General features: G+C 39.5%; 3 protein-coding genes across 13 annotated transcripts; 2 read left to right on the top strand and 1 right to left on the bottom strand.

Moving 5' to 3' along the window:
• The first annotated feature begins 5,380 nt into the window (after positions 1-5,380).
• MTIF2 (mitochondrial translational initiation factor 2) lies at positions 5,381-27,186 on the top strand. Of its 7 annotated transcripts, none has more exons than XM_046662200.1 (16): positions 5,386-5,920; positions 6,192-6,457; positions 7,464-7,563; positions 7,689-7,914; positions 8,290-8,401; positions 11,043-11,214; positions 11,909-12,069; positions 12,965-13,141; positions 15,239-15,378; positions 17,627-17,751; positions 19,437-19,641; positions 20,011-20,263; positions 21,178-21,318; positions 22,759-22,923; positions 25,174-25,314; positions 25,928-27,186. In XM_046662200.1, the coding sequence occupies exons 4-16, from the start codon at positions 7,696-7,698 to the stop codon at positions 26,098-26,100; spliced, it is 2,184 nt and encodes a 727-aa protein (XP_046518156.1). In that variant the 5' UTR covers positions 5,386-5,920; positions 6,192-6,457; positions 7,464-7,563; positions 7,689-7,695; the 3' UTR covers positions 26,101-27,186. The 7 variants fall into 7 exon arrangements, with proteins under 7 accessions (XP_046518160.1, XP_046518156.1, XP_046518157.1 ...); XM_046662201.1 differs by having other exon boundaries at positions 6,263-6,457; XM_046662202.1 differs by having other exon boundaries at positions 5,386-5,909; positions 6,263-6,457.
• Positions 27,080-29,726, bottom strand: RPS27A (ribosomal protein S27a). Its single transcript, XM_046662206.1, has 6 exons — positions 29,663-29,726; positions 29,497-29,561; positions 28,964-29,018; positions 28,469-28,554; positions 27,679-27,810; positions 27,080-27,263 (listed from the first exon to the last, which is right to left on the bottom strand). The coding sequence occupies exons 2-6, from the start codon at positions 29,542-29,544 to the stop codon at positions 27,114-27,116; spliced, it is 471 nt and encodes a 156-aa protein (XP_046518162.1). The 5' UTR covers positions 29,545-29,561; positions 29,663-29,726; the 3' UTR covers positions 27,080-27,113.
• A 339-nt stretch (positions 29,727-30,065) lies between these two features.
• Positions 30,066-92,506, top strand: CLHC1 (clathrin heavy chain linker domain containing 1). Of its 5 annotated transcripts, none has more exons than XM_046660217.1 (12): positions 30,066-30,147; positions 35,498-35,756; positions 45,955-46,142; positions 49,189-49,322; positions 50,944-51,145; positions 51,260-51,372; positions 51,736-51,820; positions 53,237-53,343; positions 72,903-73,077; positions 86,491-86,693; positions 90,626-90,805; positions 92,209-92,506. In XM_046660217.1, exons 2-12 carry the CDS (start codon positions 35,580-35,582, stop codon positions 92,403-92,405), a joined length of 1,761 nt encoding a protein of 586 aa, XP_046516173.1. In that variant the 5' UTR covers positions 30,066-30,147; positions 35,498-35,579; the 3' UTR covers positions 92,406-92,506. The 5 variants fall into 5 exon arrangements, with proteins under 5 accessions (XP_046516173.1, XP_046516174.1, XP_046516175.1 ...); XM_046660218.1 differs by having other exon boundaries at positions 92,340-92,485; XM_046660219.1 differs by lacking the exon at positions 30,066-30,147 and having other exon boundaries at positions 35,630-35,756; positions 46,007-46,142.
• Positions 92,507-144,179: the final 51,673 nt, after the last annotated feature.

The following is a 144,179-nucleotide window of genomic DNA, read 5'->3' on the forward strand; positions in this document are numbered from 1 at the left end:
AAAAACATACATGTTTATTGTAAAAAAAAAATCAGACCACACATAAAGACAGAAAAAAACTTGTCACAGGTGTATACATATATTCACATTACATGTATGTTGTGTATGTCTGCTCTATATAATGCTGCATATTTCTTTTTTTTTCTTGCTGAGGAAGTTTAGCTTAGAGCTAACATCTGTTACCAATCTTCCTCGTTTTTTTGCTTGAGGAAAATGAGCCCTGAGTTAACATCTGTTCCAATCCTTCTCCACTTTATATGTGGTTTGCTGCCATAGCATGGCTGATGAGTGGTATAGGTCTGCATCTGGGATCCAAACCCAGGCCACCAAAGTGGAGCATGCTGAACCCAACCACCACACCACAGGGCCAGCCCTTAAGGCTGCTTATTTCTAATTTTATCTGATCAAGACAGAATTATATAACATATAATATTTTATAATGTACTTCTCTTTTTTCACCCAATATGCATCTTTCCATGTCATTAGAGATCTACATTATTACTTATAATGGCTGTATAGTATTCCAGTTATTTATCCAACTCCAAATTTGGAAATGTCCAATGTCCAATGACTTACGTGTAATAATGTCCAAATTTTATGTGTTATTATAAATAAGGCTAGGATAAATATCTACATTTCTGTATCTATATATTTTTGCATAATTATTTTATGTATTCTTTAGAATAAATCCTGAGAGTCTTCGAAGTTACATGGTTTATACATTTAAATTGATAGCTATTGCCAACTGCCCTCCAGAAAGGTTTCATCAACTTACATTTTGAGAGTGTTCTATTCTCCACATCTTATTAGCAATTATTTGATTACCAGAGTTGAAGCTGTTAACTAAGCAAACATGCTATTGCATTATGTTTTTAAGATTTAGGAAAAACACTAGTATCACTTTTATGTTCACTGATGTAGGATAATATATCTGTTAAATATCAACTTAATACCATCAAGATAAAATATAAACATCTCCTCTAGACTGTGAGGAGAAGTGCAGGAGGGGGCAGGGATTTTTGTCTGCTGTGTTCACAGACATTGGGCTGGCTCCCCAGGGAAAGAAAGTGGAGCTGAGTGTATGCTCAATCAGTCTCAGATTTGGTAATTGGATCCATCTCCTCAGAATCTGACAGAGAGAAGGGGCGGAAAAAGCCCCAAAATTGCATGAAATGAGCTCATTTCACAGAAAACAACTTGAAGAATGGGGCTGAAGCATTCCCAATTTATCCCCTTAATTCATCACGTACTGCTAATGTTTTCCAAGCTGAAACTTTTCTTTTAATTTTGCTCTTAGTATCTTGACAGTACAGACATTTAAAATATTTATGTAGTCTAACCCAGGTGCTCAAATTGTATTCCCCAGACTAGCATCATTGTCATCACCTGGGAATTTGTTGGAAACACGGATTCTGGCAGCCCACCTCACACCTACGGGATGAGAAGCTCAGGGGGTGGGCCCAGGAATCTGTGCCTCAACCAGCCCTCCCGGTGAGTCTGATGCCTGCTCAAGTCTGGGAACCACTGTTGTAATCCAACAGCTTTTTCCCTTATGCTTTCTGGTTTTGGAATTATGACTAGAAACATCTTCTCCTCCCAAGTTTATGGATGATATCATTTCCATTATCATCTAATTTTTATTTAACATGTAAATATTTAACCCATATGGAATTTCCCACCACCAAAATATAATCTCCATCAGGACAGGAGTCTTCGTTTATTTTATTTCTCTGTTTTATTCTAAAACTGTGACTGGTATATGATGGGCTCTTAATATATATTTATTAATTATTGAATTAACTACTTAATTTTAGTATAAGATGAGACACATCACTTATAAAGCTTTCCTTGAAGCAATAAATAACAGGAAACTACAGTTAGCCTTTCAATTAGCCTGGGTGGTTTAAACTGACAATTGGCAATCCTAATTATAATAAACTTAGTCAACGTGCACTCCCTGGTATTGTACTAGAGTTGTAATCTTAGTGGCATTGCATTTTTGGTGCTAGCTCCTAAAAGAGAATTTTAAGACTCAAAGAACTCTTAGTTCTGTTAAGAAAAACTATCCAAAACTTGGAAATAAACTAAGAGATTACTGTTTGCCCTTTCAGTGTCCTGCTGGGTTGTGTCTAGCAGGCACTCCTGGGGATTATCTGATGTCCAGCAATGTGCACCTTTCCTTGAATTTGTATTTATTATTTTTTAGTATACAGGTATTGTACAACTCTGAAAGGATAGAGCTTAACATGTAGAAAACTGATAGTAATATAAATGAATTCTGTCCAGTAGAAGAGCAAATGATTTTTGTCCCGTAGAAAAGATAACCCCAAAAGTTATAGCTTTATTGTGCTGCAGGATATTGACCAATTTTGTATCTATATTAGCAATCTTATTGAAGCATTCATTCTTTGAGCCACTGTACATACTTGGCACTTCCCAATTCTCTTTGAACAAGGCTTACCATCTTGCTCATTCTCTCATTTATGAGTTAAATACATCTTTGGACACATGCTCACTTTATATTTATCTAAGAGTCATATTTTTAAAACTTTTCAAAAATAATTGAGTTTAACTTCCTTAATTTTCTAATGAAGAAATTGAACACTAGAAATTTTAAGTGTCTTATTCAAAGTCTTAATACAAGTTAGTGGAAGAGATGGGACAAGAATGTAGGAATAAGGAATGTAAGTTGGTAAAAGGGTACAAACTTTCAGGTATAAGATGAATACTATCTAAGTGTCTAATGTATAACATGGTGACTATAGTTGATAATGCTGTATTGTATGATTGAAATTTGCTAAGGGAGTAGAACTTAAATGTTCTCAGTGGAAAAACAAAAAAGGTAAATATGTGAGGTGATGGATGTGTTAATTCAATGGGGGGAATCCTTTTACAACATATATGTATATCAAATCATCACATTGTACACTTTAAATATCTTACACTTTTGTCAATTATACCTCACTAAAGCTGGAAGAAATGAAGCCAAAGACTTTATAGTGAACATTTTTTTAAGAGATGTAATTGTGTTTGAAGAAATCAGTGAAGTATAATTTCTTGAGACTTGAGAGGAAATCCACAGAAAAGCTTTGTGTAATTTGGATGCCAGTCGTAAAGAAATAACTATCTCATTGCTGATGAAAATCCAATGAGGTATCTTTAATGAGTATTGGTATGGCTTTTATGAGAGGTTACTGGAGATTAATGTCATGTTTTTCTCTAAGAATATACAAAGTTGTTACTCTTGTTTTCCATAAAGAGAACCATTGCCTTACTAGCAACTGCAATACTAATGGAAACACAAAGATTTACCATATGTCATGGAGTATAGATTGATATCAAATTTAAGCTAAAAAAATGCTTATTATCATATAATCAAAAGGTAAAATCTCAAAGCTGGATAAACAATATAAAAAGCCGCATTTATAATTTGAATCTCATTTATATAAAATTGTATGTGTACATCTATTTATATATAGGGAGAAATGGAATGATGTTCACCAAAATAATAAAAGTGGCTACCTCTGGAGAGGTGGGAGTTAGGATTCGATTCACTTTCTTTTTTAAAAAATAAACTTTTAATTTTAGAATAAATTTAGATTACAGAAAAGTTGCAAAGATAGTGGAGAGTTCCCAAATGTCCTTCACCCAGTTTCCTCTAATGTTAACATGTTATATTTACTATGATACATTTGTAAAAATCAAGAAATCAACATTAGGGTATTACAATTAACTAAACTGTACACTTTGTTCAGATTCCATCTCTTTTTTCACTAACGTGCTTTTCTGTTCCAGGATTGTATCCAGGACACCGCACCACATTTTGTCGTTGTGTCTCCTTAGTCTCTTCTGGTCTGCGATAGTTTCTGTCTTTTCTTGCTTTTTGTGACCTTGACAGTTTTGAAGAGTTCTGGTCAGGTGTTTTGTAGAATGCTCTTCAGTTTGGGGTCTGGTGCTTCCCCCATGATTAAAGTAGGGTTGTGGGTTGTAGGGAAGGATACTACAGAGATGAAATGCCCTCATTACATCATTTCAGGGAGTACATGATATCAACATGACATCACTGGTGATGCTCACCTTGATCAGTTGGTGAAGGTAGCGTCTGCCAGATTCCTCCACTGTGAAGTTACTATTTCCCTTTCTACTCTTTGGAAGTGAGTCACTAAGTTCAGCCCATGCTCAAGGGGAGGGGAATTAAGCTTTATCTCCTAATGGAAGTTATACACATATATATTATACGGAATTCTTCTGTAAGGAGGAGTTGTCCCTTCTCATCCATTTATTTATTTATTCAATCATTTATTTCTATCAATATGGACACATGTATATTTATTTGATACTTTGGGTTGTAATCCAATGCTATGCTATTTTATTGTTCAAATGTTTCCAGTTTTGGCCATTGGGAGCTCTTTCAGTTTGGCTCCTTTGTTCCTTTAATTGCCTTCATCTTTTTAAATTTTTTGCCACTTCCTTTCTATTTTTAGTGTATTGCTTGAATTTTCTATATTAGCATGTATTATCTTCATGATAGAGAAATATCAGTTATTTTCACTTTAATATTGGAGGAAAAAGATATGATTACTACTTTGATGTTCTACCAACCAATTTCTGCTTGTTTCTCAACTGCTTGGCAAGGCAAATAGAACAAAAAACAGTCTCTGGCAGAAACTGCACTTCAGTGGATGTTTGTGAACAGTAAGTAAAGTGATAGTATTTGGAACGAACTTCAATAGTTTTCAAGCGTGTGGGTGTTGGGTTTCTTAAAAAGATTTCCCAGTGGAGGGCAGGATGCCATAATGGTTAGTTCATGCAGGCCGCTTTGGTGGCCTGGGTTTGGGGGGTTCCGATCCTGGGTGTGGACCTACCCCACCGCTCATCAAGCCATGCTGTGGCAGTGTCCCATGTATAAAATAGAGGAAGATTGGCACGGATGTTAGCTCGGGGACAATCTCCCTCACCAAAAAAAAAAAGATTTCTGGGACAGAGGTTTCTGTTCAATCATTCAGTAACACTGACTGCACACCTTTGTGGTAGCCACTCCGGAGACAAACATAAAAGAGGGTAGGAGGCCTGAGTTAGGAGGCCAGACTATGGGAGGGAGATAACTGAAAGTATGCTCTTCTATACCATATCATTAGCCTAGGGTAGAGTTACACCTTGAGGACAGAGATAAAACAATGCTTACACTCTTGACAAGTCGGGTGGTGGTTGTGGTCAAGGGGATGGGCCAAAAGACACAGTGTCCAATCAAGGCCTAGAAATGCTCTGGGAGGAGGCTGTAATACCCTTATTATGAACCAGTGCGATTGTAGACCTTACTGCTGTTCTATGAAGTTGCCGTATTGCAGAACTGAGGCTGAGAGTTTACATAACGTCCTCAGGTCTACACAGCCGGGAATGAGCTGGGATTGGAACCCACTCTGGCTTTACTACTTCCAACGCTACCCACACGAGGCGCCTTTTGAAAGAGAAAGCGATCCTCGCCCAGCACTAACTGCTCTATCGCCTTTTCCCCTTCTTGTTGGGTGTGTGTCTTTTAAGGCCGTACCATTTCTCCCACATTTCTCCGTTTAATTTTCCCTTGAGGGCAGGCGCCGAGGCCGCTCACAGCCCCAGAGCAGCGAAACTGACTTCCTAGGAACGGAAGGAGCTGCACAAGCGATCACCGACGCGCGCGCTCCCCGGGAGGAGGCCACCGCGGACCCAGCGGCGGACCGGCGGGACGCCCAAGGGCAGCACTCCACACCGCCCCAGCCCCGGCGGCAACGGGGACTCCGCCGAGAACCACTTCCGGCGGCACCGGAAGCCCGGCGGGGACCTTTTCGGGGACGGAATGACCGGCCGGCACTTCTCACGGGTCCTGAAGGCGGTCCCCGCCCGGCCTGAGAACCAGCCGCCCCGTGCTTTATGTGAGAGCTAAGTGAGTGGGGTTCATGAGCCGGGTCGTCCCGGGTGGCGTATATTGTTTGGCCTCAAGTGTCAGTGGCACCAATCATGATCCCTGCGCATTCGGCAGGCTTTCCGGGATGCATTTGCTCCCTGCGTGCCGCCACCTTAGGCATAAGGAAAGGGTTATTCGGCCAGAAGCTGCCGGCTTGCTTCCTCTCCCCGGTGCCCAGGGCTTTCTGGGCTCGGGTTCGAGCCACCGCAGATCCGTAATTGTTCTACAGTGTCTTCTTTTTACCTTTCAGCTAAATTCCTTCCAACTCTTGCATTCAGACGTTTCCACCAACGCAACTACGTTTCCAACATCCTTTTTCAGATTCCGTGAGAAGAATATCCTAGCGGCGAAAGAACACCGAATTGGGAGTCAAAATCCTGGGTTCTAGTTCTCACTGTCTTTAACTGGCGTTGTGACATTGGAGAGGTCCTTTTGACCTCTCTGGACTCCAGTTTCCTTTTCCGTAAAATGAAGAGGTTGGAAAAGTAGCAAGTTCCTTCCAGTTTTGACATTTGGGTAATTGCCCCAAGTGTGTGTTTCTAATTCCTGCCTCGATTACATATCTGTGTTTTGGTTAATCTTCATGTGGGGCCCTTCCTTCCTCTCCATTAATCTGTGTCCTTGTCAAATCTGGTTTTAGACTCATAAAAAAAACTTTCCTAAGGAATCCTGTGCTTCCTGAGCAGTCTGTTTTTTAGTCCAGGGACACGTACCTAAATAAGATTTTTTTTAAATATGCTTTTCTTGACGTGTTTAATGGTCTTGAGAATCATTATATTTGAACACTTTAAAGACAGTGAACTCTGAAGGAAGGGACTCTGGCTTATTAAACTTAGAATCCACAACCTCAGACGCAACGCCTCGAGGATGGTGCTCGGAAAATGTTTGCTGAGGAGAAAACATGTACTTCTCACATTATTTTCGTTGCTCTGTCCCTTAAACACTGAAAAGGAAAGCTGTAAAACTGCAGTCTTGAGAGCAGAGGGAATAGAAGACCTGGAGGAAAAGAACTATACTACTGGGTTCTGAACTGTACTATGGAGTCTGTTGCAGTTTTCTCTCAATAAATTCTTCCAAGAATAATATTCAAGAGACATTATTCAATAGATATTTATTGAGTGTCTTCTTCCCACTCTAAAGCATCTTTTGTCGGGGGGAGGGCAGAGGGAAAAATGTTGAGAGTTGAAAGACAGTTCCAAGTGGAGGAAGCGTATGCAAAGGTGTAAAAATCAGGTGTCGAAGTATTGGAGATTACAAGTGGGTCAGAATAACAAAAGCTTGGGAGGTGGGAGTGAGGGCACTATGAGAGTAAGATTAACAGAGGGCAGATAATGAGTCCTTGTTTAGCATGTTTTGAAGTTGAACATTAAACTGGGATAATGGGGAGCCACTGGAAGGTGTTTAGCAAAGAGGTGATAAGTTCAAATTTGCATTTTAGAAAAATCACTCTAGTTGTGATTTGGTTAGTTGATGTTTCAAGAGTGAAAAAAGAGCCCTTTGTAAGTCTGTTATTGTATTTCAGTTCGATCACAGGAGGAGCATTAACAATAATGGTAGTTAATATCTAGAGAGTATTTAGTATGGAATCCCATCTCTCTGACTAGACCGTGGACTCGTTCAGGGTAAGAACCCCATTTTACTCATTGTAACTCTAGACAATGCTTTGGATATAGTAGATATCCAATTAATATTTGTTAATTAGATTTCAATATTAACCAAACTATTATTTGAAAACTCTTTTTTCTAGGAGAAACATGAACCAGAAGATACTGAAGTTGGAGAACTTGCTACGATTTCGCACTCTTTGTAGGCAGCTGCACGGCCTGGGTCAAAGAAGACCGTTAGCACAGTGGAGACACCTGTTTTCATCTGTCTACCCAGTGTGGACGGCTCAGCTCTGTGTCCGACCCTGGCAGACAGATGTGCTCATTGGGGCTGCTTTGTCTCAATATAGGCTTCTAGTAACAAAGAAGGTACTTACAGATTTTTGTCCATTACTGTATTACTTGGTCTGTGGTGAAAGTGCCGACAGCCATGAGTAGGAATCCATTTTGAGTATTTTGTCATTTATGGAATCTTTATTCCTTAATGCTACTCTTTAGGCAATAGATCTTTGTGAGGAAGGGAAATTCTAGTTAGTTGTTCAGGATGCTGATGCATTTGGTTACTTGGAAATCAGTGTATAACAGTGAGTTAAGGATGCAGATTTTTTTATTTTAGTCTAAGGTTTAAGTACTTAATAGGAGTGATAGTAGAAATAGGAGGAGTGATTATGGTAGATGTTGCAGAATAAATCTAAATTGTCACTTAAAGTTTTCTCTTCTTTATGCATTCTGAATTTTTAATAGGAAGAAAGATTACGGAAATCTCAGTTATCTTCAACAAAATCTAAAAAGGAGGTAGAGGTATGGATTGGAATAACTATTGAGGAGCTGGCCAGAGCAATGGATAAAGACATAGGTGAGCCAGATAATTTAAATTTTAATTAAATTAAATTAAATTTAAATTTAAAGTATAAATTTAATCCCACAGATTAGTGCTCTAAACCTAAAACTGATTTTGTATGATTAAATAAAAGTTATCTATTTGAAGCTTTTTAAATATCATATTTACATCTCTTCTGAATTAAAGATAGTTTTAATAGGTAAATTTTTTTAACTACTACATTAGCAATGTGAGTACTTTTTTTTTCCTTCCCAGGGTCAATTAAAATAACTTGATTTAGTATTTCTGGTTGAAATGCTGTGGGCACTTTCCTACAAGTAAATATTTATTTAAGTCTTGGGTAAAGATAAAATAATATGTCAATATTATATGTATTTAATACAAAGGGAAAAAGATTATTCCTATGTATAAGCTACCTCTCAAAAGTTTAGGATAACATTGGAAAATTGTAGTTGCTGGATTATTAGGGATTTTTAGCATTATTAGAAACAGAATTGTACTCATAATTTTTGTGTTTTAGAAAGTTTTATTGTTCTCTTAGAGCATATTCACTTAGAAAATTTGCATTGTATCCTTCTTAAAATGTGTTTTCTTGGGAAAGGATGTGGGGGAGAGATACATAGGAAAAGGTTTCTTGGCATTATTGTTGAGTAGGTTCAGTGCTGTGCTGAGGCTGGCTTGTACCAGCTTGTGAGCTGATTGCTAAATTATAAGGAATTGTGAGCTGGTTGTTAAACACAACTGTTTTAAAAAATTAAATCATAAACAAAGGTAATAAATACTCATCAAAACTCTTCACTTCCTAATTATTTTACTACATGTTACTGTTGTCTAGTTTTCGAGGTTATTTATGCATATTGTACCTATATGGTGGAAATACCATGTAATAGTGTGCTGCTGTGCATCTCTTTCCATCTCTGCATTCAGTGACTTCATGTTAGTAGCTTGAAATCAACCATTGTGGGAGTACTTGCACCATGGAAATTGGAAAATGCTATAAATCAGGAATTTTTTTTGTTTGTTTTAATGGAGAGCTGTGTAAGTAAACATTTACTGGCAGAATAATGATTAGGATGTTCTTTTTTTTTTGAGGAAGATTAGCCCTGGGCTAACATCTGCCACCAATCCTCCTCTTTTTTCTGAGGAGGATTGGCCCTGAGCTAACATCCGTGCCCATCTTCCTCTACTTTGTATGTGGGACGCCTGCCACAGCATGGCTTGACAAGCGGTGTGTAGATCTGCACCCAGGATCCAAGCCAGTGAATCCCCGGCCGCCGAAGCAGAATGTGCAAACTTAACCACGGCGCCAGTGGGCCGGCCCCTGAAAAGGATATTTTTAGTGTTATGTTCTGCTTACCTGAGAATGCCTTTCTTTATCTGTCTCTCAAAATATAATTTATAGTGTGACTGAAATTCTGGAATCAAAACTACTTACTTCATTATCATCACAGATAAATTTTTTTATCATCCACAGGAAAATATGACTGAAATTAAAACAAAGCATATTAAATAAAATGAAAAAAAGAACAAGTATATGTTTTTCCTATGTTTCAAGACTTTTTGGATACCCTAAATAGATATATAAATAAACTAATTGTGTGCATGTATTCTGAGATACTGTATATAATGTATGTGTGTATATGTATATGTGCATATAGTCAATCCTCATTATTTGGGGATTCTGTATTGGCAAATTCACTTACTCTCTCAAATGTATTTGTGGCCCAAAAATCAATACTCACAGTGCTTTTACAGTCATTCCTAGACATGTGCAGGGTGGTTGAAAGTTTGAGTTGCCCGATGCACACATTCCCAGCTGAGGCTGACCAGGGCAACACTCTGCCTTCTTGTTTCAGCTCTCAAGCTGTAAACAAGTGTCATTTTTGTGGTTTATTTAGTGTCGCATTTTTCACATCTTTGTGCTTTCTGTTGTTTAAAATGGCCCCTAAGCATAGTGCTGAAGTGCTATTTAGAGTTAGTAACTGCAAGAAGGCTCTAATGTGCCTTATAGAGAAAATACGTATGTTAGATAAGCTTTGTTCAGGCATTAGTTGTAGTGTTGTTGGCTGTGAGTTTGATGTTATTGAATCCATAATATATATTAAATAAGATGTCTTTAAACAGAAACACATAAAACAAGGTATGTATTAATTGACTGATGAATATTTTGTGACCAGAGGTTGAAAGAACCTAACCTTGTATTTCCCTTTGGAGCAATGGTTCAGTATTTGCCAATTCAGTATTTCCGGTGAGTTTATAGAACATAACTACCATGAATGATAAGAATTGACTGCACATACACACACATTTGTGTATGTATGACATGTAACTACAAGTTTTCAAAGAACTAGACCATGACAAACTACTCAATCGTAAATGTATGCTACATGCAATTTCATGTTTTGTTGATGGTTCACATGGTACATAAATATTCAAATATTTGTGAAAATGCAGAAATGTCAGTTATAAATGAATCCTATTTTAAAGATTATTTTCCTTTCAGCCAGTTTGTGATTTGTTAACATTAGAGAAGCAGATAGCTTATATAGTTATTCCTCTCATTGAATGTACTGTTTATGTAAACGTTTATTAATAGAGGAAACTTTCTTGAACATTTCATTTATGATCCTAAAAGGTTTTCTCTTATTCCAACCAGATTATATATATGAAGCTTTAATGAACACTGCTATTGACATAGATTCACTAGAAGCAAACTCACATTTAGATGAAGTCTGGATCAAAGAAGTGATAAAGAAGGCAGGAATGAAGATAAAATGGAGCAAATTAAAACAGGACAAAGTCAGAGAAAATAAAGATGCTGTAAGAAGGTAAAACTTAACTATACATGGTGGGGGAGGGAGACCACGTATTTTTATTCACACTTTTTTTTAAGATTTTTATTTTTCCTTTTTCTCCCAAACCCCCCCAGTACATAGTTGTGTTTTTTTAGTTGTGGGTCCTTCTAGTTGTGGCATGTGGGACGCCACCTCGGCGTGGCCTGATGAGCGGTGCCATGTCTGCGCCCAGGATTCGAACTGGCAAAACCCTGGGCCGCCAAAGCGGAGCATGCAAACTTAACCACTTGGTCACAGGGCCGGTCCCATATTCACACTTTTTAATGGAGAGATTTGCCTTAAAATTCCTTGTGGAGTTAAAATGATGTGTGAATGTAGGTTAAACTTTTCTTAAAGTGCTTAAAGCATCAGAAAATATATTTGGGTTATTATAAAACTCTAAGGACTATTTTTCTTAGTTTGACAAGTGTGTGTATTGATCCTGAATTTTAAAATTTTATTCAGTTCTGCTTGATGTTATGAAGATGTCAACTGTAGGTGGGTAGTCATTATATATTTTGTCATAAGTCATTGTATGTATAGGAGAGGAAAATAGTTATGTCTAATCAAAGCTGAATGTTGAGTTTTATTGTTAATGGTAGTTTACAGAGATAGCTGCAAACCAATTCACTGGCTATAAAGTGTTTCTGATATTTTAGGAATGAAACCTCTTTGCTGTTAATTGTAGGCCCCAGGCAGATGCAGCTTTATTAACCCCAAGGTCCCCAGTTGTTACTATAATGGGCCATGTTGATCATGGAAAAACGACGTTACTTGACAAACTGCGAAAAACTCAAGTGGCAGCAATGGAAGCTGGAGGCATCACTCAGCACATTGGTGCCTTTCTTGGTATGAATACAAATCACCTTACAGTGTGTTTGGGAACCTCACATATTATTTTCTTGAACTAAGTATCGAAGTATGAAATATACAAATTCAAAGTAAGACGAAAGGCTAAAGCTTAAAGCCATTGGTTTGATGAAATGTAGAGTAGGTGGTTATTAAAGGTTATTTTGTACATTCTGTAAGAAGAAAATTATATTGCCTTTTTTATTCTAGCCCAGTCTTAGTTTGGCTTAATGCACCTAAAATTTTTCAAAGCTAGGTTGTGATAATGTTGCTAGTAATAATTAAATAATGGCTACCATTTACTGAGCACCATATATGCTTTATCTTTTTTATCTTCATAACAACATCTTGAGGTAGGTATTAATGTTCTTACTTACAGATAAGGAGGCTGAGGTTTGTTTAGGTTAAGTAACTTGCTCAAGCTACACAGCTAGTAATTGGTAAAGCCAGGGTTTAAATCCAGGGCTGTTGGACTCACAGTCTGAGCTGCTAACCATATACTAAATTGCCTTTGTTGCTCAAGGCAGCTGTGCAGCTGATATTTGCTAATGTAGGGGTGGCTGCCTATGCAATTATTGGTCTGTTCTTGCTCCAGAATAGATATCAATTGGTACATGTATGAAAGTAGTTATATTCTAGAAATATGAAGAGTTTTTAATTTGAAGAGTTTTAATTTGAAATTATTACATGAAAAGAAAACCCTAAAGGTCTCACTGGTATGTTACCACATTTCATTGTGAAATGATGATCTGTATTATTCTGATTAACATTGATGGAAAGGATAAAATTATTTTAAAGAATTAAAGATTGTTTTTTGATAATGTTGCATATGTTTCTTCATATTAAGGAAGTACGCATATGAGTCCTTAGTGTTTTAGGATTTCTGTTTCCACAGTTTCTCTGCCTTCTGGGGAGAAGATAACCTTTCTTGATACTCCAGGACATGCTGCTTTCTCAGCAATGAGAGCCAGAGGTGCTCAGGTCACTGACATCATCATATTGGTTGTAGCTGCAGATGATGGAGTGATGAAACAAACTGTGGAATCTATTCAGCATGCCAAAGATGCTCAAGGTACTGTGTGGCTGCCTTACATGTATCAGGAAGCAAGTTGCTTTTTTTAGAAAGGATCTACTACGTAGGGTCATTGTTCTGGAGTATTTATATACAGCTCGTTTAATCTTCCTGGCAGTCCCAGGGTTATTATACCTGTTTTGCAGATAAGGCTCAAAGACAGTTGAATTGTTTTCTCACAGACATAACCTCTAAGAAGAGTGTAGCAGGATTCAACTTGGGACTCGTGACCACAAGTACAGTTCTTCCTCGACTGGTTACTTTTTTGGCATGGTGTGAGAATTTAACAGTCTGTAATGACTTTTTTAAAAACTTCTTATCATGGAAATCTTAAACAGATATAAAAGTAAGAATAGAATGATAAACTCTATCTACCTGTCACCTGAATACATTAGGAATTGCGAAGTGGTGATATTCTAATTCTGTTATTCCTTGTTCATTTATTAACTGGAATTTTTCTCTAAGGAGAAATTTTCCCCTCATCTACTTTAAATAACTTCTTATTTGGTCAAATGTATAAAATTGAAGCTTTTGGAAAATCAGTTGGCTAATTCTCCATTATTTCTCCATTTAAAATTGTAATGATAAACACCGCATGCACACATACTCTGTATGTTCATTCTTATTCTGATATGACCCTAGATCTGCTGAGAAAATACTCTTGTCTTAAGAAAATGTAGCTGATGGAGTGCATCATATTCTACTAGGTTTGTTGGCAAGAAAAAATAAAAGATTGAGAGTTACTGATCTAGTCCAATTCTTTCATCTCACAACATGAAACTAAGATCCAGAGAGTAGCAGAAACTACCCCCAATTACAGAGTTAATTTGCAACATGTCTGCATTTGGAATCTTGTCTTCTAGCTTCCAGTGTCGTTCTCTTCCCTTTTTACTTCCTCAAAACTGTTTTTGTGCAATGGACTATGTCCTTAATGATTCTAGGATATGTGAAACAAAGAAGGGAGTGACAGATTTGCCAGGCTTTCTCAACCAGCCAAAGAAGTTGGTTGAGATAGGATAAATTCCTTACATCATGCTTTCTACACCTGTTCTCTTGGTCCCTATTAAGTTCCAGCTCATTGATATGGAATATACTTTTTCATAAGAGTAGGTTGTAGATTGCATAGCTTTTTTGTATCTATTTTCAATTTCTGTTCATTTGATACCTGAGGAAATTGCACAGTTGGTGAAATCCAACCAGGGAATTATCTCCTAGAATTTTGTGTGCTTTCTCTGTTGAGAGGCTATGTTTCATAATGACAAGTAGATTATGAGATTATTTGGTTCATTCATTAAGTAGATATTGAGGATCTATTATGTGTCAGTCACTGAACTAAGTGTATGAATAAAGAGTTGCTATAGGGATTGGTCTGGTGGCGTAGTGGTTAAGTTTGCGCTTTGGTGGCCCAGGGTTCACTGGTTCAGCTCCTGGGCGTGGACATACATGCTGCTTATCAAGCCATGCTGTGGCAGGCGTCCCACATATAAAATAGAGAAATATGGGCACAGATGTTAGCTGAGGGCCAATCTTCCTCAGCAAAAAGAGGAGGATTGGTGGCGGATGTTAGCTCAGGGCTAATCTTCCTCCAAAAAAAAAAAAGAGTTGCTATAAATCCTAAAAGAAAGTTTACAGTAATGATACTTAGTTTCAAGATGAGATGTTAGGTTTTAACAATGAGTTAATAGCTCCTAGAAAGAAGAGGCGAATGATCTAGTGATATTAGAATTGAATTAGAATCTGCTCTTGATTGTTTTCCTGGACATTATCTCCAGTGTAGCTGCTGATCTTGCTTTCAGGTTTGAGGATAGGCCTTTCTCTACCCAAAATACTATGGTTTTTTGTTTTGTTTATCATTTTAGGTGTCTATTCTTAATTCAGAATCTGCTTATAATTACAGTTTTGACATCTCACATCTGGAATCCTTTACGTGGAGAGAGCAGAGTAGGGTGGGTCTGAAGTGGGTCTTTTTAGGTCTTTTGTTAGATAAGCACTTCCACTGAGTAAAGAAAAAGCCAGAAAAGATTAATGTCTTTCATTGTGAATACCTAGAATTGAAGGTGTCATCATTTGCATTCTTCTTAACTCTGTCTCTGCCAGTTCCTATTGTCCTTGCCATAAATAAGTGTGACAAAGCTGAGGCGGATCCTGAAAAAGTGAAAAAAGAACTGCTAGCTTATGACGTGGTGTGTGAGGATTACGGAGGTGACGTGCAAGCAGTGCACGTCTCTGCTCTTACGGTAAGTACAGCACCTCAGAGATGACCGTGTTCAGGTGGGAACGTGACACTGTCCATAATGCACATAGTGCCTTATAACTGAAGGACATTTTGACATGCCTAATTTCTGTTGTTGTTTAAAAATTCTCTGGGTACTAGGCAATGCTGGTGTCATTATCCTGGTTTGGCAGGTTAGAAATTAGGCTCAGAAGGGTCGGTCACCAATCCAAGGTAACATAGGTGATGAGTGGGGAACCGGGTCTAAACCCAATGCTTTTGTTCTTATGAGATACTTAGAGTGAGGAGAATAAATGGTGAATGAAGTAGGGGATAGGGTAATAGGAGGCTAAAGATTGTGTTAAGCAGAAATGAAGTCTATTTGGTAGTAAAAAGTGCTTGTATTTCATGCCTTTTATGCTGAAAAACTATGGAATAGGTCTTAGGGCATTTAAGAGAGATTTAAGCAGAAATTTAGGTTAATACAAAGATGACTGTTGATTGACTCAATGTTTCTATGAATTGCTATAAGTTTTATGTTGTGATGAATTCCATTTTCTTTTCAATATCAATTATTCTTTTCTGGTTGAAAAACACCAAAGAAGCTCAGTACTGGCTTTGTGACAGCATTTTCCAATTCTCTTGTCCTACACAGGTTACTGCTAAGTAGCAATTTCCTTTTTTGTCTGTTTTTTTTAAAATCACATCCCATGGTTTACTCATGATACAGCCTTTTTTTCTGATCGTTCACTGAAGGGATGGTGCTGTATTTGGCTGCCTTCTTCCAGTTAAGTCTCATTTTATCTTTACTTTTCTTAAATTTGTTACCACCAAGATTCTTAGAAATAATGCCTCCTTTAATGGTAAAACCATGCCTCTTTTTCTCTGAAACTCATAAAATGCCATCTTACTTTCTTACCTTTCCACGTACCTTGATTGCTATTGCATTCTGAAAGCCAGATGGCAAAATTAAAATGTTTGAAGAGATGGCTACCTTTTCTGCCCAGATACCATCAGATGCATAGACAGATGTAAAGCTCCTGAGGCAGACTTGGAGGCATGGCAGAGGTGATTCCTGGGGAATGGAGGGACTTGGGAGAAAGTGGCAGGGAAGAAAGATGAGGCCTTCTTTTCCAAGAGGACTACTTCATGCAAAGAAACAACCCCAGCTCTGCTTTTCAGAGCAGCATTTTGTAAATTGGAATAAATACTAGGAATAAGTGGCTGGGTAAGGAAAGTATTTAGTCAATTTTGTTTACAGTTGTCTCTTTTTTTTTTTGAGGAAGATTAGCCCTGAGCTAACTACTCCCAATCCTCCTCTTTTTGCTGAGGAAGACTGGCCCTGAACTAACATCCATGCCCATCCTCCTCTCCTCTATACGTGGGTTGCCTACCACAGCATGGCTTTTGCCAAGCGGTGCTGTGTCCGCACCCGGGATCCGAACCGGCGAACCCCGGGCTGCCAAGAAGTGGAACGTGTGAACTTAACTTCTGCGCCACCGGGCCAGCCCCTCTGTTTTATACTCTGTAACAACTGTGAGCACTCTCTTAGCTGACATGGGAAAAATCCCTTGCCCATCAGTTCCAGTTCCATTACCGGTTAATCAGCTGCGTGATCTTGGAGCCCTAGAAGGCATAGTAAACAAAGATCATTAAAGGTGAAAGGATCATCTAATCTAGCTCCTTCATTTTACAGTTGAGGAAAGGAGATCCAAGGAGGTGAAGTGATTTTTCAAGGTTGCACAGCTGGGTAGTTACAGAGTGTGGCTTAGTGCCTGGGTCTAGTCAGTGCTTTCTCTCCTTATTTATTTAATAAGAGTAAATAATGCTTGACTTACTTATTTTACAGGATTATTGAGTGGATCAAATGAAGTAATAGATGTGAAAGCTTGTTCAATTGGATAGAATTTCAAATGTAAATTAGCATTGTAAAGAAAGTGAGAGGAAGAAAAGACAATTATAGAGACAGATGGAGGAGAGAGAGAATGAGTGAAGCATGTGTTTATGAAAGGGTATTAAGAAGAACCACTAGTGATCATCCTTTAAAGAAAAATAGCCGCTGTTCCTTGCGGGATCTGTCCCTGGGCCAGGTTTTCTTGCTTATCTCTTCTTTCCTCTGTCCTTCTAATTGGATAATCCATGCTTTTAATGCTTACAGAGAAAAGTATAATGTAACTGTCAAGGATTATTTGGCTTTCTGACCCTGATATTTACACTTACAGATAATATTTATTAATGAGAATTAACAACTTTTTTTGTTGTCGTTATTGAAGGGTGATAATCTGATGGCTTTGGCAGAGGCAACAATTGCTCTCGCAGAAATGTTAGAATTGAAAGCAGACCCTACTGGTCCAGTGGAAGGAACAGTAATAGAATCTTTCACAGACAAAGGAAGAGGGTAGGACTGTTAAAATGCTTACTTTTTAATAATTTTGTTCCATGGTTTTTGTGACTTGATAACAATGTGTTCTTTTTATTGCATGTTATTGTTAGTCCATGAAAAACATGTAGAGCCAGCATACACAACACAAAAATGCAGTTATTATCAGTAGGCCATAGCGACTATCTATATATATCTAGTAATCATATTTAGATGACTTAAGTAGTTCAGTTTGTTTGATTTTTTTGCCCACTAACTTAGCTGAATTGGTAAAGCCACATAGACTAACACAAATTGGAATAAAATAGAAATTATTGCATTTTAGGGTCTCTAAATTCTTTTTTTTTCTGCTTTTTCTACCCAAGTCCCCCCAGTACATAGTTGTATATTTTAGTTGTGGGCCCTTCTGGTTGTGGCATGTGGGATGCCGCCTCAACATGGCCCAGTGAGCGGTGCCATGTCCGCACCCAGAATCTGAACTGGGGAAACCCTGGGCCGCCGAAGCAGAGCCTGTGAACTTAACTACTGGGCCACGGGGCCAGCCCCTCTAAATTCTTTATGTCCTTATTCGTTAGTATAATATATACAAAGGCCTTTGAAATGGTGTTCTATTCTTTAATTTCCCTCCCTATCAGCAAAAAAAGTCTTCTCACTGCTTGATGAATTAGTTCTAGAAAGGGGATCAGAATTCTGTCAGAACACTCAGCTATCTGCACCCTCCACTACCATAATCTTACCAGAAAATTTTTTTTATTGTGGTAAAAGACATGTAACATTAAACTTACCATCTTAACAATTTTTAAGTGTAGAGTTCGGTAGTAGTAGGTATATTCACATTGTTGTGCAAAAGATCTCTAGAACGTTTTTATTTTGCAAAACTGAAACTACACCCATGAGACGCTAATTTCCCCTCCCTTCTCCCCTCAACCCTTGGTAACTATCTTTCTATTTCCTGTGAGTGGAATCATACAGTATTTGTTCTTTTTGACTGGTTTTTTCACTTAGCATAATGTCCTTGGGGTTCATCCATGTTGTAGCATGTGACAGGATTTCTTTCTTTTTTAAGATTGCATAATATTCCATTGTATGTATATACTGCATTTTCTTTATCTCTTCTTCTGTTGATGTACGTTTGGATTGCTTCCACCTTTTGGCAATTGTGAAGAAATTTTTTTTTCTTATTTCTTTTTTCTTTTTTTTGTTTTTAAGATTGGCCCTGAGCTAACATCTGTTGCCAATCTTTTTTTTTTCTTCTTCTCCCCAAAGCCCCCCAGTACATAGTTGTATATTCTAGTTGTAGGTCCTTCTAGTTCTGCTGTGTGGGACATTGCCTCAGCATGGCTTGATGAGCGGTGCCAGGTCTGTGCCCAGGATCCAAACTGGCATACCCTGGGCTGCCGAAGTAGAGCGTGTGAACTTAACCATTCGGCCACAGGGCTGGCCCAAGAAATGTTTTTATAGTATGTAAAACTGCTTGAGAAGTTGTGAAATTAACCCTGTGTGTACAAATATATATATTTAAATCTCATATATATCTAAATCTCATATGTGTTTACATATATATATTTAAATCTCATGATATATATTTAAATCTCTTAAATCTCTCATATTTAAATCTCATAATCTCATGTCTTTGCACTTAAGGAAGTGCTGTTACATCCTGATTATGGCATTAAGAATATATACTTTTATTTTCATTTTAGTCCTGTTACTACAGCTATAATTCAAAGAGGAACTTTGAGAAAAGGCTCGATTCTGGTTGCTGGAAAGAGTTGGGCAAAAGTACGCTTAATGTTTGATGAAAATGGTAAAACAGTCAACGAAGCCTCTCCTAGCATGCCAGTGGGAATTACAGGCTGGAGAGACCTTCCTTCTGCAGGAGATGAAATTCTTGAAGTAGAATCTGAGGTATATCAAGCTTAATTCTTATATATTATATATGAAGTAATGATTTTAAATATCAATCTATAATGTTATACCAAATAAGTATGTTAATGTTAACAAATATTCTAGACTATAAGGGGCTATGAGGGGGCCATTTTAGAATTTGGCTATATAATTTTTAAAAATTTGAGATATGATTTTTTAAATTAAAAAATGTTAATTATACACAAAACCCCCAAATTAAAGTTTTCTAAGCTTCTTGAAACTTATAAAATTAGTAGTTTCATATATGAGTTAAGCTAATTTCATAGTGGAGGAAAAACACGAAGCTTTTAGCCCACCAGTTACTGGTTTCTATTTAGTTAAATAATGCCCCCTTTTTTCCCTTTAAAGCCAAGGGCACGTGAAGTTGTTGACTGGAGGAAGTATGAGCAAGAACAGGAGAAAAATATAGAGGATCTGAAAATGATAGAGGAAAAGCGAAAGGAACACCAAGAAGCACATCGGAAAGCTCGTGAGAAGTATGGCACTTTGAACTGGAAGGAGAGATCATTTATGAAGTACCAAGAAAAAAAAGAACAAAAACCCTTAAAGTCAAAAGAGAAAACAGAAAGAGATTCAAATGTACTTCCTATAATTATTAAAGGTGACTTCTTAAAGATTTTATTTTACAGGGCTGGCCCAGTGGCGCAGTGGTTAAGTTCACATGTTCCACTTCAGTGGCCTGGGGTTCGCTGGTTCAGATCCTGGGTGCAGACATGGCACGCTTGGCAAGCCATGCTGTGGCAGGCGTGCCACATATAAAGTAGAGGAAGATGGGCATGGATGTTAGCTCAGGGCCAGCCTTCCTCAGCAGAAAGAGGAGGATTGGCAGCAGATGTTAGCTCAGGGCTAATCTTCCTCAAAAAAAAAAAAGATTTTATTTTGCAACTCATTTTAGTAATATATGTATGTCTTAATTTTCACAATTAACTTGGGCTGTTAAATTAAAGCCAAAATTATTTCAGTATTTTTGAGTATTTTTTTTAATTGCGGTAATTGACATATAGCATTAGATTAGTTTCAGGTGTACAACATAATGATTCAATTTTTGTATATATTTTAAGTGATCAACACAATAAGTCTAATTAACGTCCGTCACCATTCATAGTTAAAATTTTTTTTCTTGTGATGAGAACTTTTAAGATCTACTCTTTTAGCAACTTTCAAATATGCACTACAGTATTATTAACTATAGTCATCATGCTGTACATTACATCCTCAGGACTTACATGTTTTATAACTGGAAGTTTGTACCTTTTGACCACCTTGACCCATTTCACTCACACCCCACTGGGGGAGGTTTTCTTAGTAAACCGTTTTTCTTGCTGATTTTGTTGTAAGTACACATTTGGTTCATTATTCTTTATTAAGTAGATATTTATAATGCTAAACCTAAATAAAAGTGGATTTAGTGGTAAATGCCATTCTTGTTAAAGCTTTAAATGGGTTCTTGTCATTTTTGTGTCTATTAATGCCTAACTCTTAACACCAATAATTTTAAACTTTTGCTGCATTTAGGTGATGTTGATGGTTCCGTTGAGGCCATTTTGAACATTATGGATACCTATGATGCTTCACATGAGTGTGAACTAGAATTAGTACATTTTGGTGTGGGTGATATTAGTGAAAATGATGTTAACCTTGCTGAAACATTTCGTGGTAAGGATTCCATTTCCTATTTGTGTAGCTGTGTTCCCTAGGACACACTGAATCATTTGCTTCTGTCTTTTGTCGCTTGGCTAGTCATGCCTAACGTTTCCCTCCATCGGCATCAGCCTTCCTATTGCAGTAGAGCCCCAGCTAGCAGCTGGGGGGAGTGCGATGTGCAGCGTTGGAGCCACGGCTCCGCTTGTCGTCATCATACTGCAATCTTGGGGAACTATTTCCAGCCCAGTAGTGTTTCTTGATTCCTTTTTGAAGGCACCGGTACTGTCCCTTCTCCCTCCTCCCAGTTCCTCATCTAGCCTAAAGTTGGTTCTCAATATCTTTCATTTAGACTTTTGTATGCTAACACTATAATCAGCCTATTCAGTACTTTTCTTCACCTTTTATTTTTGGCTACCTGTTTTTGTTCATTGGTAATTTTACAAATCTTATCTTTCTTAGATCAAAAACTCCTTTTAGCTTTAAATGCCTAGAAGGCAGGGGGACTGTTTATTAGTCAAACTTATGATACACAAAAAGGAGACTCATGACTGTCATTTTAACTAGGTCTAACACCTAGGAAAGCACGAACATTATTGAGTGGTTGATGGATCATTTAGGAAGGAGGTACTTCATGACCTGACTTGATTAGAATTAGATATTACCTTTACTACTGAAAAGATATTGTCAGTAATGCTGGTTAATTCAAAGTATCTTATAGGTACTGCCTGGCCTAGCACTATACTATGTAATGTAGAGAGTGTATTGAATGTTTTCTTAATGATAAGGCTTTTAAAGTGGTTGTTTTTCTCTTGGTTAAGCTGTTTGCATTAATTTTTTTCACTTGTTTAAGGCAAGAGTGTTTTGCTTTTGCTTTTTCCCCCCTCAAGCTATTTGCAATTAAATGTATTATTTATTCTTTAGTAAAGTGGTCAGCTCTCTAGAACTTCTTTCATATTGTAAATAACTCTTGAACTTTACCAGTTAAGTAGCAATTTTTGAGCATCTTTTGGCCAGCTAAATACCTAAGAGTAAACCACAAAAGTTGTAGGCAATAAGATTATAATTTAATAATAGAATTGTTACTAAAATAATGTAATAATATTTCAGCCATAATCATTTTTTTTCTTACTTCTCTGGTATAAAAACCAAAGCTTTGTTTAGCATAGTGCCTTGCACATTATGGGCACTTAAAATAATGTTTCTTAAATGAATCAATTTAAAAATCATAAAGAAATTTTCCTTGTTAAACAAGCCATAATAGAATTTATAAAATCCTTTAATTTGAAAATTTACTAGTTTTCGTGAGAAAAAATTATAGAATTTCTTGTCTCCCCCAATGCTTTTACTTTACAAGAAGTAAGTAAAACAATTTAGATTTGAGTTTCTGCTTGAAAGACAAACTGTTTAATGCAATAGTTGAGCTACTTTATTGATTGTATTTCTGCTTGCCAGGTGTTATATTTGGCTTCAATGTGAATGCAGGAAATGTTATCCAGCAGTCAGCTGCAAAAAAAAGAGTGAAAATTAAACTTCACAAAATCATTTACCGTCTTGTTGAAGATTTGCAGGAGGAACTGAGCAGTAGATTGCCCTGCACTGTGGAAGAGCACCCAATCGGTGAGTGTGCACTGCCTGTTACTTTTTTTTGAGGAAGATTAGCCTTGAGCTAACATCTGCCACCAATCCTCCTCTTTTTGCTGAGGAAGACTGGCCCTGAGCTAACATCCATGCCCATCTTGCTCTACTTCATACGTGGGACGTCTACCACAGCACGGTTTGCCACCAAGCAGTGCCATGTCTGCATCTGGGATCAGAACCGGCGAACCCCAGGCCACTGAAGCCGAACGTGCGCACTTAACCACTGCACCACCGGGCTAGCCCAGCCTGTTACTTTTAAACATTCATATCTTAGGCGCTGTAAATAACACTTGAAAACAAAGTTTAGGGGAAATGTATTTCATTACTGAAATACATTCACTGTTCCAGTACATAGCATGTTCTAGGAAAAATGACTACAATTGATAAGAATTCGGTGTAACTTCATATGTGTTATGAACACCTGCCCTCTGCAACATATTGTGCTTCGGTCCTGAGGATACAAAGGCAAACAAGGCAGCAGGAACTTGCCCTCGAGTTTAGACATGAACTAATTGTAATACAAACGAGACAGGGATAGGAGGTGTAAAGATTATTAACAACTGTTGTGGAAGGAACAGAGAAATCCACCATGAGAAGAAAATTTACATGTAAATATTAAAAACTTAAAAATATTCTTTCTATCATATCCCTTGGCCAGATTAAAGGGTAAATTTATTTAAGGCCAACTGAATCATTTTATCTTTTCTTTTTCTTCCCCACATACAGGTTTTCTTGTTAACTTTTTATTTTGATAATAGTTTTAAATTTCTAGAAAAACTACGAGAAAGGAATAAGGTGTTCCCTCCCATATTCCTTTTACCCAGTTCATGAATTGTTTACATTTTGCCCCATTTGCTTTATTCCTCCCCACTCCATAGACACACACACACATGACTTTTTTCTGGACCATTTGAGAATAAATTTGAGATATATCCATTTTGCCAGTAAATACTTGCATTTCTGAAGCACAAGGATGTTCTCTTATACAACCACAGAAGAAATATCAAACTCAGAAAATTTAACATTAGTTCTATTATCTAAGCCACAGTTTATATTCAAATTTTGTCCATTGTTCCAATAATGTGGTTTGTAGGTGAATACTTTTCCCCCATTCCGGGATCATGGGTTACATTTAGTTCTTTAGCCTTTTTTGACCTTGATGTTTTTGAAGTGTTTAGGATAATGAGTTTGTAGAATGTACTTTAATTTGGGTTTGTCTGATGTTTCCTCATGATAAGATACAGTATTTGCATTTTTGGTCCATGGTACGGATTTATTTTAGTCTTTTCTGAACCGCTAAACATGATTATACAGAGATTTGTCTGTTTTGTGCTAAGAGCAATTTGGAAAACTAGAGTCATATGAGGATTTCTAAGAGGAAGCAAGCACCAGTCAAATGATACTAACCCTAGAAAATTGGTACATTATAGTGTGTAATACCATGTCATTATCGGAGTTTGTTGTAATTTTCAGTTGGTGAACAAATGAAGCTCAGTTACAGAATTAGTACTCTTTTTTTTCCCCCCGCCTTCTTCTTCTTCCCAAAGCCCCCCACTGCATAGTTGTATATTCTAGCTGTGAGTGCTTGTGGTTGTGCCATGTGGGACGCCACCTCAGGACGGCCTGATGAGCGGTGCCATGTCCACACCCAGGATCCGAACCAGTGACACCGTGGGTCACCGAAGCAGAGTGCGCAAACTTAACCACTTGGCCACGGGACCGGCCCCATCCTTTTATTTTTTTTTTAATTATTTTTTTTCTGCTATGAATTAGTACTCTTAAGTGGATATAAATTACCAGTGGTGAGATTAACAATAAATCACGTAACAACAGATGATCTATTCTAGAAAATATATTGAGGGACAGCTGAAAACTAGGTTTTCATGGAGCAGACAGGAATTGTACTAATCTTATCATCAACTATTACCATCTTCTAGTGCATTTTATTCAGCCAAAAAAGTGAGTTCCATTTTTCTTTTGTTCATTCTTTTGGTAAGAATGTGTATTTTTACAATTTTTTTCCAAGAATACCCAAGGATTTTCATAGGTTTTTATTTCTAATATTGGTCAGGCAAATAAAGTTGGTGGAGTCACAGAAAACCAGGACTTCTTTATATGCATGAGTTTGTATTTTTCTCACACCTTTAATTCTTACCCTGCAGAACGTCAGAAATCATGTATTTCTCAGAATCTGTTTTCGGTACACTTAATGTTCTCTTCTTCCTAAAGGTGAGGCTTCTATACTAGCCACGTTCTCTGTAGCCGAAGGGAAGAAAAAAGTTCCTGTGGCTGGCTGCAGAGTCCAAAAGGGACAGTTAGAAAAACAAAAAAAATTTAAATTAATCCGTAATGGACATGTTATTTGGAAGGGTAAGCAACATCAAAATCTTTTTCTGTATCATATCCAGTCACCAAAATCTGATCATTCTCTGTTTCCATCTGAAATCTGTTTGTCTTTCACTCCGATAATCCTAGTTCAGGCCATTCCTTCTTGCTAATTTATAACTGGCCTTTAGTTGATGGGCTCCCTCTCTTACTAGCCTTGATGATTCCTCCAGCATTGTTCATCTCCCAAACTGATTTCCTAAACTTCCAACAATTGGCCCCAAAGTACCTTTGCTGCCATGTCTCCTACACTTCATCTATATCACGCTTGCTTACTTCCTTTCTTATCTTGACCTTTTGGCCTGCAATGTCTTTTATCCTGGTTTATCTTTCTTCAAATCCTGAGTACAATCCCGTCCTCTGCAGTGTTATTCTACCTTTGAAAAATGAGATTTTGTCTTTTGCTGCAAATCAAATCTTGTTTACAGCAAACTTCATTTTGCTTTGGTTTCCTGGGTATTTAGTCTCACCATTTAACATGACAGGACTGTAAAATTTGTAAGAATTTCAGTGTAGTTCCTTTTAACACCAGATACATGGCATTTAGTGGGTCCTTATAAATATATGAATCTTAAGTTTCTCTTATTTTTTTTTTAAGGCTCGTTAACCTCACTGAAACATCATAAAGATGACGTTTCAGTCATCAAAACTGGAATGGATTGTGGTCTCAGTTTGGATGAAGAAAAGATAGAATTTAAAGTGGGAGACGAAATTGTTTGTTACGAAGAAAAGGAAGTTCTAGCCAAGACTTCTTGGGATCCAGGATTTTAAAATTGTATTAAAAATGTAAATGATAAATGTCTTGATTTATTATAGAACTAGTTTTGCTTTACTGAAGGTAAGAATTCACCACTACTGGTCAAAAAGTACCCAAAGAGTTCAAGTGTTAACAATGCATTAACTGTCAAAATGCTACAGAAAAAGGAAACCTTACTTAAGGATGCCGTACTAGAAATCCTGGAATTGAAAAGAACCATATATTAAAAGGGAATTGTTAATTATTGGTATATCATTGAATGTAATAATCAGAGTTTAACAAACTTCAAGTGTACGTTTTAGTTGAGTGGTAGCAAGAGAAGCAATTCTCCCTGAATTGAGCTCCAGGGGCAAAATATGGTGCCAGTCAAATACTGCTTGAAACCGTATTTTTTAGTGTCACTAGTACTGATGAGAAAACATTAAATTCCTGAGTTGATGCTCAACAACGAACAGTAGTCTGTTCCCTTGTACTACAGACAGCAAACATTCCAGCCAAACTACCTAAGGACTGACGATGAATTTTTCAATTGGCAACTTAAAGCTTAGCCTTTAAATTTCCTATCTTAACAACTTATGTTGTAGCCTCTTTAGGCAAGGTCCTAACACCACTTTACACAAACCAGTTTCTCAGACTAGGGGAGGTAGTTGCCCCTGCCCCCGCCCCGGGGTCATTTGGCAATGTCTGGACAAACTTTTGGTTGTGGTAATGGGGGTTGGATGGTATGCTACTGGCATCAAGTGGGTAGAGGCCATGGATCCTACGATGCACAGGACAGCCTCCACAACAAAGAGTTATCTGGTCCAAAATGCCAATAGTGCTGAGGTAAAAAAAGCTGACAGAAAGACAAACTGGCTTCTGTCCAGACAGCTGATATTAAATACAACACAATTCTTCTAACAAAGTATAGATGGTTTATCAAAGAAAATGGTGTGACCATCAATTTGACACTTAAAAACCACTCAATCAATGGAATAAAATTCAACAATTAAATGTTAGTTCATGTCTTTTATTAATCCATATACCATTACTTGTCTTCTGGTTTGTTGAAACAATAGGTCAGACAACATTTGCCACAATAATGTCTGTCAAAATGGCTAGCCATAAAAACTCCAGCACCACATTCATCTGAAGGGCACTCCCGACGAAGGCGACTGATTTTGCCATTCTCATCCACCTACAAGAAAGTACAAAGCTGCTGTTAAGATAATTTTACAACATATTGTAAAGTCTAATTTAAGTAACTCAAAATATTTAAACTTTTAATCACATAATTGTATTACCTTTAGTACTTCTAAACCAAAGCACCCCAAAGCCTTACCAGTAATTACTAAAACAAAAAAGTTCAGAGTTAATTCAAATCTAGGTTTGCAAGTGGTGGACAGAGTTAAGACCCAAGCCCAGATCTCACTTAAAAATCAGAACCTTAGCTTGGAATAAGCAGCTAAAGGTAAACCCTATGATATAAAGCTGGTTCAAATACCAAACAGGAAAAAAACCAAACTTCTATGTTAAAATGAGTTTGAAACTAGAGAGGCTAACAAAATGTATTACTCTATAGGTAAAAACTTATTTTTAATAAGTTATCTTACCTTATAGTACTTCAGGACAGCCAGCTTAACCTTTTTTCTCTTATGCTTATTCTTCTTGGGAGTGGTGTAAGACTTCTTCTTTCTTTTCTTAGCACCACCACGAAGTCTCAACACAAGATGAAGAGTGGATTCCTGTTAATGGAACAGAAGATGAAACAGGCTTTAAAAACGATTACATTAATGCTCATGCTCCATTAAAAATGGACAACTAGGGGCTGGCCTGGTGGCATATTGGTTAAGTTTGTGCGCTCCGCTTCAGCTGCCTGGGGTTTCCAGGTTCAGATCCCGGCTGTGGACCTACATATTGCTCATCAAGCCATGCTGTGGTGGTGACCAACATAAAAAATAAGAGGAACACTGCCACAGACGTTAGCTTGGTGACAATCTTCCTCAAGCAAAAGCAGAAAGTGGCAACAGATGTTAGCTCAGGGCCAATCTCCCTCACAAAAAAAGAGAGAGAGAATGAACAACTAGCATCACACATCTTTTAAGTGAATCCGATAGGAAGTACACAATACCACAGATGAGGGAATCTTGGGGGGGAAAAGAGATATCTGATTATTAACTACTAGTTTATAGGGAGATTAAAAAACACTAAATTACACCACGGGATGCAATCTGCAAAATCCAGAATGTGACAAAGTACAGTAGTGTTTCTCAAATGTTAGTGTAGGAGTCACCTGGGAATCTACTGCTAATCTAAAGCTATTCTCCCTACTCTTGTGTACTGGTTAAAATTTCAAAAATAAAACATTTATATATAAAAGGCTGTTCTTTCCCCCAAACAGACCTTTTGAATGTTGTAGTCAGACAAAGTACGTCCATCTTCCAGTTGCTTGCCAGCAAAGATCAGTCTTTGCTGATCAGGAGGAATTCCTAACGAAAACAGACAACAAATAAGTCACAGCAGAACTAGCACAAATGCTCAAGATTTACAAACGAATAACCCAGAGTCAAACAAATGGTACTAAGAGCTGTCACTGAGTTCTTCCTACAGGCTAGGCAAGGTTTTAACTTGACGATTCTTACTAGTATTAATATAATCTTCATCTCACAGATAAGGAAACAAATGTAGAGAGTTAAATAGCTCGTGCAAATTCACAGATAGAAAATGCACTGCAGCTTGGCTCCATGCTCATAAACGTCTGCCTAGCGTGTCACTCCGAAAGCACTTCACTTTGTCAATCCGATCTCTTCCCGCCCCACCAGAACAGACAAGTCCAGCACCCACTGGCAGGGTGGAGCCTCCACAAGTTAATATTTCTGAATTGGAAACAGTACTTACCTTCCTTATCCTGGATCTTGGCCTTTACATTTTCTATTGTATCTGAGGGTTCAACCTGAGTTTTAGAATGCAAACGTATTGGTAACACAGTAAGAAACGAAAACGCATCATCAGTTTAAGGGTCACCACAGAACCGAGGCGATGGGGGCTGAAACCCACCCAACAGGGCTGATCACTCCCCCGCTGGGCAGGCCGCCTCCCAGGGCTGCCGCGGCGAGCACACGTCCCACCACAGACTGGGGCGGGCGGCGCTGCCGGCCACACGTGCCCGCGCCCAGAACGCGGGGAGCGCCGCCCTCCACCGCGGGACCCCTGCGTGGCTACCTGGCCGGAACCGCTGGAGAGGGGACAGGCTCAGACTACAGACTTCGAAAACCAGCACTCAGCCCCCGCTCAGCTAACAACTCCCAATTCAGGGCCAGGCTTCAGAACCCCGACTCGGAGACATTCTAAGGCAGAAAGCAGCGCCGGGCCCGAAATCCACCCCAGGCTCTTCGTCAGACTCTGGCTTCCTCCCGCCACCTGGCCCGTACCTCGAGAGTGATGGTCTTCCCCGTAAGGGTTTTCACGAAAATCTGCATCTTGGCGGCGGTTGCACCTGAGGTGGGGGAAAAGGAAGAGACAGGTTAGACCTGGGGACACACGAGAGTGCGACCGGGAGGCCGACGGCCGGAGAGCGGCCAAACAGCACACACTCACCGCAGATGGCGGATTGGAAAGGAAGGGCCCGGCGCCGGCCCACGGGGTCTCCTGGAGCCCTCGCCGGAGGCCCCACCTCTTAGGCCACCATACCAAATGCCTGACCGCTGTCACAGCGGCTGTCTAACCACATGCCAGACTAGGTCGTGAAACTCATTTCTCCTCCTCCTAGCTTTGGCTTATTTCTCACTTTAACCGTCAGAACGCTCTCGAAATAGTATATTTAAATAACTTAAAAGTGTCTTTAAAAGGCTTTTCCCATTCAGTCGACGTAGCTAAGAGGGTCTTTAAAAGGTGGGATGGGGGGCGGAGAGGGGCCCTCATTGAGGAAAAGGGAGGAAATGGAAGTGACTTCTGGGAATTGTAGTTTTCCGCTGCTTTCTTTTAGCTAGGACTACTTATCCCAAGATGCAGTTCCACACCCCTAGGTTCCCCTAGTTACTATCTTAAAACACCGGAGTCGGTGTTTGGAGGAAGGGATTAAGGTGAGGAGGGAGGAAGGTGAGGCGAGCAATGGTTTCGGGAAAAATGGAAACGGGTCGGAAATGACTAGGAGGGAAAGTTAAGAGCCTGGAGAAGGGTAGGGGAACGAAAGTATCGTTCGCCCACTGACAGGCGGGGAGGGGCGGAGGATCAACGATCTACCACCGGACGCTCCCTCGGCCTGCGATGGAAGGGAATTCCTGCGGTCAGCTCCGGGCCAACTCAAAACCTCGGGCTCATCCTTTCCTCGCCCTCTAGCCCCTCCCGCCTTCAACCCCCAAGACTCTACTAGTCTAAGGAAGGTCTGGGCCTTGTGTGTCAGTCTTGAGTGTGAAACCGTTTAATATGTTGAAAATCTCAGGAATTTTCAAATTTTAAAATGAAGCCATAGGGGAAAGAAACCTGCGAAATGGTTATTTAGTTGTAGAATTTCCAAGTTTGGACGTTGGGAGTGGTGGTGAAGGTCCTAAGATGAAGTTTTTGGGGTACTGTGTAGGATGCTCTGGCAAGGTGGGCCAAGGAGAAGCGAGTTACGCCCTTCCCCTGGCCTTTCTCCACTGCGCAAACCGCGGCATCCTGTCTAACGTACCCTCCTAATGTCTCCTCTATTTCTCTCTCTGTGCCCTCCCCTCTGCATCCGCGTCCCCACATTCAGGCCCTCCTTACTTTTCTTCTGGAAGGGTTCAGTATCTAACTTCTAACCTGTCTGCAGTCTTTCTCCTTTTCTAACCCACCTTCATTTTTGCCTCCAAGATATTCAAAAAAGTAAAAATGATTGTTATTATTCTACTTCACCTTGAGGATAAAATCCGAATTTCTTAGTATAGTATTCAGCCTCTGCCTCCTTTACAGCCTAATCTGCCAAACCCATTATTCACTTTACACTTTAATAACATTGAGCTAACTGAAATTCCTGACTTATGCTCTCTCATGCTTTGGCACTTCTGAAGAATCCATTTCTTCTTCCTGGAACACTCTTCATCCCATATTCTGCTAACTAGTCTCCACCTTTACAACAAAACTTGAAAGATTTGTCTATAACCCTTGGCTCCAATTCTTCCCCTTCCATTGACTGAACCTACTCCTGTCAGGCATTTGTCACTACCATTCCAGTGGAATAGCTCTTGTGGTCACTAATCACCTCTAAGTTGCTAAATTCAATGATCATTTAATTGTATTTGGTCTGTCAGCAGCATTTAACACAGTTGGTCACTCCTTCACTCTCTGAAACACTTTCTTCACCTGACTTCCAGGATACCCCTCTTGCTTCTCCTACCTTCCTGGACACTATTCCAGGCTCTTTTGCTGCTTCCTCTTGATTTACTAGACATAGAAATTTGGAGTGCCCCAAAGGCCCAGTCCTTGGACCTCTGCTTTGTTTACATTTCCTGGATTATTTTCCTTCTTTCTCATAACGTTTAAACACCATTTATATGCAGATGACTTACAAACTTCTCTCTCACTCAGACCACTCACCTGAACTCCATCTTCGAGTATCTGGCTGTCTAATCAGCATCTCTAATAGGCGAGCCCCAAACTCCTGATCTCCTGAAATTGCTCTTCCCATCTCCATAAATGGCAATCCCATCTTTCCAATTGCTATGGCCAAAAACTTTATGGTCATCCTTGACTGCTTTCTCATACCCACATCTAATCCCTCAGCAAATCTTTTTGGCTTTATTTCCGGTATATATGCAGAACACTTCTCACTGCCTCTATTGTTAACACCCTGATTCCAGCCACTGTTATCTTTTGCCCGGATTATTACAGTAGCCTCCTAACAGTTCTTCCGGCTTTGACCCTTATCTTCACACAGCAGCAAGAGTAATTCTTTGAAAACATAAGTCAGCTGTCACTCTTCTCCCCACAGCCCTCACCTAATGGCTTCCCATCTCACTCAGAGTTGAGCCTAAGTCCCTATAAGCAAGGCTGTTGCTCCAGCACAGGAGTGACTGGAGGCCACCATCCAGCTTATTGCTGTTAATTTCCAAGTCTGCCCAGAGAAAGGGGCACGTTTTTCTAACCTGCTCAAAGCTTCTTCATAGGCTCGTAATGATCATGACTTCAAGGCATGATCCGGCAACCACGTCTCTGACCTTATACCTTTTTTCTCTCTCATTCTCTTCTGGCCCCACTGGCCTTCTTGCTATTCCTCAGACATGCTGTCCTGCCTTGAAGCCTTTGGACTTGCTTTCTCTGCTTCAGTCACTCTTCTCCCCGGGAATCTACACGACCTACATTTTTTAGATTCCTGAAATGTCACCTTATCAGTGAGGGCTTTCCTGTTTGCTGACTTAATGCCTTATATAAAATAGCACCCTCTCACCTTCCTTACTTTCTATCCCCTATTCCTTGTTTTATTTTTCCCCATGCAACTTACTTCCATCTGTCATACTATATTTTTACTTGTGTGTTGTCTGTCGCTCTACTTGAATGTAACCTCTGGGAGGTTAGGGATTTTGTTTTATTCAATGCTATGTCTCTAGTGTCTAAAATAGTGGCAGATGCATGGTAGATGCCCCCAAAATATTGAATAAATAAATGCACAGCTTAAGCATTACCCTGGATGGTTTTCCATTAGATGTTTTCCCTGCCCTCTCCCACAGCCTAGTGAGATGCCCCCCTGGGCTTTTGTAGCCCGTTGTGCCCACCTCTGTCAAACTGCCTTCTCTGCTTTGTAGCAATGGCTCATTTAACTAGACTCAACAGACTTGGAACCCTTGTAACCCTAAGTGTCTAATATGAATGAATGAGTGAAAGGTAATCTGAGTTGGTTTATGTGACTAAGTGGCATTTTGTAGATGCTCAGGAACAATCACTTTAGCTGTCTTCTGGTTTTTTTCTTTTAAGATTTTAATTATTTTTAACTTTTTTTTAAGACTTTATTTTTTTCCTTTTTCTCCCCAAAGCCCCCGGTACATAGTTGTATATTCTTCGTTGTGGGTCCTTCTAGTTGTGGCATGTGGGACACTGCCTCAGCGTGGTCTGATGAGCAGTGCCATGTCCGCACCCAGGATTCGAACCAACGAAACACTGGGCCGCCTGCAGCGGAGCGCGCGAACTTAACCACTCGGCCATGGGCCAGCCACTGTGTTCTGGTTTGAGGGCACCACAAGTCATGTCTTCTGAGCAGACCAGATTATTACTAAGTGGTTATCGATTATTAAGCAAATATTTTTTTGAATATGTACTCTACTAGAAACTGTAGTATGCACTGGAACACATTTGGGTGGGGAAGTATAATGGGGAATGAGAACATTTTGGTTCCTGATCTTGTCAAATTTACAGCCTACTGGGAGAGACAGAGGATATAAATAGAAAGTCTATAATACAGTGTGGCTGAGTGAGAATACCATGATAAAGGAAGAGCACAGTACCATGGGAGAACGTGGTAGTCCCTTAAACTTGATCAAGTTTAAGGAAATCCAGGGCAGCTTTCCTGGAGCAGTATGGGCTGACATCGGAAAAGTAAATAAGAGCCAAGTGAATAAGAGGAGTAGTACCTGTATGTCTTCTGGGGGAGGGAGGCAGTGAAGATAGTGGGAGGGTATACAGGGATGGGGAGAATTATTCAAGACCCTCAGGTAAGTGAGCACGTTCATGGGAGTGGGGATGAGGGTTATGAGGATGATGGGGCCATGAAAAGATGAGATATGGTCAGAGAAAAAGAATCCCTGGCTCATATAGGGCATTATAGGCCAAATAAAGGAACTCGGATTTTATCCTAAGGGTAATAGGAAGCCACAGGTGCTCAGATGTGACCACACACTCCTGGTTGATCACACTCATTCCTTCCTCCTTTGACTTTGTCTTTTACTATCTGAAATTACATTATTTATTTATAATCTGTCTTCACTACTAGATTTAAACTTTGAAATTATTTTAGTGTCTCCCTCCTCCTATATATGGCTTATGGGCAGTATTTGTAGGCCATATATGTTATTTCAGATAACCAGCTATCAATTATGTAGCCAAAACATGGTAAAATTGGTTTAGACATTTATTCATCACAACATTATTTATAATAGTGAAAATATCCAACATTGGGGGAATGATTAAGTAAATTACCATGTATCTTACCACGCAATACCATGCAATCATTAGAAGTCATGTTTTTGAAAACTATTTAACAACATGGAAAAGTGCTTTTAATATCAAGTGAAAAAAATTAGGATACAAAACTGAATATAGAGTGTGATCTTAATTTTTGTAATTATAAAAATTAGAAGGAAATACACCAAAATACTAAATAGTCATTATCTTTAGGTGATGGGATTCTGGATGATTTTTGTTTTTTCATGAATTTTCTTTGGTTTATATGTTCCAATTTTTTTTTTTTTTGGAGGAAGATTAGCCCTGAGCTAACTACTGCCAGTCCTCCTCTTTTTTGCTGAGGAAGCCTGGCCCTGAGCTAACATCCGCGCCCATCTTCCTCTACTTTATATGTGGGATGCCTACTACAGCATGGCGTGCCAAGCGGTGCCATGTCTGCACCCAGGATCCGAACCAGCGAACCCCGGGCTGCCGAGAAGCGGAACATGTGAACTTTACCACTGTGCCGCTGGGCCAGCCCCATATGTTCCAAATTTTATACCATTGTTATATACCTCTGTGATGGGAGCCGGTGGGGAGTTAAAATGTTTTGCCTTGCCAGACATTTTTAAGCATGTCATGGGTTCTGTTTGATGTTAATGTGAATAGGTCTCAGGAACCAACTTCCGTATCCAACTCTAGTTGGATAATGATTCTTTACTAAAAGAGCAGTGGAATGTAGCTGCTTGAAAACTGTACTTAGAAAGGTACTGTTTGTTGTCTTTGACATCATTGATGGATGGAGTTTAGCAGAAGATCTGGCTTCCTACTTTTCGGTTAGTGCATTTATATTAAAAATAAGAATTATAATAAATTTTATCATAAAAATAAATTCATAAATTATTTTTAGCTATTGTGTGCTGGACGACTGTGACTGGGCCAGGTAGGCACTTGGGTAGAGATGTATTTGACCTTGTTTTTGTCATCAGGAGGCTTCCAAACTAGTTTTCCCACAGGAAACAAAATGCCAAATGTTCTGTTAGAAAGTGTTGAGTTAAACACAGGAAACTATCCAAGCATATGATACATATGCTTTGTTAGTAAGAAAAGAGTTCTTTGTTGACTGATGTTTGGTATTTCTATCCCAGAGATATGGCACATGACAGTAGACTAGATTAGACCTTTTAATTCATAGGTTGAAATATTTATCTCAGATGTCCATGGGACATTTTTTTCTGAAACAAACAGATTTTTTTAGATCAATATTTGACTTCATTTATTTTAAGCTTTAGATTAATTGACGGTCTTTTTTTCTTTCAGGTTTATCAAAGTTTCGGCTTTGTTGCAAAAGCAAGCCAAGACTTAAGTTTTCTCTGGTGAACAAGCGTGTGGTGTGTGACATATGTCAGTCCAAGAAATAAACAAACATGCAGTTCTCCCTCCTATCATTAGTAGAAGTGACAAGGAATTTTTGGAAAGTATGCAAAGATATATAATTACAGAAACTGAAAGAGTGGGCTGTAATGAGGAGGGACCTGCTGATGAATATTACATCATATACCGAAACGTTTTTGATAAGGTATCGTAATGCTCATAAGACCATGGGGTTTTCATGTGGTAGAAATCGTCTATCTTGACAACTAATATTCCTGCCTTAGTGACACCACTGCTTGTTTGACTACATTCTGTTTGTCAATTTTGAGAAGTTTGTCCATTTCTTGGAAAGCGATGAATGGGGAAAATGCAGTGCCAGATTTATATTACTAGACAGTTAATGAGTGTTTCAATTGTTTTAGCCTAAGTGCAGACTGTCAGTTGAGCAACAATCTAGCTGTGCCCTCTAACATCATTCTGACCTTCCATCTGAAAGCATTACTTGATTTGTTAGGAATTGGGCAGCAAGGAAGAACCTGGTAGCTCTTTGTTGTTTTGGGTTTGTTTGTGGTATTATTAAAGTCTTGGTTTAGATTTGATCTAGCATATTAAATGGAAACCCCTTGTAGATTAGAGGTCTAGATAGGCTCGCTAAACAAGGGGTTTGACTGAACTAAACATTGGAAACATGGAGATCAGATTAGAAAATGCTATGGCTTTATGTAATATTTGATTTTAGTTTTCAAGGCTTTAGAAATACCTGTTTTTCCTTATAAACAATTGCAGTTTGCCCACCGATGCTAATTTTTCTTTATTGCAGTAGCATTGGTTTATAACATTATATAAATTTCTTATGTACATCATTATATTTTGATTTCTGTGTAGATTACATCATGTTCACTAACCAAAGAGTAATTATGATCCATCCCCACACACATGTGCCTAATCACCCTTTTCACCGTTCCCCCTCCCTACTTCCCCTTTGGTAACCACCAATCCAATCTCTTTGTCTATGTGTTGCTTGTCATCGTTTTTATCTTCTTCTTATGAGTGAGATCATACGGTATTTGACTTTCTCCCGCTGACTTATTTCACTTAGCATAATACCCCCAAGGTCCATCCATGTTGTCACAAATGGCCGTGTTTCATTGTTTCTTATGGCTGAGTAGTATTCCATTATGTATATATACCACATCTTCTTTATCCGTTCGTCCCTTGATGGGCACCTAGATTGCTTCTAAGTCTTTGCTATTGTGAATAATGCTGCAATGAACATAGGGGTGCATGTATCTTTATACATTCGTGTTTTCATGTTCTTTGGATAAATACCCAGCAGTCAAATAGCTAGATCATATGGTAGTTCTAGTCTTAATTTTTTGAGGAATCTCCATACCATTTTCCATAGTGGCTCCACCAGTTTGCTCTCCCACCAGCAGTGTATGAGAGTTCCCTTCTCTCCACAGCCTCTCCAACACTTGGTGTTTCCTGTCTTGTTAATTATAACTATTCTGATGGGAGTGAGTGGTATCTCATTGTAGTTTTGATTTGCATTTCTCTGGTAGTTAATGATCTTGAACATCTTTTCAAGTGCCTGTTGTCTGTCTGTATATCTTTGGAGAAATGTCTACTCTTATCATTTGCCCATTTTTAAATTGGGTTGTTAGTTTTTTTGTTGTTGAGATGTATGAGTTCTTTGTATATTTTGGATATTAATCCCTTATCAGATATATAGTTTGCAAATATCTTCTCCCAATTGTTAGGTTGTCTTTTTGTTTAGTTGATGGTTTCCTTTGCTGTGCAGAAACATTTTAGTTTGATGTAGTCCCATTTGTTTTATTTTTTCTATTGTTTCCCTTGCCTGGTCAGACATGGTACTTGAAAATATGCTGCTAAGACTGATGTTGAAGAGCGTACTGCCTATGTTTTCTTCTAGAAGTTTCATGGTTTCAGGTCTTACATTCAAGTCTTTAATCCATTTTGAGTTAATTTTTGTGCATGGTGTGAGATAATGGTCTACTTTGATTCTTTTGCATGTGGCTGTCCAGTTTTCCCAACACCATTTATTGAAGAAACTTTCTTCATTGTACGGTCTTGGCTCCCTTGTCAAAAATTAGCTGTCATACATGTGTGGGTTTATTCCTGGGCTCTCAGTTCTGTTCCATTGATCTGTGTGTCTGTTTTTCTGCCAGTACCATGCTGTTTTGGTTACTATAGCCTTGTAGTATATTTTGAAATCAGGGAGTGTGAGACCTCCAGCTTTTTCTTTTTTTCTCAGGATTCCTTTGGCCATTCGGTGTCTTTTGTTGTTCCATATAAATTTTAGGATTTTTTGTTCTATTTCTGTGAAAAATGTTGTTGGAACTGTGATAGGATGTGTTGAATCTGTAGATCGCTTTAGGAAGTATGGATATTTTAACTATGTTAATTCTTCAGTCTAAGAACATGAAATATCTTTCCATTTCTTTATGTCTTCTTCAATTTCTTTCAACAGTGTTGTATAGTTTTCAGTGTGCAGATCTTTCTCTCTTTGGTTAAGTTTATTCCTAGGTATTTTATCCTTTTTGTTGCAATTGTAAATGGGCTTGTATTCTTTTTTTTTCTTTTTTTTGAGGAAGATTAGCTCTGAGCTAATTGCTGCCAATCCTCCTCTTTTTGCTGTGGAAGACTGGCCCTGAGCTAACATCCATGCCCATCTTCCTCTACTTTATATGTGGGACGCCTGCCACAGCATGGTGTGCCAAGCGGTGTCATGTCCACACCTGGGATCCGAACCAGCGAACCCCAGGCTGCCAAAGTGGAACATGCGCACTTAACCACTGTGCCACCAGGCCGGCCCCGGGATTGTATTCTTAATTTCTCTTTCTGCTACTTTGTTGTTAGTGTATAGAAACAAACTGATTTTTGTATGTTGATTTTGTATCCTTCAAATTTACTGTATTCATTTATTATTTCTAAAAGTTTTTTGGTGTATTCTTTAGAGTTTTCTATATATAAAATCATGTCATCTGCAAAGTGACAGTTTCACGTCTTCCTTTCCAATTTGGATCCCTTTTATTTCTTTTTCTTGCCCAATTTCTCTGGCTAAAACTTCCGATACTGTGTTAAACAAGAGTGGTGAAAGTGGGCCTCCTTGTCTTGTTCTGATTCTTAGAGGGATAAGCTTTCAGTTTTTCTCCACTGAGAATAATATTAGCTGTAGGTTTGTCATACATGGTATTTATTATGTTGACGTACTTTCCTTCTGTAGCCATTTTATCCAGAGTTTTTATCGTAAATGGATGCTGTATCTTGTCAAATGCTTTCTCTGCATCTATTGAAATGATCATGTTATTTTTCTTCTTCATTTTGTTAATGTTGTGTATCACGTTGATTGACTTGCAGATGTTGAACCATCCCTGCATCCCTGATCGTGGTGTATGATCTTTTTAATGAACCATCCCTGCATCCCACTTGGTCATGATGTATGATCTTTTTAATGTATTGTTATATTCGATTTGCTAGTATTTTGTTGAGGATTTTTGCATCAATGTTCGTCAGTGATATTGGCCTGTAATTTTAGGTATTAAGTCTTCTTTGAATGTTTGGTAGAATTCACCAGAGGAGACCTCTGGTTCTGGACTTTCATTTTTTGGGAGGTTTTTGATTACTGTTTCAATCTCCTTACTGGTGATTGGTCTATTCAAATTCTCCATTTCTTCTTGATTCAGTTTTGGAAGGTTGTATGATTCTAAGAATTTAACCATTTCTTCTAGATTATCCACTTTGTTGGTGTATGGTTTTTTGTAGTACTCTCTTATAATCTTTCCTATTTCTGAGTGTCCATTGTCATTTCTCCTTCATTCCTGATTTTATTTATTTGAGCTTTCTCTCTTTTTTTCTCGGTGAGTCTAGCTAAAAGTTTGTCAATTTTGTTTATCTTTTCAAAGAACCAGCTCTTGGTTTCATTGATTTTTTTTCTATTTTTTTTTAGTCTCTTTCATTTATTTCTGCTCTGGTTTTTATTATTTCCTTCATTCTACTGATTTTGGGCTTTGTTTGTCTTCTTTTTCCTGTTCCTTTAGGTGCACTGTTAAGATTGTTTGGGATTTTTCTTGTTTGTTGAGGTAGGCCTGTATTGCCATAAACTTCCCTCTTAGAACCACTTTTGCCGTATCCTGTAGATTTGGGCATGTTGTATTTTCATTTTCATTTGTCTCCAGGTATTTTTTGATTTCTCCCTTGATTTCTTCATTGACCCAATCATTGTTCAGTAGTATTTTGTTTAATCTCCGCATATTTATGGCATTTCTCATTTTCTTCCTGTAGTTGATTTCTAGTTTCATACTTTTGTGGTCAGAAAAGATGGTAGGTATTATTTCAGTCTTCTTAAATTTATTGAGACTTGTTTTGTAGCCTAATATGTGGTCAATCCAGGAGAATGTTCCATGTGCATTTGAAAAGAAAGTGTATTCTGTGGTTTTTGGATGCGATGTTCTGTATATGTCTAGTAAGCCTGTCTGGTCTGATGTGTCTTTTAAGGACAGTGTTTCCTTATTGATCTTCTGTTTGGATGATCTATCCAGTGGTGTAAATGGAATGTTCAAGTCCCCTACTATTATTGTGTTACTCTCCATTTCTCCTTTTATGTCTGTTAATAATTGCTTTTTATATTTGGCTGCCCCTATGCTGGGTCCATAGATGTTTACAAATGTTTTATCCTCTTGTTGGATTGTTTCCTTTATTATTATGTAATGCCTTTCTTTGTCCCTTGTTACAGTTTTTGTTTTAAAGTCTATTTTGTCTGATATACATATTGCTACCCCAGCTTTCTTTTCATTGCCATTTGCATGGAGTATTTTTTTTCCATCCCTTCACTTTCAGTTTGTGAGTGTCTTTAGGTCTGAAGTGTGTCTCTTGTATGCAGCATATATATGGGTCTTGTTTTTTTATCCAATTGGCCACCCTATGCCTTTTGATTGGAGCATTTAGTCCATTGACATTTAAAGTAGCTATTGATAAATATGTTTTTATTGCCATTTTGTTACTTTTTTTCTGGGTGTTTTAGTAGTTCTTCTCTGTTCCTTTCTTCTTCTCTTGCTGTCTTCCCTTGTGGTTTGATAGCTTTCTTTAGTATTATGTTTGGGTTCCTTTCTCTTAATTATTTGTGATTTTGTGATAGGTTTCTGGTTTGTGATTACCATGAGGTTTGTATATAATAACCTACATATGTAGCAATCTATATTGAGTTGATGGTCTCTTAAGTTTGACCTCTTTCTAAAAGCTCTACTCTTTTACTCCCCTCTTCTCAGATTTTATGTTTTTGATTTCATATCTAACCTCATTTTTTTTGTGTGTGTATCCATTACCCTCTTATTGAAACAGATAATTTTAGTATGTTTGTCTTTTGACCTTCATATTATCTTCATAGGTGGTTGATCTGCTACCTTTACTGTATTTTTTCCTTTACTGGTGATTTTATTGCCTTTTTTTTTTTTTTGATAATTTTCTTATTCCTGTTTGTGGTCTTCTCTTTCCCACTTAAATAAGTCCCTTTAGCAATTCTTGTAAAACTAGTTTCTTGGTGTTAAACTCCTTTAAATTTTGCTTGTCTGGGAAACTCTTTATCTCTCCTTCCTTTCTGAATGATAACCTTGCCGGGTAGAATATTCTTGGCTGTAGATGTTTTCCTTTCAGCACCTTAAATATATCATGCCACTCCCTTCTAGCCTGTAAGATTTCTGCTGAGAAGTCAGCTGATAGCTTTATGGGGCTTCCTTTGATGTCACTTGTTTCCTTTCTTTTGCAGCTTTTAGGATTCTCTCTTTATCTTTAATTTTGGATATTTTAATTATAATGTGTCTTGGTGTGGGCCTCTTTGGGTTTATCTTGTTTGGTGCTCTCTGTGCTTCCTGTACCTGGATGTCTCTTTCTTTCCTTAGGTTAGGAAGGTTTTCAGCTATTATTTCTTCAAATAGCTCCTCTACCCCGTTGTCTCTCTCTTCTCCTTCTGGGACACCTGTAATATGGATGTTAATGTGCTTGATGTTGTCTCAGAGTTCCCTTAGACTGTTCTTGTTTTTTTAAATTCTTTTCTCTTTTGTCTGTTCAGCTTGGGTGATGTCATCTAATCTTTCATCCAACTCGCTGATCCATTCTTCTGTATCCTCTACTGTGCTATTGAGTCCCTCTTGTGAATTTTTCATTTCCAGTATTGTATTCTTCATTTCTGATTCATTCTTTTTTATATTTTCCAATTCTTTGTTGACTCATTTCTGATTCATTCTTTTTTATATTTTCCAATTCTTTGTTGACATTCTCACTGAGTTCATCCATTCTTCTCCCAAAATCAGTGAGCATCCTTATGACTTTTTGTTTGAACTCTTTGTCAGATTGTTTATTTCTGTTTCATTTAGTTCTTTTTCTGGGGTTTTGTCCTGATCTACTACTTGGAACATATTCCTTTGCCTCCTCATTTTGCCTCTTTCTTTGTGCTTATATGTATGTATTAGGTGGGTCAGCCATGTCTCCTGATCTTGGAGAGGTGGACTTATATAAGAGATACCTATGAGGCCCAGCAGTGTGTTTCCCTCTTGTCACCAGTTCCAGATGTTCTAGGAGTGACCCCTGTGTGGGCTATTTGTGTCCTTCTGTTGTGGCAGGGTTGCTCTTGCTGCAGGTGCACAGGAAGGTTAGGCTGTCCCCTTGGCAGGCTGGTTGCAATTCTCAGCTGCGTGTGGCTGCTGTGGACCCTTCAGTCACTTTATTGGGTTTGTGGAGCCCCAGTGCAGTTGGCTGCAAGGTCTAATAGCCCATTCCTGTTGCAGTTTTTCTGTTAAGTGAGTAGGTGCCAGCATGGCTGGTTGCTAGGTTTAGGGGCTTGTAATTGCTCTAGGCCTCTGACCTGCAAGGCTGTTGTCAGTTCTCTCAGTATTGCAGCTGAGTGGGGCTGCCCCCAGGCATGGGAGCACCCAATTATTTCAGGCTTTGGATGCTGATGTTTTTACCTAGCTTTTTTTTACCCCTCTTGGAAGATGCCTTGACAGTAAAATAAGTGAAATCAGCATCTTTTCCTCCTTACCTATAAGAAATAATTACTTACCTTAAGACTTCTGTAAACTATTGGTCTCAGTAAAACAGCCTCAGGCAAAACAGGAACACAGTCTTTTGTTTAACTTTTAAACGTTACATACTATGAGTCTTATTTCTCCTCTAAATAAAAACATAGTGCCTCACTCTAAGGAAAAGTGAGCGCAAAGTAGTGATATATACCTACCAGTGGAGTTAAGAAAATTGATACATATCGCTAAGAGTATAAAATAGAGAAACAGAGGCTTTTCTTCCTTTTAAGTCATCTGGAAAATCTATCTTTTAGAATTGGTATATTGGCAGGTTAGCTTCATTTTATATGTTGCTATGATCAGTGATATCGCTTTTGGTGTATTTTACTCATTAAGGAATGTATTAGATGAATGTTTAAAGGTAGTGTTTTGAATAGGTTTCATAAGTGTCAAAAATCATGCTGAGACTGTGTGAAATCAGCAAAGGAAAGTTATCGTAACTGTGACATGCTTATTTTTGCATGTTCAAATGTTAACACTTGTCAGGAGTTTTCTTACACGAAGAGCTTTCTTCTTTAAATTAGTATCATTATAGTGAAGTCATTTTAGAAATGGTGTTGGTAAATTTAAATCTTAGAGAAAAGACATATGGTTAAATAAAAATAATGTCTGCATCTATGGTCCTTTTCTCCTTACCCCTCAAGATTTCCATTTGGACTATTTGTATATTGTACTATTATAAATTGTACATTTGTACATTGTAAAGAATCCTATTCTTCAAGACTGAGAGGGGATCTGAAATAGAAATCATTTGGTACTTAGAGAAACTTTTCTTCCAGCTTCTCAATAAGATAATCTGCCTTTCCATTTTCTTGTCACTCCAGTACACTTGACTGTTAGTAAATGATTAATGACTGCCTTCTCTAATCTTCCTTCCCTCTTGGAAGGATCTAGTTGGGCGGAAGATGAAAGTAGCAACTTGTGTCTCTGAGTACTTGGAACCAGAGAACAGTTACCAAATTCTGTTTAAAATAAAAAATAGAGGATTTGACCTGGAGAACCACACCTGAATCAAAGCAAGGAGGACCTGAAACTCATACACCAAGAGTTGAGAGTAGATTGTAGAGAGTGCCAAGGAGTTAGTAAGTGAAGAAGACCAAAGCTAGGAAGAGTGAGTTTCTATATAAATAGGTGAATTATGGAGGCCACTGGACTCTGGAAAGTGGCTGGTCTTTTGTGTTCCTGGTAGCATGTTGTACAAATAATGTAGATCCACATATAGGAGCTAAGGTGGAATGGATTGATTCCTCTTCTCCCTCAGACACCTGTACCTGGTAAGTGTAGCTCTAGTTTTCTTGGGTTTAATGGAAGTCTTTTTATAGGAGTCTCAAAGTTGAATGCCTGCAGAGGTCAGGAAGGTCATATAAAAGAGTTAAGTGGGCTGGCTATAAAAGAATGAGAAATCATGGAGACTGTAGATTGGATGAAGAAGCAATCCAATCTAAAGCTCCAACTGATTATTGTCATTAAGGAATGGCAGTTCCATGTTGGTAGATTTTTTCAGCTTTTTCGAGAGAAGCTGGAAATATGGTTTTTGGGTGGAATTTCCTAAATTTAAAAATATTTTGTGAGTCAAGCAAAACTGTATTTTACCTGTGGCATACCAGTTTGCCTCCTTTACTTTAATGCATATTCTATGCATTCTTAAAGGTTCCCATGAGTGTTCTTCTGAAATCTGTTTCTTCTAGCAAACAGAGATGGGAGCTGATCATGGTGTCACTTTCAAGTCTTATTTTCTATCCATTAATGTATCTGAGTTGTCTTAGGTTGCTGTAGCACATCACAGAGGCATGTGGAGTGGAAGATGGCGAGAAACAATGGGGTGTTCCATTTGGAAGACCATAGATTAATGGGTTCTGTTTTTCTTTTTTTTTTTTTTTAAGATTTTATTTTTTCCTTTTTCTCCCCAAAGCCCCCCAGTACATAGTTGTATATTTCTCATTGTGGGTTCTTCTAGTTGTGGTATGTGGGATGCTGCCTCAGTGTGGTTTGATGAGCAGTGCCATGTCCGCGCCCAGGATTCGAACCAACGAAACACTGGGATGCCTGCAGCGGAGTGGGCAAACTTAACCACTCAGCCACGGGGCCAGCCCCATAATGGGTTCTGTTTTATTGAAGGTTTCTGGGTGTCAGTCCTCCTGATTTGGATAACTTGGTAGCATGGTCATGTCAAAAAGACAACTGGTATCTCCCACTCAAATATCCTCTCCTGCTAGTTGCCATTGATCAATAATCTTCTTACACCATTTCCTGGTAGACCAGATTTCTTCCTGGATAATATTTTCTAGATATTGTCTAGCTAACAGAAAACCAGTGGGGGATACCAGAGACTAGGGATGTAGTAGGAATGGAAAGCATAATTATAGCTTTCAGAGAAAATTATGGACTGATCACATCTATTCCCTATATATGTTGATCCTTTCTGAAATCCTCGTGAGCAGAATTTTGAAACCATAAATTAGAACTTTCTTGTTTTTTAACGTATTTAAAATGTTCCTTAATTATTTATCTTTGCATGGGTAATGCATACACAAGATTAACGAAGGAAGCAAGAGGGAAGAAGGAAAGAAGGAAAAAAAAGAACCAATAAAGAAGAGTATACAATGAAAAGTCAGATCCTTCACATCTCAGACCCTACTTTCCTCTTCCTTCTCTGCAGGCACCCGCTCTTTCTATTTTCTTCCATTATCCTTCCCGAGATATTCTATACTTAAATACCATTGGAAACCATGAATGTATAGTGATGAGGGTTTTCTACAGTTGAGCTTGACATCCTGGGACTAAGAAATGCAATTGGGAATTGAGAGTATTGATCAGCAAGTAGGCACTGATAGGTTAGAAAAACAGGGAGGTGAAAGGAGTCCAGGATTTTAAGGTCTGACTGCAGTAAGAGACTAGACTTGGAGGTTGTAAGGGATGATATGTAATTATATTTAAAAGATCCAGAATTGGGATAATTAGACCTGGTATTGGGTTTAACTGTCATCATATAATGTATGTGTTCATAGTAAGTAGAGCAAAAATATGGTCTTTTTTTCTCTGTCATGTTTAAGCTCACAGTATTGTAATGATTCACAAAGAGTACATATTCGGTAAATATTGTCTTTAATACCCAGTCATATTTGGGTATTAAAGTGTTAAAGTATTAAAGCTTACTAAAAGGAAGCTCAAATTTGTAAAATTTTAGACTTGTAATTGTTTATCATGTTTCATTTTTAAAAAAATCTGTAATGCTATTTGCAAGGCTTTGATCCATAGTCTTCTAGAAAAAAATTCAGTGCCATAGGCAGAAAAATCATATTTCAGGTAATAGAGTATGTCACTGCATACAAATCCATTCTTACTTCAATCAAAAAAGAATATGATGCCTTTATTGAAACAATAAAGAAAAGCCAAAGAACTGCATTTTGTCTTCATGGAAAACTTAAAGTTTTGGCAGCAGAGCCCACGGCATTGATCTATCACAGGAAAAGAACAATTCAACTTGAAGCAAAGTAAGTATGTCAGTAAATAGCCCAAAAGATGATCATTGTTACCTGGTTATATTAACTCGCCAGATGTAACTATAACCAGTAGTTCTCAGTCTTTTTGAATTTCGATTTTATTTTAAAGCCATGTTTCTATGCTACCCTTTCTACCAACTTGAAATTACTATACTTTTTATTTATTTCAAGTAAAAAATATTAATTTTGCTTGAGAAATTTATAATATCTCTTAGGATAATTGGAGGTACATTGTATTATCATAAAATGGGGGATACAGATAATTACTCTAGGTAATTTCTTCCATGGAAGATTTGATAGTACAATTTCATGATTACTGTCTGAATTGGAGCACTTAATATTGTGAGGCACAAAGGTAAGTAACCTACTGAGACAGGATTAAATGCTCACTTTTGTTGAATGGTCTCATATTTTCAGTGTTCCATTTAATAAATGATGGGTAAATTATTTTTATAGATAATTTCAAATCAACTTGGAACATTATGTAAAGTTTGACCTACATTTCTGGTAGTATGGCTGGCTAGATCTTGGGATAGATCTTCCTATTGGGGAAAAATGCTGCATAAAATATTTTTTTAAAAAATCTTTCCAAAAGCAACAGGAAGCTGACAAGATAGTAAGAGATTATCAGGGCAAAATTGTAACAGAAGACAAAAGTCAAGAGGAGCATAAAGCTTCTTTGCCCTGAGAGCATGTGTTAAAACTAATGACAGTAAGCTTAAGTTGTTACTGTGGCACAGGGGCACAAGACAGAGCCCAGGATCTGCCCAAGGGGTATAGTCTACCAGGAAATCCTCCCCTTATAATGCTGGGACAATAAAGGCCTAAACCCTTGTAAAGTGAACCAGAGGTAAACTGCCCCACGTGGAGACTGCATAGAAAAGTGCCTCTGCTCAGCAGACTGCTAACATGTATGAGGCTTATTTTTGGAGTGATGAAATGTTCAGGAATTAGAAGTGGTAGTGGTTGCGCAACCCTTTGAAGATATTGAAATTCAATGAATTGTACACTTTTCAAGAGTGAATAAAGCTCAGTAAAGCTATTATTAAAAAAAACATGGAGGATAAAGTGAGAAAGTCATATTATTATGTCTAATCACAACTCTAAAAGAGAAGAGCGTATGGAACAGAGACAATATTTGAAGAGATAATGGCTGAGAATTTTCCAGAACTGGTGAAAGATACCAATTCACAGATTCAAGAAGCCCAAAGAATCCCAAGCATTGTAAATAAGAAGAAACACTCAATTAGATTCATTGTAGTAAAATTGTCAAAGATAAAGAGATCATAAAAGTAGGTATAGAAAGGAACAACAATTAGATACCTTCTCATCCATGTTGTAGCATGGATGTATTGGAACTTCATTCCTTTTTATGGCAGAATAATATTTCATTGTACATATATACCATATTTTGTTTATCTACTTATCTATTGTTGGATGCTTGGGTTGTTTCTACCCTTGGCTATTGTGAATAATACCACTGTGAACATTCATGTACAAGCATCTGTTTGAGTCCCTGCTTTCTTTTGAAAGTCTATTTACTTTTAACATGCCTTTCTTCCACAGGCATAAGTTTATTTAGATGAAAGCCAGAGGATATTTTATTTCCACAGTCCCTCTTTCATAAATACTGCAAACTTTTACTCTGAGCTGTCTGTAGTTTCCAAGAACTTTACATAAGAATCAGACACAGGCAGCAGTTATCTGCTGACAAGCTTGTTTTTAATTTGCCAAAAGACCCATGAGATTTTCTAAATCTCATTTAGAAAATGTATCTAAATTTATTTTAATCAGTTATTTCCTCCATGGGCCAACATATCAGTGATTATTTAGGAAGTAAACTTCAAATAATGCTTAAAAGAAGTTTATATCTACTTCTTGGTCTTTAAGATCCCCATTTCTGGATGAATGCAGTTTTATCCCAGAGAAGTGCTATCATTTCTCTAGCTCTAGGATCAAAATTACTATAAGGGGCCAGCCCCACGTCATAGTGGTTAAGTTTGCATGCTCTGTTTCAGTGGCCTGGGTTCACGGGTTTGGATCCCAGGCATGGACTGCTTGTCAAGCCATTTTGTGGTGGTAAACCACATACAAAATAGAGGAAGATTAGCACAGATGTTAGCTCAGGGCTAATCTTCCTCAAGCAAAAAAAAAAAAGAAAAAGAAAAAAGAGGAAGATGTTAGCTCAGAGCAAATCTTCCTCACCAAAGAACAGTTACTATAGTAGGCTGAATAATGGGCCTCCAAAGATATCAAGTTCTAATCCTGAACCTGGAAATATTACCTTATTTGGAAAAAGGGTCTTTGCAGATGTGATTACAGTAAGGATCTTGAGATAGGGAGGTTGTCCTGGATTATTCAAATGGGCCCTAAGTACAATCACAAGTGTCCTTATAAGAGAGGCAGAAGGAGCTGTTGACAGAGCAGAAGGGGAGAAGACAATGTGACCATCGAAGCAGAGATAGATGTGATTCAGCCACAAGGCCCGCGGCCCCCAGAAGCTTGAAGAGGCAAGGAACGAATTCTTTCCTAGAGCTTCTGCAGGAAGCACGGCCCTGACAACGCTTTGATTTTGGCCCAGTGATACTGCTTTTAGACTTCCAGCCTCTAGAACTCTGAGAGAATAAGTTTCAGTTGTTTTAAGCCACAGAGTTTGTGGTAATTTGTTATAGCAGCCACAGGAAACTAATACATTTACTTACAAAAGTAGTTTTTAAATTGCAAAAGTAATTAAAGAGAATAGGCATAGTAGTTTGTGGCCATATTTTTATGTTTAACACTTAAAAATTTCCAATAATGTTACGAGTCATGGTCAGTGTAAGATTTTATTGATACTCTGAAAGAAAAGTATTCCTTACTGTGAGGTTAGTTAACTTTTTCTGGGCATTGTTTTGTAAACTTCCACCTAAGTCCGTAATAGTTCAAAATTATAATCAGCCAAAATAAAGTAATGATTTAACCTGTTTTATGATTTTGTCTTATGATTAAATAATCAAATTAGTTGAAAGAAACATAAGAAAGCCTTTCTGTCTTTCAGAATGAGGGTTATTGAAAATAATTCCTCAAAGATTCAATTGCAAATAGACAAAATGAAACAACTTAGGGCAGAGTATGACATGAACGAAGTAAAATATTGTACTTTCTCCAAAGATCCTTCAAAACCTATTCCAGGTACTGTATTTTGTTTAAAATGTTTAAGAGAAATTCTGTTTCCAGTTATTACCTATTACACAAGTTAATATATATGTGCTGCTATGTGTATATAGTGTGCACTATACACACAAGTGTACTAGGACTTTAGCCATACTTTACAAACAGCTTTAGCCAGGACTCTAGGTAGGTGCAAGGGAATGAGAAAACTTAAACAACCGTAAAAGATGAAAAGAGTTTCAGTCTGGCTGGATTATATAAAGTATGATGCAGTGGCTCTTAAAGTGTGGTCCTGCATCAACATCAGCATTATCTAGGAGCCTGTTAAAAATGCAGATTCTTTGGTCTCACAGCAGACTTACTGTGTCAGAAACTCCAGGGGTGGGAGTTGGGGTAGGAGTGGTGATGATGCCCAATAGTCAATGTTTTAACAAGTTCTCCAGGTTATTCTGATGTACTCTAAAGCTTGAAGAACCCATGGTATAATATATGGAAAAACTATACATAGAGTATTAAGTTCTGGTGAATATTGTTCATTTATATGGATGTCAGCATTCACTGGTTCCTCATCCTTAGCTAAGCCACATTTTAAGGAACTGGAGTATATCCTGGGATGCATCCAGGATGTTGAGAAGTTTGTATGATGAATGAGTGGATGGAGGAATTGCAAATTTGCGAAAATTTGCCTGCTGTAAATATTCATTCTGGGGAAAAGAAAGAATTTGAGAATAGATAACTGTATTTAAAACTTTTGAGGATTTCAACTACCGTTTACCCAGAGGCAGAATCAATAGGTGGAAATTTTAGGAAGTCAGGTTTGGTTTCGGTGGAAGAAGCTATGTCTTGAGATAATGAGCTACTCCATACCAGAGGATTTCAAGTGAAGTTGAATGGTCATCCTGTGTTTGGTGGAAGCAGGGACTAGATTCACTTTCAGATATAAAATTATGACTGGCAAATTACAAATAGGATACATATGAATAAGTACAGAATAACTGATAAATTGACTAAATGCTGAGAGGATTCAGGGTAAAAGAATGATTAAAATCAAGTAGGATTGATCCAGGGTGGTTTCTGAAAGAGAATTTTGAGGTATGCCTTTAAAGGCAACAACTGGCCTGAATGAGAAGGGAAGTCATTTGAAGTGTGTGTGTGTCTGTGTTATGTATAATGAATCGAGAAGACAGACGGAGAGAGGACTGAAGATTTGGCAGGCATTTATAAGCTTTGCATTGGAGAGAATAAACAGATTACCCTGGGGTTAGCCATAGTAGATTAATGGAAGATTTAGTTAAGGAGAAATCATTGGACAGCAATCCTGAATTGTTAGGCAGAAGCCCTTGGTGTTATAGTGTAGCAGTGATATTTAGTGGTTTGCAAGATGTGGTGATGAGGTCATTAAAAATGGTTTTTCTTAAGATCCTAAGGTTTGGACAATCAGTCTTCATGGATGATATGTTTAAAACTGCTAGCCATTTAAGATTGTATGTTAATGTTCAGTAAGCTACAAGTTCATGCTGCCATTTATTTCTTATTTCTTAACATGGTTGACTATCTGACCTATTTTGCTAAGACTTGCTGTTTGAGCACAAGAGTCCCGCACATGGCTTGACTTGTTTGATTTGTTCCCTTTTTCACATAGGCATGACTCTCCAAGAATCTGTCAATTTAGATGCCCTCACGAAATATCGGAAACATCTTGAAGATAAATATACAGAAATTAAACAAGTTATGTCAAAAAAATATGTACCAGCTCAGAGGAAGGTGGAGTTAGACAATGAAATGACTGAGATATTAAAACGGCGAGATTTAGCTGAAAATATGAACAAAGAATTACAGTTTCGGTATGAAAGTTGATTTTATATCTTTCAAGTTTGAAGCTTTTGTTTGTGTTTATTCTAATATTCCACTATTTGATTTTAGGTTCAGTGAATTGTTGATTTTTTTTATCTTTGTAGTCATCAAAGACTGCAGACTGTTTCATATGCACTTACTTCATGGGTAAAATCTGATAAGAGCAGCTCATTTCAAGACTTTGTGGAGCAAATTCAGAAAACTAAAGATATACATGGTATCTATATTTTTTAATTAACACAAATAATAGAAAACATTATTTTTTTTTTCCCAGAGCTAGAATGGGATTTTCCTAGGCTGTGTTTGAAGAAAACAAAAATGTGCTTACTTCTGTTAGATCCCTGTTACCCTATGGGCTTCTTCCTTCAATAGCTGACAGATAATTGTAAAGAGTAGACTTGGTGAGCCAGAGAGAATACCTGCAAATAAGGAAGAAAGGGACAGGGAGCCACTCAGTGTAGAAAGGGGTTGGTGGTGGTAGAAAGCATAACATTAAGCTGTTGGTATTAAACATATGTATGTTTATTATTTTCTGTTGATAACCTTAAATATCATCTGGTGGTGCTTTCAATATTTACAGGTGATCAAGGCATTGTTGAGGAACTACTTGAAGATGATCCAGGCAAGGCAAAAGAAGCTGAAATTTTGCTTTACTACATTGAAAGGCAAATATTTTAAAAGCTTTGATTTTCCTTCTTAAAATGTTTTAGCATTTATTTAATATTTGTTTAGCATTTATTTAGCATCTTGATGAGCTATAGTCTCTAGCTTTTGTATCTTTAAAATTCTACCCTAGTAGAAAAATTAGAAAATAAACTAGAATTTTTAAAAATAGATTCTTGGTGGAAAAAATACCGGGTTGGGAGTCTAGGAGATTTTCCAGAGGATACAGGTAGATTGTAGTATTGATTTAAGTTTGTATTTATATTTTTCTTGTATTCCCTAACCATCAACCTGATGTTAGAAAGTATTTATAAGAATGTCTTCTTGAATCAGATTACCTTAGCCAATTCAGTCTTTTTTTCTCATTGTTTCCATCCTATGACATATTAAGAAGGCATATTTCTCCCTAATACGTGTTAACTTATTATATATAGTGTATAATAGAGGCTTAAAGAGATCTAAGACTTTATTCTTTAAAAGGTTAATTCATAGGCTATGAGGCCAATATATAATGAACATATCTAATAATTGTAGTCTTATATGTTAAACAGTTTTCAACCGTTGATTTGCTTGTTGACATGGTACAAAGAAGGGGTACAGATCATTTTAGGGGGCACCAAAGACTGTGTTATTTCCTTAGACTGTGTTCTTCTCTAAGCCTACCAGCTGTAGATATGAGAGACAAATCCTTGTTGAGGTTATAAGTTTCATGTATTTTGCTTAATATTTCTTTGGTGTTTTTCTCCTCCGGGGTCCCACATTTATTTGCAACACTAGGTAAATCTCGTTTGCCATAGTTTTATTAATTATGAGGTAAGGCCTGATTTGAAGACATTTGGCCTTAGGAAGAGGTGTAGAGGCTTAAGTTATCTGAACTCTTGTCTTTTCTTCTTGTGTTAGTTTCATGTTTAATTGGGACTCTTATGCCTGACAGAGCAACATAGCTTCTGAAATACCAAGGATACCTTTTAATCTCCAGCTTGGCAGCCTTTGTGTTCAATTACTATTTCCCCTAGGCTGAGCCTCTAAATGTATTGCCCTTCTTTCCCTGATAACCCTTTTCATCTGCAGATGGTATGAGGGCAAAAAATCTGATCTTGTTGTAAATGCACTTCAGGTCCTTTTTTTTCCATTTTTTATGGCTTACTATAAGTACTATAAGAATAAAGTACAGGATCAGGTTCAAAGTCAGCTGGCAGGTGAGCATTTCATTCTGAGGCTACAAAATATGACAGAATGTTAGGGAAAGAAGTAAAATAACATCTTACAGAGTGAATGAATCTAGATATAGTTTATTAGAATTGCTTTTCTATATTACTATGCCACTATGTTTAGTCTGTATTAGACATTTCTAATCAGTTTTCTTTTGTTTTTTTTTGTGTACTATTATAATGTGTAATGAAATGCAATGACTGTAGGTTCAATGAATTAATCTCACTTGGTGAATATGAAAAGGCAGCTGGTTTTGCTGCAAACAGTCCTAGAAGAATTCTTCAAAACACTGGGACAATGAATAAATTTAAGGGTAAGCATTTTTCTCTGAACCTCACATATGTGTACAAATTATACTTTTTTTCCCTGATAGAATGGAAAGACTATTGAACTAGGAAGCTAAAGATCTAGGGTCCAGGCCTATCTCTACCATTTACTCAGTTTCCTGAGCTGTAACATTAAGAGGTTTGATTAGGTTTCTAAATTAAATTATGAAATATTTCAAATATAAGAAAAGTATGGAGAAACACCTAATAGCCATATATAGACAATCAAAGTTTCATAAATGTTAATATTTTATCAAATTTGCTGTACTTCCTTTTACAAACAGCTTTATTGTGGTAAGTTGACATCCATACAAGAAATTGTACATATTTAAAGCACACAATTTGATAAGTTTTGACATATGTATCACCCAAAAGTTCCCCCATTCCCCTCAATAATCCCTCTCTCTCACTGCTCCCCAACCACCCTCCTCTCCCTCCCGCAGCTTCCCCACTCTCCTGAGGCAACCACTAGTCTGCTTTCAGTCACCACAGATTAGTTTTCATTTTCTAGAATTTTATATAAATGGAATCATATAGTAGGTATTCTTTTTTGACTAACTTCTTGCACTCAGCATAATTATTTTGAAATTCATTTATGTGTTGCATCTATCAATAGTTCATTTTTTTTTACTCCTGAGTAGTATTCCATTATGTGAGTACAAATCCTTTTCAGACATATGATTTGCAAATGTTTTCTCTCAGTCTGTGGCTTACTTTTTCATTCTCTTAACAGTATCTTTCTTAAAGTAAAAGTTTAAAATTTTGTTGAAATCCAATTTATAAATTTTTTTCTCTTATGGATTGTGATTTTAATGTCATACCTAAGAAATCTGTGCCTAATCTGCAGAGATTTTTCTCCTATTGTTTTTTCCTAAGGATTTTAGTTTCAGATTTACATTTAGGTCTATGATCCACTTTGAGTTAATTTTTATATATGGTGCAAGGTAGGGAGCAAAGTTTATTTTTTTGCCTATAGCTATTCAGTTATTCCAGGATAACTCATTAGAAAGACTTTCTCCTCTGAATTGCCTTTGTATCTTTATTGAAGATCAGTTGTCCATAGGTATGTAGGTTTATTCTATTTCATTGATCTATTTGTTTATCTTGATGCCAGTACTACACAATCTTAATTACTGTAGCTCTATAATGTCTGGAAATCAGATAGTCTTCAAACTCTGTTCTTTATCAAATTCTGTTTGGCTATTCTAGGTCTTTCATATTTCTGTTAAAATTTTTAGGATCAGCTTGTAAATCTCTACAAAAAAGCTTGCAAGGGATTGCATTGAATATATAGATCATTTTGGGGAGAATAGACACTGAACAATGTTGAATCTTCTGATCCAATGAACCCATAAACGTAGTGTATCTCTTCACTTATTTATGTCTTCTAAAATTTCTTTCACCAAGGTTTTGTAGTTTTCAGTATTCACGTCTTTTTTTTCTTTTGACATTGAAAAAATTTAACATTTTACTCAAAAATTTTTAGACATCTTACAAATACCCAGGAACTCTTTCTTTGGATGTGCCGTGAAATCAGTGTAAGTTAAAAGCGATATTAGTATATTCCTGAGTTTCTTTCTCTTCTCCCCTTGACTTGGTCTGCTCAAAGTATGGATTGCAAGTTTCAGTAAAAATCAAAGCTTGTAATTAAGGCTTAAATAGGCATAATTACCAGTGAAATTGGAAAATAGCAAACTTTTATTAATTTTCTAGGTATGTGAATCTTATGCTGAGAAATTCACCAATATTAGACTGGTGCTACTTACTGAGTTTTGCTTAGAATCATAAAATGTTCTCTTATTTTAAAACTAACCTACACTTTAAAAAGATGAGAGACTCAGGAAGGAAATGCAGAGGTATAAATAAAGGAGAGGTAAACTCAATGGAGCTTATAAATATACAGATTAATTTTTCTAATTATTTTCATTCTAAGTGGAAATTTTTGATGTCAGGTATATACAGCCTATTTTTCATAAATTTCTCCCAATAAAACCCTTTAAATTCAACAATTTGAACAAAAAGTTCTTTTGCTCTGTCTGAACACAGAAAATCTGTCGCCATACACATAGTGCATATGAACTTGTATATTTATAGAGATTACATGACTGTGAATTGTGTGCAAATGGCCCATCTCATATTTTTGCATGCACAATTTTCAGGATTCTATCCTAGTGGATGGTAACACAGAATATAATTTTTTTTTTAAGATTGGCCCTGAGCTAACATCTGTTGCCAATCTTTTTTTTCTTCTTCCTCCCAAAGCACCCCAGTACATAGCTGTATATTCTAGTTCTAGGTTCTTCCAGTTCTGCCATATGGGATGCCGCCTCAGCATGGCCTGATGAGCAGTGCTAGGTCCGTGCCCAGGATCCAAATTGGTGAAACCCTGGTCCGCTAAAGTGGAACATGCGAACTTAACAACTTGACCATGGAGTTGGCCCCCAGAGCATAATTTTATAATTTTTACTTAGTTGACTTGAAGTTAAGAAACCTTCCCAACAATTATTTGCAGTTTAATAACTGAATGATTATCAGATCATGTTATACTACAAAAGTATTCTTACGTCATGAATGCTGATAGTGTGCATTTTGGGTGTTGAATTGGTAACTTTTATAAGTCAGAGGTTTAAATTGGCATTTACAAAAGTAAGCCAAAGCCTGAAGATTGTGGTAACCAAAGAGGTTTCTACCACAAAGCATTTATAGTTTCATAAGGGACACAGAAGCACAGAGAATTAAGTGAGTTTTGATTGATGCTTAGGTCTTATATGTCTTTTGTTAGATTTGTCTCTACATATTTTATACTTTTTATGCTATTATAATTTTTGTTTCAATTTCTGAAATTGTTTGTTGCTAGTATATAGAAATACCATTGAATTTTGTATATTGGTCCTGTGACCTCTTTAAACTTGTTGATGAGTTCTAGTACTTTTATTGTGGATTTCTTAGAATTTTCTACACAGGTGATCATGTCATCTGCTAATAGAGAGTTCTTCTCCCTTTCCAATATGGATACCTTTTGTTTTTCTTTCCTTATTGCACTGGCTAGATCTTCCATTACAGTCTTAAATAGAGTGGTGAGAGCAGATATCCTGGCCTTGTTCTTGATCTTAGAGATAAAGCATTTAGTCTTTCATCATGTATGATATTAGCTGTAGATTTTTCATAGATGCCTTTTATGAGGTTGACAAAATTCCATTCTATTTATGGTTGGTGAGAATTTTTATGAGGATTGGATGTTAGATTTGTCAAATACTTTTTCTACATTTATTAAGATGACCATGTGGTTTTTGTCCTTTAGCCTATTAATATAATGTATTTCTTTCCTAGGGAAAACACAAAATTTAATAATTTTACTATACTTACAGTTTTGTAACCATTACCATAATTTAATTTTAGAACATTTTCATCTTTCCAAAAATAAACCTTGTATCCATTAACTCCTCATTCTCTACTCCTTGTTCCCCCTCCAAATCCTAGGTAACTACTAATCTACTTGCTGTCTATATAGATGTGCTTATTCTGGACCTTTCTTATAAATAGGATCATACAGCAAGTCGTCTTTTGTGGCTGACTTCTTTCACTTAGCATAATGTTCTTGAGGTTCATTCATGCTGTAGTATGTATCAGTCATTCATTCCTTTTTGTGGTCAAATAATATTTCATTGTATGGATATACTGCATTTGTTTATCTCTTCATCAGTTGATGGTCATTGGTTGTTTCCACTTTTTGGCTATTATAAATAATGTAGCTATGAACATTTGTGTACAAGTTTTTATGTGGACATATGCTTTTATTTCTCTTGGGTAGATACCTAGGAGTGGAATGGCTAGGTTATATATATGGTAACTGTATGTTAATACTTTGAGGAACTGCTGAAATGTTTGCACTGTTTTCCATTCCCATCAACACTGTATAAGGGTTCCAATTTCTCCACATCCTTACCAACACTTGTTAATGTCTGTCTTTTTAATTACAGCCTTTCTAATCTGTGTGAAATAGTATCTCATTGTGGTTTTGATTTGTATGTCCCTAATGACTAACAATGTTGAGCATCTTTTCTTGTGCCTGTTGGCATTTGTATATCGTCTTTGGAGAAAAGTCTATTCTTTGCCCATTTTAAAATTGTATTATTTGTGTTTTTATTATTGAGTTGCAAGAGTTCTTTTTATATTCTGGATAAAAATTCCTTATCGGAGGGAGTGTTGTCAGCATCATGTCAGAGTGAGCTCTTCCCCAAGACTCTCCCCACTAAGACACAATGAAAAGGGCACATTCATATACCAACAGAGGACATTCACACAACACAAAAGATGTCTGAGAGACCCACACAGCCATACATCTGAAGGTGGAGGTGCTGGACCCCCTGGAGGAAGTGGAAGGAGGTAAGGGGATCTCCTCTTCCTCCCCGAGTGGCAGTGACCCAAGGCATGGGGCCATTGGTGGCTCTGAGAGGAGAAGGGGGAGGGGCAGCCCTCCCCGGGAATATCTTTGCTCTCCAAGTTCCTTCACAGCCTGTGGGAAAGCCCCACACAGAGGTGACTAAGCTATTGTGGGGGGTGTCTTCATCAAACCAACACTTCAGGAGAGCAGATAGTGAGGGCAGAGCAAGGACACCCCCCTGGATTACGCAGGGAAAAGAAAGCACCCTTCCCCATGCCTGGTACTCCAGCTCAACTGGTTGGCCAGAATGCCCGCACATACAATGGAAAAGTGGCAGCTGTGAGTAAGCAAGCCAGGGTTGCAGCAGGCTCAGAATACACGACTCTTGACCCCCACCCAGTGGCAGCAGGTGGAATCTGTGACCAGATACTATCACTATGCAGAGGCACAAGTCCACGCTATCAAACAGTATGAAAAAATATATTAATACTCCATACCAGGAGGAAAATGACAAGTACCCAGAAATCAGTCCTGAAGGCATAGAAATTTGTAATCTAAATGACAGAGAATTCAAATAGCTATCATAAAAAAAGCTCCATGAAGTACAAGAAAATACAGATAGTTCAACGACATCAGACACTTCACAAAAGAGATTGAAACTATAAAGAAAAACCAATCAGAAATGTTGGAGGTGAAAAACACAATGGATGAGATAAAGAAAAATCTGGACTCCCTGAATAACAAAGCTGATATTATGGAGGAGAGAATCAGCAGTCTGGAGGACAGAAGTATATAAATGCTTCAGATAGAGGAGGAAGGAGAACTAAGACTAAAAAGAAATCAAGTTCTCCAAGAAATATCCAACTCAATTAGGAAATGCAACATAAGGATTATAGGTATTCAAGAAGGAGAAGAGAAGGAGAATAGAGCAGAAAGCATGTTCAAAGAAATAATAGCTGAGGCTGTCCCAAGCCTGGGGAAGGAGCTGGAAATACAAGTGAAAGAAGTAAATAGAACTCCTAATTATATCAATGTAAAAACAACTTCTCCAAGGCATATAGTAGTAAAGCTGGCAAAAGTCAATGACAAAGAAAAAATATTAAGGGCAGCAAGGCAGAAGAAAATAACTTACAAAGGAACCCCTATCAGGCTTCCAGTGGACTTCTCAGCAGAAATGGTACAGGCTAGGAGAGAGTGGAATGATATATTCAAAATTCTGAAAGACAAAAACTTTCAGCCAAGAATACTCTATCCAGTGAAAATATCCTTCAGATAAGATCGAAAAATAAAAACTTTCCCAGATATACAAAAGCTAATGGACTTCATCACCACAAGAACCCCCTATAAGAAATGCTCAAGAAAGTCCTCACACCTGAAAAAAATGAAAGGGTTTACAAAGCCTTGAGCAAGGAGATAAATTGGTAGACAAAATCAGAAAATTGCAATTCTCTATTGGAACAGGTTAGCAAACAATTATAACATTAGAGATAAAGGGAAGGAAAACATCAAAAATAAATATAATCTCATAATTTTAACCACAAACTCACAATACAAGATGGAATAAGTTGTGACAATAATAACTTAGAAGAGGAAGAGGATAGGGATGGAATTGGCTTAGTCTAAGGAAATAAGAGGCTATCAGAAAGTGGACTATCTCATCTATAAGACTTTTTTATACAAACCTCATGGTAACCACTAAACAAATAATCAGAACAGAGACACAAGTGATAAATAGAGAGAAAACTAAGAAAACTATCATAGAGAACTACCAAACTGAATTAGTAGTCCAAAATACATGGGACAAGAAACTAGGGAACTGCAGAAGAAACAGAAAATGAGTGATAAAATGGTAGCTTAATCCCTCATATTATCAATAATCACTCTAAATGTAAATAGATTGAATTCTCCAATCAAAAGACACAGAGTGGTAAGACGGATTAAAAAACAAGACCCAACAATGTATTGCCTCCAGGAAACACATCTCAGCTCTAAAGACAAACACAGGCTCAGAGTGAAGGGATGGAAGACAATACTCCAAGCTAATGGCAAAAAAAGAAAGCAAGTGTTACCATACTTTTATCAGACAAAGAAGACTTGAAGACAAAAAAGGTAATGAGAGACAAAGAGGGGCAGTATATAATGATAAAACGGATGCTCCACCAAGGAGACATAACACTTATAACTACATATGCATCCAACACAGGAGTACCAAAGTACATAAAGCAACTATTAACAAGCCTAAAAGGAGATATTAACAACAACACAATAATAGTAGGGGACCTTAACACCCCACTTACATCAATGGATAGATCATCCAGACAGAAAGTTGAGAAGGAAATAGTGGATTTAGATGAAAAACTGGACCAGATGGACTTAATAGATATATATATAGAACACTCCATCCAAAAACAACAGAATACACATTCTTCTCAAGTGCACATGGAACATTCTCAAGGATAGACCATATGTTAGGCAAAAAGGCAAGCCTCAATAAATTTAAGCAGACTGAAGCCATATCAAGTACCTTTTCTGACCATAATGCTATGAAATGAGAAATCAGCTGCAAGAAAAAAGCTGGGAAAGTGACAAACATGTGGAGACTAAACAGCATACTACTGAACAACCAATTGATCATTGAAGAAATTAAAGGAGAAATAAAAAAATATCTCGGGGGCGGGCTCCGTGGCCGAGTGGTTAAGTTCGCACGCTCTGCTGTGGCAGCCCAGGGTTTGGATCCTGGGCGCAGACATGGCACCGCTTGTCAGGCCATGTTGAGGCGGCATCCCACATCCCACAACTAGAAGGACCTGCAACTAAGATATACAACTGTGCACAGGGGCGGTTTGGGAAGGAAAGCAGAAAAAAAAAAGATTGGCAACAGTTGTTAGCCCAGGTGCCAATCCTTAAGAAGAAAAAAAAAAGGAAGATTGGCAACAGTTCTTAGCCCAGGTGCCAATCTTTAAAAAGAAAATATATCTGGAGACAAATGATAATGAAAATACTCCATACCAACTCATATGGGTTACAGCAAAAGCAGTCCTAAGAGGGAAACTCATAGCAATACAGTCCACCTTAACAAACAAGAAAAATCTCAAATAAGCAATCTTAAACTACACTTAAGAGAATTAGAAAAAGAAGAACAGGGCCGGCCCTGTGGCTGAGTGGTTAAGTTTGCACGCTCCACTTCAGCGGCTTAGGGTTTCTCTGGTTCAGATCCTGGGCGTGGACATGGCACCACTCATCAGGACATGCTTAGTTGGTGTCCCACATAGCACAACCAGAGGAACTCACAGCTAGAATATACAACTAGGGGAGGTGGGAAGAAAAAAAAGAAGAAGAAGAAGATTGGCAATAGCTGTTAGCTCAGGTGCCATTCTTTAAAAAAAAGAAAAAGAAGAACAAACAAGGCTCAAAGTCAGCAGGAGGAGGGAAATAATAAAAATTAGAGCAGAGATAAGTGAAATTGAAACAACAACAACAACAACAGGAAAAAACAGCAGAAATGAGCAATGAAACAAAGAGCTGCTTCTTTGAGAAGATAAACAAAATTGACAACCCCTTAGCCAGACTCACTAAGAAGAAAAAGAGAGAAGCTCAAATAAATAAAATGAAACAAGAGAAATTACAATGGATACCACAGAAATACAAAGGATTATAGGAGAATACTATGAAAAACTATATGCCAACAAACTGGACCATCTAGAAGAAATGGATAAATTCTTAGAAGCATACAACTTCCCAAAACTGAATCAAGAAAAAATAGAGAATCTGAATAGACTGATCACAAGTAAAGAGATTGAAACAGTAATCAAAAACCTCCCCCAAAAATTAAAGTCCAGGACCAGATGGCTTCTCTAGAGAATTCTCCCAAACATTCAAAGAAAATTTAATACCTATCCTTCTCAAACTATTCCAAAAAATTGAGGAAGATGGAGCACTTCCTAACACATTCTAAAAGGCCAACATCACCCTGATCCCAAAGCCAGACAAGGACAACACAAAGAAGGAAAATTACAGGCCAATATTGCTGATGAACATAGATGCAAAAATCCTTAACAATATATTGGCAAACCAAATACAGCAATACATTAAAAAGATCATACACCATGATCAAGTGGGATTCATACAAGGGACACAGGGATGGTTCAACATCCTCAAATCAATAAATGTGATACACCACATTAACAAAATGAGGAATAAAAACTGCATGATTATCTCAATAGATGCAGAAAAAGGATCCAACAGCCATTTATGATAAAAACTCTCAATAAAATGGGTATAGAAGGAAAGTACCTCAACATAATAAAGGCCATGTATGACAAACCCACAGGCAACATCATACTCAATGGGGAAAAGCTGAAAGCCATCCCTCTCAGAACAGGAACAAAACAAGGGTGCCCACTCTTGCTAGAGGTATTCAATATAGTACTGGAGGTTTTGGTCAGAGCAATTAGGCAAGAAAAAAGAGATAAAAGGAGTCCACATCGGCAATGAAGAAGTGAAACTCTCGCTGTTTGTAGATGACATGATTTTACACGTGGAGAACCCTAAAGAAATCCATTGGAAAACTTTTAGAAATAATCAACAACTACAGCAAAGTTACAGGGTACAAAATCAGCTTAAAAAATTAGTTGCATTTCTATACTCTGATAGCGAACTAACAGAAAGAGAAATCAAGAATAAAATCCCATTTACGATCGCAACAAAGGGAATAAAATATCTAGGAATAAATTTAACCAAGGAGGTGAAAGACCTATACAATGAAAACTATAAGATGTTGTTGAAAGAAATTGATGATAACATAAAGAAATGGAAAGATAGTGCATGCACATGGATTGGAAGAATAAACATAGTTAAAATGTCCATACTGCCTAAAGCAATCTACAGATTGATAGCAGTCCCAATCAAAATCCCAGGGACATTCTTCACAGACATAGAACAAAGAATCCTAAAATTCATATGGGGCAACGAAAGACCCCAAATTGCTAAAGTAATCCTGAGAAAAAAGAACAAAGCTAGAGGCACCACAATCCCTGACTTTGAAATATACTACAGAGCTATACTAATCAAATCAGCATCGTACTTGTACAAAAACAGACACAGATCAATAGAACAGAATTGAAAGCCCAGAAATAAAACCACACATCTATGGACAGCTAATCTTTGACAAAGGAGCTAAGTACATAAAATGGAGAAAGGAAAATCTCTTCAATAAATGGTATTGGGAAAACTGGACAGCTGCATGCAAAAGAATGAAAGTAGACCATTATCTTTTGCCATACACAAAAATTAACTCAAAACGGATCAAAGACTTGAAAGTAGAGACCTGAAACCATGAAACTCCTAGAAGAAAATATAGGCAATACACTCTTTGACGTCAGTCTTTGAAGGATCTTTTCAAATACCGTATCTACTCAGATAAAGGAAACAAAAGAAAAAAATAAACAAGTGGGACTTCATCAGACAAAGGAGCTTCTGTAAGGCAAAGGAAACCAAGAACAAAACAAAAAGACAACCCACCTCTGAGAGAAAATATTCACAAGTCATATATGCAAAAAGGCATTAATCTCCAAAATATGTGAACTCACACAACTGAACAACAACAAAAAACAACCTGATTGAAAAATACGCAGAGGACAGGGCCCCGGGAAACCAGAGAGCAAGAGCTGATTGGAATCCAGGTCGGCACGCGAGGGAAAGTGCCCTTCCTCCCCCAACCCGCGCTGTACGCCACCATCACAGCTGAAGGAGGAGGGCTCAGAACACGTGGTTCTCGACCCCCATCTAGTGGGGACAGGCTGTAACTGCAACTGAATAATAGCATCATGCGCAAAAAGTGCTCCTCTACCATCCAGCAATTTATAAAAGCTCCAGACCACAAGGAAAACAATAAAAACACAGAATTAAGTCCTGAGGACTTGGAAATAGGTAAACTAAGTGAAAATGAGTTCAGCGTAGCTATCATCAAAAAACTCAATGAGGTAAAGGGAAATATAGAGAAACAAGTCAATGAGTTCTGGAGTTACTTCACAAAAGAGATTGAAACTATAAAGAAGAATCAAACAGAAATGCTGGAGATGAAAAGTACAATGGATCCGATAAAACAGAATATGGATTCCCTGAATGCACGTGTAGATACCATAGAGGAACAAATTAGCATAATTGAAGATAGACAGGCTGTATGGCTCCAGACAGAGGAAGAAAGAGAACTAAGAATTAAAAAGAATGAGCAAAATCTCAGACAAATAGCGGATTCAATGAGGAAATCCAATTTAAGAATTATTGGAATCCCTGAGGGTGTGGAAAAGGAAAATGGAGCAGAAGGAGTGCTCAAAGAAATAATTGAAGAAAATTTCCCAAATCTAAGGATTGAGGGAGAAATGTGTGTGGAGGAAGCTTTCAGTTCTCCTAGATTTGTCAATGTAAAAAGACCTGCTGCAAGGCACATAGTAGTACAAATGGCAAAAATGAATGACAGAGAAAGAATACTCAGGGCAGCAAGGCAGAAGAAAATAACCTACAAAGGAACTCCTATCAGACTTTCAGCGGATTTCTCTGGAGAAACCTTACAAGCTAGGAGAGAATGGAATGGCATATTCAACACTTTAAAGGATAAAAATCTTCAGCCAAGAATACTCTATCCAGCAAAAATATCCTTCAGATATGAGGGAGAAATTAAATCTTTTCCAGACAAACAAAAGCTAAGGGACTTTGTAACTAAAAGCCCTCCACTACAAGAAATCCTCAAGAAGGCTCTCATACCTGAAAAAAGAAAAAAGGGAGAAAGGGGTCACAAATCACAGAGTAGGGAGACAAATAGATAAAATCAGAATAGGATAGCAAATATTCAACTATAGCATTAGGATAAAGGGAAGGAAACCACCAAAGCAAAGACAATCTTATCATGCCAACCACAAACTCACAACACAAGTTGGAATAAGAGATGAAAATAATAATTTAGGAGGGGAAGAGGAAAGGACTAAATCGGTCTAGGCCAAGTAAGTAAGAGACCACCAGAAAATGGACTATATCATACACGAGATTTTCAATACAAACTTCAGGGTAGCCACTAAGCTAAAAAACAGAACAGAGATACAAAACATAAATAAGGAAAAATCTAAGAAACCCAGCATAAGAAACTGCAGAAGTCAATGGGTAGACTAAAACACAGAGGACGAGACACAAAAGTAACACAGGAAAACCAGATAACGAGTGACAGAATCACAGCATTAAGCTCTGTTGCATCAATAATCACCCTCAATGTAAACGGATTGAATTCTCCAATAGAAAGACACAGACGGGCAAAATGGATTAAAGAACAAGATCCAACAATTTGTTGCCTCCAGGAAACACACCTCAGCCCCAAGGACAAACACAGGCTCAGAGTGAAGGGGTAGAAGACAATACTCCAAGCTAAAAGCAAGCAAAAGAAAGCAGGTGTCACAATACTTATATTAGGTAAAACAGATTTCAAAATAAGGCAGGTAAAGATAGACACAGAGGGACATTATATAACGATCAAAGGGACACTTCATCAAGAAGAAATAACACTTATAAATATCTATGCACCCAACAAAGGAGCACCAAAGTTCATAAAGAAACTATTAACAAACATAAAAGAAGATATTAAAAGTAACACAATAATAGTAGGGACCTCAACACCCGACTCAGATCAATGGAGAGATCATCCAGACAGAAAATCAACAAGGAAACAGTGGAGCTAAATGAAAAGCTAAAACAATTGGACTTAATAGACATATATAGATCACTTCATTCAAAAACAGCAGAATACATATTCTTCTTAAGTGTGCATGGAACATTCTCAAGGATAGACCATATGTTGGGAAACAAGTCAAGCCTCTACAAATTTAAAAAAATTGAAATAATAACAAGCATCTTCTCCAATCATAATGCTATAAAGCTAGAAAGTAATTACAAGCAAAAAGCTGAGAAAGGCACAAAGATGTGGAGACTAAACAACACACTACTGAACAAGCAATGGATCATTGAAGAAACTAAAGAAGAAATAAAAAAATACCTGGAGACAAATGAAAATGATAACATGCCATATCAACTCATATGGGATGCAGCAAAAGCTGTATTAAGAGGTAAATTCATCACAATACAGACACATCTCAACAAACAAGAAAAATCCCAAATAAGCAATCTTAAACTATACCTAACCGAATTAGAGAAAGAAGAACAAACAAAGCCCAAAGTCAGCAGAAGGAGAGAAATAATAAAAATCAGAGCAGATTAAATGCTATTGAAGCAAAAAAGGCAGTAGAAAGGATCAGTGAAACATAGAGCTTGTTCTTTGAGAAGATAGATAAAATTGACAAACCCCTAGCCAGACGTACAAAGAAAAAAAGGGAGAAAGCTCAAATAAACAAAATCAGAAATGAAAGAGGAGAAATAACAACAGACTCTGCAGAAATACAACGGATTATAAGAGAATACTACGAAAAACTTTATGCCAACAAAATGGATAACCTAGAGGAAATGGACAAATTCTTGGACTCCTACAATCTCCCAAAGCTCACTCAAGAAGAAGCAGACAATTTGAACAGACCAATCACAAGGAAAGAGATTGAAACAGCAATCAAAAGCATCCCAAAGAATAAAACCCCAGGACCAGATGGCTTTCCTGGGGAATTCTACTAAACTTTCAGAGAGGATTTAATACCTGTCCTTTTCAAGCTATTCAAAAAAATTAGGGAGGATGAAACACTTCTGAACACATTCTACAAGGCCAACATCACACTGATACCAAAGCCTGACAAGGACAGCACGAAAAAAGAGAACTATAGGCCAATATCACTGATGAACATAGATGCAAAAATTCTAAACAAAATTTTGGCAACCAGAATTCAGCAATTCATCAAAAGGATCATACATCATGATCAGGTGGGATTCATACCAGGGACACAGGGATGGTTCAACATCCGCAAATCAATCAATGTGATACACCACATCAACAAACTGAGGAATAAAAAACACATGATCATCTCAATAGATGCAGAGAAGGCATTTGACAAGATTCAACAGCCATTTATGATAAAAAGTCTGAACAAAATGGGGATAGAAGGGAACTACCTCAACATAATAAAGGCCATATATGACAAACCCATAGCCAACATCATACTCAATGGGCCAAAACTGAGCGCCATCCCCCTGAAAACAGGAACGAGACAAGGATGCCCTCTATCACCACTCTTATTTAACATAGTACTGGAGGTCCTGGTCAGAGCAATTAGGCAAGAAAAAGGAATAAAAGGAATCCAAATAGGCAGGGAAGGTGAAACTCTCACTGTTTGCAGACAACATGATCCTATATATAGAAAACCCGAAAGAATCCATTGGAAAACTCTTAGAAGTAATCAACAACTACAGCAAAGTTGCAGGGTACAAAATCAATTTGCATAAATAAGTAGCATTTCTATACTCCAATAACGAACTAACAGAAAAAGAACTCAAGAACACAGTACCATTCACAATCACTACAAAAAGAATCAAATACCTTGGGGTGAATTTAACTAAGGAAGTGAAAGACCTATACAATGAAAATTATGAGGCTTTTCTGAAAGAAATGGATGACGACATAAAGAGATGGAAAGACATCCCATGTACATGGATTGGAAGAATAAACATAGTTAAGATGTCCATTCTACCTAAAGCAATCTACAGATTCAACGCCATCCCAATCAGAATCCCAATGACATTCTTTACAGAATTAGAACAAAGAATCCTAAAATTCATATGGGGCAACAAAAGACCCTGAATTGCTAAAGCAATCCTGAGAAAAAAGAACAAAACAGGAGGCCTCACAATCCCTGACTTCAAAACATACTACAAAGCTACAGTAATCAAAACAGCATGGTACTGGTACAAAAACAGGTGCACAGATCAATGGAACAGAATTGAAAGCCCAGAAATAAAACCACACATCTATGAACAGCTAATCTTCGAGAAAGGAGCTGAGGGCACACAATGGAGAAAACAAAGTCTTTTCAACAAATGGTGCTGGGAAAACTGGAAAGCCACATGTAAAAGAATGAAAATTGACCATTCTTTCTCACCATTCACCAAAATAAACTCAAAATGGATCAAAGACCTAAAGGTGAGACCTGAAACCATAAGGCTTTTAGATGAAAATGTAGGCCGTACACTCTTTGACATCAGTATTAAAAGGATATTTTCAGACACCGTGTCTTCTCAGAGAAGGGAAACAATAGAAAGAATAAACAAATGGGACTTCATCAGACTAAAGAGCTTCTTCAAGGCAAATGAAAACAGGATTGAAACAAAAAAACAACCCACTAACTGGGAAAAAATATTTGCAAGTCATATATCTGACAAAGGCTTAATATCCATAATATATAAAGAACTCTCACAACTCAACAACAAAAAATCAAACAACCTGATCAAAAAATGGGCAGGAGACATGAACAGATATTTCTCCAAAGAAGATATACGGATGGCCAATAGGCACATGAAAAGATGTTCATCATCACTGATCATCAGGGAAATGCAAATCAAAACTACACTAAGATATCACCTTACACCCGTTAGAATGACAAAAATATCTAAAACTAATAGTAACAAATGTTGGAGAGGTTGTGGAGAAAAAGGAAACCTCATACACTGCTGGTGGGAATGCAAACTGGTGCAGGCGCTATGGAAAACAGTATGGAGATTCCTCAAAAAATTAAAAATAGAACTACCATACGACCCAGCTATCCCACTACTGGGTATCTGTCCAAAAAACTTGAAGTCAGCAATCCCAAAAGTCCTATGTACCCCAATGTTCATTGCAGCATTATTTACAATAGCCAAGACATGGAAGCAACCTAAGTGCCCATCAACAGATGATTGGATAAAGACGACATGGTATATATATACAATGGAATACTATTCAGCCATAAAAAGGAACGTAATCGTCCCATTTGCAACAACATGGATGGACCTTGAGAGAATTATGTTAAGTGAAATAAGCCAGATAGAGAAGGACAATCTCTGTATGACTCCACTCATATGAGGAAGTTAAAAATGTAGACAAACAGAACAGATTAGTGGCTACCAGGGGAAAGGTGGGGGGGGGTGGAGGTGTGCGCAAAGGGTGAAGGGGTGCACCTAAAACACGACTGACAAACAATAATGTACAACTGAAATTTCACAAGATTGTAACTTATCATTAACTCAATAGAAATTTTTTAAAAAATAGGCAGACGATATGAACAGACATTTTTCCAAAGAAGATACACAGGTGGCCAATAGGTACATGAACAGATATTCAACATCACTATTCATCAGGGAAATGCAAATCAAAACTACACTAAGAGATCACCTTACACCCATTAGAATGGCTATAATCACCATGAAAAACAATAACCAATTTTGGAGAGGATATGGAGAAAAGGGAACCCTCATACACTGCTGGTGGGAATGCAAACTGGTGCAGCTTCTATAGAAAACAGTATGGAGATTCCTCAAGAAATTAAAAATAGAAATACTGTATGACTCAGCTATCCCACTACTGAGTATTTATGCAAAGAACTTGAAATCAACAATTCAAAGAGACTTATGCACCCCATGTTCATTGAAGCATTATTCACTATAGCCAAGAAGTGGAAGCAACCCAAGTGCCCATCAACTAATGATTGGATAAAGAAGATGTGGTATATATGTATATGCAAAGGAATATAAATATTCCATTTATATTCAGCCATAAAATAGACAAAACTCAGCCATAAAATAGACAAAATCGTCCAATTTGCAACAACATGAATGCACCTTGAGGGTATTATGTTAAGTGAAATAAGCCAGACAGAGAAAGACAAACACCATATGATTTCACTCGTATGTGCAAGATAAAGTCACATACAGACAAGGAGAGCAGTTTAGTGGTTACCAGAGGGGAAGGGGGTTGGGGGTGGGCACAAGGGGTGAAGGGGCACATTTATATGATGACTGACAAGTAATGTACAACTGAAATTTTGCAATGTTATAAACTATTATCACCTCAATAATAAATAAAAAATAAGTTAAAAAATTCCCTATCAGATAGGTGATGTGCAAATATTTTCTTTCAGTCTGTGGATTGTCTTTTCACTTTCTTGATGGTGTTTTGTTTTGTTTTGTTTTTCCCATTCAGATATACATTTACTCATTAGTGTGTGTTTTTAGTTCTACTGAATTTTTTTTTTCTGCTTTATTTCCCAAACCCCGCCCAGTACCTAGTTGTATATCTTAGTTGCAGGTCCTTCTAGTTGTGGGATGTGGGACGCCACCTCAAGGTGGCCTGATGAGCGGTGCCATGTCCGTGCCCAGGATTCAAACCCTGGGCTGCCGCAGCAGAGCACGTGAACTTAACCACTCGGCCACGGAGCCGGCCCCAGTTCTACTGAGTTTTATCACAAGTGTAGGTTCGTGTCTAGAGCACCACAGTCAAGATACAGAATAGTTCCATCACCACAAGGATCCCTTGTGCTGCCCTTTTGTAACCATACCCACTTCCTTCCCAGCCTTGCCCTGTCTGTGCCTCTTCCTTATGGCAAACTCTAGGGGCTGGCCTGGTGACATAGCAGTTAAGTTCATGCTCTCCACTTTGGCGTCCTGGGATTCAGCAGTTCGGATCCCAGGCGTGGACCTATCACTGCTCATCAAGCCATGCTGTGCAGGCATCCCACATACAAAATAGAGGAAAATGGGCATGGATGCTAGCTCAGGGCCAACCTTCCTCAGCAAAAAGAGGAGGATTGGTAGCAGATGTTAGCTCAGGGCTAATCTTCCTCTATAAAATGGAAACATCACCGTCTTCTCTGTGATGGCATCAGGATGATGTCAGCATTAAATGAAATCATACATATAAGTTCCTAGAAGGTAAATGCTAACGCAAGCTGCAGTTGTGATTGACAGAAGCCTAAGAGTCTCCAACTTATTTGGCTGTGGCTGTTATTTCAAATTGAAACAGCATCACTAGTTTTGCTGTCTTCAAGCATTTTGTTTCTGGAAAAAAGCTTTTCCAGATTCATAGGTACTGATCATAACAGCACAAGCAGGAGCAATTTTAATTAAATGAGGATTTAGGCCTGTAAACAATCCAGAAAACCTACTCTTAGCGACAATGTTCTTCATTATAGCCCAGGTTGACATATGCAAAGGCACAGAAATTTTATGACTTTCATGTATCCAAAGTTGTGTCTGCTTTTGTGTTTTTACCACATCAAACGTCAAAGTTGCAACTGCTGCAAAAGAACCAGACAATGCCCCTGAAGTAAAGTTGATCATAAATATTGGTTCATACAAACCAGATTTTGCACACAACCATTTCTTTAAAACTTCATAGTTATACCAGTACATTGAAGGTAGGGGGAAGGCCACTCTACAGGGATTTAACACCCTCATTTTGAATGATTTTTAAAAAGGCATCAGTTCCAGAGGCTGGAAGTCCAAAATCAGGGTGCCAGCAAGGTCAGGTGAGGGCTCTCTTCTGGGTTGCAGACTTCTCATTGTATCCTCACATAGTGGAAGGCTTGATGGTGTTTTTTTGAAGCACAAAAGTTTTTAATTTTGATGAAGTCCAGTTTACCAATCTTCTCTTTTATGGCTGAGCTTTTGGTGTTGCATCTAAGAAATCTTTGCCTATCTTAAGATCCTGTGTTTCTTCTAATAGTTTTATACATTTAGGTCTATGATCTACTTTGAGATAATTTTTGTGTATAGTGTGAGGTAGGAGTCCAAATTTATTCTTTTGCATTTGTATATCCAATTTTCCCAACACCATTTGTTGCAAAGACTTTTCTTTACTCATTGAATTATTTTGGCCCCTTTGTCAAAAATCAATTGACTGTAAGTGTTTATGGTTCATTTCTGGACTCTTTATTCTATTGCTCTAGATATCTACCTTATCTAGATTATTGTCTTCCTGTCTTGATTACTATAGCTTTGTAGTAAGTTTTGAAATTGGAAGTGTGATTCCATCTTTCTTTGATTGGTATTCACGTGGTATATCTTTTTCCATACTTTTACTTTTAATCTATTTGTGTCTTGCCTTTTCTTCTAGGCAACATATACTTGGATCCTACTTTTTTTGGGGGGGGGGGAAGATTAGCCCTGAGCTAACTACTGCTAATCCTCCTCTTTTTTTCTGAGGAAGACTGGCCCTGAGCTATCATCCATGCCCATCTTCCTCTACTTTATATGTGGGATGCCTACCACAGCATGGCTTTTGCCAAGCGGTGCCATGTCTGCACCGAGGATCCAAACCAGCAAACCCCAGGCCACCAAGAAGCAGAATGTGTGCACTTAACTGCCACGCCACTGGGCTGGCCCTGGATCCTACTTTTTTATGCATCTGACAATCTTTGCCTTTTAATTGGGATATTTAGATCATTTACATTTAATGTGATTGTTGACATGGTTGAGTTTTATTTGTTTTCCCTTTTTTCTCATCTCTTCTTTATTACTTTCTTCCTCTTTTTCTGCTGTCTTTTGGATCAGTTGAATTTTTTTATGATTCCATTTTTCTCCTTTGTTGATTTATGAGCTATAACTCTTTGTTGTCTTGCTTTGGTGGTTGCTTTAGGGTTTATGGATTATATCTAGCTTATTGCATTCTACCCTCAGGTAGTATTATACCACTTGATGTATTGTATAAAAACAGTATACTTCTAAATACTTATATTCACAGCATATACCATTTCTGGTCTTCATTCCTTTGTGTAGATCCATAATTCTATCTGGTATCATTTTCCTTCTGCTTGGAGGACTACTTTTGACATTTGTTATAGTGCAGGTCTACTGGTGGTATATTCTTTCTGCTTTTTAAAGTTCCTTTCGGAGACTCTGAGGGAGATTCCATTCCATGTTTTTCTTCTAGCTTGTAGGTGGCTGTCCACATTCCTTTAGCATTGTTTTGGTATTCCTTGGCTTGTAGACACAGCACTCTAATTTCTGCCTCGGTTTTCACATAGTATGTGATATTTAGTCATTATCCAAAATATAAAGTTTAATCCATAAGCGTTAGTTAAAAATTACAAATATGTAGTTTTAGATGAAAATTTTTAGAAAATGTAAAGAGATGAAAATAATAATATAAAGTAAGAAAAAGCAAACTGTTACTTAAAGTATTTGACTCAAGAACTTTTCTTCCCTCTGTAGCTGTTGGAAGAATTAGAGGAAAGCCTTTTCCATTGCTCTTATTTTTTGAGGCTATCTTTAGCACAAGTCATGCTTTTAGACGTCCTATTGGTGCAGAACTAACCCTGGAAGGAATCAAATGTGGATTATCTGAAAAACGTTTAGATTTAGTTATCCATTGGGTCACCCAGGAAAGGTAAGCAAAGTTAAACTTTTAATTTTGATATTTGGTTAATAAAGTTATTTGTTCTTCTCAAACATTTTAATAGTTTTCTTATCAATAAATTATTTGAGCATTTATTTCAGGCCTCTATTCTGACTAATCAGTTTGAAGATATTTACTAAGCATTCATGGAGTAATGGGGCCTAGTCACAATGAGCCCAGATCATGAGTTGACTCACAGCAATTTACAAGATGATTCATGACCACTTAGTGGTGGTTGGAAGTTTATCAGTATAGATAGAAAAGCATTGATTGGTATCATGCTGCTTGGAGGGATAAATCAGGAACCTAGTTCCAGACAGGCTATGAGCACATGTAAAGGATAAACCCAGGAGAAAACTTACAAGCTGGAGGGATATGGACCAAGGTAGCATTTAGAAGAACATACAAACCAGCAAGGATAGGCAGGAGGTAGCTTCTTGGAACTGGGTCTCAGCATAGATTGGTGGATTTGTACCAGGGCTCATTTAGGTTGGGTTCCCTAGAACCAAAGCCTGAGACAGGAATTTGGGTGCACGTGTTTGATAAAGGGAGGGCTTCTCAAGAAAAACTTATAAGGGAGTGAGTGAAGCAGAATAGGGAAGGGGAAAGAGCCAAGCAAGGATGTGACCTCAGGCAAGTTCTAACCTTGGCATTGTTTATAGAGGGGTGGCTCTATAAACCACACCACAGAGCTGTTCCTCCTTGAGGTAAAGGGCCAGCCTTTTGTACCTCTCTATCATTAAGTCAAGGGCTGCAGGCTGCCTGGATGGAGTGTGAGCCCATGACTTCTTGGGGACAGTGGCTCCCACCAGCCAAGGGCAATTCACTATAGAAGGGAGGGACCTGTGAGGCACTGGCAGCCAACACCCAGAGCAGCTGGGGAGGGGTATACTAGCCCAGTCAGAAGGATTTGGGCAGGAGACCAAAACAGCATGTATGTTACTCACCTGTTTGCACAACACAGATCTATTTGCTTCTCACATTAAGTTCACTCCATCCAGGCACAACTTCTCCAGGATTCTGTGGTCATAATTCTAGGAGAAACTTACAAGAGAATGGTTAGTGGTGTGAACTATAGCCCTTGGTCCTAGCTGTAATTTGTTTTTTACAACTTTATTGAGATAGAATTTACATACAACAACCTATGCATATTTAAAGTGTACCATTTGATGAGTTTCTAAAAAATAGCATAAAATATAGCCAATGGCAATATAATTGACATAAATAAACTGCACATATTTAAAATGTACAATTTGAAAAGCTTTGATATATGTATATACCCATGAAATCATCATAATCAAGATAATAAACATATACATAACCCTCAAATGTTTCTTTATGTCCCTTTGTAATGCCGTCTCTGTCCTTCCACCATGTGATTGCACTCCCCTCCTCATCTCCAAGTAACCACTGATGTGCTTTCTGTCACTATGGATTAGTTTGCATTTTCTAGAATTTTATATAAGTGGAATTATATATTATGTATTCTTTTTTTCTTCTTGGTCTGGCTTCATTCACTTATAATTATTTTAAGATATTAATTAGTACTTATCTTTATCTTCTATCACCCATTTTACGTTCTTCTCACTCTTATACTTCTGTTGATTTTGATGGCTTGTCTGGTAGGATAACTGTGGTTACCATGCCTGTATCAAACCATGGTTATTGATTTACCCACTAACGGTTTTCAATTGGCATGGGACTACCCAGAGATATCCCAGTAGATTATCTGCCACCTGTGACAGACAACTATATACTATTCAAAAAACATCTACTGGGTCCTGCTAAAGTTGGAGCAGTTATCTGTGGAACATCAATGACTGTGAAACTAGAACTGCTCATCATGAACTGGATTCTGACAGACTAACCAAGTCATAAGGTCAAGGGGCTCAGAAGAGTCCACCCAAAATCAGGTACAACCAAGATCATGATCAGGCAGATCCAGAGCACACAAGTAAGCTTCATCAATAGGTGGACCAGACCCCATGTCAACTACCATTGACTCACTGATATTGCTTGCACAACTCTTCCCCTATGGCCTCATGCAGGAGTGGAGTTATGTAAGATCGGCAGACAGAGAAAGAAAAAAACCCAAACTTGGTTCATGGATGGTTCAGGTGGTGTCCAGATGATGCAAGTTTTGAAGATGGAGTAACATCCTTCAGGATGAAGTGTACGCCTTAAACCAATAAATAATTACATGGTGCTGGCAAGGGGCAGAGCAAAATGGCGGGGTGAGCTGACCCGGGATTCTCTCCCCTCCAAAATACAACAAAGGATTGGAAGAACTGAATTTCAGAGAATAAATCTAATGCCAACACGTTAGAGACCTACAATACCAAGAAGGCGGAGAACATAGACCTTGCTGACGGCCTCGGAGGCGCTGGAATGGGTAGGAGAGAACATCGCTCCCTCCCCTGGAGTCTGCAATCCCTGCTGCCCAGTCCGGGAAGGAGCAGGGGAGGGGCTGCATGACTAGGGGATCATCCAGGACTCCTGCTGCTGGTTCAGTGGAAACCCGGTGACAGGGGAAAGGTTCTGTGTGCGGCGACCCCATAAACCCAGGGCCTCAGGAGACTAGAGAACAGAACTGATCCGAATCCAGATTGGCGCGTGAGAATAGCAGCCCCTCCCTCACAGAAAGCGCACTGGGCACCACCATCTTGCCCAAAGGCAGAGAGCTCAGAACATGTGGCTCTCGACCCCCATCTAGTGGCGACAGGCTGTAACTGCAACCGAATTCTACCACCATGCAAAAAAACCGCTCCTCTACCATCCAGCAATTTATAAAAGCCCCAGACCAGAAGGAAAACAATAAAAACATAGAATTAAGTCCTGAGGACTTGGAATTAGGTAAACTAAGTGATAATGAGTTCAGAGCAGCTATAATCAAAAAACTCAATGAGGTAGAGAGAAAGATAGAGAAATAAGCCAATGAGTTCTGGAGTTACTTCACAAAAGTGGTTGAAATTATAAAGAAGAATCAAACAGAATTACTAGAGATGAAAAACACAATGGACCAGATAAAACAGAATATAGATTCCCTGAATGCCCGTGTAGATACCATAGAATAGCAAATTAACATAATTGAAGATAGACAGGCTGAATGGCTCCAGACAGAGGAAGAAAGAGAACTAAGAATTTAAAAAAATGAGGAAAATCTCTGAGAGATAGTGGATTCAATGAGGAGTAAGAACTTAAGGATCATAGGAATTCCCAAGAATGTGGAAAAGGAAAATGGAGCAGAAAGTGTGCTTAATGAAATTATAGAAGAGAACTTCCCAAATCCAGGGATTGATGGAGAAATGTGTGTAGAGGAAGATTTCAGATCTCGTAGATTTGTCAATGTAAAAAGACCCACTGCAAGGCACATAGTAGTACAAATGGCAAGAAGGAAAGATAAAGAAAGAATACTCAGGGAAGCAAGAAAAAAGAAGAGAATAACCTACAAAGGAGCTCCTATCAGACTTTCAGCGGATTTCTCTACAGAAACCTTACAAGCTAGGAGAGAATGGAATGGCATATTCAACACTTTAAAGGATAAAAATCTTCAGCCAAGAATACTCTATCCAGCAAGAATTTCCTTCAGATATGAGGGAGAAATTAAATCTTTTCCAGACAAACAAAAGTTAAGGGACTTTGTAACTAAAAGCCCTCCACTACAAGAAATCCTCAAGAAGGCTCTCATACCTGAAAAAAGAAAAAAGGGAGAAAGGGGTCACAAACCACAGACTAGGGAGACTGATGGATAGAACCAGAACAGGATAGCAAATATTCAACTACAGCATTAGGGTAAAGGTAAGGAAACTACCAAAGCAAGGACGATCTTATCACTCTAACTACAAATTCATAACACGAGTTGGAATAAGAAATGAAAATAATTATTTAGGAGGGGAAGAGCAAAGGGTCTAAATCAGTATAGGCCAAGTAAGTAAGAGACCACCAGAGAATAGACTATATTATACACGAGATTCTAAATACAAACTTCAGGGTAGACACTAAACTAAAAAATGGAACAGAGGCACAAAACATAAATAAGGAAAAATCTAAGAAACCCAGCATAAGAAATTGCAGTATTAAATGGGTAGGCTAAAGCACACAGGAAAAGAAACGCAGGAAAACAAGATAATGAGTGACAGATTAACAGCATTAAGTCCACATGCAACAATAATCACTCTCAATGTAAACGGATTGAACTCACCAATAAAAAGACACAGAGTGGCAAAATGGATTAAAGAACAAGATCCAACAATTTGTTGCCTCCAGGAAACACACCTTAGCCCCAAGGACAAACACAGGCTCAGAGTGAAGGGGTGGAGAACAATACTTCAAGCTAATAACAAGCAAAAAAAGGCAGGTGTTGCAATTCTTATATCAGACAAAGTAGATTTCAAAATAAGGCAGGTAAAGACAGACACAGAGGGACAATATATAATGATTAAAGGGACACTTCATCAAGAAGAAATAACACTTATCAATATCTATTCACCCAACACAGGAGCACCAAGATTCATAAAGCAACTATTAACAGACCTAAAGGAAGATGTTGAAAACAACACAATAATAGTAGGGGACCTCAACACCCTACTCACATCAATTGACAGATCATCCAGACAGAAAATCAAGAAGGAAACAGTGGAGCTAAATGAAAAACTAAAACAATTGGACTTAATAGACATATATAGATCATTTCATCCTAAAACAGCTGAATACACATTCTTCTCAAGTGCACATGGAACATTCTCAAGGATAGACCATATGTTGGGAAACAAGGCAAGCCTCTACAAATTTAAAAAAATTGAAATAATAACAAGCATCTTCTCTGATCATAATGCTATAAGGCTAGAAATTAATAACAAGCAAAAAGCTGAGAAAGGCACAAAGATGTGGAGACTAAACAACACACTACTGAACAAGCAATGGATCATTGAAGAAATTAAAGAAGAAATTAAAAAATACCTGGAAACAAATGAAAATGATAACATGCCATACCAACTCAATGGGATACAGCAAAAGCTGTGTTAAGAGGAAAAGTCATCGCAATACAGGCATATCTTAACAAACAAGAAAAATCCCAAATAAGCAATCATAAACTACACCTAACTGAACTAGAGAAAAAAGAACAAATAAAGCCCAAAGTCAGCAGAAGGAGAGAAATAATAAAAATCAGAGCAGAAATAAATACTATTGAAACGAAAAAGGCAGTAGAAAGGATCAATGAAACAAAGAGCTGGTTTTTTGAGAAGATAAATAAAATTGACAAACACCTAGCCAGACGTACAAAGAAAAAAAGGGAGAAAGCTCAAATAAACAAAATCAGAAATGAAAGAGGAGAAATAACAACAGACTCTGCAGAAATACAATGGATTATAAGACAATACTACAAAAAACTATATGCCAACAGAATGGATAACCTAGAGGAAATGGATAAATTCTTGGACTCCTACAATCTCCCAAAGCTCACTCAAGAAGAGGCAGACAATTTGAACGGACCAATCACAAGGAAAGAGATTGAAACAGCAATCAAAAGCATCCCAAAGAATAAAACCCCAGGACCAGATGGCTTTCCTGGGGAATTCTACTAAACTTTCAGAGAGGATTTAATACCTGTCCTTTTCAAGCTATTCAAAAAAATTAGGGAGGATGAAACACTTCTGAACACATTCTACTAGGCCAACATCACACTGATACCAAAGCCTGACAAGGACAGCACGAAAAAAGAGAACTACAGGCCAATATCACTGATGAACATAGATGCAAAAATTCTAAACAAAATTTTGGCAACCAGAATTCAGCAATTCATCAAAAGGATCATACATCATGATCAGGTAGGATTCATACCAGGGACACAGGGATGGTTCAACATCCGCAAATCAATCAATGTGATACACCACATCAACAAACTGAGGAATAAAAAACACATGATCATCTCAACAGATGCAGAGAAGGCATTTGACAAGATCCAACAGCCATTTATGATAAAATGTCTGAACAAAATGGGGATAGAAGGGAACTACCTCAACATAATAAAGGCCATATATGACAAACCCATAGCCAACATCATACTCAATGGGCAAAAACTGAATGCCATCCCCCTGAAAACAGGAACGAGACAAGGATGCCCTCTATCACCACTCTTATTCAACATAGTACTGGAGGTCCTGGCCAGAGCAATTAGGCAAGAAAAAGGAATAAAAGGAATCCAAATAGGCAGGGAAGAAGTGAAACTCTCACTGTTTGCAGACGACATGATCCTATATATATAGAAAACCCCAAAGAATCCATTGGAAAACTCTTAGAAGTAATCAACAACTACAGCAAAGTTGCAGGGTACAAAATCAATTTGCATAAATAAGTAGCATTTCTATACTCCAATAACGAACTAACAGAAAAAGAACTCAAGAACACAGTACCATTCACAATCACTACAAAAAGAATCAAATACCTTGGGGTGAATTTAACTAAGGAAGTGAAGGACCTATATAATGAAAATTACAAGGCCTTTCTGAGAGAATTGGATGATGACATAAGGAGATGGAGACATTCCATGTACATGGATTGGAAAAATAAACATAGTTAAAATGTCCGTTCTACCTAAAGCAATCTACAGATTCAACGCCATCCCAATCAGAATCCCAATGACATTCTTTACAGAATTAGAACAAAGAATCCTAAAATTCATATGGGGCAACAAAAGACCCTGAATTGCTAAAGCAATCCTGAGAAAAAAGAACAAAACGGGAGGCATCACAATCCCTGACTTCAAAACATACTACAAAGCTACAGTAATCAAAACAGCATGGTACTGGTACAAAAACAGGTACACAGATCAATGGAACAGAATTGAAAGCCCAGAAATAAAACCACACATCTATGGACAGCTTATCTTTGACAAAGGAACTGAGGGCATACATGGAGAAAAGAAAGTCTTTTCAACAAATGGTGCTGGGAAAACTGGAAAGCCACATGTAAAAGAATGAAAATTGACCATTCTTTTTCCCCATTCACCAAAATAAACTCAAAATGGATCAAAGACCTAAAGGTGAGACCTGAAACCATAAGGCTTCTAGATGAAAACGTAGGCAGTACACTCTTTGACATCAGTATTAAAAGGATATTTTTGGACACCATGTCTTCTCAGAGAAGGGAAACAATAGAAAGAATAAACAAATGGGACTTCATCAGACTAAAGAGCTTCTTCAAGGCAAATGAAAACGGGATTGAAACAAAAAAACAACTCACTAACTGGGAAAAAATATTTGCAAGTCATATATCTGACAAAGGCTTAATATCCATAATATATAAAGAACTCTCACAACTCAACAACAAAAAATCAAACAACCCAATCAAAAAATGGGCTGGAGACATGAACAGACATTTCTCCAAAGAAGATATACGGATGGCCAATAGGCACATGAAAAGATGCTCATCATCGCTGATCATCAGGGAAATGCAAATCAAAACTACACTAAGATATCACCTTACACCCATTAGAATGACAAAAATATCTAAAACTAATAGTAACAAATGTTGGAGAGGTTGTGGAGAAAAAGGAACCCTCATACACTGCTGGTGGGAATGCAAACTGGTGCAGCCACTATGGAAAACAGTATGGAGATTCCTCAAAAAATTAAAAATAGAACTACCATAGGATCCAACCATCCCACTACTGGGTATTTATCCAAAGAGCTTGAAGTCAGCAATCCCAAAAGTCCTATGTACCCCAATGTTCATTGCAGCATTATTTACAGTAGCCAAGACATGGAAGCAACCTAAGTGCCCATCAACAGATGATTGGATAAAGAAGATGTGGTACATATATACAATGGAATACTACTCAGCTGGAAAACAGAACAAAATCATTCCATTTGCAATAACATGGATGGACCTTGAGGGAATTATGTTAAGTGAAATAAGCCAGTGAGAGAAGGATAATCTGTGTATGACTCCACTCAGATGAGGAATTTAAAAATGTGGACTAAGAGAACAGTTTAGTGGATACCAGGGAAAAGGTGGGATGGGGGATGGGCACAAAGGGTGAAGTGGTGGACCTACAACATGAATGACAAACATTAATGTACAAATGAAATTTCACAAGATTGTAACCTATCATTAACTCAATTAAAAAAAAGAAAGAAAGAAAAGTAAGATGCAGGGGCTGGCCTGGTGGTGCAGCAGTTAAGTGCACACATTCTGCTTTGGCAGCCCAGGGTTCACTGGTTGGGATTTGGCACCAGTTGGCACACCATGCTGTGGTAGGCGTCCCACATATAAAGTAGAGGAAGATGGGCACAGATATTAGCTCAGGGCCAGTCTCCCTTAGAAAAAAGAGGAGGATTGGCAGATGTTAGCTCAGGGCTAATCTTCCTCAAAAAAAAAAAAAAAGAAAAAGAAAAAGAAAAGTAAGATGCAGAAAAGTGTGTACAAAATGATCTAAATGTATACAACAAAGACAAACTACTGGTGTAAATGTATATATATTTTTATGATATAAGCAAGAGAAATATAGGGAATATATATCTTGTACCCATGCTTCCACAGAGTGATGATGATAGAAGGGAGAGACAAGAGTAAGCAAAAGAGGAAAAGATAAAAGATTGTGCTAAAAACCAGCAGTTAGGATGGGTTCTCCCTTATGCCTTTAATTATAGGTGTATATTTCACTGTATGAGCAAAGTAAGTTTTTAGAGATGCATGTTTAGGTGATAAAACAATCAAGAAAATCAAGGAAACACCTTACTTTAAAACTCAGGTTAGAGCAGATGGAATGACTAGTAGGCCACAAGAGGGGCTGCAGGGCGATGATAGTGTTCTTCATCTGGTTTGTGTTTTGTGAGTCTTTGACCCGTGAGAAATCATTGAACAGAATGCCTTGGTTTTATGCACCTTTCTGTACTTGTTATATTCCATGCTTTTAAAAAATTTAAATTAAAAAAAAGGTAGGAGAAAAAAATTACATGGTGCTGTATCCCCAACAAGCAGAATACTTGGGTCTAGGAGATAAAGAGTAGCTCTGCTCAACTCCTAGTAGCCTGCTTAGGGAGTATATTAGTTAGAGTTCTCCATAGACATAGAATCAATAGGGGACATGTGTATATATCTCCATATGATATGTATATATATAAGAAATTGGCTTATGTGATTATGGAGCCTAAGTCCCAAGATCTGCAGTCAGTAAACTGGAGACCCAAGAGAGCCAATGGTGTAAGTCCTAGTCCAAAAGCTGGCAGGCTCAAGACTCAAGAAGAGCCAGTGTTTCTGTTTGAGTCCAAAGGCAGGAAAAGACTGATGTCCTAGCCAAAGTAGTCAGGCAGGAGGGAGGAGTTCCTCCTTACTTGAAGCAGAGTCAGCCTTTCTTTACTATTCAGGCCTTCAGCTGATTGGATGAGGGCCACCCACGTTCAGCAGGGCAATCTGCTTTACTCGGTCTGCTGATTCAAATGTTACTGTCATGCAAATACATCTGCACAGACACACCCAAAATAATATTTGACCAAATATCTGGGCACTCCATGGCCCAGTCAAGTTGACACATAAAATTAACCATCACAGGGAGTTTGTGCTTTCCGTGCCTGCAACTTTAGGCTGAGTCTGGAGGCCCTGGTTGACTTTGATTGTCATGAGAAGGCAGGACTGTTGCTACATAACAGGGCAGAGAGGAATATGTTTGGCACTCAGGTTCCGTATTCCTTTGAAGAGAGCATGACAATTGGATTTGGGTACATGTCATTTACTGATAGACCCCTCCTTGGGAAATTTTGTAAGGAAGGAGTGAGATAGGATAGGGAAGGGGAAAGAACAAAGCAAGGATGTGACCTCAGGTAAAGTTTAGTATTAGCCAATATTGCGAGAGAGGGCTATGGACCGTAAACTGTACCACAGAGTTGTTTTCCCTTGATTATGGGACAGGCCTTTTGTATCCCTTATTAGTCATCAGCTCTAGACTACTGGGGGTTGAAAGGCAAAATTTTCTGGGCAGGGTGACTCCAGTCAGCTGAGGGCAATTCTTTGGAGAAGGGGGCAGCTGTGAGCTGTTAGTAATCAGCTGGAGAAGGGGCAATGGTCCAAAAAAGAGGACACTTGTTTTGAGTCTATCAGCTTATGAGGATCCATCTGGGGATAGATACCAGCTGCTTTTGCTGGGTCTGTGTGGACATGGGTTGCACTGTGAGTATTGGAAGGCAGAGTGAGGAAAGGCCTCCTTGTCATCTCTCTAGTAGCCATGACCTGCTTATTTTGCAGCCTAAGGGCTATGCTTGCTTGGCTCTGAATGCATAGGGACATAGGATATATATTAGAGAGTAGTTAACAATTCTCATCTTTAAGAAGTGTTTCACAAGGGAGATTGATGAACTAATGTAAACGTTCTCTAAATAACAAATCCATGACTTAGAAATGTCCCAGCCATAAAATTTGCGAGTTTGCATACTACTGCATACTGTCATCCATTCCAAAGTCATCATTTCCCTTGCACAATTCTAGATAGTCATAAAGCTGTCATAGATTGATGGCATTGTTGTTTACTAGTGCAAAGTGTCTTTCTCCCGCTCCCTCTTTATTGTACACCTATTAACATAGGTACCTAGTTATTTTTACATGTTTTGGTCATTTTTAAAATTGTGAATAAGAATTAAAAGTGAATTTATGCACCAAAATTACATTAATACAGGTTACTGTATCTTTCTCCCACTCCCTTTTGTTATGGCCTTCACTTACTGTTCACATAATAGTTAATTCTGTTTTAGGAAACTTCATAGGTATACCCTTCTTTTCGCTCTTTGCCTCCTTCTTTCTTCCTCTGCCTGGTCACACTTCTACACCCACCACAGAAAGCACTTGTCAGAGAGCACCGGAAATGATTCAGAAGTGAGGACGTCATCACAAAGTGCATGTTCACTACTAACACCTCTTATCTAGTGCAAAGACGCTTCAGACAAGATTAATTTCCTTGCCTATAGAGATGGTTCTTGGCCCATTCTACCTCTTATTTGTAAGAATTTAAGTTCTTATGCAGTTCCTTGACTGCATAAATTAGGAACATACCACCACCTTTAAGGATCCTGAGATGATAGAATACTCAAGGCAATTCACATTCTTTATTCTTAGCCTCTGTCCCCTGATCTCTGACTCTGATGACCTGGCCTCTACCACCTACCTTAAAAAGTTCCCCTAAACAAAAAGTTCTCCAATTCTTTCTCTGAAGCTCAGCACAGAGTCAGCCCTAAAGCAGCCTCGGTTATAGACTAACCTTGGCCCTCTTAATCATTCTTACCTGGGAAGAGTATAATCACTTGACCCACAAAGCCAACATTTATGAAATGATGCTTTACTGGTATTAGCTCTCTAAATTGCAGACATTGCTCCTTCCTAGAAGAGGAAAAATATCTTCTGAAAATTAACTTTACAAACCCAATCCTATAAAATGACAGTACATAAATATGCATAATTTTAGTGATTATATATTACCTTCATTTTGACTTTTAAAAATCTACAATCTGGTTTATAATCAAATATGCCTTAGTTTACTAATGGAGTTAAACATATTTTATTTTATTAGTCATTTGCATTCTCCAGAGCCAGTCTGGTCTCAGATCCACTTTTAGAAGTCCCTCAAAGAGTCTTAGAGTTGGGAGTAGAGGTGGGGAGAGCCAAGAAGGGAGCTTTAGGAAAACAGAAGAGGGGCCAGCCCGGTGGCGCAGTGGTTAAATGCACATGTTCCCCTTCAGCGGCCTGGAATTTGTCGGTTTGGATCCCGGGTACAGACCTGGCACCCCTTGTCAGGCTGTGCTGTGGCAGGCATCCCACATATAAAGTAGAGAAAGATGGGCATGGATGTTAGCTCAGGGCTAGTCTTCCTCAGCAAAAAGAGGAGGATTGGCAGCAGATGTTAGCTCAGGGCTAACCTACCTCAAAAACAAAACAAGAAAACCCCCCAAAACAGAAAGAGGATTATGATGAGGTGATTGGAGGGAAAAAAGCAGAGGGAGTTTCCCAGGCTCATTCCTCCACCTGGTCTGGGCTGCTTGACTACCTCCCTTTCCCCCAGGGCTCGAATCCCTCTTTTTCTTTCCCCTTTTTTCTGTCAAGGCCTATTCCATTCTTTTGGGGCTTGACCTTCCTCCTCCCTTTGGGTAATTTTTCTTCTTAATCATACTCTTCTTTCCTGATCATCCTTTTGGAAAGTGACAAGCCAAGAGAGAGCAACCTCAGTCCTCAACTCTGGCCTCCTCTCAGGTGGAACAGCATCATGATGGTGACCACGTAAAAAATTAAAACAATGGTGTTAATAAGAGAAATAAATACTAAAATACTGGTATTATTATGTTGCTCTGATAATGCAGTCACTACAAAAACAAAAATAGTTACTTTTTCAGCCTCAGGAAACATGGCCGTAGCTACCAAAACCTATATTTTGGAATTAAAATATGAAAGTCAGGGAATTGCTTACTAAATAATTGACTTTTACTCAGAAGCTGCCTTATGATTTTAGACCCACCTCTCTGCTGTCCACTCTAACAAACACGGAGGGTTTTATTTACTAAATTTTCAGTAAAGAGACATTTTATAAGAGCGTCAGGATCTCATTTTAATATTATTGGCAATTCGTTTCATGTATACAGATGCCAATATGATGTGATTGCTATTATTCTGTAGCTATTAATTAAAAATATAACTAAAGCACAATCTCCATACAACCAGTAATTAGAAGTGGTATCTTTAATTATGCCCAAATATTTTTTGGCTTATGCTGATAGCTTCCTAGGTAGAGATACTGTGATAGTACAGATGGTCCACTTCAATTGTGTATGAAGATAGCACAAAATATGATGACAAATGAAATCTTTCAATTAAGCCGTCTCAAAAGAACTGCTTCTTCAGTGTCTCCTAATAGACATAGTTATGTCTATTTTTTTCCTGTTGTTTCTTATAAATCTATAACAATTTTAAAAATAACTTTCTTTGTTTTCCTTTCAGCACAAATGCTTGTAAGATTTGTCCCTAATTTTGAGCTAATAATTTGGTGTCATTATCTTTAACCAACATTTAATAAGTTCTTACATTCTACAGGGTTTGGAATCCAGATAACCACTGATGACATTGAGACCCTTAATTATGAGAGAATTTTTGTTTACCTTGTAATTTTAAATCCCACCAGTGTTTTCAGGAAAGTTTTAACCTTGTTTGTAGATTTTTTAAAAACTAAGGAGTGTGTGCTGATTGTTTTTGTTCTTCTTATTGTTAAATCTTAGATATGTTTAATTTCTCCTACATCAATTGCCTATTAACTTGGAATTTTTACAGACCATAGAAAATCCAGTTCTCCTGTGCTGAATTTTCAAACACTTCATTCTCATCCCCAGCAAGAATTCTCTAACGTATGCCTTATTGATCTGCTTGCTCCAGGCTGACGTTTTCTGAGGAGGCTGGGGATGTGCTTTGTGATTATGGGGAACAGGATACTTATAACAAGGCCAAGTGCCTGGCTTTAGCTCAGATCATCTACAGTGAGTGTGGCCTGCACAAGAAAGCTCTTCTTTGCCTGTGTAAACAGGGTCAGATTCATGGGGCCATGGAATACATACAACAATTCAAGGACTTTACTTCTGGTGAGTAAAAACGTCTACTTATGTGTATACATTCCATTTCTGGACTTTAATTGTGAGAGCATCCATGATAGTAGGCAATATTTTGGATTTACATTATTAAGTCCGTTTTACATATACTGATAAGTAGATTTCTTTTGTAATTTTCAGTGAAAACAGTTAAACTGGAGCTGATTGACTTTCATGCTAGACTTTCAAATGTATTACATATTTCCTCAATACATAAACATTTATAACTGGATAGTCCTGAAATATACAGTTTTATAGATAAATTTTGCGAATGTATTAGACCATGCTACTTAAAGGATTTTTAAAAAGTAACTGAACTTATTTTTTATATATGATCTTCTAAACTATGATATAAGCATTAGAAAGGGAGAATTTGTGAAATAATGTTGATTTCAAAATTTTGAAATGCCTAGGTTGCCACTGGGCTCTGATCTGAGAGAATTGTGGCCTTTAGGGTGACCCCAGCTGAATGACTTGAGCTCTGACTGTGAACCTGGTTCAGCAGTAACCTCAATGCACAGGCAGACCTGACGGCCTCCCATATCCAGGCCTATGTCAGTCCTCATTTACAGGACGTGTACCTCGGTTCTAAGAAGTTTCAAAATGCAACAAAACACAGCACTTTTAGATTACATTTTTCCAGGAAAAAGGATCTTTTATGGCTGTTGAATCTAATCATTTTCAAACAATAGGTTGATTTTTACTCAGAATCTATTTTTTAAAGTTACTAATTTCTTCATTTATTATGTAAGCATGCCTGGTACTATTAGTGTAATAATAGCTAATAGTTTGGCTTTTTACATGCATTATCTCACTTAATCCCTATATTAACTCTATAAAGTAGGTTTTCTTATTATCCCTGTTTTATAGATGAAAAATTATGTTTCCACAGAGAGGCTAAGGCACAGAGAGGTGAGTAATTTGCCTATACACACACAGTAACAGAATACAATCTGGCATAGTAGGTACTATTCGATTAATATTTGTTGAATGAATTATGTATTTTATTATTATTATTATATAAGCATACAGATTTAGTTTCTGTGTTAAGTATTATTTTTCCATAGGTAAAAATTATTTTAGTTAGTCAGGGTTTAGACATGGAATATAGTTTTTAATTACTCTCGTAATTTTTATTAAATGAAATGTGAAGTTTGTTTTTTGTTTGCAAAATTTGCCCTCCCATAAGTACGTTGAAATATGATTGACTCATTAACGTATTATTCTTTTCCTCTAGGGGTGCATTACACTCTAAAATAAATATATATTGTATTAATTTAAGAAGTAATAACACTCCTATATAGTTAGAACCTTGATGTTTACCCTCAGAATTTATTTAACACAACATCATAAGATGAAAATAATAACCTGATAAAAATTAAGCTTAGAAGATAGAAACAATGTTTGAAAAGTTCCTTTGCTTAGTTTACTTTTTAAGGAGAAACAGCCATAGCTTTCCAAGGTGTCATCTTTGGCCTCAGTGGACAGATTCAGTTAATGCTTTCTGGCTCCAGAAAAGAATGTTCTCGCTCAGATTTAAACTATCAGCTTTATATTTACAAATTTAAAAAACCCAGAAACGAATTAACACAAAACAGAAAAGTCCTAAAAAAGTCTTTTGTTCCAAAAGTGTAAATCTGACTAATAGAGCATCTGCTTTAGAATTAATGACTCTTTTTGTTTTCTTCCCCCCTAATAATTTGTAGAATAAAGCCCAAAATGATTTCTTTGTTCACCTTCCCCAACAATTGAATGTACTTATCTGGAAACTGGATTATTCTAGATCTGAGGCTCTCACACTTTCTGGTCTCAGTCTCCTTTACACTTTTAAAAAGCACTGAAGATCCCAAAGAGCGTTTATCTATGTGGGTTATATCTATTGATATTTATCCTATTAGATGTTAAAACAGAAAACTTAAAAATATTTATTTATTCATTCAAAATAACATTAAACACATCACATGTCATGATAAATAAAATATTTTTTATGAAAAATAACTTTTCCCAAACCATACAATTTCTTGAAAAGAGTGGCATTGTTTTATATTTTTGCAAATCTCCATAATGTCTGCTTTAATAGACATTTTAATGCTGAGAAGATAGCCGGCTTCCCATGTCTGCCCCTATATTCAGTGTGTTGTAATATCTCATGTCATGTAGCCTCTGGAAAATACCACTGTATATTTGTGAGAGAACGAGAATGAAAAAGGCAAATAACCACTTAGTAATTTTATGAAAATAGTTTTGACTTTATAAACCCTAGACCATACTTTGAGAACCACTGTTTTAGATATTTGTGAGTTAAACAGATACCATAATTGGTGTATAGACTCTTATAATCTTGTTAAAACAGAACATACATGAGATAAATAATGATTAATAACATGTCAGAGCAAGGAATAAAGAAATGGATTGTAAGCAGAGGGTGGAGGTCATAGGATTTGAATTTGTGTCCTTTCTAATTAGTCAGAGACCATATCTTGCACATAATTGAGTAAATATTGGTTAGTTAGTCAATTCATGCCATAGGGGATTTGAGTACCTGATTGAATGAAATAGAGAGAGAGGGGTGAGTTATGAAATGTTGGGGGCTGGGAGGTGCTATATAAATAGCTTCACCTTAGTGGAGGCCAGTTTGAGTGACCCAAATTATAAACTGCTACCTCTTCTCTAGGAAAAAGTTGTTTTAATTGTTTGACTTCAGTGATATAGAATTATATTTTGCTTTTCCTTGTTTCCCCTTTTACCGTTTCTCTCTCTGTGTGTATGTATGTGCATGCATGTGTATATATATACATACACACATACGATGCACACATACATATTTATTATTTTGGAGAAACAGCTCTATAGATTGTAAGGTCATGAACTCAGGGGGTCAGATGAACTGTTCTACTTTATACCATTTGTATAATTCTGTGAAAATTAACTTCCCTAAGCCTGTTTCTTCACTTGTAACATGAGAATAATATCTCACTTATACTGAATGTTAAATGCAGTGATTTAATGTACGTAAGTTCCCAGTACAGTAAATATGTATTTAATAAACACTAGATTAACTTGTACTGCCTTTCAGAGTATAAATTATGTTTATGATAGTTTTTGAAAGAACTACCACTCAGAAATTATTCTGAAAATGAACTCTGTTGTGGCCCAAGAGGAATATTTTTACTTTAAAAAATTTAGGAAGTTAACACAAAGTTTACAAATTTAGTAATATAAATCGTGATTATAGCTTTCGATTACTTCAATGGTTAACTAGTAGATTAAACCATATGAAATTGCTTTTTTGGAGTAAAAAATAGTCAAATGTAGGCAACTTCATATGGCTCAACCTCTAGCTACTTAGACTAGCTAATGGCTTCCCAAAATCTTCATTTTTTTGTGTTTCTAAATACTTGATTTTTTAGGAAAAAAATTACTGAGCCCCTTTTTCTGTGCAAGGCAAAGAAAGAAAGACATATTCACTAGCAGTTGGCCCAAATATGAGCAACAAGATATAGACAAACATAGCACAGTATTAGATGGAACCTTAGAAATTGGAGATACTTATTCTAGCACTTTCAAGATGCAAAAACTGAGATCCAAAAGAGTAAGTGACTGACGAAGCTATGATTAGAAATAGGTTTCCTGATTGCCAGTCTAATCCTTTTTGTTTAACCACATTTCTTTTCTTTGACATGACAGTTTCTTTGATAAATTTTTTTCTAGTACTCTTTGTTATAAACAATTTTCCTTTGTTTTTGCTGTGCTGAGCATGATTTTTTTTTTTTTGATTGAGGATAGTACTATTGAGTTCATTGAAGGCTTTGGAAGGATTGGAAAAAGAAGTGTTGATTGGCAGGTATAGACATTAGCTGGTCCCAGTTTCTAGTTGATGTATCATATTAGGATGTTGAGACATAGTTTTACATTTTTGCTTTCAGATGACTTGATGAAGCTAATAAAGTTATGTCCCCACACTGAATTAATTCAGTGTCTCACTAAAGAATGGAATGGGAAGCCACCATCTTTATCCTTTGGTCTTGCTATACTTCATCTGTTCTCTACAGATATGAAAAAAGTTGGCATTAAGCTACTTCAAGAAGTAAATAAAGGTGGAAGAGGTAAGCAGAGTAAAATGTTGTAGAAGAAATAGTAGTGGGTTATTTAGGGAAAGGTTCAAGATTACTATGTTTGAGCTAACTTGGTCTACCTAAGAGTTCCTTCTTGGCGAGAGTTAACTTTAGGAAATTATAAATGTAAAGATCACCATGTCAATAGTAATCTGTTGGTGATAATATATATTTCTTGGGGGAATTAGAATGAAGAGAGAATCTTTATGAAACTTGAGGGGAATGTCATAATTTTAATAGCTAACACTATTCAAAAAACTTTGTTTTTAACATATTTGTATATTTAGTAATTTTTAATATATATTTTAAATGGTATTTAGACATAAACTGGAATTTTTATTCCTAAACCAAATACGTATGTAAATATCATTTACATGTGATATTTACTCTGAACTTAACTTGGCAGTAGGATGAAGAGTAATTAGATCTCACTTTTTCCTTTCTTTTCTCCAATTTAATATAGAAACTTGAGCAGACAACTTGATTTTAAATTATTATATGGGGTCAAAGAATGAATAATAACTTAAATGAAAACATATTTGGGAATGTTATTTTGAAATTATCACTACAGATATCAACTAAAATATTTTATTTGATAGAAAAATAATAATCATGGTAGAAATAAAATAATAGTGATGACAGTATTCTAAAAAGAAACCATCTTCCATTAAGTATTGTAAATATTGCAGGTAATGGGTAAGAAATGAGTTCTATAAATAGATATATACCAAAGAGAGTCACTATAATTGATTTTCAGAAGTAAATAATACCATTAGTTTTCTTTAATAAACAAAACCTTTCTTTTATTTCTTTTAGAAAAATATTTGTTATGGAAGTCCCACCATTAAAAGGTCTCTAGAGATAGGATGGAGGGTTTGCCAAAGAGTCTTTAAGCCTTTGGGTTAGCACTACTAGGACATTTATAAAAGTGTTTGAAGGATCATGACCTATAAGCCTACTAAGACCTAAAACCTAAAACTAGACCTATAAGCCCTCAGTTATTTGATAGTTTCTAGTGGTACCTTATAGACTCTCTGAATGAGCCTGAGCCCACATTCTTCACTTTCTGAGCTCCCTCCCTGTAGCCTGCAACATCTGCTAACCTTACCAAGAAGGAGATGAATGGAGGGGTGGGGAATGTGAGAAATGGTAGCAGGTGAATTGAGGCATAAAAAGGTTAATGAAAAAGGAGGAGGAGAAAGAACAAACACTTGAGTACTTACCATGAACTGGACTAAGCACTCCACATTAAACTTATAGGAATCAGGTATGAGAATCAGATTAATAGTAACTGAGTTGAAAAGATATCCTTTTCTATTTTTAAAGAATTGCTAAGTCTGAAGTGTGGATTATCAAATAAGTGCCATAATATAATATTGTATTTTTTCCCTCAGATGCCATCGAATACCTTATGATAAATGATCCATTTTGCTCCCTAGAAAGGTGGCAAGAAATGGCAAATGTATGTTTACAGAATGGCTTTGACAAATTATCTAATAACATCATGTCCATTCTTCGATCTCAGGCTGGAGTTACAGAAATTTCTGAAGAGGATGATACAGTCAACTTAATGGAACATGTTTTTTGGTAGTTCTGTACCTTTACCAGTTGAAGGAGCTTGTACAACATTTTATGTATGTTGGTTGGGCAAATTGACTTTGGGATAACCAACTTATGAATAAATCTAGAGTATGAAGATCTCAGAAATAAATCATGCTTCTTTTGTTATGATGACATTGAGATTTGTCCTTGAAACATTTATACCATTGGTTCCTTTTTTTCCATGTGATCATTTCTTATATTGAATCTTGATAAATCCAAGAATATAACTTTGTATAAAACTGAGTTTAGGCATTTCTATCTAAGGACATAAGCTAATGTCTAGATATTTTCCTTTCTGGTGATCTCATTTGATAGCAAGAACTGAGGAAGGTGTGCATAGTATTCTGTCTGTTAAACTGATTTCCCAAATATCAAATGCTACAAACCTGATTTTTAACAAGGCAAGATGTCATTTGAAGGTTGGACTCACTGGTGAAAACCTAGAGCATATAATTTTGTACTACTGGGTTAAAGATGTGTCCCATTCTTTCCTGTATAAAAATGGCAAATGTTAGGCTTCTGCTTTAAAAGTTGGGAATCTTAGCATGTTCTTACCTAGAGAGAGGATCATCCAAATTTTGCATAGAAGAAGAGCTGGGATACCTGTAGACATGGAAAATATGTCATAAGAAGAGCTTTTGGATGATTTCAAGTGTCTGAATAAGTATTTGATTGAAAACTCAGAGTTCTGTGTCATGGACAGGTATGATACTCAAAATATTTAATGAGCAGTATGGCACAGGCACCAAGCAAACAGAACAGATACTCAACTAATCAGAACAGCTTTCAGCCCTTATGCCACAAGAAAACCTACCAGACGAATGTCAGCCTTGATCATGGAACATGGTAAAAATGAGCTGCTATTAGATAGAATAAAAGTAAAGAGCATAAGTTTTTCCCTCCTAATTTTAAATTGAATGTATATTTTTTATTTTGTAGTGGAAAGAATATAAACTTGGAATCAGACAGCCTCGTATTCAAATTCTGGTCCTACCTCTTACTCTCTGTAAAATATGGGCAGAAATACCTCCCCTAAAGGTTTGTTGTGAGAGTTAGTGATATGTATATATAGTATAAGTATATAACATAATGGAGGAACTTAGTAGAAGATAACTGGTATTTCTATTGATACCGACCCTGATATCAGTTTCCCCACATTAAACCCAGCATATATGGGGTTAAAACCAAAATGCTCATTCCCTGCTTACTCTCTGGCTTCCTGCCTCCAGAATCCACTATCCTCCACAGAGACAGACACCGTCAAGGACAAGCACCTGGACCATCTCCTCCCGCAAAGAGATACGGGCTGGTGGGAAAGCTGCTGACCAGCAGGGTCATGAGCTCCCTCCTCTCTGCAAGTGTCTCAAGGCCAAAGACAGGCTGGTGGGAAAGCTCCGACCAGTAAGGCCATATACTCCCCCTCCCCTACCTAAAACCCCAAATAAAAACCCTTCTTTTTAGCTTTTCGGGGAGTTTGGGATTTCAGCATTAGCTGCCCTCTCTCCTTGCTCAGTGCTGTGCAAAAATAAAATTCCTGCTTTCTTCCACCACACCCGGTGTCAGAGATTGGCTTGCTGTGAGCGAACTCACTTCAGGTTCGGTAACACTATGTAATAGGTTCCAGAAACACATGTTCCTCTACTTGGTTTATACTTACTAAATCCCACATATCTATCCATTTGTATTTATATAATTATCCTTCTTTGGAGTATTTGATATATTGACATACTTTACTGCCTATATTATTTGTCTATGCTAATATTAGATTGCTAGGCTTACTTATAAATCCAAAAAAGTACTGACTGAGTTCTCAATTTTTCCGTATATTGTTAAACACAGTACTAGATAATTATAATTCGGTTTTCTGAAACGTGTCGGTGTCGCAATCCAATGTACACATCAGGATAGATTCGGAGAGGGCTGATGGCCACTCTGAGTTTATTATAACTAGCATTTCAATATATACATAGCTTACAGCTGTTAAACATACACAGGTGTTCTGGATGAAGTAATTAGCAAATGCCAAGAATTCTTAGTGATTTCTCAAGGAGCCCTCTCTTGGCCTCTGTTTTGATATTATCGTGTTATTGGTGTGCTCGTATATTTTATCTCAGAGCATGCAAGTCCTCCTAGGCAGCAACCCCTCCTGCTCCCGATATCTGTGTCTCCATCTGTGCCCCCGGGCGACACAGCCTGTCTTAGGTTGCTTCCCTCTGGAGGTCTTGCCGGTCATTGGCTAAGCAGCCTTCTCACCTCTGGGTCACAGTTTGTTGGCAAGCCTTTTCTAGTGATTATCAACCCTTCCTGTGTCAGGGGTGGCTACAAAACGTAATATTTTTTAAAGTAATATATGTGCACAATTTAAAAAGCAATATATTGCCAAAAGGCTTATAATAAAGAATAATATTTTGACTTTTGGCTTGTGATTTTTGAAAAGAAAAGCTGAAGCATAGAAAAAAGGAAGAGAAAGAGAATATTTCAGCAGCATTGATTCTTTGTGTACCAATGGCTTAAAACCTTTTTTCTCTGACACTTGTATGATTGACAGAAAGCTATTATGTGTCCATTGACAGAACTTAGAAAAAAATGTGTCCTTGAAAGCCAGGAGGAGGGAGTAGAAACATAACTTTGGAAAAAGCTTGGAACTGCAGCTGTTGTTGTTACTGTTAATTTTACTTTCGTTTTAAAATGTTTTTCCTCCCTCATTATTCCTTCTTTGTTAGCATTACTTCTGACAGTTTTCCCAAGGAAAGTAAACCTTGTCAAGTGAATATAAATTAAAATGCCTGGAGGTGGAGTTGGGAGGAAGAGCAAGAATATAAAGTCAAGTGGAGGCAGAAGAAAGAGTTGAGTTGTGAGCTACCTAGGGCTTGGAAGTGGTAAGAAGCTCCCTGTGAGCTGCACTGAAAGAGCTGTAACTTGAGCCTCATGACTTGGGAGCCTGCGTTCTAGACCAGCTCTACTGTCATCTAGCTTTGTGTCCTTTTCCTCATGAATTTATTTTGACTAGATAATTCCTCTTGTCATTTACAACTCAAAAATTCAGTAATTCCAGAAAGGTACAAATAATTTTCCAGCACTTTTTGACCTTATACCTAAATTTTAAATACCAAGATTCAACATCAGCATCAACGACACATGCTGAATACCTATTTTATGTATGGTCTCTGCTATAAAAATTACAGCTTTAGTGGGAAGACAGCTTATTTTTTAAAATAAGTAACAATAATTCCTTATATCTAATATCCTGTCCATATTCAAACTTTACCAATTGCTTAAAAATGCCTTTTACAGTTGAGTTGTTCCAGTTAGGATCTAAACAAGGTTCATGCATTCTATTTGGTTATTTTATCTCTGCATCTAGAGTATGCCTCCTCCCGTCTCCTTTTTTTTCTCTTGCCATTGACTGGTTGGACTGGCTTGGTGGTTAGTGAGAATGTTCCACATTCTAGATTTGTCTCATTGCTTCCTTATGGTGTTTTTTAACTTGTTCTTCCATTTCCCATATTTCCTATAAATGGAAGTTAGCTCTAACGACTTAACTAGATTTAGATTCAACTATTTTGGCAAGGACACTCCATAGGTGATGATGAGTACTTCACATTCCATCATATTGAGATGCACTAAATGTTTGGTTGCCTGATCTCATTGCTTTTTTGGATAAAGTCCAAAATCCTTAACATGGCCTAAAAACCTCTGCATTATCAGGATTCCAGCTGCCTCGCCAGCCTCATCTCCTACCAAACTCCTCACTTTCTTCAAGCCAGACACTTGCCTTCTTTCTGTTCCTCTTGTAAAGGGCTTTAAAATATGCTATTTCTTCTACCTGGAAGGCTCATCTCTTCCTTCTTATCTAGTTAATAATTTCTTTTACTTCAGTTCTTAGCTTAGTTAAAACTTTCTCAGGGAGGCCTTTCATGACTTCCTTAATTCTGCCAGTTTTCCCTCTTATAGGCTGTCCTTTATTGCCATTATCATGGTTGTAGTCAGGGACAATATATATATATATATATACTTTTTCCCTAGTGTTATTCTTTTATTTCTAAAATGAAGATTTTTTAATTAATGTTTTGTTTAAAAAATTTTTTTATTGCAGTCTAAATAGTTTATAACATTCTGAAATTTCAGTTGTACATTAATATTTGTCAAACACTATATAAATGTGCCCCTGCACCCCTTGTGCCCACCCTGCCTCCTTTCCCCCTGGTAACCACTAAATTGTTCTCTTTTTCTGTAAGTTTGTTTATAGTCCACATTTGAGTGAAATCATATAGTATTTGTCTTTCTCTGTCTGTCTTATTTCGCTTAACATCATGCCCTCAAGGACCATCCATGTAGTTGTGAATGGGACGATTATGTCTTTTTTTTATGGTGAGTACTATTCCATTGTATATATATACCACATCTTCCTTATCCAGTCATCAGTTGTTGGGCACTTGGGTTGCTTCCATGTCTTGGCTATTGTGAATAATGCTGCAATGAACATAGGGGTGCATAAGTCTCTTTGTATTGTTGATTTGCATAAATACCCAGTAGCAGGATAGCTGGGTGATATGGTAATTCTATTTTAAGTTTTTTGAGAAATCTCCATACTGTTTTCCAAAGTGGCTGCACCAGGTTGCATTCCCACCAGCAGTGGATGAGGGTTCCCTTCCCTCCACAACCTCTCCAACGTTTACTATTTTTGTCATGGTGATTATAGCCATTCTAACGGGCATAAGATGATATCTAAGTGTAGTTTTGATTTGCATCTTCCTGATGATTAGTGATCTCGAGCATCTTTTCATGTACCTATTGGCCATCTGTATATCTTATTTGGAAAAATATCTGTTCATATCTTCTGCCCACTTTTTCATTAGGTTATTTTTTTGAAGTTCAGTTGTGTGAGCTCTTTATATATTATGGAGATTAACCCCTTATTGGATATATGATTTGTAAATATTTTCTCCCAGTTGGTGGTTTTTTTTTTCATTTTGATCCTGGTTTCCTTTGCCTTCCAGAAGCTCTTTAGTCTGATGAAATCCCACTTGTTTATTTTTTCTTTTGTATCCCTTGTCTGAGTAGACATCGTATTTGTAAAGATCCTTTTAAGGCTGATGTCAAAGAGTGTACTGCCTATATTTTCTTCCAGAAGTTTTATGGTTTCTGGTCTTACCTTCAAGTCTTTGATCCATTTTGAGTCTATTTTAGTGTACGGAGAAAGATAATGATCTACTTTCCTTCTTTTGCATGTGGCTGTCCAGTTTTCCCAGCACCATTTATTGAAGAGGCTTTCCTTTCTCCATTGCATGTTCTTGGCTCCCTTGTCAAAGATTAGTTGTCCGTATATGTGTGGTTTTGTTTTTGGGCTTTCAATTCTGTTCCACTGATCTGTGTGCCTGTTTTTGTACCAGTACCATGCTGTTTTGATTACCATAGCTTTGTAATATGTTTTGAAGTCAGGGATTGTGACACCACCAGGCTTGTTCTTGTTTCACAGGATTGCTTTGGCTATTCAGGGTCTTTTGTTGCCCCATAAGAATTTTAAGATTCTTTGTTCTATTTCTGTGAAGAATGTCACTGGGATTCTGGTTGGGATTGCATAGAATCTGTAGATTGCTTTAGGTAGTATGGCCATTTTAACTATGTTTATTTTTCCAATCCATGTAATGGAATATATTTCCATTTCTTTTTGTCATTATCGATTTCTTAAACTAATGTCCTATAGTTTTCCTTATATAGGTCTTTCACCTCCTTGCTTAAATTTATTCCTAGATATTTTATTCTTTTTGTCGCGATTGTAAATGGGGTTGTATTCTTGAGTTCTTGTTCTGTTAGTTTGTTCTTAGAGTGTAGAAATGCCACTGAGTTTTGTACGTTGATTTTGTATCCTGCAAATTTGCTGCGGTTGTTATTTCTAATAGTTTTCCGATGGATTCTTTAGGGTTTTCTATATACAAAATCATGTCATCTGCAAAGAGTGAGAGTTTCACTCCTTCACTCCCTATTTGGATTCCTTTTATTACTTTCTCTTGCCTAATTGCTCTGGCCAAAACCTCTAGTACTATATTGAATAAAAGAGGTGATAGTGGGCACACTTGTCTTGTTCCTGATCTCAGCAGGATGGCTTTCTGTTTTTCCCCATTGAGTATGATGTTGCCTGTGGGTTTGTCATATATGGCTTTTATTATGTTGAGGTACTTTCCTTCCATACCCATTTTATTGAGAGTTTTTATCATGAACGGATGTAGGATCTTGTCAAATGCTTTCTCTGCATCTATGGAGATGATCATGTGGTTTTTTTTCCCTCCTTTTGTTAATATGGTGTGTGAAATTGACTTATTTGCGGATGTTAAACCATCCCTGTGTCCCTGGTATGAATCCCATTTTATCATGGTGTATGATCTTTTTAATGTACTGCTATATTTGGTTTGCCAATATTTTGTTTAGAATTTTTGCATCTATGTTCATCAGCAATATTGGCCTTTAATTTTCCTTCTTTGTGTTGTCCTTGTCTGGCTTTGGGATCAGGGTGATGTTGGCATCATAGAATGTGTTAGGAATATTTCCATCTTCCTCAATTTTGGGGAGTAGTTTGAGAAGAATAGGTAATATATTGTCTTTGACTGTTTGGTAGAATTCTCCTGAGAAGTCATCTGGTCCTGGACTTTTATTTTGGGGGAGGTTTTTGATTACCATTTTAATCTCTTTACTTGTGATTGGTGTATTCAGATTCTCTATTTCTTCTTGATTCAGTTTTGGGAGATTGTGAGAGTCTAAGAATTTATCCATTTCTTCTAGATTGTCCGGTTTGTTGGTGCATAGTTTTTCATAATATTCTCTTATAATCTTTTTTGTATTTCTGTGTTGTCCATTGTAATTTCTCCTTTTTCATTTTTTATTTTATTTATTTCAGCCTTATCTCTTTTTTTCTTAGTGAGTCTGGCTATGGGTTTGTCAATTTTGTTTATTCTCTCAAAGAACCAGCTCCTTGTTTCACTGATCCTTTTTACAGTCTTTTTTGTTTCAATTTCATTTATTTCTACTCTAATTTTTACTATTTCCCTCCTTCTGTTGAGTTTGGGCTTTGTTTGTTCTTCTTTTTCTAATTCTGTTAGGTGTAGTTTAAGATTGTTTATTTGGGCTTTTTCTTGTTTGTTAATGTGGGCCTATATTGCTATAAATTTTCCTCTTAGGACTGATTTTGCTGCATCCCTAATAATAATAAGAGGTGGTATGATGTGTTCTCATTCTCATTTGTCTCCAAATATTTTGTTATTTCTCTCTTTATTTCTTCAGTAACCCATTGGTTGTTCAGTAGCATGCTGTTTAGTCTCCACATTTTTGTTCCTTTTCCAGCTTTTTTCTTGTGGTTGATTACTAGTTTCACAGCATTATGGTCAGAAAGATAGTAGATATGATTTCAATCTTCTTGAATTTATTGAGGTTTGCCTTGTTTCCCAATAGATGATCTATCCTTGAGAATGTTCCTTGTGTGCTTGAGAAGAATGTATATTCTGCTGGTTTTGGATGGAGAGTTCTATATATGTCTATTAAGTTCATCTGGTCTAGTTTTTCATTTAGGTCCACTATCTCCTTGTTGACTTTTTGCCTGGATGATCTATCCATTGATGTAAGTGGGGTGTTGAGGTCCCCTACTATTGCAGTGTTGTCATTGAGATCTCCTTTTAGGTTTGTTAATAGTTGCTTTACGTACATCAGTGCTCCTGTGTTGGGTGCATACATGTTTATAAGTGTTATGTCTTTTTGTTGGAGAGTCCCTTTTATCATTATATACTGCCCCTCTATGTCTCTCTTTACCAGTTTTATCTTGAGATCTACTTTGTCTGATATAAGTATGGCAACACCTGCTTTCTTTTGTTTGCCATTAGCTTGGAATATTGTCTTCCATCCCTTTGCTCTGAGCCTATGTTAGTCTCTAGAGTTGAGATGTGTTTCCTGGAGGCAGCATATTGTTGCATCTTGTTCTTTAATCCATTCTGCCACTCTGTCTTTTGATTGGAGAGTTCAGTCCATTTACATTTAGAGTGATTATTGATATATGAGGGCTTAATACTGCCATCTTAGTGCATGGTTCCTGGTTCTTCTGCATTTCCTTTGTTTCTCATCCCATGTATTTTGGACTACCAATTTGATTAGGTAGTTTTCTCTGTTGGTTTTCTTCTTTTCCTTCTTGTTTATCATAAATGTCTCTGTTATAATTATTTGTTTAGTGGTTACCCTTAGGTTTGTATAAAAAATATCGTAATTAAGATAGTCCATTTTCTGATAGCCTCTTATTTCCTTAGACTATACTGATTCCATCCCTTTCCTCCTCCCCTTCTAAGTTATTTTTGTCATATCTTTTTCCAACTTGTATTGTGAGTTTGTGGTTAAAAAGATGAGATCATTTTTGTTTTGGTGTTTTCCTTTTCTTTATCCTTGATCTTAGGGTTAAGCATTTACTAACCTGATCTGATAGAGAGCTGCCATTTTCTGATTATTGCCTACCTACTCATCCCCTTGCTCAGGGCTTTGTATTGCCTTTCCTATTTTTTTCAGGTATGAGGGCCTTCTTTAGGATTTCTTCTCGGGGGGGGCGGGGGTCTTGTGGCAATGAACTCCCTTAGCTTTTGTTTATCTGGGAAAGTTTTTAATTCTCTGTCATATCTGAAGGAGATTTTTGCTGGATAGAGTATTCTTGGCTGAAAATTTTTGGCTTTCAGGATTTTGAATATATCATTCCACTCTCTCCTAGCCTGTAAGGTTTCTGCTGAGAAATCTGCTGAAAGCCTGATAGGGGTTCCTTTGTAGGTTATTTTCTTCTGCCTTGCTGCCATTAGTATATTTTCTTTGTCCCTGACTTTTGCCAGCTTCACTACTATATGCCTTGGAGTGGGTCTTTTTACAGTGACAAAGTTAGGAGATCTGGAGGCTTCTTTCACATGGATTTCCAGCTCCCTCCCCAGATTTGGGAGGTTCTCAGCTATTACTTCTTTGAGCAAGCTTTCTGCTCCATTCTCCTTCTCTCCCCCCTCTTGAATATCTATAATCCTTATGTTGCATTTCCTGATTGAGTCAGATATTTCTCTGAGAGTTTCTTCATTTCTTTTTAGTCTTAGTTCTCTCTTCTCCTCCCTCTGATGCATTTCTATAGTATTATCCTCTAACTGGCTGATTCTCTCCTCCATATTGTCAGCTCTGTTGTTTGGGGAATCCAGATTTTCCTTTATTTCATCCATTGTGGTTTTCATCTCTAACAATTCTGATTGGTTCTTCTTTATGGTTTCTATCTCCTTTGTGAAGAAGCTCCTGAATTTGTTAATTTGTCTTTCTGTGTTTTCTTATAACTCATTGAGTTTTTTATGATAGCTGTTTTGAATTCTTTGTTGTTTAGGTTATGGATTTCTGTTCCTTCAGGTTTTGTTTCTGGGTATTTGTCACTTTCCTTCTGGTCTGGAGCTTTAATATACATACTCACACTGCTTGATGGGGTAGAGTTTTGCTTCCTCAGGTTGTTTTTATCAGGTTGCAGCTGCCACATTCCACCACAGGATGGGGATCAGGTGCTGTGTATTTTGGGCCTGGCAGGAGCAGAGGCTCTAGGCACTGACTGCTTTTCTCTCTGAGCGACTGATCAATGGTAGATCTGGAGCACCGGGTATGGGGAGGGGTATTCTCCTTCCCTGGTGCTTCCCCCAGCACCTGCTTATCTCTCTGAACAGAGCTCTCGGCAATTGCAGCACCATGCACTTTCCCTTTCTCCACCACCACTGCCACACTCTCCGCACCAAGCTCTGGATGATTCTGGGGACACCTACCACAGGTTGGGGCAGGGTGCCTCTCTCAGCTGCACCCTTTCCCCCCACGGGTGCCACTCTCTCCGCACCATGCTCCAGACAATTCTGAGGCTGGAGTACCAGGCAGGGGCAGGGTGCCTCTCTCGGCTGTGCCCTTTCCCCTCCATGGCTGCCACACTCTGCACCAAGCCCCAGACGACTCTGGGTCTATGCACTTTTCTAGCCACCGCCACCAAGCTCTCTGCTTCTTGCTCCAGGTGAACCTGGGGCTGAAGTGTCTGTGCCTTTTTCCCGCCACCACTACCATGATCACTGCACCATGCTCCAGACGATTCTGGGGCTGGAGTACTGGAAGGGATGGGGCACCCTTCTCACCACCACAGCCTGTCTCTCTCCACGGAGCTCCTGTGGATCAGCTTCCACTTCCTCCAGAGGATCCAGCCCCACCACCACCTTCAGGCATATGGCTGCGTGGGTCTCCCAAATGCATGTTATGATGTGTATATGTCCTCTGTTGGTGTATGAATGTCCTTTTGGTTGTATCTTAGAAGGGAGATTCCAAGGGAAGGGCTCACTCCACCGTGATGCTGATGTCACTCCTCTGACAGGTGATGGACCTGCGGAAGCCACACGTGATGGCCTGCTCCATGAAGCACATTCAGCCCAGGTAGCACCAGGACAATACTTTTTTTTTTTGGAGGAAGATTAGCCCTGAGCTAACTACTGCCAATCCTCCTCTTTTTTTCTGAGGAAGACTGGCCCTGAGCTAACATCCATGGCCATCTTCCTCTACTTTATATGTGGGACACCTACCACAGCATGGCTTTTGCCAAGTGGTGCCATGTCTGCACCCAGGATCTGAACTGGCAAACCCTGGGCTGCCGAGAAGTGGAACATGCGAACTTAACCGCTGCACCACCGGGCCAGCCCCCAGGACACTTTTTACTTTTTACTGAGGAGAAGGATAATACCTTTTGAGGGTGTGGGAAATGGGGGAGAGTTACTGTATTAGTTTTCTAGGGCTGCTGAAACAAAGTACCATAAACTAAGTGGCTTAAGCATCAGAAATTTATTGTCTCATAGTCCTGAAGGCTAGAAGTCTGAGATCAAGGTGTTGGCAGGATTGGTGCCTTTGGAGGACTGTAAGGGAAGAATCTGTTCTAGCCCTCTGCTTCTCTCCTTGGCTTATAGGTGGCCATCTTCTCTATGCCTCTTATGTCATCTTCCTTCTATGCGTGTCTGTGTCCAAATTTCATCTTATAGTACACCAGTCATGTTGGATTAGGGCCCACCCTAATGACCTCATTGTAACTTGATTACTTCCGCAAAGACACTATCTCCAAATAAGGTCACATTTTGAGGTACTGGGAGTTAGGGCTGCAACATATGAATTTTGGAAGGACTTGACTCAACCCATAACAGTTACCATTATATCACCAAAATCAAACATGGTACTAGGTACAAGGTAAATTTCAATAAGTAGTCGAATGAATAAATACCAGGCTGGACCTGGTACCTTTCATATTTAGTGCAATTTTGTGAACTAACTTTACTCTTTATTTTTTTGGTAAATTTTATTGGTATATAAACATCAATCCACACATAATACATTCTGGAAAATGCACAAATTATAACTGTAGAGCACAATAATTCTTCACAAAGTCAACACCTTTGTGTAACCAACTCCCAGATGAATAAACAGAACACCCCTGGAATCCTAGAAGCCCCCTTCCAGTCAATATTATGTCCCTCCCAAAGATAGTCGCTATCCTGACTTATCATTCCATAGGTGAGTTTTACCTGATTTTGAATTTTGTGTTAATGAAATCATAATGTGTGTATTTTTGTGTGTTTGGTTCTTTCACTCTGTATTATTTTTGTGAGATTCTTCCATGTCATGTGTAGTTGTAGTTATTCATTCTCATTACTATTTATTATCCCATTGTATAAGTATATCACAATTCTACCTTAAGTTTCCAATGTGGGGCTAATATACATAGTGCTTTCATGAACATTCTTGTACATGTCTTGTACATGCATATATGTGTGCGTTTCTCCTGCTTTGTTTTTTAGGTTGATATATACTAGTAGCTATAATTTTCAAGGTCAGCACTGCATTGATACCTGATTTATAATATTATTCTCCTCTGACTACTATAATGAAATAGCTATAATAGCAATTCTGCATTGGGTTAGAAGTAGCCAAAATTAGTCATATTTTTCTAAACGCATGGCTTTTTAAAAATGAATAGGTTTTATTTTTTGAGCAGTTTTAGGTTCACAGGAAGAGCAGAATATTGAGCAGAAGGTACAAAGATTTCCCATATATCCCCTGTCCCCACATATGTACAACCTCCCCAGTTATCAGCATCCCCCACCTGAATTCTACATTTGTTACAACTGATGAACCTACATTGACACATCATCACACAAAGTCCATAGTTTACGTTAGGATTCACTCATGGTGGTGTACATTCTATGGGTTTGGATAAATTTATAATGACATGTATCCACCATTATAGCATCATAATGGTTTTACTTCCCTAAAAATCCTCTGTGCTCCACCTATTCATCCACCATGGTTTTTTCCATTTTTATATAGGGTACTTCTTTGCCTCCCATGTATGAAGAGAACAAATATTTTTAAAGTGCTCTCTGTGTGCCAGACACTGTGCTAACTATTTTAATATGTATTCTTATTAAGTCTTCACAACAATTTTGTGAAATAGGTATTATTATCCCTATTTCTATAGGTGAAGAAAGGGAGTTCAGAAGGCAAAGTAACCTGCTGAAGATCACATAGCAGGGGCCATGATGAACTAAGTTTCTCTGACTTCAAATTAGGTGTTCTTCCCACCACACCAATGGAAGAGAAGAAAATGTTTGTTCTAGAGTCTGAAAGATTTAATTGTACTAGTTACATTTCTGTTTTATTATTGTAGTAAAGCATTTATCAAACTTAATTTTCATTACTTTCATTCATTTGGAAAGCTTTAGAAATTTTCTGAAACAGAAATTTAATCTAATGGATAAATTTTCTTTACAGGACTTTTTCTAAATGCTGGATTAATTAAGAAATAACCATTATATACAAACACTTTTTTAACCATAACAGATGAAAATGTTACTTTTTAGTTGCCTTTAATTCTGTTAGGTTGCTAAAACATAAGTTAAGTTAAAAATCAAAGTACAGGTCTCATTGGTTATTTTATTTAATTTTATCCATTTCATGAAAAGCTCATAAATTTCTTCCATTCCTTTTCATAAAAAACAGCATTTTAACAAAGTTAAACCAGTTATAGCACTACTGAACATATAAAGTTGTCAATTTGCTAGTAGTTATAATTTTTTGTGTTCTTGGATTTTAAAAAATGTTAGATACAAAATAAAAATACTATTATTTATGTAGCTATTTCCTTTTGTTTATTTTTTATTGTCAATTATCTATAGGTACTCTCCATACCTTGGGAATCTGTGTCAATATCTCCTTCCTGTTCTTTTCTTAGACTCCAAACAAAGGATCACCCTCGGGTATCTATAGAGGCCTGGTACAACCATAAATGAGTGAAATGTTTCACAGTTAGGTGGAGGGAGATCTGGGGACTTTTTGAAAGGGACAATAATGGTAAATTCCAGCCAATTTTTTTAATGCAGGATCGTGGACTTAGAATTACCCTATCAGAAGCTAGAAATGTAGGTTTTGATGTGAGAAGTCCTGATTTTCAGAGTACTATGTAGGCCAAACAAAACACATCTACAGACCAAACTTGACCTATAGGCCACCAATTTAAAACCTCTTTCCTAAATTCAGGAGGCCAGATTTAATTTCTTGTTTCCAATAACCTTAAATGAAGCTTTGTGAGTGGATAAAGGAACTAAAGAGCTACCACATTTTCTCATTCATAAAAAGCTGCTGCAGAATGTCCAATTTACTGATGCCCTGGTGATAGCAGGCAGGATTCTTTAACCTAAAACGTAGAGCTATTTTATATATTGTCAGTCCAGAATGGAGGCTATTTTGATTTCCTATGCAGAGGAACTTGAAAAGCAGCACAGGTGTAATTTGTGTGTAGAAAGAGGAAAAGATACATGTACCTTAAATAATTTTGACAACAACTTCTCTTGTGCTAAAGAATCAATCTATCAGTATCTTTCTCCAACTGTATTGCCATAAGGATGGTAAAGAAGCAGTATTGCATTTTTTAAAAAGAGGTTACTAAGATATATTTTGAAGATTTTCCTAAATGGATTCTTGTTTCTATTCAGATAGCTCTTTACTGGAAATTCCATGTGGCTGGTGGGGCCGGGGGGCAGGAGAGGGGGGCTGCTATTATCATGCTGTATTATCAAACTGCCTGCAGAAATAATCAGACCAAGTGCTTTCAGTCCTTCATTGAGTATAAACTCTACCATCAAGCTTCCATGTGTATTGATGTGTTAAGGCCACTGAGGAGGAACATCCATCCGTCCAAGGAGCAGTCGCATGAGTTATATTCTGTTGTCTTGTTTTCTTAGGTCAGATCATACGATATTATAAATAGGGCCACCCTATTTATAAATTTATAAATTTATAAATTGGACATGCATAACATAAAGTCCAAGTCACCCTCAAACTCTTTGGTTGTACACAGATCAAGATGGCTAAATACAAACCCCCATCCATTTCCTCCTGAAATTTTCCTTACCATACACACGTTCACACAGTTTGAAAGCACAGAATCAATGTGAGAATGTATGTTTTGAAGGCAGCCTCTACTAATGGGACTGAATTATCAAAGATTTTTGCCAAGTCGCTTAAAGATTTAGGCATTTAAGGGTTAATAGTCATGTGTTTTGAATTGCAGGCCTTGACCAATCCAAAGAGCAAACAGTCTGCATTTAAAGTCGGCTCGCTATTTTTGCCCAGGTCCTCTGAGTGAATGCTTTTATTGATCAGTTCTTGAACATGATGTGCAGAAACAGGTTTGTGCTGATACTGGGATCAATAAGGAGGGTGGGAAAAACATTGGCAGAGAGACTCCAGTGATTAGAGTTGAAACTGAAGCATATGCAGTACAAAGACCTTTCTTTGGTTAAGATTTACTAGCATATAGTACAAATTTAACTCAGTAGATGGCAGTAGAGATGCCAGCAAGACCTCACCTCTGCTTCAGCAAACTGAATTGTTTTTAACGGAGAAGTGAGGCTGGTCCTATTGTTTCTAGTTATATTTTAAAATATAGCACTCTGTTGGCAAGCTTGGGTAATATGAGGACCATTTTTTTTTATTGTGGTGAAATACACATAACAAAATTTACTATCTTAAAACCATTTTTAAGTGTCCAGTTCAGTAGTATTAAACACATTCATAATGTGCTACCGTTATCCCATCCATTCCCATAACTCTTTTCATCTTGTAAAACTGAAACTCTATCTGCATTAAACAATAACATTCTCCCCTCCCCCCAGCCCCTGGCAACCACCATTCTACCTTCTGTCTGTATGATTTTGACTAAGTACCTCATATAAATGAAATCATACAGTATTTGTCTTTTTGTGACTGGCTTATTTCACTTGGCATAAAAATTAAAAATAGAATTACCATATGATCCACCAATTCCACTTTTGAGTATATACACAAAAATGTTGAAAGCACAGTCTTGAAGAGGTATTTGTACACCCATGATCATAGCAGTATTATTCACAATAGCTAAAATGTGGAAGCACCCCAGGTGTCCACTGACCAATGAATATATAAGCAAGATGTGGTGTATATATATACACAGTAGAATATTATTCAGCCTTAAAAAAGGAAGGAAATTCTGACATATGCTACAATATGGGTGAACCTTGAGAACATTATGCTAAATGAAATAAGCCAGTCACAAAAAGACAAATACTGTATGATTCCATCTATATGAAGTATTTAGACTAGTCAAAATCATAAAGACAGAAAGTGTAATGGTGGTTGCTAGGGGCTGGGGGGAGGGGAGAATGGAGAGTTATTGTTTAGTGGATACAGAGTTCCAGTTTTACCTGATGAAAGAGTTATGGAGACGGATGGCGGTAATGGTTGCATATTATGAATGTATTTAATACCATTGAACTGGACACTTAAAGTGGTTAAGATGGTAAATTTTGTTGTGTGTATTTTACTAAGACAAAATTTTAAAACTCTGCTCCTTTAACAGCTCTGTTCCTATCCCTTTTGGTTGTTGATGTCACAAAATTACATCTTTAAACACTGTGTGCCCCAAACCATAAACTAATAATTCTTTTAAATGCATTATCCTGGGCCAGCCCCAGTGGCCTAGTGGTTAAGTTCAGTGTATTCCACTTCAGTGGCCCAGGTTCAGTTCCTGGGTGTGGATATACACCACTTGTCTGTCAGTGGCCATGCTGTGATGGTGGCCCATATACAAAAAGAGGAAGATTGGCAGCAGATGTTAGCTCAGGGCAAATCTTCCTCAGCAAATAAGTTAATTAATTAATTTAATTTAATGTTTGAAAAAAATGCATTAGTCTCAAATTACATAGAAAACAAAATTTAGAATTACAAATGAAAGTTACAATAATACTAGATTTTAGGCTAATAATTTAAGAAAATGTATTAATCCCTTAAATCATGAAAGTGGAGTTACAAACCATTGTTACAATAGTATTATCTTTTATAATTTCCTATGTGTTTCTTCATATGGCTTCAAGTTACTGTCTAGTGTCCTTTCATTTCACCCTCCCTCGAGCATTTCTTTGGGGGGGGTCTAGTGCTAACAAATTCCTCAACTTTTGTTTATCTTGGAATGTCTTAATTTCTCCCTCACTCTTTTTTGTTTTTTATTTTTTGTGAGGAAGATTGGCCCTGAGCTAACATCTGTTGCCAATCTTCCTCTTTTTGCTTGAGGAAGATTGTCCCTGACCTAACATCTGTGCCAGTCTCCCTCTATTTTGTTTGTAGGATGCTGCCACAGCCTGGCTTGACGAGTGGTGTGTAGGTCCACGCCTGGGATCAGAACCCGCGAACCCAGGGCTGCTAAAGTGGAGTACGCAAACTTAACCAGTATGCCACCTGGATGCCACATTCTTCAAGGACAGTTTTGCCAGATTTAGGATTCTTGGTTGACAGGTTTTTTTTCTTTTTTCAGTTTGAATAGTACTGCCTTCTGTCTTCCAAAGTTTCTGTTGAGAAATCTGCTGATAATCTCATTAAAGATCCCTTGTATATAATGAGTGGCTTTTCTCTTGCTGCTTTCAAGATTCTCTTTGTCTTTTGAAAGTTTAACTTTGGTGTGGGTCTCTTTAAGTTCATCTTTCTTGGAGTTCATTGAGCTTCCTGGATGTTTATTTCATGTCTGTCATCAAATTTGGGAAGTTTTCAGTTACTATTTCAAATATTCTCTCTGCTCCATTCTTTCTCTCTTTTTCTGAGACTCCCACAATGTATATATTGGTCTACTTGGTGGTATCCCACAGGCCCCTTAGACTCTGTTCACTTTTCTTCAATTTTTTTCTTTCTTTTCCTCAGACATGTTAGTTTCCATGGTCCAATCTTCAAGTTTGCTGATTCTTTCTTCTGCTGCTAAAATCTGCCTTTGAATCCCTCTAGCAAGTTTTTCATTTCAGTTATTGTACTTTTCAGCTCCAGAATTTCTTTTTGCTTTCTTTTAAGGTTTTCTATCTCTTTATTGTTATTTCCATTTTGTTCAGACATCATTTTCTTGTCTTTCTCTACATTTTCTTTTAGGTCTTTGAACATCTTTAAGATGGTTGGTTTAAAGTCTTTGTCTAGTAGATCTGCTATAAGTTCTTTTTCAGGAACAGTTTCTGTTGATTTGGTTTTCTTCCTTTGAATGGTCCGTACTTTCCTAGTTCTTTATATGCCTGTGATTTTTTGTTGAAAATTGGATATTTGAATCTAATAATGTGGTTACTCTGGAAATCAGATTCTTTCCCTTCCCCAGGGTTTGCTGTTTTTGTTTTCTCTATTGTTTTTCTCCTTTTTTGATTGTTGTAGGCTGTCTCTGTGCCAGGGGTCTGCCTGAGGTATAAACATACGGTCTTCTCAAGGTCTTTTCTGAGCCTGTGCCTTTCCCTGGATATACACAATGACTTTCTAATTTCCCCTATATATGGAGTTGCTTTTGAATGTCCTACTATTTTATGTCGGGCTCCCAAAATGAGAAAAAGAGAAAAATGAAGGGAAGAAAAAAGAGAGTACTGGCCCTTTAAATCCCCTGGAAGTCGCTTCAGCTGGAAGGCGGAAGGCCTTGTAACAATGCAGGGAGGTGCGACAATGGCCAACTGCCAACTGCATCTTTGTTGGAATCTCTGAGATCAGAAGGAGCAATCTGAGCAGAGCACAGATGCCCTATATTTGGAAGATAGGGTCCTCTTTGCCCACCTTGGCTCCTGCAAGCTGCTCCAGGAAGAGGTGCACAGCTGCCTGCCATGGAACTGAGGGTGGGGGATGGGTGGCTGCTGCTGTACTCAGAGCTGAAATTGACTGGTATTAACTGCAGTTTCCTGTCCAAGCCTTCCCCTGGAAGTTGCAAGCCTTCTGTAGACTCCAGAGTCCCGAGATGGTTATGTCAGACGGATTCTACCAGTACAATTGTTGTCTAGGTGGCAAGATGGATTCCTGGTGCTTCCTTCTCCTCCATCTTCCCAGAGTCCTCCTTGAGAACCACTCTTGGGGGATTTGTATTCTTAGGAAGATGGCATTTTAAAGAAAAAAGTTATTCAACACTAAAATGTTTTAAAATCCCAGCACTTTTTCTTTTTTTGAGCTTTTCAGTTGAAGTAGGGATGAGGGTAGGGTGAGTTGGGTGAGTTGGGGCCTGGGCATGAGGGCTTTGTTTTCTAGACATAAGATTTCTTTTCAAGACATTTCAAAGGCCGTATTGTAGAAGGATCCTGCCCGCTATGCAGCAATCCCACACTATTATATGCTTGACCAGGCCCTCGGGGCTTGGCTGACTTTTCTGTCTGTGCTACTCCAGGTGGAAGCATAAGCTGGCTGCAAAGTTATTCTTATACCATAATGCTAGCTTCAAAAAATTTTGGCATGCCCAATCTATTCTTCAGAAAGGTAAGAAATGTATGCACAAAAACATCCAAGGCTAATCAGTTTACTGCCAGATTTGGGGGAGTCTGTTTTCTCAGAATCATTGAGATGGCTTCAAAACCAACTGAAGTGGGTACCTGGTTATTCTGCTTACACAGTGTTCAATTCTTGATTCAAAGTGGGGAGATGAGATTATTACAGAGTTGAAAGCAAGAGGCTTCTCTTTGTGCCTCTGAACACAACCTTGGCCTAGGAAGTAATTCTGAGAATTCCTTGTTATTTTATGGCTCAGCCTGCCTGCTCACAGATTGCCACATAACACACAGCTTTTGAAGGGAGCCCGTGAGTCAAAGTCAAGCTTGCTTTCACCTCACAATTGGGGTTCCACTTGTGGTCTTTGTTCCTCAGCTCTGCCTCCATCCTAAACAAGACAGAGAGCTTGTTGGTCAAACAGCTTATAATTTCTCCAGGCCAGTTGAGTGTTGAAGGGAGAAGAAACAATGCCTGAAGCTTCCTGAAGAGGTGAATACATTTAGAAGGACACAAAATTATTTGCAAGTCAGGGTTTCTCAATCTCAGCACTGTCAACATTTTGTACCAGATCATTCTTTGTTGTGTGAGACTGTGCTGTGCACTGCGGAATGTTTAGCAGCTCTCTGGCCTCTATCCACTAGATGCCAGTAGTGCTCCCCACTCCCCACCCCAACTAGACATGACTAGCAGGAATGTCTCCAGGCCTTGCCAAATGGTTGGAAACCATTGGTGTAAGTGTTCCTAATGAGTATAAAAACTCTCCCAATCCACAGTTAAACATAATAATTACAGGGAGCTTCTTCTGCAAACAGGATCAAAGATAGCAAAATAAGTGAACACACCTCATTTCTTTCTTTCTCCTACATAAATCGTTATTTACCATGCAAATGCAGACAGTATCCTGAGGTAGGCGCAGGGAAATAAATAAAATAGGGCTTATTTCACTTTTGATGCATAACTCAGAAATCGAAATATCTGAAGGATTCTTGGCAAGAAAGATGTAACTACTGCGCTCAGATTTCTCTCCTAAGCAGAAGCACATAAGCTCCAACATGAACTCCCTGCCTCTGGCCAAGTTCTGCAGAATCCTCCCCTCCCGCTCAGCTCTCGGGAGGCACGGTGGCTTCTCTGTTCCTAGGAACCATGCAGCCTCAGGTTTAAACTTTCTTCCTCCCACCTCTTGAGCCCTTCCTCCTTCTTCAGTTAGCAGCTCTGTTAGGATGGGAATGCCTGCTTTGAAGAGTGGAAACCAAGAAAAGTGCCCCTGCTGGCTTGCGGTTGGTGACTTGTTATTGTACTGGAGTACCATTTGCTACACAAGTTGATAAAATTGACTGTCATAGATGAGAAATTGGTATAGCCATTAAATTGACCAATACCCAAACCAAGATTTGAAAGAGGAACTTTCGTGGCCTTTATAGAAAGCCACAGCAATGATGATAGGATTGAAAGCATGACCTTTTTCTGAAAACTGGTAGAAATGGGATCATTTACCTTGAAGAAAAGATTGAAGATGAATCATAAAGAGTCATTAAGAAGAACCTTATAAGCTTTTCTACCTCTGCCTAAGATAACAAAAAGACATTAATACAGGGTGTGAGGAATTTAAATTATTGCAGGGGAACATTTCTGATAGTTAAGGGTTATCAATTTTACAAGAGGTATCAGCACCGAGGGTCATTTTAGAATCCTCTCTAAAAGTCTTTTAGAATTGCCTGAACTGTTTCTGGCTGGCTAGCTCAGGTCCTGAAAGGGAAGGAATGGCCTTTCAGTCTTACTGCTCTGGAATTTGGAAAGCTCAATAAACATGTTGTGGTTGGCAGTGAGGTGACAAGCTGTCACCTAGGCAGAGCCTTAACTTCATTCTCTAAATCAGGACTTGGGCACTGTTCTTTCACAGGTGTGAGTTACTTGACCAGACTCAATGGATAGAGATTTTCTCCCTGCCTTCAGTGGGGCTCTGTGTATTTACTTAGATAAGCAGTGCTCCGATTTGGGTTTGCCCAAAAGCCAGCTCTGAAATGGAGATTTGTCTGCACACAGTTCATTAGGGAGGGCTCTTGGTATCAACACTCTGGAGGGGAGGGGAAGAAAGCAGGATTGGGCAGACGGAGAAGTTAAGCTCTGAAACAATCCCTACAGAGCGCTCAGCTGACCACATGGAAAACTCTGAAGCTCGGATGGCCCCTCTGAGGTGTCCCCAGTTGGGGCAAGAGGGCTGGGCCTTTATACTCCTGTGAATGAGTCACTGGATGGGGGCTGCCACCCCAAGAAGGCATGACCTTGGGTGGGGCAGCTTCCTTAGCCTGGACACTCCCCAAAGAGGGCTGACAGCTGAGGGTCTTCCAGCAGCATTTCTATCATGTAGGGGAATAAACCTTCATGCAGGAAAGGAGACCCGGGGGGCACATCATTGGGTTCACCATGAGCAGCCTTCCCTATCTTCTACTTGCGTCTGAGACTTGCCCTTACCCTTTACTTATTTATACAAGAAGCATTTCCCTCCTCTAAGGACATATTTCCCGTACCCTCATTCCCACCCAACTCTTGCCACCCTAGTACACAGAGTAAATGCAGAGTCACAGATTCTGTTTGTTCTGAAATGTATTCTTTCCTCTCTCCCTCCCTCCTTCTCCCCGTTCCTCACTTCCCTCCATCAACTCTCATCAGGCAGATTCACCTGCTTCCAATTTGAGCCTCGTGACAGCCAGCCTAGGCAGCAAGCTAAGTGTCAGCTGATTCCTTCCTCTTTGGAGTTTTTCCATTATTTCCTTAGTGGCCACATATTCCCCTCTCTGCCCTCTGCCAATACCTTGTGCATGAATGCCCAGGGCAGCAGTGCAGCAGACAGAATGCTGGAATGGAGCCTGGGTTAGTTCAGCCAATAACTTGTGGGACTTTGATCACAGCCTGTTTTCTCGATTAGCTCTCTAAAGGAGGAGAGGCTGTTGGACTGAGCGATCTCCAACATCTCTTCTAACTCCAACATTCAATAACCTTTTTTTTTCGGTGAGGAAGATTTGCCCTGAGCTAACACCTGTGCCAATCTTCCTCCATTTTGTATGTGGGATGCTGCCACAGCATGGCTTGATGAGCTGTGTGTAGGTCCAGGCCCAGGATCCAAACCTGTGAACCCCAGGCTGCTGAAGCAGAGCATGAGAACTTAACCACTAGGCCACTGGGCCCGCCCCTCAATGACTTTTTGATTTGATGGATTTTCACAAAAGGAAATGGGAACAAAAAGGGATGCCAGATTCCCTATTTAGGTTCGCTTCCTATCTCACCCACATAGAATATTTGAGCTTCCTTTCACAAATAAATGCAATATGTGGTATTATGCATAGTCTGAAGTGTTTAGGGGAGTGAAGGTTTAGAATCTCCAGAACATTTTGGGAACCAGTCTGAGTTGAAACCAGAGGTCTTAGCAGGCCATCTTGCTGCTGCACTTGGCCTCTGTGAGGCTCTCCTGTGAGGTGAGCGGAGGTGAATCAGGACTTGTTCTGAGCTGCATTTAAAATGCTCCCGGGAGTCGGGAGTCGACTGCAGCGAGAGAGGTTTCCCGCTGGTTTCACTCTCCTGGCTTCGCTCCTGCTTTTCTTAATCCAAATGGATTTAGCTGTCACTGTTGGTGTTTTCTGTAGCAGTTGTCTTTTGTTTGCTTTTTGCATGAGACTGGGCCAGGGTAAGGTTGGCCCTTGAAAGGAACTCGGGCTCAGGGAGACCAGGTAGACCTCTCAAACTGTCCATTCTTTTCCAGCCTGGTTGTCTCATTCAGTAAGACAGACCTTGATAAATGAGTTGCATAGAGTAAATATAGCAAAGATGGTGGAAGCTCGAGAGAAAAGGCTAGTGGAAAAGTGAACTGGCTGTTCATAGAGCAGAGCTGAGCTTATTTGCATAGTAACTCGGGTGTGGTTACTTATTGATGAAGCACACGCAGTTCCTCTGAGGTGTGGAGAGTCGGCTGGCTGTGAACATGATCCCTGCGGTAGAAGGCTCATGGTCAGGAGGCAGAGCCCGGGGGTACCCCTCCCCCTCCCAGGTGCTCCTGTTAACTCCCTGAGCTTTTTGTTGTCTTCCCTTCTTGCTAGACTGGGAGGTCCTGGAGGGCAGGGACGGTGTGTGGTTACATGTTTCCCTGTGCCCAGAGTCTCCCCTGGCACATGGCAGGCCTTCAATAAATAAATGTGTAATGAATGGCACTTGGCAATGAAGCTTGCAGCCACCTGGAATTTGGAGGGAGGTAAATATAAAAGAGGAGGAGAGGCCTCGGAGCTCCCAAACTAGACATTCACCCTGAAGCGAGAGGAGGAAGAAGTGTTAGAGACTGAAGGACAAAAGGAGCACCTCTTGAAGAAAGGGTCAGCTGTGCGCCTCTTGCAGGAGAAAGTCCCGAACAAACTTGACCTTCTTGCAGGTACTTGATTTGACTTCTCCAGAGCAAGGGAAAAAAACCACATAACACCCCCTCCACCCAAAAAATGCCTACCCCAAACAGCAATTCCTCTAAACTCTTTATGGTGCCCTAGTTACACAGCAGAAAGAACAAAGAAGTGATTTAAGCATCTTGAAATTGAAGTAGTTATTGCCAAACCAAAGGATCAGCAGAATCATTAGATTCCAGAAAATGTAGAACCTCTGAGGCCTCTGTATTCTTCCATCCTGATGTCAGATTGCTGGCAGCCCACGCTGAGCTGCTTTGTAAGAATGTGCAGCTAGGCCACTGCCTCTAGAAAGAAGGGAGGAAGGAGGGGCAAGATCGCCTTGCTTGAAATTTGGAAGCTCTGCACTGAAGACAAAACCAGTATTGGACACTAGTGTCTCTGCTCCCAGTGATGAATGAGGACAAGGCTGACCGTTTCAGCTGGTTAGACACAGATGTGCACATCTGAGTTTGTCAGTCAGGGGCCTGACAGGAAAACAGAATTTATCCCAGGTGATTCGAATAAAAAGGCTTTAATAAAGGGATTAACAGAGATGCGGGCAGGGTTAAGGGAACAAATACGGAATGCTGAGGTGCCTAGAGACTTGCATCAGTGACAGCCATTACCTCCCTAGGGCTAAAGGACAAAAGGAAGAAGGAAATCTTGGTGCCTGAACCAGTGAACACTGGAGCTGGGGAGGAAGGGCCTCTAGAGATGGGGCACCAAAGCAGGCAGGGTGAGGAGAAGAAATCCCCGCCCAGTTTTCCTGCTGGGTACTTCCCTTTGGCTAAACAGGAAGACAGCCAGCAGGGGTGCCCAGGGTGATGCCTTCCTCAGCGGTCAGCCTCCTCGGGCTGAGAACACATGGAGGTGAGTCAAGTGGAGAATAACCGGTACACTGACAACTAACCTGATTACCATATACCACATGTATTTTAAACATTTCACATGGCTTCTTATGTTATCTCATTTAATTCTTGACATCGCTGTAAAGCAGACTGAGCCAGGGGGTCTTCAGAATACCACAGGCTGGTGGGCATAGCGCACGCTCACGCCTGATGGCATGTTCAGGCTGATGAGCTGAGAAGAGGGGAAGTGTGCTGAAACCCATCGTCAGGAGCTTGAGGTCAAAAGGACTCTAAACTAGAAAGGAAATCACTGGGCAGTGACTGTGGGCACTTTGTCTGCTTTCTTCAGCCTTTGTAGTTTCCCCACGTTTGTGCTTTTTATCCTGAGTTTCCCAATAATAGGAAGGTTGTCTTCTGCTTAACAGACGGCCCCGTGGGGAGAGAATCCTATGGGATCCTGTGGGTGTGACAGCATTCTGTGGAAAGAAGAGCAGTCCAGTTCCCTGGTGCCATCATTGAGGAAGGGATACAGAAAGGCCAGCAGCCAGATGGTCCTGAGGAGGGGGTCTGGCTGGGGGTGAGGGGCTCTAGGGCTATGCTCTGTGTTTCCAGGAGGTACGAATCTCCTGTCACTTGTTCAGCTTCCCTGCCTGAGCGGGTGGAGTGGGGAGTGGTTCTCCATGGCTCCTGTGCAAGCTTGAGTGAGTGACCCTCAGCAACTCAGGCTGCAGGCAGCAGACACTGACATTGGGTCTACTTTATTGTAAGGTAATCCAGGTGAAAGCAGCCATTTGATCTGAAGGGCAAGGTCTTATCACCAAATAAATATTTCATCATTCAAGGCCCGAGTGAGCTGAGGCATGGACAGGGCTTCTGCGCATGCCTGAGCCCCCTGCCCCCTCTCAAATATCCAGCAGCTCCTGCCCAGGGAAGGAGGAGGAGGGCCTGTGGCTGAGCCATTAGAAGAGGTGGGAGAGGAGTTCCCCTCCATGACCTTGACCAATGTGCTGAGTCACTCGACTAAGCCACCTCTCTGTGTCTTAGTTTTCTCAGCAGCAAAATGGAAATGATTTCCCAGCAGCTCTAGGGCCCTTTCTTGTTGCAAAGATTAGATGTGCTAATGCATGAAAGCATTTTGGAAGGCAAAAAATGACATACCAATTATTAGTACCTACCATGTCTTTTCATAAAATGTCCCTCAAGAGGCCTAAACCACAGTTGAGCTGCTTTTATTCATTCATTTACTCATTTAACAGATATTTATTGAGCACCTGCCATGTGCCAAGGGCTTATTTCCTGCCTTATGGATTGTCAGGGTTCTTTGTATATTCTTTTCCACTCACCAGTCCTGCCCTTTAGAGGTTTTATTTTAACCTCTGACCTCTAGGGTTGACAGCATAAAAGGAAGTCGAATGCTTGTGGGTGTTGATGAGGAACATATTGGCTGAAATGAGATTTCAAGGTCCCTGCTCATTACCTCTAGTCATTGACGGTCTGCCTTTTTGCCTAAGGAGCTTCAGGCTGGGTCTGAGTAGAGAGCTGAGGGCCCCTGCAGGGTGCCATGGCAACCACACAGGGATGCCACCAGAGAGTTCATGTCAGGTTGCGCCTGGAAGCTCATCAGCTGTGGGCTCAGCAGAAAAGAATCCTTTCCCATTGTGTGAGGTGCAGAAAAGGAGAGGCAGGTGTGGTGGATGCAGGGCACTATCAACAGGGCTGCATTCATCAGAGGGGATTGTTCACTTTCAGTGGAACCTCTGCTTGCTGGGAGCTTGGGAGGCCAGGCCCCAGCATGAAGAAAGGCACAAATACCGGGCTTGGGTTATTAAATACTTGGGTTATTAAATACATCCTCTCAAGACATTAGTCTCAGAGCAAGAAGCATAGGAATAGAGGGGCCCCCACGTGGTGGGGCAGCTCAAGATTCACTGCTTTTTCTGAAGGGGAACCCTCCTGAGCTGGTCCCAGATAGATCACATACTGCCCCCATATCCCAGACCCTTGGCCTCTGGGTGTGTAATATTTTGTTGTTTGTTTCTTAATAAATCAACCCTCCTGCAACCTTCATTTCCTACTAGGATAGGGTACCCAGTAAGTGCCTGGATTATCTGATAAAACCAGCCCTGGCCAGAAGAAAATTGTCTAAAAGTATCACTAAATAAGCACAAAATAGTGTCCTTGCTGAAACAGAAAAGGGAAAGAAATGTGGTACAGTGTTGGGAGCTTGGTGTCATACTTTCAAAATATGCTCCAACTCAAGGATCCCAGGGAGCGGGTGCTGGGAGGGGAGCAGATGGAAGCAAAGCCCTTGCATTGGGCCACCCTACCTGGAGAATGAGCAGAGTCTCAAATACTTGGTGGTAGGCTTTTTCTGCTGGGAATTTGTGCTTCTGCATCTCTCTCCTTTTACCCTGCTTTCTTGTCATTCCTAAACCAACATCTTTAAACAAATCTAGCCTCCTTATATGCCTCATCAACATGCAGGCAGGCACAAAGACTGAGCAGGTGTGTCCAGTGGTGCAGGTGGACCATTGTTGGATGATGAGAGTGATGATGATGACACGATAGTCTCCTCCTCCTTGTCACTATCATTAGTTAATAGAGGCGCAAATGATGATGACACGGTTGACAGCCCTTCAGGAGATTTATCTTATTTTAGCTTCTCTTTGCAGAGGTGCTTTAGGACTTTATGAAAACCTCTCCCTGAGCTCTAGAGACTTGTCTTTGATTGCTTCTCAGACCCAGGATACTATTTTGGTTTATAAAGCTGCTTGTTTGTGCCACAGGGGGTGGTGGCTGCCAGATTCTCAGAGGAGAGGACACAGTTGTTGTCTGTTTTCATAGATGCTGTGTTGGCTGCCCATTCAATATTGATTTTTAGATTGCTCCCTGTAATCACACGGCATTATGCTGCACTGGGCCAGGGCCTGTGTGGAGATTTTTAACTCGAAATGTCTTGGTTCATTCTCTGGAAGCTGCTGACACTCTCTCCTTTGGCTGCTTTCACTAGGTCTGCTGGGGCCCCCAGCTTGTCACTAACATCCTTCTTGCTATTGAGTTTGAAAAGATCTGAGAAGAGAGGGTGTCCACACTCACTATTTGCTAGGCACAGCAGTTTGGCTTTGGCTTTTGAAGTTGCTTCCATCTTGGAACGTGTGGAGGGAGGGACTGAGCCAAGGAAAGTTCTTAAAGAAAGACACACTAACATCAGAAATCTGCAGAGTAAGACTTCGAAAACACCCTGTGAGAAGACATACACTCTATTTGGAAATAGAAATAAGGGTTGGCAGCCGAATTTTCCTTTGCAAAATTAGCACCTCCCAGATGCTGTTGGGAGCATTAGATGGAAGCTGTGATAATTAAGTGAAAGGGCTTGTACCCAGGGCCTGTCTCCTGCCACCACACTGCCCCAAATGCTGTGTGAATCTTCCCTTTGTACTCCTCCCCTAGTACAATTTGTGCGGTCACTTGAGAAACTTAGATTTGTCTTAGAAGAGTGCTGGGTATGTAGTAAATGCTATGTGAGTGCTTGATCAATAAAATATACAGCAGAACTGAGGGCCAGAAATAGGACTAAAGGAGCAACAGATAGGAATATGCAGCTGGGATAGAAAGAAATGGGGGTGGGGTTTAAGGAAAGTTGTAATTGATGATACAGAGCAAGATCTATGAGGGGCCGAGGCTACAGGAGAGTTCAGAATTGCTGCTGAGCAGAAGGGACAAATGTCTCTTAATTGAGTGGTCACTATGTGCTGGGTGCTTCACATACATTCTCTCATTCAATCACCACAGTATTCTCTGAAGTAGGTGTTGCTGTCACTTTTTTACAGATGAGGAAATTGCCCAGGGTCACACAACTACTGCAACACAGCTACTGTCTCTGGACACTGGGTTAGGGGGAGGGGCAGCACACCCTCCACCCCCTTCCCCAGTAGGCTTAGGGCTAGGCTGTGGGAAGCGTGTCTCTGCCCTGCAGGGTGGAAGGGGAGCAGGGCCACAGTGGCCTTGCTCTAGCATGAGCTCAGAGGGGCTGAGACCACCCCTTCCCTGGAGCCCTCGAGCCTCCATCGTGGGGACACGAGTTCTCTGCGGCTGCCACTGATGCCTCACTCTTCCTCTCTCCAGAGACTTCTTGGCCAGAGGCCCAGGCTCTGCTGATAGAGAACTGACAGATTTCCTAAAATAGGAAGACTTGTCACCCACTGGGTGGGGGCTCCTTAGTAGAAATCTCTCTTTATAGAGTTGTTTTACCAGATGAAGCTTTGGCATAAAAGAATGTGGCTGAATGGATACCTTTGGTTTGAGGGCCAGCGTACAGCCATCAGAAGTCTGTTGAGCCTGGGGTTCACTGGAACAATAGGGCAGATGGGGGGTGGACAGGAGTCTATGCTCTCACTTCTTGTTTCAAAGGGGCAAAAGAAGGTCATGGGACCTCACTGACTACCCAGCTGAGTTCCTTCCCTTCCTGCAGAGGCCCAGGGCCCCATGGGACAGTGCAGGGAGCTCTAACCTTGGCATTAGAACAGCCAAATTCAAGTTCTGGTTATGTTATTTTTTGAATTAGAAGACCTAGAGCAAATCTGCCTGGGACTTGTTTTTCTCATCTGTAAAATGGATGCAAGAGTCCCTGTCCTGCCTACCCACAGAGTTGTAGTCCAGGTCCAGAGGGGGAGGCTCTGTGTGTATCAAGCGCTGGGTCAAGACTGTCAGTGCACTTGGGCTGATAAGAAATAAGCTTTTGTTTGCTCAGAGATAACACACGGGGCCTGGTACAGGAAAGGTGAGCCCTGGCACCTCAGAGAGCTGCTTCTCTGTTGCTGTCACTGGGTCAGCCCCTCTCTCCTGTAGTCCTGCCTCTCTTTCACGTTGATTATAAAAATAAGCACGTGCCTCCCCCATTTTGCTGTTTGGATTTTGTTTGACTGATTTAAGTCACTCTTCTGTCACTTGGGCTTTTTTCTCTTTCTACACTCAGTTGATCTGAAATCTGATTTCACCAAATGGAGCAGAAATTCCCATTCTTTTGTTTCTGAGAGGTGTGGGTTTTGTTTTTTAATCCTGTTTTGTTTTTACTGCTTAGAATTCCCCTGATATAGTTAGTTTTCTAACTTTGCATGTGATTAGAGGGAGAAACCATTGTAAGAACAGTATGACAGTAACTTTCCTTTCCCCTGGTGTGATTCTGCCTTGAAAAATAGGAGGGAGACGAGGCAGATCAATCTTAAATCCAAGTCTGCCGGGTCCATTCTTGGTGTACCTGGTAGTACTGAGTTGGCAGGACTTGGACGGGTCCTTAAATTTGGACGTAGTGTTTGGCCCCATCTCTTTGCTGATGGCTGTGGGAAGACTCATGAGGGTACAGTTGCCCCACACCCCCCCAATAGGGAAGGCTTTTCAGAGGGGACTCTGTTCCCCTCTGGGCATGGTTGGCTTTGGGTGTTTGGGGTGGGAGTGGAGAAAGAGATAACTGTGGGAAACTAGACAAAGGCAGAACTGCTGAACCTACAGAGGTGCCCCAGTTGCCCTTGCTTAACTGGAAGCAGAGTCTTGCTCAGAGTCCCTGGTGAGCAGTGCGGTGAGATGCCCCCATGCCCACCTCAGAATGGGGAACCAGCGCCTGTTCCTCAGTGGTAAATACAAAAAAGAACAGATACAGTCCTTGTGCTTAAGGAACTCAAAATCTACCAGCGATTAAAGCAATCTCTAAAGTGTGAAAGATGTGGCAATTGCCGCCAAACAGCTGGGTGTGTGGGTGAGTGTGAGTGGGTGGGTATGAGGATGGAAGTTTAGCTGGGCTTACTTTGGCCTTCTGAACCAGCAGAGGGGAGTGGACTAACAATCTGTTTGTCTCCCTTCTTCCCTCTTTGCTTCCCTTTCTTCTAGTGGAAAAACCTGCTATTTGTATAACAGCGCTAGATCCTGGGTGGGAATGGATGTATTATAATAAGGGATTCAACAGTTCTTATGTGGGAGTGTCAGTGCCAGAGTCAGAGAGTAAGACTTTAACAGCCAAGTGTAAAGGGCAAGATCTGGACTTTCAATATCAGCTTCAGGGCAAATGAGCCTTGTCCAAGGGTGTCACACTGGACTGACCACATCCTAACCTGAGCTTCTTCACCTGTTCTTTCCTTTGCTCCTGCCTTTAATACTAAATCCTTCACATAGATTCCGCCTCCATGTGGGCGTCTTTCATCTGTTATCCCAGTGTCTGATTTGGAAAGACCCCTGACATCACCCCTGAGGCAAAGCTTTGGTACTGGACTCCCTTTCTTACCTTGGCCAGCCTACTGGTTTTGGTTCTGGCAAATTGCTTCAGCCCAGATGGAGCATACAGGACTTCAGAGTAATTGAGAAGACAGGACCCAGAAACAAGAGAATTAAAAAAACATAATATGTTAATTCCCAAGAAAAGTGGGTTCTGTGAGATCTCAGAGGGCTTGATTTTGGTCCTGAGGATAGTCAGTATTTGCATAAATGGAAAGAAGCAGAGAGTGCATTCCTGGCAGGAGGCAAGGCTTCAGCAGGGGCTCAGAGATGGGAACGTGCTTAATGAGTTCAGGGAGCAATGAGCTGACCAATTTGCTAAAAATATTTATCAAGTGCCTCCTGTGTTCAAGGCATAGAAGATACAAAGAAGGGGTGACGAGTGATCTTCGTCCTCAAGGATTCTGTAGGTCTCTGACTCTGAAATGCCCCCTTCAGAACAGAAAGGCCAGGGGGAAGTCTAAGGAATGAAGCTGGAGGCAAGAACTGAGGGTGCAGGCAAGTGTCAGCTCTCCCAGCACAGAGATTCGGATGACTAAAAATGTGTGCTCAGGATGTAATCTTTGTAAAGCCGCAGATTACGTTTAAAGCAAACATTTACAAAGAGGATCGGTATGAGGTATGTGCAGGGAGAGGGAACAGTTCGACGATGCGGAGCTTCTGAAGTGCTGCAGTAGGACTAGCCAGCAAAAGTGGAAAGAAAAGACAGCAGGGGCCGGGCAGGAATGTGTTTTATAGCAACCTCTCAGCCTGGGCTGATGCCCCTGATGTTTGTTATGTTGCTATTGTCTTGGTGACCGTGGCAGCAAAGTCTTACAGGCCCAGGGAGACCTGTCTAAATTGCTAGATTCTTTAGCTTTTTGAACTTGTCGCAAGAAGTTGCATCGGTTTCTTCTCCCTCAATGCAGAGGAATGCCTGTAGTCCCCGAAATCGCGTAACAGTTGACCGAGCACTACATGATTTTAGGAGGAAAAATTACTAACGAGATAGACGATTTTGGTCCTTGCATTTTCTCTCATGGGTATGTTCTAACATAGATAAATTCTAGTGGTTTCTCTAAAGGAAATTAATTTGAATTTGCATTTATAAAAACTGGTATATCATCACTTCAGGTACAATTAAAAAGTAGCAAGACATAAGAGCTTAGGAGTGCCGATAAAATGGACATTCATTCATTCATTCATTCAACAGATATTTTTGTCCCTGCTGTGTTCAAGTCACTCTGCCAGGCACAAAACTATGTGCCTGTTTATAAAAGCCCCACTTGTACTATCCTCCTAAATGCACAACATCAGGACACGATCCAACTACATGAACAAGGAATTCCAGGTTCTAGTTCTTCCGGGGGAAGCATGAACTGTCCACCTAACAGGAAAGTCATGGAGAGACAGGACTTCTTCAGTGATCCCTGGAAGCCGTTTGGCCAAAGATTTCAACCTTATCCACCTTGGGACTTTGTGAGGTTACCAAGTTTCAGAATAAAAGGCCCTTGTCCGGGAGTGTGCACGCAGAAGGCATTAGATCAAGAGATGGGGGAGAATAATCTAACCAAATGGGAAACTAAACCCAGAGTGGAGTCCCGCAAAGAGGTGGAATCTGGCTTGCCTCTGATGAAGCTGGTTCCTTTCACCCAACAAGCAGGGGTGCTTTGCCTGCTCTCAGCCCAGGCTCGGTGAACCTAATCTGAATTAGCCTCCTGGGTGGGAAGCTGTGTTCCCAAGAACTGGTGATTGGGGTACAAGATCTGAAGGATAGGCAGCTGCCTGGAGTGGCCACGGTCCCCTGTGGGGCAGGGTGAGCCACTGCTGGTTGAGTTCAGAAGGCCTAGGGAGGAAGGTGTGCTGAGGGGGTTCAGTCTATTTGTGCTCCTGCTCACTTCTTTGGGAAGCAGACGCAGCCAAGAGAGGAGAGACTGACACAGGATGGTGCTGGAGCATGTGCTGTGGAACACCAGCCCGAGGCTTCCTTAAGTTCACTTCCTGGTTGCCAAAAACAGAGGGCTCTACATTGTAGGACTAATCTTTATTTTTTAATTGGGATTTCTACAAATACAAACCATTTGTTAGAACAGTTCCGGTCCAGAAAGAGTGGAAACTGTGATGCCCCAGGGTTTATTTTTGGGTGGTCCCTCTGACTCCCTCACACGAATCGGGTAATTTTTGGACCTCGGTTTCTCACACCCGATGAAAACAGGATGATACTTGCCTGCTGCAGATCACAAGGCTGTGGGAAACTTCCTTAACGAGAATGAAGAATATTTACACACTGTTAATACCTTTGAGGGAGGCAGGATTATGGCCTGGTGAACATTTTCTATGGGGGAGCTACATGGTGGTCTAAAAAATCTTTCTTTATAAGTGAAGCCCATTTCATTGTTTGTGCCAATATCTCTTTTTCTTTCTGCTTCCCATTCCCATGTAGTAATGAACTACATATGATAACTTATTAGTAACCAATAGTAATAACTACTATTTATTGAGCAACTTCTATGTGCCAATCACTCTGCTAGATATTATATCATTTTGAATTCTTAAAACAGATATGAGAAATGAGTATTATTAGTCCCCCTTTACACTTGTGGAAACTGAGGCTCAGAGAGGTTAGTGGAAAGGATAGAGGTGACCCAGCTAATAAGCAGTAGAGCCAGGACTGTAACTCAGGTCCACCGGCTCCAAAGCCATACCCTTTCCACTACATCCCACCGGCTCCTGGCCACTCTTCTCTGGGTTCTGAGGGCAAATGAGTGAAATCTGCCCAGCAAAGGCAGTGCCTAGCAGAAAAGGTGAGTGCACAGTGTTTGGTGCTGAGCCCAGCGCTGGCAATGCCAACACTCAACCCCAGGATGTGTGCGTCGGCTGGTTGTGGTGGGTACAATACAGAGACCTTTCCTTCTTTTTCTTGGCTTTTGGCTGAATTCTATCTGAGACCAAGCCTACCCTTTTTTTTTTTTTTATGGAGGCCTGCATATTCCTGGATTTCAGCTGTGTGGAGGATGACAAGGCTAAGAAAAGGAAAGAATTTGTCTGGGGCGTGCTCATTGCTCACCCAGGTCCCTCTCCTCTCTTGCACTTTGGGGATGTGGCAAGTCCCCTACATCCCTAGCTGACCACTCGTTCGGAGAAATAAACGCAGATGATCTCACTGGGTGCTGGGGATCAGGCATCTGTCCCGCTGCTTCCAGAAGGCCCAGTTTTCTGGCACTATAGCTTACCTGGAAGCTGTTAACCTTGCCTTAGTTCATTTTATCACATGCTTATTGCATACTTACCCTTTCTGCAATGCTTTCAGATACTGGGTGTGGTGGCTGATGAGTTGAAACTCGTCTTAATTATGCACTGAAGCCGGCTTTAGGAGTGTTATTACTTGCTTCGTGATAGCAGCTTGCAAAACAGTTTCCATGGCTCTCAGCACAGCCAGGCCTGTATTGTCGTACATCTGCTCCTGAAAAGGGTTTGCCATTTGGAAATGCAAGCATTTGGCTCTGGCAAATGGCACCCTAACATAATCATTCTCATGCTTGATGTGAGCTAAATGTCCTTGTCTGGTGGTCAGTATTGATTTTGGTAGCTCTTTCAGAGGCTGGGCTATCAGCAACCCCTTTGTGGGGGATCATGGCCTTTGATACCTGGAGAGTAGCTGCTGGTTTTATTGATGCATTGCCAGGACCAGAATTCCCCAGAGCCTATCATTATCTCTTCAGAGGAGTTTTTATATACAACATCCAGAATACTTGTGAAATTTCTGTATTATGTAATCACCATCAATACTGTACAAGTAAGACTTTTTTTCTTTTTCCTATTTGTGGTAATCACCACATTGGTACTTTGTTGTTTAGGCAAGGATGCACAATAAGGCAGAAATTTGGACCCAGTTCTTACATACAGTAATATTCTATTTTTCCAACTTTCTAGTCTTCTCAGGGAATGATGTATTTCAAATAGCACTTTTTTTTCCAGTATCTACAGTTTACTCCTTGAATGAAAAAATTTAAAGACTTAAAACTTTTGTAGTATAGCCTTGGTTTCTTAAATATTGCATATTTAATGTAATATTTTTATTTTAATGACTTGGGGCAATCGATTTGAGGATTGTATATTGCTATAACTCAGTGATACTCTCTCGAGGCAGTTGAGATACATGGAAGTGGCCCTTTCTCCCCCAAAGAGCTATACTGTGCTTTTATTTCCCTGGACCCTTAGCACTCTCCGCTTTCATTTCTCCCTACTGCCACATGCTCTGTTGCTTCTAATCCACAGCCATATTTCTCACACAGTAGGAGTGAGAACTTGGAACTGGCTCTTTTTTCCTGGAGAAGTTAAGCATATGGGTTTTGTGAGAGCAGCCTGTTGCTCAGAGGTCCTCTTCATTTATTCCAGAATTCACAGCTTTGCTGTAGGTAGTGGAGGAAGACAGAGCCTCCAGTTCTCCAAGGCATTGCTGGCATTGACATCGAGCAGAGATGCCACTTGGGAAAATGCATCTCAGCCTGTGTAAAGACCTTACAGGTTACAGATTCACTGTTTGTATGATAAGGCTAGTGTGCTTTATGGCATGAGGCCTGCCTTTGACGGAAGCTGCTACTCTGTTTCTACTTTACCCAGTAGCTGATGGTTAGTGGAGCAAGCTAAGCTTCCCCCTCCAGTCTCCAGAGGGAAGTGTGACCTTTTGCCTTACGTCCTACCCCTTGGATGGGTGGGGGATGCCAACACCATACCATAGCAAAGAACTGACCACCCAGCTTCTAAGAACCTCTGAGGATCCTTTGGTAACCCTCATCACACACATAATTTCTCCTTTAATGCCCATCTTCCCCACTAGACTGTGAGCTCCAAGAAACTGGGGACCGTGTCTCTTCTGCCTGTACCCCCAGCACCCTGCAAAGTGCCTGACACATAGCGGACACTCAGGGAACAGTTGCTGGGTTAGGTTCGAAAGGGCCCTTCATTGACTCTTACGTCAGAACAGCCCTGCAAGAATATTAGTGGACAGGGATATCCTTTAGACTAGCTGTTTGGGCTGGAAGAAAGGTTTTTAGGGTGGCACAGTTTGTGCTCTCCCCTCAAGCCTGATTGGAAGGTCACACCATCTTTCCAGTTTTCGGTCTGCGATTGCAGTCTGTTGAGTAAGCGGCTAGCGCACAGCTCTCTTCTAGGTGCTGTGATGGCTGGAGACCCATTGTGAGACTTCACACTTGCCAAGAACAAGTTTATACTCTAAGTAGAGAGGCAGCCCCAAATCCATAGGTGAAGTGTATTAAGTACTCATAAGTCTAGTGGGATTCAGAGAGGACAGAGAGATGGACAGAGACCAGAGCTAAGACTAGGACCCCGACAGTGGAGTCTCAGATGTGTGAGTGACTCAGCCTTTTACCTACTGCATTTTAGAGGACAGAGTGATTTGTGCAGAAATCCCACATCATTTTCTTACTTGTTTATATTGACACTTCTCTATCCTGGTCTTCTCTGTTGAAATAGCTGCAGCCTGGGCAAAATAGATATTTGGCATCTTCCCACCTTAATTTCTTCTAATCCATTTTGCAGTGTCATTGTTTCCCTCTTCCACACCCAATATTTCCATTTTCTTCACATGCCCTTTCCCGCCTTCCCAGTTCTCAGGCCTCCAGCCTCTGTTTCCCCTACACGCCTGTTGCCTGTCTGAACATGCAGTGCCTAGGCAGGAGCTATTCACCTTTCCTTCCACTCACTTCTTCCTACATACTAACTACCTTCACTTCTGGGCTTGGCTTTGCATTTTGCAAGATAAGAGTGAATATCTGATACAATTATTTGCTTGTCAAACATCTACCTTCTATGGTCAAAGTGCTGTGGTAGGCACCACAGAGAAGTAATGTATTGAAGATTCGCCCTCCCAGGAACTCAAAACAGACTGTTGGCTCTTATCTTTCCCTGAGAATCTCCTAAGACTTTCAGATAAAAAAGATAAAAGCATTTTGGGACTTAAGTTGAACCCTAGTATGATGAAAATTTCATTTATATTCATGATTATTTATTAGGAGGGAAGGCAGTGGGTGATCCTAATACCCTAGGATCAGGAAGTTCCCTCCCCAGGAAGTTCCTTCCTGGAGAAGGAACTTAACATGGGGTAGGAGAAAATTTACATTCCTATCCATCCTGACCTTAGACATTAGCTCATGGTTGGTGGGAGTAAGACATTGGAAGGTATTATTCAACACCCTCTGGTCTAGCCCTGGGAATGCCTCCTCACCTTCAGACAGAGCTGTAAATGGAGAATATTGGATTTCCTTCGAGGTGGGAGGAGTCTCATAGAAACTCTTATCAGTGGTGAAGAAAGAAGCTTCCCCTTCTGTGATGAGAGACAGAAGCAAAAACTGTGAGAGGACAAGTAGTGAGAAGAAATAGGCCAGGCAGAGCAGGGCCCTGGTCTCCTGCTACTGGCAGCAGTGAGCTCTGTGGACTCCTCTTCCACCAGCGGTAGCAGTGAGGAGTTATAGATGAGGACCATCATCTTCTTGGGCAGTAGAGTTGGGGGCATGTTTGAGAATGGGGGGGTGATTCAGTGGGGAGCTTAGACTTCCAGGAACAACTCTGGGTGGAGAATAAGGAGTCAAAGACATTACAGTTGAGCCGCTAATTGTTTCCCCAGGTTTAATGGATACAGAAAACAAAGATTCGGTAAAGAAGAACAAACTATGGTCCTTGCTTTCAAAGAGAATCACAATGTGAGGGGAGTGGTTAGGGAAACTGACACATGCACACATAATACAGGGGAGCAAACAGAGTTGGGGTGATGGGTAAGGAGAGAGAGCATTGAGTGTGAGCAGAGTATGAGATTGGCCAACCCTGGTGATCTGAATGGGAAGAGTAGCATTGTGGCCTCCTTGGAAATTCCTTAAAGTGATCGATCGATGGTGTTGGTGTTTCTTTGTGGTATAAATGCTGTCAGTAATGCTGACAAGGAGATGAGGACTGAACCTTCTTCATTCATTCTAGGTATTCTAACCAGATCATTAGTTCAAAGAGATCATTTCTCAGATCATTTTCTTGTGTATACTAAAACTTCTCCACGTTGGGCTTCTCTGGCCAGCACAGAGGTAAATGCCAATGGCACCATGGAATTAAACTTAGGAGGATTCAGGTAAAACCAGCCGTTCGGGGGGATGCTGCTATGACCACTGCTCAGGACACTCTCATTCCATAAAGCTGGCTTCAGCGCAGGTGGCGCCAGATCACTGAAGACCAGTGTGGCAGGGATCATACACGCAACCAGCTACAACTTCCCTTCTCTTCCACATGAAGAATCAGCTGAGACCCAGAGATGTTAAGATCTTGCCCAAATTCAGAGTTGCAGAACCAAGGAAAGAAGCCAGGTGGTCCTCCAATTGCCAGGTCAGGTGGCACCTCTTCTGCAGTGGAGCCTCAGAATACGACATTCTCCAGCTGGACTGGATTGAGGCACCTGGCTCTAGGAGCCCCTCAATAAAACATAAATTAAAGCCATGCATTAAGCTCTAATCATCAGTAATACTTCAGTATGGATGGTGATAGCTCTTTCCTATATCAACCAGGCCAATAGAATAAGATTTAAGACTAATTTACTCCCATCCCTACTATGGGTTGAAAAACAAAAAACAAAAAACTCCCTCCTTCTTTCCTCCTTCTGTCCTGTCCTAAAGCACATGCCCACCTTGATCAAGGTAGCATCTTTATTAATGATCAGCTGAGAAGAGCATGCTGACTTTCCTATTTGAGGGTAGGTCATGTCAGAATTTCCTAGACAAGGCAGATCTTTGGGTCTTTCCTGTGTTTTTCTAGTTGCCATTTCTGTGATGGAAATGAAATTCAAGATATTTCAAAATAAATCTCATAATCCTTCATTCCCTCTTCACACCTAGGAGATCAGAAGTGGTGGAGGAAAAGCTATGAAACATTCCTTCTGCTAGCCAACGAGGTCATTGATGACTAACATGATAAATGTCTTTAGAAAAACTGACACTAAGAAAATGCACTTTTTGTTAAAAACATCATTCTAGAGCTATATAAATGGCATGCTTTATCTGGTAATTTAAAAAACTTTTTTTTTTGCTTTTTCTCCCCAAATCCCCCAAGTAGATAGTTGTATATTTTTGGTTGTGGGTTCTTCTAGTTGTGGCATGTGGGATGCTGCCTCAACGTGGCCTGATGAGCGGTGCCATGTCCGCGCCCAGGATCTGAACCTGCGAAACCCTGGGCCGCCGCAGTGGAGCACGCAAACTTAATCACTCGGCCACGGGGCCGGCCCCTAAAAAACTTTTCATGTTTCATTTTTCTTCTATGAGGAACATGGGTTATGTGGTTCATCTGCCTTAGTCCCCATTGACAGCTAGGTGAAAAGGGAGATGCTCTGATCAGATCTCACCACTGAACATATACGTACTACCTGGACTAATTCCTTCTCTTACAAATTCCTTTCCTTACCTATCTCACAGAATTATCAGCTCTTCAAATTGGTCAGTTAAAGACAGTAAACACACAGCTCTGACCACTTTACTTCCCTACTCAAAACAGTTATCAGCTGCTGAATGACTATAGCAGTGGTTCCCAAAGAGTGGTCCCTGAACCAGCAGCATCAGCATCACCTGGGGGCTTGTTAAAAATGCAAATTCTTGGGCCGGCCTGGTGATGCAGTGGTTAAGTTCACGTGCTCTGCTTCGGTGGCCCAGGGTTCGCGGGTTCAGATCCAGGGCACGGACCTACACGTTGCCTATCAAGCCATGCCGTGGCAGGCGTCCCACATATAAAGTAGAGGAAGATGGGCATGGATGTTAGCTCAGGGTCAATCTTCCTCAGCAAAAAAGAGGAGGATTGGCAGCAGATGTTACCTCAGGGCTAATCATTCTCAAAAAAAAAAAGCCAATTCTTGGGCCCCACCTCGGACCCACTGAATCAGAAACTCTGCAAGTGGGGCCCAGCTAGCTGTACTTTAACAGGACCTGCGGGTGATTTTGATACAGGTTTGACAAGCACTGGACTACAGCATTAAGTACTCTGGAGCTCGACATCAGAGAGACTTCATCGTACAGTCCCAAGCCACCTGTTCAGGCTCCTGTGCTCCCCTGCACACACTCTGTGCTCTAGTTAAACAGAAGGGGCCCTTCACTTTCATGGCTTCCCGCCTTTACTCAAATGGCTCCTCTGCCCGGAATGCTCTCCCCTTCCTTACCCCATATCTGTCTGCCCAATTCTTTACCTAAAGTCTTTGTTTGCCTTAAATGCTATTAGGCATGTTTCTGATGAGGGATCTTTTTCAGTTTTAGAAGCAAAGATGGCCATCTCTAGTTATTCACAGGCCCATTAATCCACTCTAATAGAATCCCAACAAACTGGAGGGTTTCTCCAGGTGACGGTATCCCCTAATCAGCCCATAGGTTAACTAACGTGTGCACGTTGTTTTCCTTCTGGGAGCCTCCAAAGGCAAGTGTTGTGACAGAAGAGGGGATGATTCAGTCCAGACCTGATGGGAAAACAGGATGTAAAATCCAATAGCGCTGATGTGAGCAATGAGCAATAGTGACAACCTATATTTGCAGAGCATGAGCCTGGATAATTATCTCTTGCAGTATCTAGCCTCCCAAGCTGAATGCATCCTCAGGATGTGAAACTCATTCTAATAATTTAAGCACTGGAAAGTGCTGGCTGGTAGGCTTGTAAAAGTATATACCGCAAGTACTTGATGTTCTGAGCAATGTATTTGCTTCTGCCAGGTTCCATGTGCCAAAATGATCACCTTCATTATAAAAACCACAAACAAATTTTAACTAACAGTCCTGAACTCAGCTAGCCTCTGTGGGACATTGATCAAAATGGTGTCTACCATCTTGATCCCTACCATCTTCGAGGTGTCACCTATTAGGTCTGTAGCCATTTGCAATTGTGGGGGGAACAGGCAACCTCTTACTATACGAATGGATGATAATGACTAACACATCTTGCTTCCTTTGCAGGGCGATTGTGAAGATTAATTGGATCTTAGGTCCCCCCGTAAATAGCAAAATTTATTGTAAATATCAGTTAACATTATCTTAATCACCCACTCCCTGCTGCCTACTCCAAAGCCAGAGACCTTAGAGTTTGACTGGATAAACTGAAAATTCATTCTTCTTATAGTTATATCATAAATACTTGATTAGTCCTACATTGTGACCATATGTGATGGGCTTGGTTGAAAATAGGCACTAGCTTTTAGTGAGATGTTGTGATTAGGATGTGGAAAGTGTTGGAAAGAGCAAATTTGGTTCAAAGCTCTGATTTCCCCAGTGTGGTCCTTAGGCTGCTCTCGTTCACAGAATTGTGGGCTCTTTGAATTGAAGGGGAGTGGAGAGGTGACCTAGCCTAGCCTTTCATACTTTTCAGAAATCCATGCACAGCATCCTTGACAGATGTCTGCAGCTCTTGCTTGGACACCTCCAGAGTTAGGTGGGCTCATCATCTCAATAACTCATTCCATTGTTAGATATTTCCAATTGTTGGAACATTCTCTCAACTTTTTTTTTTTTTTAAAGATTTTATTTTTTCCTTTTTCTCCCCAAAGCCCCCCGGTACATAGTTGTGTATTCTTCGTTGTGGGTTCTTCTAGTTGTGGCATGTGGGACGCCACCCCAGCGTGGTCTGACGAGCAGTGCCATGTCCGCGCCCAGGATTCGAACCAACGAAACACTGGGCCGCCTGCTGCAGAGCGCGCGAACTTAACCACTCGGCCACGGGGCCAGCCCCAACATTCTCTCAACTTTTGAGCCAAAATCTGCTTCCATTTTACTTCCAACTATTGGTCTTCATTCTCAACTCTGACAGAACACACGGAAAGCTGCTCTTCTCCATCTGGCAGTGCTTCCTGAAGAAATAATGCAGAGCTAGCACGTTTCCATCAGGTCTGGTCTTCTCTGAACTACATCCTCCAATCTTACAACTGTCCTTTGTTGATGTGGTTTCCAGAACTGCCTCATAGTCCTGGTTCCCTCCTCTGGGTGAGGAGCATGAACATTTGTAATGTGATTCTTGGGGTTATAATAAACTGGCAGGGAGCAACTAGGTCTTTGACGGTCTTATAACAAAGCAAACTTTCCTCTGAATGGTGCCCCTCCTCCCTGCACCCTTACTGCAGCACCCAACTACAAGAATTGAAAAAGGGTAACTGACCCTCCAAGGCACCAACACGGTGACGTTGGGCTATGGGGCCAGCCTGATACTGGCTGTTGTGCAGAGTGAATTCACTTGGCATAGATCCCACTGATCATCTCTTTATCCAAAGTGATGGAATTCTTCTTAGTAATTCTATAGAAACAGTAAGCAGCAGACAATGTAGGAAGTTGGATGCAGTGATAAATTACACAGACAGGCAGAGCTAAATTCATATATGGCACTGCTACTTCAGCAACTTACTTTACATCTCTGAATCCGTGTTTTCTCATGTGTAAAATGAGGGTGGTCATTCCTGTCTCACCAAGTTGATGTGACAGCTAAATGTAATGATATTTCCAAAACAGAGCCGGGTTCACAGTAGGTGCTTATGAGTGCACTCTGATGTTCTCAGCACAGGGAGTTTTTGTAGGGGTTTTGGCCCTCCTCCCTCCAAGGCAGTTCAGGTAAAAGTGTTTGAGCCATTCTGGTGTGGTAATAAAAGCACTGGGGAATCTAAGGCAAGGGGTGGCAAAATTCTTTTTGTAAAGGGCCAGATGTAATTGCTTTTCATTTGCAATTAAATAGCCACAGGTATTTAGTGACTACCTCAGTGAACACGGCAAGCTTGGAGCATGTGGATTAGAATTGTGGCAAATGTTGCTAAGCCCAGACTGTGGACTGAGTGACAGACTAATAGGAAGTAGAGAAATGTTTTAAGTTTTCCAGTAGGAGAATATCCAGAACAGAAATGTGGAGAATACCAAGATGACCAACAGCTGAGACCCTTGTGCAGGGTAGTCAGGAATTTCAGCTCTGTGGGTCATGCAGTGTCTGTCACAACTACTCTGCTCTGCTGTTGTAGTGTGAAAGCAGCCATAGACAATACGTGAATGAACGAGTGTGGCTGTGTTACAATAAAGCTTTATTTTTAAAAACAAGCAGCAGGCTGGATTTGACCCGTAGGCCATAGCTTGTCAACTCCTGTTCTAAAGTCTTATTTTCTTTCTTTATTTTTATTGAGATAAGAACACTTAGCATGAGATCTACCCTCTTAACAAATTTTTTTTTTTTGAGGAAGATTAGCCCTGATCTAACATCTGCCACCAATCCTCCTCTTTTCGCTGAGGACGACTGGCCCTGAGCTAACATCCATGCCCATCTTCCTCTACTTTATATGTGGGACGCCTACTACAGTATGGCTTGCCAAGCTGTGCCATGTCCTCACCCGGGATCCAAACCGGTGAACCCTGGGCCAAAGCGGAGCATGTGAACTTAACCACTGCACCACCGGGCCGGCCCCCCCTCTTAACAAATTTTGAAGTGCATAATACAGTATTGTTAACTATTGTCACAATATTGCACAGTAGATCTCTAGAACCTCCTTGTCTTGCGTAAGTGAAGTTTTATACCTGTTGAACAGCAGCTCCCTTTTTCCCTTTCTTCCCAGCCCCTGGCAACCACCATTCTACTCTCTGCTTCTATGAGTTTGACTATTTTAGATACCTCATATAAGTGGAATGTGCTTTTTGTCTTTCTGTGACTGGTTTATTTCACTTAGAATAATATCCTTGAGGTTCATCCATGTTGTTTCATACGGCAGGATTTCCTTCTTTTTTAAGGTTAAAAATATTCCTTTGTATGTATACACCATATTTTCTTTATCCAGTCATCCTCTAATGGACATTTAGGTTATTTCCATATCTTGGCTATTGTGAATAATGCTGCAGTGAACATGGAGGGCAAATATCTCTTTGAGATGCTGATTTCAATGCTTTTGGACAAATATCCAGCAGTGGAATAGCTGGATCATAGGGTAGCCCTATTTTTAATTTTTTGAGGAACCTCTATACTGTTTTACATAGCAGCTGTACCAATTTACATTCCCACCAACAATGTACAAGAGTTCCGATTTCTCCACATCCTTGTCAACATTTGTTCTTCTGCTTTTTTGATAATAGCTGTCCTAACAAGTATGAAGTGGTTAAGTCTTATTTTCTGATCTCATCCCTGGGGACCTGCTTCTTTCATCTTTCCAAGAGCATCTCTCTCCAACCCTGAGGGGCTCTAGGATCCCCTCGGAGCTCACTGGGCACACAACCCCAAAACCTGTCTGAATATTTGCTTCAAATACTTGTAGCTCCTGGACAGGCAGGGACCTCCATCCAATATCTTCAAGAGAGATGGAGAGAGAGTGTATAAACCCTTCAGAGGAGACCCACTGGAGATTTCATTGTCACTGGGGGCAAAATACCTTTCTTCTGTGTTTCCATTTAAATCATCTGTTAGGTATGCAAAGTGCCCTGTTGTATGCTTCCATGACACCCCTATTCTTGCTCTGTAGCATTTAGCTCAACTACAATTATTTGTGTGATAGTCAGTTTAATGTCTCCCTTCCTCCCTCTCTATAAAGGCAGGGCCAGGTTTGTTTGGCTATATCCCTAGCATCTAGCAGAGTGACCAACACAAGGTACACACTCAACAAATACCTGCTAAAGTTCAGCCCCTCAAGTCATCCACAGAACTTTGCCACCCACATTTGCCAGACTTCCTCTTCCTAGCACTGTGGGGAAAAGTTTGACTTTCAACTGTTAATGGACTCCAGGCCTGACAAACAAGACCTATATCATAGACACAGCTTTGACCAAAGGCCTACCATCTCAGGCCTCAGAAGTTTTCTCAGTAACGATCACTGACACATCTTCTCTGTTTATTTACACAATTGGCAGGGATTTCTTAGAGGGATGTGACATTAATAACTTAAGGAACTGTTCCTTTGAAACTTGGGAATGGTCATTCATTCAATATTTTCTTCCCTGGAGAAAAGAACTTTTAGAATTTTATTAAAATTCTTTCAAGTTTATTAAAAAGGTACCTGGTGTGCCTTTTTCTGATCCTTAAATTAGATGTTGTCAACTAAGTTTTGTAGAGCTTTCTGTTTTGTAAACATTAACAGCAACAGAAGAAAGTTTAGTGCTGAAGCCTGTGTTCACAAACCAGTTGTTGAAGTGCAGTCATTTGAGCAGTTCCAGAGTGGACAGAGTTGGCTGACCTCCACAAGGCAGGCAGGCAAAGTCCTGGACAGACAGGCTGCTGGGAGAGTTTCCAGGGCTCAGCCCGGGCTGCTGCCTTGCTCACACTCCCAGGAGGGTAAAAAGCTCAGGGTTATCCATAGGTTACCCAGCAGGGGTAAGTGAGTTGGGAGGAAGGGGGTGGGTGAGTGGGGAGAGATACTGATGATGTGGCTCTTTTCTCATGACTTTGTCATTCCAGCCACCCAGTGCCCTCTATGGGTCTCTGTGGAGGACAGATCCCAAGCTAGTGCCCCTTACTCCCTACTACAGCCAAGCTGAAGGCCTGTTCAGTATCCCATGGCCCTTGCTACCATAATTTGGCTAAACAACTCCAGTCCCCACCTCGTCCCATGAATTCTTACAGATTTGAATAGAGGCTCAGTGTGGTTTCCTCATCTTTTCCCTTCCCCTTTGTTTGGGTGCTGTAGTGGGTTGAAGACTGGTTCCCCAAAAAGATATGTCCAAATCCTAACCCCTGGAACCTGTGAAGGTGACCTTATTTGGAAAAAAAGATCATTGCAGATGTAATGTAAGGACCTCAAGATAAGACCCTCCTGGACTAAGAGTGGGCCCTAGGGCCAATGACAGGTGTCTTTATAGGAAGAGAAGAGGACATACAGACACAAAGGAAAAGTTTATGTGAAATTGGAGGCAGGAATTAGAGTGATACAGTCACAAGCTAAGGAATGCCAAACATTGCCCTTGTGGAAGCCTGGAGTGGATTCTCCTTCAGGGCCTCCAGAAGGAACCAACCCTGATTTTGGACTTTTGGCCTCCACAAGTGCGAGAGAATAAATTTCTGTTGTTTTAAGCCCCCAGTTTGTGGTATTGTTATGGTAGCCCTAGGAAGTTAATATAAGTGGTGATGTGAGTATAGTTCAGAAAAGACTTTTAAGACCTGAGCATATCAAACCCACATTATCTTTTTAACAGCATTGTCCAGGCTGAGGCAGCTACAGCTTGGAAGTGTTAGGGAAAATAGTGCTGGGTCATGTGCTATTAACCATCAGCCCTGGGGTCCTCCCCTAAAGCCAGGGCCTGTCTGTGGCAGATAACACCTCCCTTATCCTTATCAGCTGGGAAAATGAGAGAATAACCATACAGCTTAGTGCCCACCCAGCAAGCTGGGGAGGGTTGGAAAGGGCAGACTGGTCATGGGACTTTCATATCTCTCTCTTCTTTCCACTCCTCCCTTACTTCTTAGCATATAAACTGGAAAAGAACTGTGCCCCTGTCCACAGCAGCTGCCACCAGTTAGACTACAACACAGTCCGTTTTCTAAATGATGGGATCTTCCCTAAAGGGGTAAAGTAGAGCAACATTAAAGTTAGAGGAAAGAAACTCTCCCACCCTCGTTGCTCTCTTTGATCTTTCCCTCTCTGAGGCACCAGCCCTCTCACCTGGCATCAGAGCAGTGCAGCCGGAAGCATAAATCGGGTGAAGCAGAGACTGAGTATGAGGCACATGCAGGTGAGACACTCTGGGCAACCACGAAAGGGCCACGGTGAGAGATGGTCTGCTTTGGCTGTTTTGGCTTCAATCATTTAAAAATGTTAGAAGTTCATTTTGGTGTTGATGTACAAGAATCTTCATTTGTCCTATTGGCTGAAAAAAACCAGTTGTCTCATTTCACAATAAAGAGAGAGATTTTTGGCAGTCACTAAATGGTCCAGCACTATAGCCTCAATTAAGACATTTCTGTGATTACCTGTATGCCATTGATAGCTGCTTTCATATTCTTCATGTCATTTGAGTGTCCCAATAGCCCGTGAGATGAGTAGGGCAAGGATTTTACCCCATTTTAAAATGAGAAAACACAAGGTTCATGAGACCAAGAGGATGTAGATGGACAGCAGGGAAACAGTAGGGAATTCCAAGCTTGGGGAGGAGAGTGGGTTGAGAGAGTGTAAAGGAATCTGGGACAGTGCAGATATCTTCATGGCTAAACAGCAGGCCATGTGGAGTGAAAGAGCCAGTTGGAAAGCTCTGTCACTTGAGGAGGTTCCTGGAGTGGTATGGCTGATTAGGAATGCCAACCAACTGTGAAGAAAATGAGAGAAACTTGTGGTTTGTGAGCAGAGGTTCCCACCTGGAGCCTGAATGTTCAATAAGAGGTGGATTTTAGTAAAGCTGTGTCTCCTCACCCCAGTGACTGCCCACCGTAATGATGCTTCATGATAATAGTACAATGAGTGAACTCTGTCCTTTAAAGAACAGAGGCTGCTATGGTAGCAAGCTGTTGCATCATGGACCTGGCTGTTGAATGGGGTCCCCCTACACAAGGCAGCATTTTGGGAAGTTGGCTCTATTGGGCACCGGGAAGCCTGGGCTGGTGGATGTGACCGTTGGGTTGTTATCTGGCTGTGGTGAGCTTTGAGAGGAGGAACTTGGCACCTCCAGAATCCCCAGCAGAAGGCCTGTCTTCAGCTGGTCTGACACATCACATTTACTTTTAGATTTGCACATATAAAATGAATCTCCCCAACGACCCTCTCCCCAGAGCCTCATCAATTAGAACTGCTTTTGTCCTTAGCCTCCTTTTGTTGACCAGCTTGGAAATTGGTTAGAAGGGAGAAGAAAGGGAAGCTGTCTTTGTGGGCAGTGGCACTGGAGAGCTGGCTGCTAATGAAGGAGCCCTGAATGGTGCGATTGTGCTGCTGTTTATATAGTTTTTATTTTAATTTGCATCCGTACCAGGCTCGGATCCCAAGAGTCATTCTGCTGTGTTTGGAGCTTTTATCTCCTTCCATAGAGCCAAACCTGCCAGCTTATCATTTGCCTCGAGGAAATTACTGTGGGTCCCCCCTCCCTTCACTTTTATCATGTGCTGTTGAATTGTTTATACATCCATGGAGAGAAAGAAAGACTGCAGAACTACAGAAGAAGGTTTCTTTCCTCATATTCATGGATCATCTAACTTAGCTCTCCCATTAAAAGGCTTCTAACGCTAAGGACTCAGAGAGAAAGGCCTGGATTGAGGCAACAGGATGGAGGGAAAGAGAAGAGGACACAGCCTCAAGGAGCTGAGCTGAATCTCTAAAGTAAGAAGTGAGAGAAACTGTACTCCATTCCCCTTATCTTCTGCTTGGATGTGTATTCCTTACTCTTCTACTTTTCCTCAATGTGTCAGCAAAATTTGACTCAAGACCCACCCCAGCTCACTACTCCCTTTTTAGATAAATTGCAGCTCCTCAGCGTGGCATTTAAGACTCTACGTAACTTAGCCTCTTTTGGTTCTTGCCACTGACTGATAAGAATTTTCACTTTAAGCTTTTGGACTTCCTGTGCCTGTGGTTCTCCTCACCTGTGAGCTCCCTCTGCCCCAGGGCACTGCTCAGGCCATGACCCCATATTGAACGCCCCTCTCGCCTGTCCAGTCCACGTGGCTTTCAGTCCCAGCCATGCCCTCCTGTTTATGGAGATTTCCCCGAATGCTCCAGCTCACATGGTTCTCTCCATTCACTAACATCCTGGCTACTCAAATTGGACCCCAGGCCAATAGCATCAGTCTCTGTGAGAAATGCAGACTCTTGATCTCTACCTCAGAACTACTGGATCAGAATCTGCATTTGAGCAAGACCCCTAAGTATTTCATAGGCACAGTAAAGTTTGGAAGCTGTGTTGCAGACACCTATGACATTTATCAACTGGTCCTCCCCACCTAGTGATTGATTTATTCCCAAATGTTTTCATGTGGGTGAATCTTGCTTCTCCAGGAACATTAACACCTGGAGACAAGGACAGGTGACTTAGGTTCACTTATGGCCTCTTTTACAGCTCAAGGACAATGCTGAGAACGCTATAAGAACTCAGATACTTGATTAATTCCATGCTTATTTGCCCCATAAGTGACATTGATTTATTGCTCCTTTTAAAACATGGGACAGCCAATGTTTTGATGTTCTTTTACGTATGCTTATTCTGTCGTCTTCATCTTAATTATTAATATATTAAGGCAAGGACCTCTTACTATTTTTTTCTCATCTCCATACAGCCTTTTTTCTCCCCTTGACAAAACAAGCCTTCTGTAGGACTTTTCTGAGTAGAGGATAGAGTAACTATCCTATCTGGAGTGATCACCTCTGACCCCCTTTCCACACTGTGTTGGGTCAGAAATCCTGGTGCATGCCCAGAGCGTTGTCCTTGTGGTCCTGCCCTCAACCCTTTACACACTCTCCTTATCTCAGCTTTCCTAGGCAAGTCATGCCAGCATCAGATATTACTCTCAAATCTTTCTCTCTAGCACTCCAGTTCCAAAAATGAAAGACTTAGACCCTGCCCTCAAGAAGTGACAATCAGTGGGCATGAAGGAGGTGATAGAGGGTGATGCGCAGTGTGTGTTGGGGCACCAGGGGAAGAGCTCGTGGGTCTGAAGTCCTCAGGGAGAGCTTCTGGAGAAGGACCCTGAAACCACGAAAGGGGAGGAGGGTTTTGTGTTCAGTCTAGGCTGAGCCACGTGACAAGGCACACAGGAAAGGGAACATGGACATGGAGAGCCAGTGCACTATTGCACCGTGTGTGTCTGTGTCTGTGTCTGTGTCTGTGTGTCTATGTCGAAGGGAAGAACTGTGGGAGTGTTTAGGGGTGGCAGGATGAGGTGCACAGGCCGGTGGGTGGGCCCAGATTGCCCTGGGCTTTGGCCCATTTAAGGGAAATAAGATTTCATTCACTAAGTGGTGGAAAGCCTTGGGGGAAACTGAGCTGGCAGGAACCATTAGGGAGTTTAAGTCTCTCTTTGCCAACAGTGGGGTGTGTGGCAAGAGGTCCATGTGTGGGCAAGCTGTAGCCAGAGTCTAGGCAAGAGAGGATGACATCTACCCAGAGCGCAGCTGTAAGGGGCCCCAGATGTGCTCTTCCACAAGCCTCACATCAAGTTCGTTGCCCCCCCAGACCAGCCTTTTGCAGGTACTGCCTCAAGGCACTGGCCATCTGGGAGGGGAGGCAGATGCATAAACAGTCACTTCACATTCCACATCGGAAGCCAGAGAGAAAGGCATAAAGGCTCTGGTGACACAGAGGAGGCAGCACTTATACCTGTCTGGGGAGCTCCAGGAGGTTTCCCCAGGAAATGATATTTGAACTGGGTCTTGAAGAAAGAGTAGAATTCACCAGGCAAAGTTGGGAGAAGGCTTTCTAAGGGCAAGAGAAAGCTCTGAAATTCTCCAGAGCAAGGCGGGTTCCAGGAACTGGGAACTCTGAGCAGAGAGGAGGGTGTGAGATGGGGTCAGCGGGAGAGCAGGCTGGAGAGGGACTGGTGGGCCAGAATGAAGGGCGTGCTACACCACAGTGTATACATGTTAAAACTTAAATTGAGTGCCTTAAATATGTGTAGTTTATAGTATGTCAATTATATTTCAATGAAGTGGTAATAATGAAACAATAATTAATTTTAATAATGTATTTTAACCCCATAAATCCAAAATATTAAACACTTAATCAATATAAAAATTATTAATGAGATTTTTTACATTCTTATTTTTGTACTTTCTCTGAAATCTGTGCGCATTTTTACACTTCCAGCGCATCTCCCTTTGGCCCTGACATTTCACGTGCTCAGTAGCCGCATGTGACTGGTGGCTGCCACGCTGGACGGCACTAGGCCCTCTAGTGAAACCCCCTCCGCCAATCTAGAGCAGTTTTCTCCTCACATTAGGCAACTCTGGGCAAACAACTCCTCAAAGCTACACCGAGGATAGTTTAGAGCTGCCTCTACTCTAGACTCTCTGGAGCCGCGCTCTGACCCGCAGCCCCAGAGGCCCCAAGATTTTCAGGGCCACAGAGAGGAGCTCTCAAGGTGGCTCAGCATCAAGACAATAGGTACATCTGTCACTGGAACAGGCTAAAGACTTGGTACCAGGGCTGTCCTTTGCACACACCCATCAATCTTTTTTTCTATAACAAGACTTTATTAAAGAACCTGCACTTTTATTAATGTGTAGTTTCTATTTTTAAGCCATATAATGCCTCAAATTAGAGTCAGGGTCAAAATAAACAAACAACGAGTACAAGTTTAAATAATGTGCTACCACTTAGCTATTATAAGCTTTCTTACCTAAACTGTTTTCTTTTTAAAAAACAACAGTTATGTGAACTGTTTCAAAATGTAAAAGACCTTTTCTACCTTTCACAGACAATAATATAATGAATACGGTTGTACTCATCACCCAGCTTAAGAACTAGTATAATAGAAACACAAACTGGAGTCTCTTAAATGGCTCGTTATGCAGCCTCCCTCCCTCCCTGCACAGGTTTTTCTGTCTCTCCTACGTGTCTTTACGCTGATGCTAATTTGTTTGTATTGAAAAACAATATACATCAATATTAAATAGTAAACATCCATAAATATAAAAATGGAAAATATTTGAATGTTTTCAAATGTGCTAAAAATAGCATCATACAATATGTAGGGAATTAAATACTTGATTTTCTTTATATAGTCAAGACAAATAGGGGGCCCAGGACTTTTGTGTGGCTTCTGGACATCTCTGTTCCAACCTGCTATTCAGAAGAATGATACTAATTACTTTCTTAATGCCTCTCTATTGTTACTCTTACTTTTCTCTGTCCTGACTAAACTTTTTGAGTCTCTGCAAACCACTTCCCTTCTTGGTGGCTCTGGAACCAGCTAGACTTGGACCAAAACCCTTCTGTGTTACTTGGTAGCTCTGTGACCTTAGGCAAATTACTTTACTTCTCTGAGACTCAATTTCCTCATCTGTAAACCAGATAATATTAGTACTTGTAAAACAGATACTATTAGTACTCAGAGTTGTGAGATTTAAAGAAGACAATGCATGTTAGGGGCTTAACTCTGGATCTGCCAAACAGCAAGAGTTCAATAAATCAAAGATTTTCAGAGCATTATGTCCTTCTGAATTCTTCCCTCATTTTTGTAACCCGACATCTTTGAAGGAATCAGGTCCTTTATTCTCCCCCCTTCCCAGCTCCTGTAGTGATCCAGAACTGCCAAATAAAAGCATAAGATCTAAAAAAGGGTATGCAGTTTTCTTCAGAGTTTGTGGGGAAAGAGTAAGTATTTCCTCTGTGACTAGGAATGGCATAAGAATAAACATTTCCGTGCTAGTAACTGTGGGTCCTTACTGGGCTCAGCTTTCCAGGATGATGGAAGTCGCTGATTGTCTACAGAACACAGACTTCATGCACAAGG

This window comes from Equus quagga, chromosome 5 (assembly GCF_021613505.1).
Source record: "Equus quagga isolate Etosha38 chromosome 5, UCLA_HA_Equagga_1.0, whole genome shotgun sequence".
In the NCBI taxonomy this organism is placed as follows: Eukaryota; Metazoa; Chordata; class Mammalia; order Perissodactyla; family Equidae; genus Equus; species Equus quagga.

Bases quoted from the DNA above. Each gene is read 5' to 3' on its own strand.
- MTIF2 (XM_046662200.1), top strand. From the start codon at position 7,696: ATGAACCAGAAGATACTGAAGTTGGAGAACTTGCTACGATTTCGCACT. The intron at 7,915-8,289 runs GTACTTACAGAT...AATTTTTAATAG, and splicing joins GGCTTCTAGTAACAAAGAAG to GAAGAAAGATTACGGAAATC. The intron at 22,924-25,173 runs GTGAGTGTGCAC...TTCTTCCTAAAG, and splicing joins TGTGGAAGAGCACCCAATCG to GTGAGGCTTCTATACTAGCC.
- RPS27A (XM_046662206.1), bottom strand. From the start codon at position 29,544: ATGCAGATTTTCGTGAAAACCCTTACGGGGAAGACCATCACTCTCGAG. The intron at 29,019-29,496 runs GTACGGGCCAGG...TCTAAAACTCAG, and splicing joins GGAAGACCATCACTCTCGAG to GTTGAACCCTCAGATACAAT. The intron at 27,264-27,678 runs GTAAGATAACTT...ACTTTCTTGTAG, and splicing joins CTGTCCTGAAGTACTATAAG to GTGGATGAGAATGGCAAAAT.
- CLHC1 (XM_046660217.1), top strand. From the start codon at position 35,580: ATGTCAGTCCAAGAAATAAACAAACATGCAGTTCTCCCTCCTATCATT. The intron at 49,323-50,943 runs GTACTGTATTTT...TTTTTCACATAG, and splicing joins TCCTTCAAAACCTATTCCAG to GCATGACTCTCCAAGAATCT. The intron at 51,821-53,236 runs GCAAATATTTTA...CAATGACTGTAG, and splicing joins TTGCTTTACTACATTGAAAG to GTTCAATGAATTAATCTCAC.